Consider the following 107,926-nt stretch of genomic DNA (forward strand, 5'->3'; position numbering starts at 1 on the left):
GACGAGGACGTCGGGCCCCTAAAGGGGGTGGATTGTGACATCCCACATCGCCCAGGGGAGCGATCCTTAAATGTATATTCCCATCCTACATAGCACGAGGCCTTTTGGGAGCTCACTGGCTTCGGGTTCCGTAGGAACTCCGAAGTTAAGCGAGAAGGGGGCTTGAGCAATCCTATGATGGGTGACCCACTGAGAAGTTGCTCGTGAGTTCCCAAAAACAAAACCGTGAGGGAATGGTAAGCCCAAAGCGGACAATATCGTGCTACGGTGGTGGAGCGGGCCCGGGAAGTGATCCGTCCCGGGCCGGGATGTGACAATTTGGTATCAAAGCCTAACCCTGGCCGTGGTGTGCCGACGAGGACGTCGGACCCCTAAGGGGGGTGGATTGTGACATCCCACATCGCCTAGGGGAGTGATCCTTAAATGTATATTCCCATCTCTACCTAGCACGAGACCTTTTGGGAGCTCACTGGCTTTGGGTTCCGTAAGAACTCCGAAGTTAAGCGAGAAGGGGGCTAGAGCAATCCCATGATGGGTGACCCACTGGGAAGTTGCTCGTGAGTTCCCAAAAACAAAACCGTGAGGGAATGGTAAGCCCAAAGCGGACAATATCGTGCTACGGTGGTGGATCGGGCCCGGGAAGTGGTCCGCCCCGGGCTGGGATGTGACAATTTGGTTTCATGAACTAAACTATGCTTGGTCATTATTATCACTTTGGTAATTATTGATTAACAAAAATAAATAAAGTTCATTAGTGTAGTTAGAATTCTCTTATATCCATTAGTATTTTTTTACCCATATATATTGTACATGAAGAAAATCAAGAGTTGGGTTCCTTAGTCAATAAGGGATTAAAAATGGTGGATATCATTTTCGTTTACTATGATAATGGTGGTATCGTTATGTATGCCATATTGTCATGTTCGTTGAAGAATCTAGCAGCATATATTACATCCAATTTGCACATATGTGAGTAATCTGTCATACAATTTTTACTTTTTTTTACTTTAAAACAACGACAAAGATAAAATGGGAAAACATAAACGATTAAAAAAATCTGAAAATATGACATGTAATTTCATTTCTAAATACATGCTGATAACATTTAATGTCCTTAAATCAAAATTTTCAGATTCATAAGTTTTCAGTCAAAGTTATAGGCTAATTAGGAACTCCTACTTTATGAAGCAAAGCAAAATATGGACAACATATACATATGTAAACATAGCGTCTATGAAATTAAAGACATGTTTGCCACCCATTTGCTTGCACTTGATGCTTTAGATTTTTATGGTTAATCTACAAGCAATGATGATAACATAAGAAGTCTAACTATAATGCACAATCCCAAATATAAGGGTTGCAAGCAATTTAACCTAAATATCTTTAACTTTGACAATTTTCTCATGACAATACTTTTACTCTAGTTACTTTTAGAATACTTAAAGATAAATCATTTGTCAAGTTTGAGGTAACAAATTGTAATCATGTTTACAAAATTAAATAGTAAGAAATGTTACCTTAATCATGTACTTCAACCTTTGTACTTTGAGATGGGTGTGATGTTTGTAAAACTGACAAAAAATGCAATTTTATTTCTATTTGAAAATTGAATGCAATTTGAACTTATAGTTGCTTCCCTATGAAAATAAGAGAAGACTTACCGTATTTAAAAAAAGTTGTTTAGCCACTATTAATCTTTTTCCTGTACCCATAAATTGTTTTTTTTTTATAATTTGACATAATTAATTTGTAGATTTTTTTTGTTAATTTTATACTTTGAGATAATTAATTTGTAGAATGATATAGAGAATGCCATTAAAAATAAATAGGTAAGAAATGGTGTTATACCTAATTTGTTGGACTTTATTCCAAATACGTATGATGAGAGTAGTTGTTGAAGATTTTAATTCTTCTATAGCCTTTTTCATGCGCCACCTATATATTGAAGGTATACATAATGTTATAATTTCTTGTAACAAATTTAATAAAGAATTGAGAATACATACTGCTCATGCTTATTCTTTTTCCACTCTTTGAGAATCAGTTGGCTTAGATCAATAGTTTTTATTCTGACAGATATTCCTTGGGATCATATCAATAGGTAGTTCCTTCTTCATTTTTTGTGGGTATTCTTGTAAATATCCTGATAATGAAAACAAATATGTTTTTTAAATAGAGTTGTTATTCCCATCCCAATGTCTTATCTTCCCACCCACAATTTTATGAAATTTTTAATTACAAATTTGTCAATTTGTAAAATGACTAATAAGGACCTTAGTTACCCCCTTTTGCATTATTTATTTTTTAATAAAAAAGAAAAAAGAAAAATTCGGGCTTGATAACTCTCACGCTATGTTTAGACGACTTGTCTCCCTTAAACCCTAACTCATATTTCTCATCTTCTTTCATTTAGAGAAAGCAAAAAGAATGAACTTAGAATATGATGTTTCTATGAAAGAAGTAGATGATTATGTTTTCCTCAAAGAGGTAAAAGATAATTTTATGTGGGTCATCTTGATTTGTTGACATCGTATAATTGAAGCATAGCTTTGTGACTTTTTATCTCTAATTATATATATATATATATATATATATATATATATATTAAGGGTTATTTTAGGAATAATAGTGGGTGGGAAAATAACATTTTAATTTCTTAACTTTTATAGTGGGTGTAAATATAACATGAGTGAGAAAATAAGACAACGGGGTGAGTCCCATAGCATACTTATAGCACATTAAGATAATCAAATTTGAAACTCATAATCTGACCAAAATTTTAAAAACGCACAATGAAGATTTCAAAGGAAGAATTTAAAAAAACTAAAATTGAGAAGCACGAAAATTGGTTTCAGTTTGATGTCCCTCCTTTAGCTTTTGGTTTGTAAAAACACAGGGTATTTCTAAAAGGAAAGTGTTATTGGCACTCTAAAAATCTCATTCTACACTCCTAACAAGTGTATTTTTCTTTCTAAATATAGAAAGTTTGAAGTGTAGAATAAAGAATTTGGAGTGCCTATAATAATTATCTTCTAAAAAAAATTAGGCCAAAGTAGGTTCTTGGAGCCAAGTACAAATGCTGAATTTGTGCCAATTTAAGTGGCGTGCAAATTTTGACTTTTAATTTAATACAAATTCATTTTAGGTCAGGCCATGAAAACAACTGTAGAATATTTCATTATATATAAATAAATAAATATATATATATATATATATATATATATATATATATAAAATAGGCATATGTATATGCGTGCGTTGTGAGTTAGCAGAAAAGATTTGGGTTCTTTGCCCAATAATTACATCTTTTCAAGAAAAGCCATGTAGCTTTTCATTGTGGCCGACAGGCATACTCATTGACCGGGTATCTAACCGCATGCTTATAGCATATATGGCCCTTGGGTAATAGGTGTTTTGTATCAGATATATCTATTGGATATACTGCTGCAATGTGGTGTATCCCATGGTGAAAAGACACATTCAAATCAAAGGATGTGTCGAACAGGTGTAATTCTTCCTATATATATGGGTGATATTAGTAGAAAATGATTCATTCAAAAATTTATTATCTACATAATTTATTTGCTCTCTTTTCTCTCTCCATTACATTCATACAATTTCTTTCCAGTTATTTCTAAGGGAATACAATTCGGTTTTGCTAATCGAATATTTCATAATTTGTTGTATCCTGAAAGTGATTTGTCAAGAACGCTTTAGCAAACTCATTTGAGTGGGGACAAATAACATTTTAAGGAAACGATTCAAGTTGTACTTCAAAGTCATCATTCGGATTATTCTCCATAATTATAAATTTACTCTAAAAATCTTAAAATGCTATTTTCGTCATGGAGAACAAGTCCGATAACATGAATTTGAAGATTATCAATCAAGATGTCTGCAAGCTAAACAAATTTAAATGATCAAACTTCACCCGATAGAAGGACAAAATACGTTTCATGCTTACTGTTCTAAAAGTCATATATGTGTTGGACTCGAAATTGCAGCCTATTGATGAACCAAGTGACAAAGACACGGACAAAATAGTTGCCGATCGAAAGAAACGTGAAGAAGATGAATTGGTATGTAGAGGACACATCTTGAGTACATTATCTGATCCCTTATATGACCTGTACGCACACATTTAATCTCCGAAAGAAATTTGGGAAACACTTGAACACAAGTACACAACGGAGAAAAAAGGTACCGATAAATTTTTAATGTTCAAATATTATGAGTTCACTATGTTTGATAAAAAAACCCATCATATGCCAATTTCATGAACTATTGGTCTTGGTCTCAAAGCTTCGTGAACTTAAAATAGTTATTCCAAACATGGAATGTATTGGTCTTGGCAAAATTACCCCAAACATGGAATAATTATAAAAAGAAACTTCTACACACATGGTGGAAGATATTAGTTTGGAGGATTTGCAAAAGGGTATTCAAATTGAAGAAGAAACTCGAAATCGTGATAAGAATTTTGCAAATCAAGATTTCTCCAAAGTTCACATTGTCAAAGGAAACAAATGCAAAAAGAAATTCAAGGTCAAAATCCACAAAGGGAAGTTTAAGAAGACCAATTCCAACAACAATCAAAAGAATGCAAATGGTGTCTGCAACCATTATGGAAAGAAAAGTCATTACATTCGTGATTGTAGACACAGAAAATCGAGGAATATGCCAATAAGACCAATAGCGTAAATATGGTGGAAAACTCTGGAATTAATAACATTGTTGCAATGGTATCATTGATGCATATTGGCATGATTACAGAACTGAATATGGCAGCGACAATAAAATCCTCTGATGGGTGGCTTGACTCAGGAGCTACTATACATGTGTGTAATGATAAGGCACAATTCATGACATATGAAACATCAACGAACAATCAAAAGGTTTTAATGGGGAATCATAATTCTGCCAAAGTTCTAGGAAAAGGAACAATTGAACTTCAATTTACTTCTGGGAAGAAATTGACGTTACTTAATGTACTGCATGTTCCAGAAATTAGAAAGAATTTTGTGTCTGCAAATTTATTATGTAAGAACAGTATAAAGACAGTTATAAAGTCCGACAAGTTAATAATGTCGAAAAATGGAATGTTTGTTGGGAAGGGGTGCTCTTGTGATGGGATGTTCAAATTAAGTATTAATAATAAAGTGAATTCTTCTGCTTCTAATTTTGAATCTTCCTCTCATTTATGGCATTTACGTTTAGCACATATAAATTTTAGATCTTTAAAATACATGCGCACATTTGGTTTAATTGCTTGCAATAATGATTATAATGATAAACGTGAAATATGCATCCAAGCAAAAATGACTAAGAAACCTTTTCTAACTGTTGAAAGAAATACAAATTCATTAGACTTAATACATTCTGACATATGTGAATTTAATGGTGTTTTAACAAGAGGAGGAAAAATATATTTTATCACATTTATAGATGATTGTTCTAAATTCACTTATGTTTATTTATTGTTTAATAAAGATGAAGCCTTTGAGTGTTTAAAGTGCTATAAAGCTAAAGTTGAAAACCAAAAAAGAAGGAAAACTAAATGCCTTCGTAGTGATAGAGGTGGTGAATATTTGTCACATGAATTTGATAATTTTTGTGAAGAGCACGATGTTATACATCAAAAACTGCACCTTATACACCACAACAAAATTGTTTGGCAGAAAGAAAAAATAGAACACTCACTGAAATGATTAATTCTATGATGATTAATGATAATACTCCAAAATATTTATGGGGTGAAGCATTGTTTACTGCATGTCATATACACAATAGAATTACATCTACGAAGACACATGTGTCACCATATGAAATTTGGAAAGGAAGAAAACCAAATTTGTCTTTATAACATATATGACCTTTGGGTAATAGGTGCTTTGTATCAGATATATCCATTGGACATACTGCTGCAATGTGTTGTATCCCATGATGAAAAGACATACTCAAATCAAAGGATGTGTCGAATGAGTGTAATTCTCCTTATATATATTGGTGATATTAGTAGAAAATGATTCATTCAGACATTTGTATACACAATTTATTTGCTCTCTTTTCTCTCTCCATCATATTCATACAATTTTTTTCTAGTTATTTCTAAAGGAATACAATTCGGTTTTACTAATCGAATATTTCATACTTTGTTGTATCTTGGAAGTGACTTGCCAATAACCCTTTAGCAAACTCATTCGAGTGGGGGCAAATAACACTTTAAGGAAACGATTCAAGTCGTACCTCGAAGTCATCATTCGGATTATTCTTCATAATTATAAATTTACTCTAACAACAACGTGATTTTTTTTTTCAATTAATGGTTGTTTACAAATTTGTCACTTGAGGTGGAAAGAAAAAAAAAGTTGTGTGTTTTCGTACACATAACGCTAGAGTGCAATGAAACATAACATAAGCGAGGAAATCATTCATCATATAAGAAAGAACTTCGTACAGAAGCAGGACCATTCAAATAAGATTTCAAGCAAAGAGAATGGTGATACACGAAATACATAGTTACTCTATATAGGAATGATGGATATGTATTCATCCATAAAAAAAAAATGAAAAATAGGAGAAAAGCACCAACCAACAGAACATAAGGGAGCTAATGTATTTACCCTCTATTCTTTATTTGTCTCTCTTCTTTGTGTTGCATTTATGTTGCCATCTTCAACTGCATCATACAATCTTAGTTTCTTGTTGAAAAAAACGGAGGCATAAATATCATCTTATCCTTACAATAGTACAAAATACAATTCACTACATATTTGATTCTCTTTGAACACTTTATTTTACCAAAATCTGCTAAAGATGAGTTGATTAAAACTATAATTTGTTCTATTTTTGTAGACATGTATGTTGAGTTGGTTAGATTGGGGATTCCAGTTATTGGCTAGAATTTGAATGTAGAATTGTTGGATAAGATCTAAGTCTTAATGATAAATGTATCACACATATGTTTTTAATGATAATAAGGATCATGAGGCTCCCCTAATGTAGTGAGGAAAGCGATAAAGATAAACTAAGTTTATGAGGATACATATAGAATAAATATTCATAGATAAGATACCTTAATAATGTTCACGTTCTTATGTAAAAAAAAAAAAATCAAAATCCATTGAAATAAAAATTTACAAAAGGGATAGCAAACAAATTATTGATGAGCAACTGAATGTAGATGAGACCTCACCTTTAACTCTTGAAGATAAATGCTATCAACGTGGGTGTCAAGAAAAGGAAGAGAGCAGTTTCATTTCATATAAAAACGAAGAAATAGAGCCTTAACAAACAAACGCACGAATCTCAAAGGAAATTGGTAAGAAATAATCCCAATTGAGAAATTAATCAGAAACCATAGATGAAAGTTCAGAAACTCAACAATGATTCTGAACAAAACCTTGAGTACCTGCATTGTTTTTTAACCAATTCAATCGAATCTTGAAACGAAAGAAAGAAAGCAAAGAACCCAGTTGAGGAAAAGCCTTAGAAAATCATGTGGTAACCTATTGAGCCTCTTATTATAATATTAAGATGATAAACATGCTATAACTTGTCTGAATCAAAAATACTTTTCAATCCTTTTTTGATTGAGAGGATTTAAAAATCCCCATGTTCTAAAATTTTAGAATCTCTAATCACTGAAGAATTATAGTATATAGTGAATAAATTTGAAGTTAAACTTCAAATTTGTATATATAAAACTTTAAGAAGAACAATCGCAACTCACATGGTCGTGGGCATTTCTAGATTGATGCCGATAGATTGTGTGTTGTGTGGATATCCAAAACCTTAAGAAATCGGGAACTGTACTGCTCAATATTCGGGTACGGGCTCAGGTTCAACTGTGGAAATTTTTTTCTCTGATCTAATTTGTCTGAATCAAAATTCCATTTGAAATCCATGCAACAAACAAAATTAATACATAATTCAAAAAATGGTGTACCTGATTTTGAATAGCCCCTTGCATGCAGAGCATAAAACCCAGAACGGTAAAAACAAAGAACGACATCTGTAACTGTTTTTTTCAATCCTTTTATGTTTGGGACGAATAGAAACCATACACTAATATGCTGAAAACGAAAATTGATTTCCTTCCAATTATTCATCTCTAAATATTAGTGGGGCATGGGTAGTTACTGTTGAACCTCCCACTAAACTCAGTCCAGATCGTGGGGATCCTACAGAGAAAAGAAAATTGTCAACTGGTTCGTGTTTATTCTTTGTACATCTTTTTCAACATGTATTTACTTTTTACTTTGATTTTTTTTCTTGAAGTACAATTTTTTTATTCAGTTATTTTTTTTACCAGTTTGTCCTCATTTTTTTCCTTTTTTCGGATTTCAATTGTGAAGAAAACAAAGGGGTTTTCTTGACATTTTTGAATACTTCACCAAATTGGCCTTCTCCTTTTATATATATATAGATAACATAATATTTATGATAAAACAAAAGAATTTGGCGTGTGTATTTATATGATAGTGTGTACCATCAAAATTAAAAAAAATATATATAATTATAAAATACATTAATATAAACGGTGTGGTGAAAGGTATTTGAATTAATGTAAGATTAGGATTCAATGAGAATTTTTTGGGAAAGAGATTCTCTCTGGATCTCTTCCTCTAAATTCCATGGATCAAAGTAATTCGGACCCTTGAAATTTGATATAACGGCAAAAAATTATTATAACTTTTAAAAGTTTTTACTAACTTCTATGTTTTTAGCCGTTGGATTAAATTTTAAGGGTCTAGATCACTTGATCCGTGGGTTTTGGAGGAAGAAATCCGAAGAGGATCTCTTTCCATTTTTTTGGGGGGAACAACGAATCGAATGGCAGTAACGACTGCCACGTGTAAAGTGTAAACAAAACTCAAAGAAAATCCTTTAAATAGTGTCATGCAGCTAAGTGAAAAAATTAGATTTTAAGACCATCTCTAAAGGAGATGTCAAATCCTAAATGAAAAGTCATGTAATCAAATTTAAAGGCAAGAGTAAACTCCAACCGATATATCAATCCTATGTGAATTGACATATGAATTTTCATATGTCAAATTTGATATATGAAAGCATCTCCAAAGGAGATGCCCAATTTTAAACATCAAAATGATGTTTGATAACTTATGTGGCAATTTGACATTTTGCTTTGTTCCACCTGATATGTTTAAATAATGAATGCCATTTAATAAAAAAGTTATCTTTTTGTAGAGTCCAATGATTAAGGCAACCAATCAAATATTAAAAAAACATAACAACATTTATTATATATTACATTAGTCTATTAAAAATCATTTAATAAATTTGACATGTGCTGTCAAATTTGACAGCAAAAGACCTTACCTTCAAATGACTCAGCGCCACATAAGAAATTGAAGGCTCGGTTGGAGAGAATTTGCTGCCATTTTTTACTGTTGTATGCCTATGTTGCAGTTTTGACATCTACTTTGGTGAAACTCTAAAAAAAGGTGAGGTCAAATAATTTTTAATTATTTTATTATGTGTATTCCATTAATGCACTCATTATAGATCTTGAAAATTTATTTTAATTGATTTCTTTTTAAAATTGGTCTAACAAATATCATTTATAACAAAAAAAACATATTGATTGGAAAAAGAGAAAATCTAACATTGCTATGTCAGCCATCAAATCAATATTTGACATTTATCTTTTGACATCTCCATTACTCTTAACTTTTTAATTTCTTCTTCTTCACGAGGGGAGTTTGCAGGCTTTGAACTTTGCAACTAACACCAACAACAAGGTCTGCAAATATGGCTATCTTATTGTAGTCGAGATTCACATCACATCGAGAGCCGCCTAGGCTTCACCTTGGACCGCCTAGACCATCCAGGCAGCCGCCTAAGCTCCGCCTATTTCCTTTGCCGATTTTTCATCCAATTTGAACCTAATCGTGACGGCTGAGGTCGCTTTTTAGAACACTGATCGAACCTAAGTAAGAATTAACAAAAAAAATTTGTTGGGTGATACTCATCTTGCTTTTTTTTTTTTTAACAAACAATATTATTTATACTAAAGGGATGACGGAGTGGCCTAAATCTTCAATGAACTATCAATAATGTAGTTTAAATTTAATTTTAATAAAAATCGAATCCAAGACATCTTACAAGTAAATACCACTAAGAAAAACTCACCTAACTTGATTACCATTAAATTAGCTTGAATTTCGAAATCGGCATTTAACGGTAACTGTGAGCAAAGATGGATTCTAATTTTTTTTTTTTTTTGGCATGGTTTGATATTAGAGAGAATTGTTTTGCAACGTGGCGTGATTCGCATGAAAGACGGTTGCTCCTCGGCTATCAGAACTTGAGAGAGAGAGGAGAGAAGAAAGTGCGCGGGCGTCAGCCATGGCAGTAGCTGCAATGAGCTAGTGCAGGCCTTCCCCATTTCTTGGCAAATACACTCCTCATTTTCACTTACTAAATCACAACTGGAGGAACTATTCTTTCTGTCTCGCAATTTCGATTTTTGTTTTAGGGTTTTTGTATACAATCATCATATGATTGGCCTGTCTTGGATTAATGTTCTGAATTAGTGTGAGGTGATCATTAATGTATTATATTGAATTAATGTACTTACATGTCAATATCGGAATGTATGTACCGAAATATATTATATTGAATTAATATACTTAAATGTCAATACTGAAATGTATTATATTAAATTAATGTACTTATATATTTGTATCGAAGAATATGCCCAGATACATTAAAAAAAAAAAAAATTAATGTACCAAAATGAAGAACATACAAATTGTATCAAAAAATTAATGTACCTAAAGAATATACAAATTGTGTCGGAATATATTTATATAAAAAAAACTAGTTTACCTAAATGTAGGCATCAAAACATATTAAGTTGAATAAAATGAAAATTAAATTTAAACCTAATTAATATATTAAGAATAGGAAGAAAATGAGAAATAAAACATCAAAATATAATTAATAAATGAGATAATTAAATGTATCACCACTACAAAAAATATGGGCACTGCGCACAATAAATTATATGTGCCCTTTGAGGCCAAAGAGCACCAAGACATGTGCCCATAGACCAATAGCAACAGTGCAGCTACTAAGTTTGTATCTGTGCCCTCTATGGGCGTCACCATTGCTAAAATGGCACAATTCACTGTTTGGTGCTCAAAGAGGCAGACACAAATGGACCATTATTTGTGCCTGTTTCTGACAACTTTATCAAAAGACCTTTTCCAGCCATATTGACACTTATATTATAATTGTGCCAACAAGAATTAAATATTAAAAAAAAATCAAAATTGAAAAAACTGAAACTGAATTGAGGTAATTATTATTATTTTTTTTAATTTTCATAAAATGTAGAAAGCCTACAACACATTCTCAATCTCAGAAACATATATTGTAATGTTACATATTTCATCTCTAATGCAAAAAGAACTTGAAAGCAGACATTTTTGGACAAATGCATCTTCCCTAGCAAGCCTTGCACCTCATCAGAAGCTAAAACAAATATAGTCGACTTCAAAACAAAATAAGTCCAAAATTACACCTAAAAAGGAGTTGGTTAAAATCAATACGTAAAAGTTCCAGATCTGCCATATCAAAGATTCACCTCCTTTTCCAACTTGGTGGATGGTGCAATCATCCTCCTGAAATCCAAATGAAAGTGAAAATGAAATTAAAAAAATAAACAAAGAAAGGACCTATTTCCAGTCATGTTCAAGGACCAAAACTTTCAATCGGCATTAAGAACTCAATAGCAGTGATGCATTGCTACTTTGTTATACCAAATTACAGTGAACAAAATATGCAACTAAATTAAGCAGCTAAACCATCATTACCAGCAAACAAGATGTACAAAACAATAAAAGTTTAGACAATCATTGTTATGACATTAATTTCTAAGAAAGATAGAAACTGCTAAGAACCTTATAGGCTCTACAACGCACAAGCTAATAAATAAGTATTTTCAAATCTAATTTTTAGCTTTAGTGAAGTCTTCCATGTTTCCATACGGAAAGATAAGATTCATGGAGCTGTTTAGTTTCTTAAGACTGTATGTTTCCTCACTGTTCGGTCTCTCCTAAGAGCAACCTAAACACTTAACTACAACTAAAAACTTGCAACAAAGCCCTCAAGAAATCAAATTCTATGAAATTCTAGCAAAATACAATCCCAATAGAACACAAATGAACGATAAAAAATAACACCACATATGGGTTATTCCACTGGATGAACACTTCATTTTCTATATTCTATTGGGTTCACTTTCTTTTCATTTTTTTTCATTTTTACCATTCCAATCTGTGCATTTTTCTCTATCAGTATGCCTTGACTCCCTATATGCACCTACTTTAGTACCCTCTCTCTCTCTCTCCAGCTTTCCTTTTAAATAGGTTATCATAAACCCATGCTCACTTTCACCCAACAACAAAAGAAACAGAGGGAAAAAGGAAGACACCACATTTAATTAATTCATGATTCTGTCCAATTAGCTTTGATTGAACTGGAAAACCTAAATCCTAAGCTCTATATAACAACCTGCATTTAAACTGTCAAGTGATTAAAACTGCATTAGGCTAATGATTTTCAAATTTAAACACTCAACCATTACAAAGAGTTGCAAGCATCCCAATGCATAATTGAAATATTAAAAGAATAATAAATCTCTCCCCACCGAAAACAGTCAGATTCTCATTCTCATCCAAGGCCCCGATGATGTTTAAATACTCTATGGTGTTTTGCACCTGTAAAAGATATCAAGAGACAAAAGGTGAATTGCAGATGAGCAACAAAATTTACAAATAAGCACAACATCATTTCAGGGGGAACAATTTGGGGTCAGCCTTCAGCTGCACATGTGCAGGGTGCAACTAAATCACCATATGCCTCTAATATAACAAACAGACATTAATAAGCATATGCACTGAATGCTATGGAATTAGCAATCTTTAGCTCTAATCAGTTTAAGAAAGTAACGCTACAACGAAAAGCAAATTACAACAATTCTCAATAAGCTTTCAGATTTGTGTACCTGAATTGAGTTCAGAGGCAAAATCCTTCAACCAACCTCGGGTATCTAAATCTTAATGTTGAAAAACTCTTCGGCTCTGAATTTGGCCAAATAAAACTCCTGATTACCTACTGTTGGAAACAAATAATAAATATACAGGGAATTTTATAGAAAATTAGGATTAGATTTTAACGGTTCTTACCAAAATTTGGCCAAATTCAAGCCTACCCTCAACGATTCCAGTTCGTAAAGCCTCAACTCAGCATCACACACAAGAATGTTAAACATGCAACACGGAAACAAACCAATATCCTAAACTTTCGAAATTGGGGATGATCTGAATATGGAATAAAACCTAGAATAACTTACCATGAGTACAAAAGGTTTTAGAAAACGATTGAAGCCCATAATTTCACGCGGCAGTGGCCCCTAGTGGTCGCGGTGGTTCCGCTGCAAGAGAGAGAGTAATTGAAATATGCAGAACAAAAAACCATAGAAACAACAAAAAGAAAAACTCAAAATTTTTAGTAAAATTAAGAACAAAAATCACTAATCACACAACCAAAATTAATAGAAATAAAAAATCAGTATGCACGAAAGACCAAAATAATCTTTGAGGCGCCATTTTTACATTAACAAACTCAAAATTCAAATCAGTCCCCAAAACTCAAATCAGATCGGAATCCAAAGCAAAGCAGATCAAAATCCAGTACCAATTACAACAAAAAAAAAAAAAAAACACAAAATTTGAAAAACATTAATACAAACACACACACAATAATCATCAAATTACAGATAAATACACAATTAAACACCTAATCGGAATCGTTGACATGCAACAGAAGGAACGATGCAAATGGACATCAATCAGACAGCTATAGCCACGGACGAATCAACCAAACAAACTAATTTGAAAAGAAAAATCGAAAATTTAATCCATTTTTATATAAATGATAAAAACAATTAGGGATCTGGGAGATTGAACGGAATGATGATCGGAGGGAGGAAATTAGGGTTAGAGAAGAGAGCGAAAGAGCGAGCAGAGAGAGGAGACTTACAGTTCGGGATCGAGACGAAGAGGACGAATCTGTAAGGATGAGATTGTGGTGTGAGGATCGCAACGCAGCAAGAGAGGGAAGGGGGGAGAGAGAGAGAGAGAGAGGGTAATGTTTCTGAGAGAGAAGACGAAATGGAAGCAAAAGTGGAGTTTGTTTCGAAGCAGACCCAATTCAGCTAACCTTCACGATGATCGACAGGTGGACAACGGGGGTAAACACGTAATTTCACTGTATTGAACACAAAAAACAACGGGCCATGGTGATCAAAAGAGGGGCATTTCGGTCAAATCAATATTGCTGAACAGTGCTCATCAACTGGGTTTTAGTATATATAATTAATTATGGGCACAAATAATATATTAGAGTCCATTTTTTTCAATAAAGCTGTCAGAAAATGTATTTGTGCCTATTTTGTTTTACAATAGGCACAATCAATGGTGCCCTCTATGAAATGGGAACTGTTTCAGTCTTTTGATGGTCAAACAAGCACAAAATTCTCAATGGTGTCCTTTATTTTGTACCCATAGCTCATTTTTCTTGTAGTGCACGTAAGGCAATTGGATTTTGATCTTACACATATTATAGTCTAGTACTCAACTTTTTTAAGGATTAAAATAAAGTTTCTATTGTGTAAATCCTAATAAACTCTTATGAGATTTTACCATATCTTTTAGATAGTTGTCTGATTGTATTAGATAAGAAATTTACTTTTCCTACTACTATAAATAAAGATATAATGAAGTGAGAAATCGCACCTCGAATACACTCAATTCTCTCTATGCTTGCCGCCCTCTCTCTCAATCTCTCCATAATTCTCCATTTAAATAGGGCCTACAACAGAATTTCCATATCACACTATATCTATATGAATTATTTTTGTTTTTATTTTCAAACACTAATAGACGAAGGGCAGTTTAGGTATTATAAAAGCTTCACTCTTTTTGCCTTTTATCCATTTTATCCTGTTTTATCCAATGTTAAAATGTTTTAAATCGTTAATATGTTACGTTTTCCCAATAGTTTGTTAACTATATCCGTAGTTTTTATTTGATTCTCGGTGGAAGTTTGAACATCGTCAACAGTAGAACAATCTTTCCGTACGCATTGACCGCTTCTTACTGGAGCCAAATTTATACACGGATTAAACATGGAATGGAGGGTGATAAACACATTCCTAAAACTGGCATCATTACAAACATAGATACGTATGTCTAAATTTAGTCGTTCAATCTGATCACCATTCTTTTCCCCTAGAAAATTATCTGTAGATATAAAGGGCTAATAGCCAACCCTAGAATTCAAATTAAAAAAAAAAAAAAAAAAATCACCATCAAATGATTAAGTTAGGTTTCATCCTCCTCATTGTTCTTGGCTATGCAGTCGCAACTGTCAAGCCAAAGCCAAAGCATAAAGATTATGCTTCAAGTGACGTTCATCACATCTTCAACCGGAGTAGTTTTCCCCCTGGTTTCATATTCGGATCTGCCGGAGCGGCTTTTCAGGTACGTAACTCATCACCTATATATGTACGTATTTTCTTTCAAGGTTAATTAATTCTCATTAGAATGATGGGTTTAATTTGTTGTGTGTTTGGGAATTTTATTAGTTTGAAGGTGCTGCAAAAGAAGGGGGTAGAGGACCATGTGTTTGGGATACATTCACTCACAAATATCCAGGTATCTTAATTATTTTACTTTTTGTACCCTTCTTCTTCCGTACAACTTTAAGGTAGCGAAAATAAACGACAGAACTTGCATTAATTTCTACCAAATATCTAGTTAATGTAAAATTTTAGGTGATTTTTTTAAAATCAACTTTTTTTATGTGACTCCAACCTACAGGAGTGTATTTAGCAATTAGGTTTTTTATTTTTTTATTTTTTATTTTTAATGTTTTACTAAACAAATTAGATTTATTCGCTCAAAATCTAAAGGTTGCCAATAAGAACTAAAACATGAATGACAAATCAACTTCAGATGAGTGGGAAAATAAGATAGGTGAGTGACTATGGCAGCAGTGCTCCCAATTAGTTTATAAGATACTTACATTTTTTATGGATAAATAAAATAATTCAGATAAGATAACGGACCGCAGCAATGGAGACGTGGCTGCTGATTCATATCATCGATATAAGGTATATCTAAAGTCACACTTCTTTTTACCTTTAATTCTTTTTAAAGAATGTAGCATTGAAGATTATTAATTTATAAGAAGGAAAAATTAGGTTTCCATCTCTATTTTTCCTACTTCATTGATTAAAATCTTATTACTTTTCAATTTTTGATCAACTTTCTTAGATTTTAATAAACATCATTAATTATTTCAATGATAAAATATTTTTTTTATTTCTAAATATATTCATTTAGTATTAGAAACGTTACATTTGTTATTTTTACATCTATGGCTAAATTTTTTATCATATATTTTTATTTTTAGTTTGTAGCCATTTTTAATTTGCAATTTTTTTTTTTAAATTTGTACCAATTTTCTTTTCAGTTTTAATTTGTACCCATATATTAATTCCTTTTTGTACCCATATTTTTTGAACTCTTATTTGTATTTGTACCCATATTTTTTAATTTATTTGTACTCAATTTTAATTTTGCTAAATGTACCCATGCTAATTATATGTATTTATTTTATGTTTTAAAATATATCAATATTTATTTTTTTTTAAATATGTTAATAATTATGTGGGTACATTATTATTATTATTTTTTTTTTTGCTATAATTTTTGTGAAGAACAATATTACTCTAAAATTGATTTTTAAGTATTTATTATAATTAAAAATATTATTTGAATTTGTTTAAATTTCATAATTTGGGGGACATTAAATGAATGCATGAGTTAAATCTCTTAAATGAGGCTAAGGACCTCGATCAAAATATTTAAACAAATAAGGTTTCAATCTAACAATTAGGTTGATTAGGGACCGGAACCAAAATAACCCTTATAAGTATTTGAGTAAAAGAAAAATAACAAGGTTCTTTTGAAATGTCACAGGAAGATGTTGGGATTCTCAAGGATATGGGTTGGGATTTTTACAGATTTTCTATCTCATGGTCTCGCTTGTTACCTAGTAAGACAATCAATATGAGATATTAAAAATCTCTATTTGACTATTGTTTTAAAATTATATACTATAAATATGATGATTATTACGCTTTTAATAATGCAATTACATTGTTTTTCTTTCTCCCCAAAACTTTTTGATCAGATGGTAAGCTAAGTGGGGGAGTGAACAAGGAAGGACTAAAATATTACCAAAACCTCCTCAATGAGCTTCAAGCCAATGGTTATCCCCATGACTCCTTTGCGACTAATTTTACCCAAAAAGAAAAAGATAATACTAATTACTGTTCATTTTTCATTTCTGTAATGTATTAATTTTTAAATATTGCAGGTATAAAACCCTTTGTGACACTCTTTCATTGGGATTTTCCCCAGGCTTTGGAGGATGAGTATCTTGGCTTCTTAAGCCCTACCAGTGTGTAAGTGAAATAATAACTTCCTGATCAGCACTTATAAACTCGTGAAATGCTTAATTTAGAGTTCAAAATTTAATTAAACATTTTATTTCATATATAGGAGTCATTTTGTGGACTTTGCAGAACTTTGCTTTAAAGAATTTGGTGACAAAGTTAAGCACTGGATCACGTTAAATGAGCCTCAAACTTATAGCGTCCAAGGTTATTCAGTTGGAGCATTTGCTCCAGGCCGATGCTCTAACCATACAAAATGCAAAGAGGGTGGAAACTCGGCAACGGAGCCATATTTGGCCGCGCATCACCAACTTATAGCTCATGCAGCCGCTGTAAAAGTGTATAGAGAAAAGTACCAGGTAAGTTTTAAATATATATACATATATGTACACACACACAAGTACATATTACATATAATCAAATATTAATATTGAATATGCATGCATGCACAGGCTTCACAAAAGGGTGTGATCGGAATAACAGTTAACTCAGGTTGGTCTGTTCCATTTTCTAATTCAACGGAAGATAAAGCAGCTGCAATTAGAGCACTTGATTTTTCATATGGATGGTACATACGCTCTTCTAAATAATTAGATCACTAAACCAATTAAACTATTAGACCACTTGATTTACAATTCACTTTTTTATTTTATTTTATTTAAACTTGCTTAATATATATTTGAAAATTTCGATTTAATTATAGGTATATGAATCCAGTGACAAAGGGTCGATATCCAAAGATTATGCAAACCCTAATTGGAAGTCGATTGCCCAAGTTCACCAAAGAGCAATCCAATATGCTAAAGGGTTCGTGTGATTTTATTGGGTTGAATTACTACTCATCGTCTTATGCAAAAGATGTTCCTGTTAAGGCTGCACAGCCAAGCCAGTCAACCGACGCCCAGGTCGAATCATTAAGTGAGTAAATTTAGGTAAAATTTTTAGCTTCCGATATATAATTTTTTTAATTGAAGCACCACTAACAAGACTTTGAAAAATGAATATTATTGTGGCAGACAACCGCAACGGAGTCCCCATTGGTCCAATGGTACGTCTCCTATATATACAACAAGTTCATACATATTAAACTTTTAAACCCTCTTACCTCATATTATGTTGTAGCTCACACAACTTTACATGCTTGGTTTCAGGCTGCTTCAGATTGGCTTTATATTTATCCACGAGGACTTCTAGATCTATTAACTTACACAAAGAGAAAGTATAAAAATCCAGTTATTTACATCACAGAAAATGGTAATTAATGTCAAATCATATATGCATACGTACACGTATTGCCATTTATATTTCCGCATGAAACTAAATAAACATCACAATTATTATTATTATTTTGCAGGAGTTGACGAGGCAAATGATCCTAAATTATCACTCGAGGAGGCTCTCCTCGACAATCAAAGAATTAAATATTACGATGAGCATCTTTATTATGTTCAAGAAGCCATTAGGTAAGTGATTTAACAAAAGAAAAGATTTGATTTGTTCTCATTTCTTGGACGAACATGATTGTATCTAACATTTGATTGAGCAGGAAGGGCGTTAATGTGAAGGGGTTCTTTGCGTGGGCTTTGCTTGACAATTTTGAATGGGCTAACGGTTACACTGTGAGATTTGGTATCATATATGTGGATTTTAAAAATGGACAAAAAAGACATTACAAACTCTCAGCTCGTTGGTGGAAGAATCTTCTTAAAGGTAATTCCCACTCGGGTTCTAAACATAATTCCCCAAGGGGCAGCATCAAAAACTCGGGTTCAAAACCTAAATCCTCAAAGGGCCACAAACCTAAATCCTCAAAGGGCGACATCCTTTAATTGCTATGTGGATAATGAGTTTCATATATATTGTCATTCTTATAATAATGAATAAGTTTTTTACACGGGGAAAAGAAGCTCCCTTGATTGTAAACGGTAAATACGGAGGATGCCTCACTCAAATTAGTGATTAGGGATATGATAATTAGTTGATTAGGATTTATTATTATTATTATTATTTTATTTACGAGTAATTAAGGTTTAATACCTTCTACTCTACTCATGTCATAATATAATCTCTCCATTCTCCTAGTTTCTCTCTTCATCTCAACCTTTTTTTTTCTTGTGTCTATTTTCATAATACGTTATTAGCACATTGTTTTTTCTTTAAAATTTTATTTTAATATTTGTCGACGATTACGTATAAACAACAACTTGTGCAAGTCACTCTTCCTGATGATATGAAGAGGAAAAGTTGTTGTCTAGTTATTGAATAGAATAAAATGGCATGTTATTGTGTAAATATAATAGGCAAGAACTTGCAAAAGTCGTTGCCCATTGTACTTTATGTAAATATATATAACACACACACTAGTTTTTTTTTTTTTTTTTTTGAACAAATGATATTATCTACACTAAGGGGAGGGTTCGGCTTAGCTCACAATGGGCTAGTCATAATATGGTTCAAATTTGTCTTTGGCGAGAATCGAACCTGAAACTCTTGTTTACAAGAGAAGAGAATATCACTGGACCGTAGTACTAAGTGACATACACTAGTTATAGATATAAAGGAAAATTAATGAAAAATGTTTGAAAACTTTGAATGTTAACCAAAAGCTATAATAACTTTATTTAATGGTTACGACATATCCAACACTAAACCAGTTCAATTAAAATGGCCCAAACATTGAGTTTACGATTTTGCCCTTGACGGCAAGTCTTTGTCCGTTGAATATCTCTTCATTTATGGATCTCTCTGCCATTCTGTCTCTCCCTTTATTCCTGACATTCTAAACATTTCATTTTTCTTTCTAATCTCGCAACGCAACTCCATCGCTGTCATTATGCAAAAACCACATACCGTAGTCATTTATAGCAAGATGTGTGCCAATTCCACTCTCGAGGTGCTCTTTCTTTCTTTTGTTCGGCAACTCTGTGAAAAGAAAGACCAAGCACCATGCACCGCCGCATTTACAGCAAGATATGCACCAATTCCACTCTCTAGGTGTTCTTTCTTTCTCGTGTTCTGCAACTTTGCTTGTATTTCTGGGTTTATGATGTTTTGCGATTAGCTTCCGTGTTTATGTTTATGTATTTTCCCCAAAAATTCGGCGGCGAAGTATCTTTGAGTGGACCCCTTCTAAAATGCATCTTTTAATAGTAGCAATGCATACATGAAAAATCATAATTTAATGATTACGTTTTATGAGATATTATGCTTACTTAGAATATTTCAAAATACCATATTTTCTATTGAACCCATGTTCTTGTAGGGTGTATAATGGATGACGATATACTATTTAGAACATGCTTTTACACACTTCTTTATAGTACAGATGATGTATGACTTTATACTATGAAGATGATTTTGAGATATATGTATCTATACTTGGAAAGATTATGTTCAATTTTTTGTGCGTATCTAGTGATCACTGTTCCGCCTAGGGAGAGGATCTGGTGTTGGCTGCGGGCCAAGAGAAATAATCCCTGGCTTCAGGCCGAAGGACATGGAGCTGGCAATGGGCCAGGAGAAAATAATCTTTGGCTTCAAGTCGAGAGACATGGTGCTGGTATTGGGTTGGGAGATATTATATTTGGATACCACTATTTAGCACACTATACACGAGATATGCTTTATGAGATTTTTTATGGCATACTAGCGTTTTCAGATAAACTTATTTCATATTATGCTATTAGTTTTCATAAAACTCTGGGGGTTAATATGTAGATAACTGTTTTAGTGTGTGCATATATATATATATATATATCAACTTGGTCCACTCATGTTTGTTTTGCACCCTTTAGGACTTAGAATCGAGGCGTACCATTCTTTTATTCATTCAATTTTATATTATTTCTTTTTGTGTTCTAGTTAGTTGTATGCTCTGAACACGTTTCTCAATTGCATATTAATCATAATTAAATTAATAAGTCCTATTTAATTCTTGTTCTCATGAATTCTAAATGGTTTGCGTCACTTTCGGGTGTCGGCTAGCATGTACCTACCTTGGTGTTTGGCGAATATCGGGATCGGGGTGTGTCAGTGGTAGAGCGACCTGCATCAATATTTTGAGACATTTGATGATCTGCAGGTCGCTGTTGAGGAGGGTTGCCCGAAGGAGTTTAAGGACCGAGAAGATAATAAGGTGTGGCTTTGCAGTTATTTTCAAAAGCCCAGCTATGCAGTACATTTTTTATATTTCATTTAAATTAGTACTAATATGTCTGTTTTTTATATAACAGAAAAATGTGAAAGCCAACAAAAGCATTCAGGAGAAGAAGACTCTTCTTCACCATTCCGGTTTAAGGCCCTTCTCATATAGATGGAGGCACAACGGCAGGTAATTATAAAGTTTTTCATATTCAATTTTTAATATGTCAATAATATTTTTTTCTTTCGTACTAACAGTTTTCATATCTTGTTCTATTCAGGGGGTTCAAAATTCCCGGAGATCGATGTCTTCAGCGATGTTTATGTTCGACCCGGGGATGAGTTGGCCGAGTCACTTCATGTAGGTATTCTTCAATTGTAATTACTATCTTACGCATTCAAGTACCATGGTTATTATTTGAATTTTATTATTAATATTTTCATGTTATATTACATAGGCGATGATGATGGAGAAGAGCCTGCCTCCCAGCTTCCTTCCGAGACTTCGCTCGAGTTTGTGGATCCCCCAAAGGATGCGGGTTTCAGATCCTTACAGAGACCTTGGATCAGACTCTCAGGCGGAGGCCGGGGACGTATTGTAGGGAGATGGGGAATGCCCTGCAGCAAGAACTTAGAGCGTATTCATCATCGTAGTCAAGGAGTCAAACGACAGCTTTAACAGCAGAGGTGGTCAACCTTAGGACTGAGCTTGCCTCGTATAAGAGTCAGATGTCACAGATTGTATAGGCCCTCAATCAGTCCTGCATTCATTTCCCGAATCTTCGTCCGCTATCGACATCCAAGCCCCTCCAACCCAAACATGCCCACAACTCTGCCCCTTTGACCTCTGAGCCCGCCTCAACCTCGAGACCTTCCAGCCATCTTAGAATGACGACCCCATAGTTTTTAAACATTTTCCTTGTACATACATTTATATTTATTTAAATAAATTATTTTTCTCTTCATTACATTTTTTTAATTGCAATTTAATTTTATTATAAAATTAAAAAACTAGAACAAAAAATTAAATAAAAAAAAAAATTTATTTTTGCGCTACGAAAACCTTCGTCTTGCAAAATTCTAGTGACTAACAAGGTTTCTTTGCGCAAAGTTTTGAGAGACAAATATTAGTCGTCCCATGTTTATATCCTGGTATTTTATGCGACAAAGGCTAAACTGTCGCGCCACGTTTTTGCACCAATGCTATTGTTTGTCGGGCAAAGTCTTTCTTCACGTAGACGTTTGTGCAACGGAATGACACTTTGCGCAACCAACTTTTGTTCGTCGCGTAATTAGTTAAACGTAGTAGTGTAGATTGGGTTGAAATCCCCGATATTGTTTTTATCGAGGCTGATTGTATGCACCTTATCCTCAATTGTACGTATTCCATTACCTTATCAATGAATATCATACTGTTTTCGAAAAAAAATTGAAAAACCACTAGATCACTAGCAAATATAGAAGGAAGTGCATATATCACGTTTCATGTATAATTTGGAAGACTTTTTTTTTTTATTTTTTTTATTGAAATTGAATACTACAATATTTATCTACAGGGTTTTAGGATTTTTGATATATTATCTAAGAATTAAAAGGTATATTAAATATTTAATCTTAAAATTTCAAAAACTAGGCATCTGAATCAAAACAAGACAAAAAAAGAAACAGACATGTCACTAGCAAAATCAAACACTTCCATTTATCCTGTTCTATCCAATATTACAATGTTTTGAATCGTTAATTTGTTAGGTTTCCCTAACAGTTCGTTAACCATATGTGATGTTTCTAGGTTGAACATGGTCAAAAGTAAAACAAATCATTCCGTATGCAACGGAATGACCGCTCTTATTGGAGTCAAATTAAAACAAATCCTAAAACTGGCATCATTACATAAATACATACATATGTCTAAATTAAGTCTTTCGATATCCTATCACGATTCTTGTCCACTACAAATTATGTGTATATATAAAGGGCAATAGCTAACCCTAGAATTCAAATAAAAAAATCACCATCAAAACATGATGATTAAGTTAGGTTTCATCCTCCTGCTCGTTCTTGGCTGTACAGTCACAATTAGTGCCAAGCCAGAGCCTCCTAAACCTTATGCTTCATCTGATGCTTATCAGAACTTCAACCGGACCAGTTTTCCGCCCGATTTCATGTTCGGGGCTGCCGGAGCAGCTTACCAGGTCCGTAACGCATCTCTATATACATATTTTCTTTCAAGGTTAATTATTTCTAATTAGGTTGATGGGTTTAATTTATTGTGTGTTATGGGAATTTTATTAGTTTGAAGGTGCTGCAAAGGAAGGGGGTAGAGGACCATCTGTTTGGGATACATTCACTCACAAATATCCAGGTATTTGAATTATTTTAATTCTCATACCCATCTTCTTCCATACAAAATTAACATAGTGATAACCAAAAATAGAACTAGCACTTATTTCTACCAAATATCTAGTTAAAAGTAAAATTTTATGTGATTTTTTTTAAATCATCTTTTTTTAAAGTGACTCCAAGTTTCAGGAGTGTATTCTGCAATTAGGTTTTTTGTTTTATTTAAATGTTCTACAGAGCAAAGCTCAAAAGCTAAATTGTTTTGATAAAAAAGGTTTGCTCCGAATCGGTTTATAAGATACTTACATATTTTATGGACAAATAAAACAATTCAGATAAAATAACGGACCGCAGCAATGGAGATGTGGCTGTTGATTCATATCATCGCATTAAGGTATATGTCACACTTTTTTTTACCTTTAATTCTTTTTGAAGAATTTAGCAAAGAAGATTAATTATAAGAATTTGAGGGCAAGAAAAATAACAAGTCCTTTCGACATGTTGCAGGAAGATGTTGGGATTCTCAAGGATATGGGTTGGGATTTTTACAGATTTTCAATCTCATGGTCTCGCTTGTTACCTAGTAAGACAATCAGTATAATAAAAATCTGTAAATTACTATTGTTTTATTTAATTATATTAATATATATCATAACCCCAACAAGTTGCCTTCTGGAAAAGTTCGAACAACTTCTCCCTAAAGAGAAAAAAGGAGGTTCTGAGTTTGATACTTTATAAGTTGTCAATCTACTTGATTATGGTCACAAAATAACTATGGTCTGCCACTAGTTGTTTCCTTTAAAAAAAATAAAAATAATAAATATGGTGATGATTACTATGCTTCTAATGCAATTACATTGTTGTTCTTTCTCCCCAAAACGTTTGGATCAGATGGAAAGCTAAGTGGGGGAGTGAACATGGAAGGAGTAAACTATTACAAAAACCTCCTCAATGAGCTTCAAGCCAATGGTTATGCCCATGACTCCTCTGCGCCTAATTTTACCCAAAAAGAAAAATATATTACTAATTATTTTTTTATTTTTTCATTTCTGTAATATTGTTTTAATTTTTATATATTGCAGGCATAAAGCCCTTCGTGACACTCTTTCATTGGGATTTTCCCCAGGCTTTGGAAGATGAATACCGTGGCTTCTTAAGCCCTAACAGTGTGTAAGTGAAACAACTTCCTTAGCACTTATAAACTCGTGAAATGCTTAATTAATTAAAGTTCAAAATTGAATCAAACATTTTATTTTATATGTAGGAGTCATTTTCGGGACTATGCAGACCTCTGCTTTAAAGAATTTGGTGACAAAGTAAAACACTGGATCACGTTAAATGAGCCTCAAACTTATAGCGTCCAAGGTTATACAGTCGGAGCATTCGCTCCAGGCCGATGCTCTAACCATACAAAATGCAAAGAGGGTGGAAATTCGGCGACAGAGCCATATTTAGCAGCGTATCACCAACTTCTAGCTCATGCAACTGCTGTAAAGGTGTATAGAGACAAGTATCAGGTAAGTTTTAAATATATACATGTAGATATACACAAACGTACATATATTATATATTCAAATGTTAGTATTAAATATGCATGCATGCATAGGCTACGCAAAAGGGCGTGATCGGAATAGCACTTAACTCCGGTTGGTCTGTGCCCCTTTCTGATTCTATGGAGGATAAAGGTGCTGCAATGCGAGCACTTGATTTTTCGTATGGCTGGTACGTACGCATTTCTAAATAATTAGATCACTAAAGAAGTTAAACAATTAAATCACTTGATTTACAATTCACATTTTTTTAAACTTGCTTAACATATATTTGAAAATTTCGATTTAATTATAGGTTTATGGATCCGTTGACAAGGGGGCGATATCCAAAGCATATGGTAAAGCTAGTTGGAAGTCGATTGCCCAAGTTCACCGAAGAGCAATCCAATATGCTAAAAGGTTCATATGACTTTATTGGATTGAATTACTACTCATCTTCTTATGCAAAAGATGTTCCTGTTAAGGCTGCACAGCCAAGCCAGTCAACCGACGCCAAGGTCGAATCATTAAGTGAGTAAATTTAGTTAAAATTTTTAACTTCCGATATATAATTTTTTTAATTAAAGCACCACTAACAAGACTTTGAAAAATGAATATTATTGGCAGACAACCGCAATGGAGTCCTCATTGGTCCAATGGTACGTCTACTATATATATATAACAAGTTCATATATATATATATATTAACAAAAATGATATTATTTACACATAAATAACATTAAACTTATAAACCCTCTTACCTCATATTATGTTACAGCTCACACAACTTTGACATGGTTGGTTTCAGGCTGCTTCAAATTGGCTTTATGTTTATCCTCAAGGACTTCTAGAACTATTAAGTTACACAAAGAGAAAGTATAAAAATCCAGTTATTTACATCACAGAAAATGGTAATTATGGTTCTACGTATTAGTTGTGTGATTTCGATAATTTTAGTTTCGTTAAAAATGTCAAATCATATATACATACATACACTTATTGCCATTTATATTTCCACAAGAAACTAAATAAACATCACATTTTTTTTGTAGGAGTTGACGAGGCAAATGATCCCAAATTATCACTTGAGCAAGCTCTCATCGACAAAGAAAGAATTAAATATTACGATGCGCATCTTTATTACGTTCAAGAAGCCATTAAGTAAGTGATTGCTTGACAAAATTAAGCAAAGATTTGATTTTTGTTCTCATTTCTTGGCCAATAATTTCACGAAATGATTGTATCTAACATTTGATTGAGCAGGAAGGGCATTAATGTGAAAGGATTCTTTGCGTGGTCTTTGCTTGACAACTTTGAATGGGCTAACGGTTACACAGTGAGATTCGGTGTCATTTATGTGGATTACAAAAACGGGCTCAAAAGACATTACAAACTCTCAGCTCGTTGGTGGAAGAATCTTCTTTCCCGCTCGGGTCCTAAACATGATTCCTCAAAGAGCAACACCAAACCCTCAAAGGGCACCACCAAAAACTTGGGTTCAAAACCTAAATCCTCAAAGGGCGACATCCTTTAATTGCTACGTGGATAATGAGTTTCATGTATGTTGCCGTTTCTATAATAATAAATAAGTTTTTAACAAAGGGAAAAAAAATGTTCCCTTTGTTGTAAATGGTAAATACGGAGGATGCCTCAATCAAGTTAGTGAATAGGGATATGATAATTAGATGATTAAGATGCATTTGTTTCATGAGTAATTAACGTTCATACCTTCTATTGAACTCATGTAATTAGCACAAATAAGGATTTCCCCAAGGAAATAATATAATCTCCATTCTCCTAGTTTCTCTCTTAATCTCAGACCATCTCCGAAGGAGATTTCAAATCTTAAGTGGAATGTCACACAATCAAATTTGAAGGTATGAAGAAGCTCCAATCGATTTCTCAATTCTACGTGAATTAACATATGAATGTTTTGATGTCAAATTTGACATATGAGAAAATGTGATGTTAATTAATTTTTTTAATTATTTTATTGTGTGAGTCTCATTAGTGCACCAATTATAAATCTTGAAAATTTATTTTAATTGATTTCTTTTTAAAAATGGGTCCTACATATATCCTTTATAACAAAAAAATATATGGGTTGGAAGAAGAGAATTTAACGTCAGCCATCAAATGAACATTTGACACTTGTGTTTTTTTTACATCTCTATTGGAGATGCTCTCAACTTTTTTTTTTTCTCGTGTCAATGTTATAATACGGTTTTAGCACTAGACCGTAATAATGAGCTGAGCCTCATAATAGCCTAGGCATAATAATGTGTTCAAATTCGTTTTTAGCGAGAATCAAATCTATCTCACTTACAAATGAAGAGAAATTCTACTAGACCGTAGTACTAAGTGGTAGTTGTTATCTAATTATTGAATAGAATAAATTGGTGTGCTGTTGTAAATATAATAGGCAAGAACTTGCGCAAGTCGTTGCCTATTATACTTCATGTAAATAAACACTAGCTATAGTTTTAAAGGGGAGGAAAACAAGCTCACACAATCCTCTAAGCAACACTCCATCCAATTCCACGATCACCACCAGACACGACCTCCTCTTCCTAGCTGAACCCCACAACCATTTTTCTCCGTTGAACCACCACCACCAAGGTAATATTGGATTATTTATTTTTAAGTTTAACTTTTCTTGAATTTGGTGGTGCAGGTGCTGATTTTGAGGTCAAATTTCTACACAGTTTGGGCAGGGCCGGCCCTGAGAAATTGAGGATTCTAGTCGAGTCTTCAATGTGGGGTTCTAGAGTTTTCTGAAACTCGACCATTTGTACATTGATATGTATAAAAAATATGACATGAATGGATGAAAAAAAATCTATTTCTATATCAAATATCATAAAAAATTAATAACAATAGAAGAAACATATGGTAACATTACTTACATATTACACGTGTCGTGTTTTTAGGTGCAAATGTACTAATTAAGTTTACTTAATCAAAATTTTTAACCAATTCTTTTTCAATTAACAAAATAGCAAACTCATTCAATCTTTCTTGTGACATAATTGGTCAATGATAAGATTTGATCAAGATAGTTCATCTGCAATTGAGAAGCTTTTAAATTGGCACTCATCAAAACACTAGACTTCACCTTCTAATTAATTAAACGATCAAACATATAACCTATCCTAATCAAAACCCTAGACTTCATCTTCTTAATTAAAGGATCAAATTGGCACTCATCTAAAGTACAAGGCAATTGAGAGATTAAAAATATCACTAATTTAGTTTCTTCTAATTTGCGAGAAACAGAATTGGTGCCAAATCAGATTTTGCCTTCGTAAGACTCAGCAATCATTCTACCTGGTGGACGTACAGATTGAATCTCTAATCCCTAAAAGTTTATAAATTCTGAAATTCCTAAAAAGATTGAACCTCTAAATACTAAAATTTTTCAAATCCTAAATTCCTAGAGGGAACATGGATTCGAAAATCCTAATTCCATTTACAACCAACCTAAATTCAACTATGGTGGCAAACTATGGTTATCCATCACTTTAAGGCTCAGAGAGGCTATGAGGAATTTCATCGTGACCACAGTCAAGCAAACTCACCAGCTTGGAGTCTTAAATCCGGAACCTCCTAATTATATATTTACATTATTAAAAAAAATTAGGGGCCCCTCTGAAGTGGAGTTCCTATGCAGGTGCCTATATAGACTACCCTCAAGGCCAACACTAAGTTTGGGCGTTGTTTTTTCTTAATTTTTTAATTTTTATTTATTTTTATTATTTTGTGTTTTGTTTCTGTTTTTGTTTTTTTCAGGCACAGACAATTACATTGCTTATCAACCAACGGCTCCTTCACCAAGTCCACAACCCTCCACAACATCTGGTTCGGGTTTGAATCTTCCAGATACTCAATGCACCTAAGCACTTCTAATGGTGTAGACAAATATAATATAGATAAAACTACACTATAATGGTTGATGTACAAAGTCTCTTACTAAATTGACTGAAAAAAAAGGAAAATACTATAATGGTTCATTTTTTACAAATTTTTTATTTTATTTAACTAATTAATTTCTGCCGTTGGATTTAAAAAAAAAAATTGAATTCCAACACTCCAGATTGTGCCACGTGGCACAACGGTAAAATTTCCGAATTTTAAAACTATTTTTTTTTATATAAAGGAGAATAATATCAACCGTTGATCTCAGATGCAACGGTTGATATTAAAATAAGAGTTTTTTTAATTTTTTTTACCGTTGCAAATCTGACAGTCCACATTTTCTTGCCGTTGAGATCCAACGGACCATGGGAAACCACGTGGCTTCCCAACAGTAAAAATTTGAAACTGTGCCGCGAGCCCCATTCGTTGAAAACATGTCGGGTGACGCGCCCCCACGCATGGGTGCAATGCATGCGCCTAACAGAAAAAAAAAAAAAAAAAAAAAAAGGGCTGACGTCAACCTTGAGTCAGATAGCCTTCAAGCTCGCGAGCTAGCAATTCATGACAGGCCTGGTGCTTGGGCCTGCCTTGTCCCTCGAGGTCCCACATGCTGGAGTCAATAGGTCAAGCTCTCGAGCTTGTTTGGTGGCCTGTCCCCTAGCTCCGGGCAACGCCGGAAGTGTCTTGTCCATCCGTTAATTATTCCTTGATGGGAAACCACATCTGAATTTAGATTTATGCAAGTTTTTACTTATTGCACCAAAGAGCAGACAAACATAAAAGAGAGGTTTCAACAAGAACACATAATACAATATACTGATTTAAGTGTAGTGGATTTGAGTTTCTTCAGGAACTCAAGTGTGAGGGCTTCGGGACTAAGAATGGATGTCAATCGTTCAAAGAAGAGAATTAAAATATTGAATCGTTAATGTCCAAAAGTGAGCTTCAGATCAATAATTTTGGATTTTTTGTCAAATTAATAGATTGTTGGTCACTTTTAATTAATTCAATAGATCGGGACCATACGAGGTCGAATGTGGAAGCAAAATAATGACATGCGGGTTTTATTAGATTCAATTGGCAACGGACCAAGTGACAAGTGAATTATAGTTTAATTAGTGTTAACAAAAAATATCCCAAAAATATTTGGGTATGATTAAGAAGCAGAGGACGGCAAAATGCGGCATCGAGTCAAAAAAGGTACCCAGCCCAACATGTAATTGCTGACTGCATTGGGTCACCGCCCTACAGCAAGCTGCAGGTCTTTGGGCTCCATTATATGGCTGCACAACAGCCCAACAAGAACGTAAGTCATTGGGCCAGGGAAGGAGGGCAAAGCCGATCAGTGATAGGCTTGCTGGATTTGGGCATTAGCATGAAGGACGACCAGCTTTCCCTGGCTTCTGGTTGATGCAATGCAAGCCCAGCAAGCAAAGACTTGCTGGCTAATTTGGGCCGAGTGCACGGACAAGCCCAGCACTGGCTGGCTTGGTCTGGCGCAAGCTGGACCATGAGAAAGGCCAGCAAACAAATGCTGGTATACTACTTTATAAGGTTGCGGGCCCAGCAACATTCAAAACCCTAGGCCGTGGCTCTGCCGAAAATTTCCCATAAATTTTAAATTCTTTTTCGAAATTTATCGGGTTTGAAAAGCCCTAATTGCTTCTAATTTCTTTCGATTCTTTGACTAACATATTCCACATAACAAAAATTGCGTAACGTATGAAACACGTGTGTGTATATATATATTGACAAATATATGAAACATGTACAATATATATATCAGAAGGAAAATATAAATGGAGGGGGTTCATGCATCATGGGGAATGTTTTCATGCTTCATGGTCGTTTCAAATTTCTTCCTTTATTTTAAGCGTACATGATTGGCAAAAAACAACAAAAGCCTTTTGAATTTGTAGAAGATCCTTCTCATAAAGCTAGAATTGCATCTCCAATGCATTGTATCACGTTCAATACAGAAAAATTAAATTGAATTAATAGCATGTAGATCAATTCAATAAAGTAATAAATTAATCATAAAAAGAATGATTAAGACATAATACTCTCTTGATTGTGTTGTAGACATAATTTACTGAACAATTGTGAGTTGTGTTCTATTCCACCCCATTGTGAGAGTGATAGGGGGTGCAGCACATAGAGAGAAGAGAGATACGTGTAATTGTGAGGAATGTTCTAGTAGTAGGGAAGGTTAATTCATTACTCTAATAGGATTACAACTCTAAGCGGATAATATCTAATCCTAGAGAATATTCCAACATATCCCTAGATACACTAGGATTTATACAAATACATTCATAATCTAATAGGTCTACAACATACATAAATTTTTCTTTTATTATGGTTTTTATGATATCACAGGCAATCTGCCCGTAACAACTTACAGCTAGCTGCCATTATCTGATTGATGACGGTTTCAGGAAGGCCATAGAGAACTTTGTAGGGCGTGAATCAACTCAGATGATTGCACTTATAATTTCTGTATTTAGGTGTCAATGGCATCCTAAATTGATTCTTGTTTCGGACGAATTATTTGTTATTTTGTTACTCCAATTTATTTGTGCTTTAGAATCGTTCTAGTAATTTATCCCTTAGTGTTTTTTAAATTATATTTTTCGTTTCATTTTCGTTTCATAAAAAGTACTTGCTACATGCAGGTTGAGCTTGTGATGGAACTATCACATGATTCTGGACCTTTCAAGGAAGGTATACAATAATTTATTGGCATAATGTTCTTGTACAAGTAGGGTTTAGGGTTTACCAAATAATACAAACAAAAAGAAATATGAACTTACCAAATAATAGCAAGAAATATAAAGTACACGTTACCAACAACAAATAGAAAGGCCTCCAAACAAATAGATGGATAGTTTCTTCTACTAATAATTGTAAACATGATTGAATTTGAGTGCACATATCTAAATAATCATTGAAAAACCGCTAAATCACTAGTAAATATAGAAGGAAAAGTAGAGTGAAATTTCGGTCATGATAGGACAGAAATTTCAACAATGGTACAATAGAAAATTCTTCAACGCATTGGTGTAAGCCGGTAAGGAAGAGCATATATCACTTTTCATGTGTAATTTGAAAGACTTTTTATTAAAATTGAATTCTACAAATTTTTATACTACATTTTAGGATTTTTGATATATTATTCAGGAATTAAAAGGTATATTAAATATAATTGCAAGGCTGTAGGAAGATGTTTAATTGCATATCAAAATAGCCATGAATAATCTTAAAATTTCAACAGCTAGACATCTTTATCAAAGCAAGACAAAAAATAAAAAAGACATGTCGCCAGAAAAATCAAATACTTACAATTATCCTGTTTTATCCAATGTGAAAATGTTTTTAATCTTTAATTTGTTAGGTTTCCTTAGCAGTTCGTCAAATCATACCCGTTATTCTATTGAGTCTAAAACAGAAGGTTGAACATCGTCAACTGGAAAACAAATCCTTCCGTATGCATGGATTGACCGCTTCTTATTGGAGTCAAATATATATACGGATTAAACATGGAACGGAAGGGTGATCGATGATGATAAATATAATCCTAAAACTGGCTGGACAGATAATATTTGTTTCTATTCGAGTTTAATAAGATCTTTCTTTAGACCAAAAAAGACGGACAATATATATCCAAATTTAGTCTTTCAGTCCTATCATGATTCTTTCCGCTAGAAATATTATGTGTATATATAAAGGGCCAATAGCTAACCCTAGGATTCAAATTTTAACAAAATTAAAAATCAGCATCAAAACATCATGATTAAGTTAGGTTTCATCCTCCTGCTTGTTCTTGGCTGTACAGTCACAACTAGTAAATCTGCCAAGCAAAATCATCCTACAGACTATGCTTCATGCGACGCTCATCACATCGTCAACCGGAGCACTTTTCCCCCCGATTTCATATTCGGGTCTGCCGGAGCGGCTTACCAGGTACGTAACGCACCTCTATATATATATATTTTTTTTTTTTTTCTTTCAAGGTTAATTAATTCTCACTAGAATGCTGGGTTTAATTTGTTGTGTGTTCGGGAATTCTATTAGTTTGAAGGTGCTGCAAAGGAAGGGGGTAGAGGACCATGTATTTGGGATACATTCACTCACAAATACCCAGGTATGTGAATTATTTTACTTTTCATACTCCTCTTCTTCCATACAACATTAACATAGCGGAAATCAAAGACAACTTGCATATTTTCTACCAAATATCTAGTTAATCTAAAGTTTTATGCGAATTTTTTTTAAATCATCATCTCTCACTTTCAAAATTAATCAATGTCGTTCCTGACATTCACTACTACACATCAATTTGGTCATTCTATTAAAATTATGTCAACTATTCTGTTAGTTTGTATGTGGGACCCACAAATCTAATGAATTAGTGACACATGGATTACACAACATAAGAATTTTTATCGCAAATGATCCCTGACATTGATCCAACTCCTCATTTTGGTCCTTGAGTTTTAAAAATCGATAAATTTGATCTCTACTTTCAATACCGGACGTCAATTTAATCCTTCCGTTAAACTTTCGTCAATATTTTTTGTCTCACTAATCCAATCATATGGTGCCATGTGGATTACCTACAAGAAACTTTTTTTTTAAAGATTTAAAGATAAAAGTAAAATAAGAAACTAAAAACCAAAACTAAAAGAAGAAAGCAAAAAAAAAAAGTCATTGTCGTCTTCATCAGGGTATGCTCCAAAAGAAAAAGAACGCACCATGACACCACTAAAGTACCTGACCTCTTGAACTCACTCCTCATTCTCTCTAGTTGTTTATGATCCTATCAAATTTGAATTGAATTTGGATTCGATTTTGTCGAATTTAGATTGAATTTTTTTTCCAATTAGGGTTTTGGGATTCGAGAAAAATGTTAATTAGCGTGAAATATTCGTCTGTTACTTCACTCGTAAAAAAAATAGTTTCTTATCGTTAATCCACATGGAGCCATATGATTGGATTAGTGGGACGACATCAGCACACAAACAAAAAATGTTGATGAAATTTTAATGGAAGAACTAAATTGATGTGCGGTAGTGAAAGCCAATAACCAAATTTATTGATTTTTGAAAATCAAGGACCAAAATGAGGAGTTGGATCATTGGCAAGGACCATTTGCAACAAAACCCCTTATTTTGTGTAATCCACGTGTCACCATTTCATTGGATTGTGGGTTCCACATACAATCTAACAGAAGAGTTAACGAAATCTTAATGGAATGATCAAATTGATGTGAGATATCTTAATGGAATGATCAAATTGATGTGAGATAGCGAATGTCAGGGACAATATTAATTGATTTTGAAAGTGAGAGACCAAAATGATGAGTTTGATCATCTTAGGGACCATTTCTAATAAAAACTCATTTGTAAAGTGACTGATCCAAGTTTCAAGAGTGTATTTTGCAATTAGGTTTTTTGTTTTTCTTTAAATGTTTTACCGAGCAAATTAGATTTAAACGCAAAAAATCTAAATTGTTTTCATCAAATCGGTTTGCTTCCAATCAGTTTATAAGGTGCTTACATATTTTATGTACAAATAAAATAATTCAGATAAGATAACAGATCGCAGCAATGGAGATGTAGCTGTTGATTCATATCATCGCTATAAGGTATAAGTCACACTTTTTTTACCTTTAATTCTTTTTGAAGAATGTAGCAGTGAAGACTAATTATAAGAATTTGAGTACAAGAAAAATAACAAGGTTCTTTCGACATGTTACAGGAAGATGTTGGCATTCTCAAGGATATGGGTTGGGATTTTTACAGATTTTCAATCTCATGGTCTCGCTTGTTACCTAGTAAGACAATTAATATAATGTAATTAATTGACTACTGTTTTAATTAATTATATAATATAAATATGACCGCAGAAGCGGAAGACTTGATGCAAAACCAAGAACAATGATGTTTTAGAATTCCTACATGATACAATTGACCTCATTTAGTGAGATAAAACTTGATTTTTGTTGTTGTATTTCTGTTCTTCTAATGTACTACATTATTTTTCTTTCTCCCCGAAACTTTTTGATCAGATGGAACGATAAGTGGGGGAGTGAACAAGGAAGGACTAGATTATTACAAAAATCTCCTCAATGAGCTTCAAGCCAATGGTTATGCCCATGACCCTTTTGAGACTAATTTGACCCAAAAAGAAAAAGAAATTACTAATTATTACTGATCATTTTTATTTCTGTATTGTATTAACTTTTAAATATTGCAGGTATAAAGCCCTTCGTGACACTTTTTCATTGGGATTTTCCCCAGACATTGGAGGATCAGTACCTTGGCTTCTTAAGCCCTAACAGTGTGTAAGTGAAAGAACTTCCTCAGCACTTATAAACTCGTGAAATGCTCAATTAATTAAGAGTTAAAATTTTAACCAAACACTTTATTTCATATAGGAGTGATTTTCGGGACTTTGCAGATCTCTGCTTTAAAGAGTTTGGCGAGAAAATTAAGCACTGGATCACGTTAAATGAGCCTCAAACTTATAGCGTCCAAGGTTATACAGTTGGAGCATTTGCTCCAGGCCGATGCTCTAACCATACAAAATGCAAAGAGGGTGGGAATTCGGCGACGGAGCCATATTTGTCGGCACATCACCAACTTCTAGCTCATGCAGCTGCTGTAAATGTGTACAGAGACAAGTATCAAGTAAGTTACATATATATATATATATATATATATATATATCTCTATAAACATATACGAGTGTGAGCCTTGATGCAACTAAAAGGTTGCATCTTTACGACCAAAAGGGTTATGAGTTCAAGTCGTGAAACCAATCTCTTAGCAAAGCAAGAGTAAGGTTGTGCACGATAAGCGGTTTTCTTCCAACTCTCGTAAAGCCGGGAACCTTCTTGACTTGGGATTGCCGCTTATACACACACACGCATACATATATCCATATAATCAAATGTTAATATTGAATATGCATGCATGCACAGGCTACACAAAAGGGCGTGATCGGAATAACGCTTAACTCAGGTTGGTCTGTTCCATTTTCTAATTCAACGGAAGATAAAGAAGCTGCACTTAGAGCACTTGATTTTTCGTATGGATGGTAATTACGCTCTTCTAAATAATTAGATTACTAAAGCAGTTAAACTAATTAGATAACTTTATTTACAATTCACATTTTTAATACTTGCTTAATATATGTTTAAAATTCTTTATTTACATATAGGTTTATGGATCCGGTGACATGGGGTCGGTATCCAAAGAGTATGCAAGGCCTAGTTGGAAATCGATTGCCCAACTTCACCAAAGAGCAATCCAAAATGCTAAAAGGTTCATATGACTTTGTTGGATTGAATTACTACTCATCGTCTTATGCAAAAGATGTTACTGCCAATAAGTCTGTAAAGCAGCCAAGCCAGTCAACCGACGCCAACGTCGAATCATTAAGTGAGTAATTAATTTATTAAAATTTTAATTAGCTTCCGATAATTTTTTTAATTAAAGCACACTAACAAGACTTTGACAAATGAATATTATTGTGGCAGACAACCGCAATGGAGTCCCCATCGGTCCAATGGTACGTCTACTATATATACGATTAGTTCATATATTAAACCAAAACAACCACAACAAATAGCAGAATAGAAAAATGTGAACAGTAGCTCCCTTAAAGGAAGGAAAAAAAAAAAAAAAAGGAAGTCCTAAGTTCGATACTTCGTAAGCTGTGAATCTGCTTAATCGTGATTATGGGTAAGTTGTAAATCCCAGTTAGCCTCCTCCGTGCCTAATGAGTGAATAACCGTAGTTTGCCACCAGTTGCATCCCTTTTCAAAAAAAATGAAAATAATATATATTAAATTTATAAACCCTCTTACCTATATATCATGTTGTAGCTCACATAATTTCATATGGTTGGTTGCAGGCTGCTTCAAATTGGCTTTATATTTATCCACAAGGACTTCAAGAACTGTTAACTTACACAAAGATGAAGTATAAAAATCCAATTATTTACATCACAGAAAATGGTAGTTACGGTAGTTATGTCAAATCATATATACATATATACACGTATTACTATTTATATTTCCACATGAAACTAAATAAACATCACATTTTTTTTTGTAGGAGTTGACGAGGCAAATGATCCCAAATTATCATTTGAGGAAGCTCTCATTGATAAAGAAAGAATTAAATATTACGATGCGCATCTTTATTACGTTCAAGAAGCCATTAAGTAAGTGATTGCTTGACAAAATTAAGTAAAGATTTGATTTGTTCTCATTTCTTGACCCATAATTTCACGAACATGATTTTATCTAACATTTGATTGAGCAGGAACGGCGCTAACGTGAAAGGGTTCTTTGCGTGGTCATTGCTTGACAACTTTGAATGGACTAACGGTTACACCGTGAGATTCGGTATCATCTATGTGGATTACAAAAACGGACTCAAAAGACATTACAAACTCTCAGCTCACTGGTGGAAGAATCTTCTTAAAGGTAATTCCCACTCGGCTTCTAAACATAATTCTTCAAAGGGCAACACCAAACCCTCAAAGGGCAGCACCAAACACTTGGTTCAAAACCTAAATCCTCAAATGGCGGCATTCTTTAATTGCTACGTGGATAATGAGTTTCATGTATATTGTCGCTCCTATAATAATAAATAAGTTTTCTACACATGAAAAATGCCCCCTTTGTGGTAAATACGGATCGCCTTAATCAAGTTATTGATTAGGGATATATGATCATTTGTTGATTATAGATGTACTTGTTTGATGAGTATTTAAGGTTAATAACTTTTACCGTACTCATGTAATTAGCACAAATAGGGATTTTTCCCCAAGGAAATAGTACAATCTCTATTCTCCTAGTTTCTCCCTCATCTCGCATTTTTTTTCTTCTATCTAGTTATAATACGTTTGTTTCTCTTTTTAATTCTGTTTTATAATAGTTGTCGACAATGCACCTATAAGAAACGACTTGTGGAAGTTACTCTTCATAAGATGATACGAAAGGGAAAAGTTTGTCTAGTTTTTAATAGGATCAATTGATTACTCTTGTAAATATAAAACGCAAGAGCTTGCACAACTTGTTGCCTATTATATTTCATGTAAAAAAAAAAATACATACATACATATATACACACACGCGCGCACACACTAGTTTATAGATATATAGGCACTGTTCTAAAAATCTCCGTCTAGCGCCATCTAGGCACTAGGCGGTTGGACAGCGCCCTGATTAATGCCTAGGAGTTAGAAAATTTATAAAGGGCGCCTAGACCTCCTAGGCACCCACCTAGCCCGCCCAAACCCACCTAGACACCCGCCTAGGTTGCAACTCACTTAAACAGAAAATAGATAACTTTCATTTTGCATTTTTTTTTTATAATAAATTGTTAGAGACTTTTTTTAATACTTAAATGAACACATTATATGCTGTTCCCCATGTTTTCATTATGTTTCAATACTTCATAATATATATGTCATTCTATTTTGTAATTTATGATGTAATTATATATTTTTTTTAAGTATAAACAGACACTTATTTATATAAAATATAACAAATTTACTTAAACCCGCCTAATCCTCCTAAGCCCCGCCTAGACGCCTAGGCGCTATACCCCAACCTTTCACCCGACTAGCACCTAGCATTTTTTAGAACCTTGTATATAGGGTAGGTAAACATGCTCACACAATCTCTGTATGCAACACTTCATCTAATGCCACTGATCACCACCACCAGACACGACCTCCTCTTCCTAGCTAAACCCCACAACCATCTTTTCTCCGTTGAACCCCCACCACCAAGGTAATATTTGATTGTTATTATTTATTATTTTTAATTTTCTTGAATGTACTAAATCTCTCAACTTTTTTTTCTTTCTTGAATTTGGTGGTGCAAAAGCTGATTCTGAGGTCAAGTTTCTGGAGTTTGGGTGTTTTTTTTCTTACTGTTTTGGTTTTTATTTTTCAGGCACAAACGATTTCACTGCTTGTCCACCAATGGCTCCCTCACCAAGTCCACAACCCCCCACAACATCTGGTTCGGGTTTGAACCTTCCAGGTATCCGATGCCCCATAATCATTTTTAATGGTGTAAGCAAATGTAATTGGTAAAAATTTACCATAGTAATTGATATGGCAAGTTGCTTACTAAATTGCCTCATAAAATAATATGTCAGTCCTATAGGATAAGCAAACTAAATAGGCAAAGTTTTATTTTATTATTGTCTTTCACATTTGATATTTACTTATATCTTTTTTTGCATCTTCCCTCACATAGAATACTTTATTATAAATATATATTTGAGTTCTAGTTTTGCCTACACATGTAAAAGTAGGCAATGTTGCGAGAAGTTTTTTAGTGTACCGAAATACGTTTAGGTACATTAAGTTTCATAATATAAATTGTCAGAATTTTCTTCTTCAATGCAATCACGACATTTGATGTACTCGACGAATTCCTACTACACAAAAACATCTCTCCAATGTTGTCTACTCTAAAGGAGTAGGCAAAATTTGCTTACTCAATTGACTACTCTAGATTTTGCATGTATGGCTCATCAAAAGAAATTTAGCTACTCATTTACCTACTCCATTAGAGATGCTTAAGATCCGTAGTTTATAAAGTTGTTATTAATCTTATATTTACAATTTGAAACATTTGGTTAAATTTGTTTGTTGTAAAATTTTCAGGTCTTTTTCAGATCAAATTGCTGCTGATTTATGTTTTGATTACAATTCTATGACAGGTAATAATTTGACTTTTTACTTTGATTTTCTAAAAGTTTAATTTGATGGCTATCAATTTTTTTTGCGTATTTTAAGAGTTTTGTGTCTCTTAACACGTGTGGTCTTAAAATAAAACTGAGATAAAGTATAGGGTTACCCTAAAACCTAAAGTTAAGAACACTCCCTAAAGTTAAACAATACCGAATAACCTGTCCCTTAAATTCTTTAGATTATTTTTTACAATCATTGGATTAAATTTAAAAGCTCTACGTGATGGAGCATTCAATACTCAAGAATGCTATAAATTATTTGAAAGTATAGATGAGTAATCTTAGTTTTAGTGTGTCTTGTGTAAGTGTAATTGACTACACAAATTTTTTGCTCATCTTTGTTTATAATTTGACGTCCAATTTCGTATATTTATTTTGAAGGACTGGTCTCCAGCACACTCCACCTGCACCATGACCTATCCGCATGCCCCCAAAAGTTGTAAAACGTACGATTTTCATTTGGGTAATTTTGTTAGGCATATGCTTGCTTTATGGTTAAACATTTGTAGGTTTGTGTGTTTGTGCAATACTGTCTGAAATTTCAATTTTCTGAGAAACTGAAAAATGGCTTTTTGAGTGAAGTTACGATATTCATTGATAGAAAATTAATACGTACAAATAGGATGGGATACATACAGTGGGTCTCGATAAAATCTTGTCGGAAATTTCAATCCGGACAAAGGGAAAAAGAGCGTCCCGCATCACTAGAGATTACATACGATTACTATCCTCAATTAAAAGGTTTATTATTACATCAAAAGGTTCCTCAAACCAAACTACCGGAGTATCAAGGGCTAAACCCAATCTAGCCAACCTGTGTGCCATCTTGTTCGTCGAGCATCGGCCAAATGTAACCTTGCACTGAGAAAAACCACTTAAAATCTGTCTAGTATTTGCAATAATGTGCCCAAAAGGAGATGAATCCTTTAGGCCGTCATGTTGAAGTGTCGTGGTCACCACAGAGCATCCCCTTCAACTTCCACGTCTGTAGTCTGCTGGTGTTGAGAAAAAATAACTGCTTCCCTTGCTGCCATAATCTCCGCCAACAATGGAGAACCAATTCCCTCAACTGTCATTGCTACTGCAGCCATGAATTCCCCTTTGTCGTTCCATATCACTACCCTCACTCCTCCAATCTCTAACTGTTCATCCCATACCGCATCAAAATTACTTTTAATCCACCCATTTTCTGCCGGCTTCCATGGCTGCCTAGTGACCACGTTGGTGTTCTTCCTCGGCCCGTGCCATTTATGGAATTCATGTAGCCAAGTCTGCACTTCACAGTGCATTTCCGAAGGCTCCAGAGCCTTTCCATTCCACAACATTGCATTACGTTCTGTCCATTGCGTTTCTAAGGGTTTGATTTATTTTCATGTTTTGACGTGCATGTTGTTATTTTCTTGTTTGCTTGGGTTTACACTGCCGATTGAAGGTGAAATAATTTTGGGTTTTCTCCTTTTAAGAAAGAAAATTAACGATATAGATTTTTGGACATTTTAGTCATACTATATAGGTGGGCAAAATTCATTTACATTAGAGGCATACTTCTCAAAAAAACAAAAAAAATTTGTAAAGTCGTTCTGTCTCTCATGTAAAAGAATATCGCCTACTTGACACTGCCTACCTATATATTAAGCACTTGACCGCATTTTAACGCGCGATAAGGCATGTTTTATGACTCATTTGTGTGTGGTGATCCTTGACGAAAGCACTAAAGGATATATAGTTGAAATAGAATGGTTGAAAGTGCTGTGCGGTTGACCCTGGGAAAAAGTTTTCTAAACATTGGATTTGGAATAGACCTTGGGTTCTCTATGGCTTCCCACGGCGTGCTTTTGGAGCAATTTCTCAGGTCAGCATGCTTAGACCTTGGCCAGCCATTCTTGGTGGTGCCTGGATGGCCGGGTTTTCGAAATTGGCGAGTATCTTTGATATTTTCCTATGATCCTGTAGTCTGGACAGTCTTGCCCGCTCCTTGAATCGTAAACTTTTCCGGAGGTTCTTTATTGACGCACGCATCTTCAGCACGTTGTCCCAGATTTGATCCATGAAAGAAGTATCTTCATTATTCGGGTCGATGGCTCGACCGTGGGGTAACTGTCTGATAAGGGTTTTCCATAGGGGTAGAGTGATCTGGTCGAGAGGAATATATAGAACAAAGTATATGCTTGTCCATTCGGCCGCGTATTGGCGCGTCTGCGTTCACACCAGATTTCTAAAGAAAATAGTTAGGTTTTAGATTTACGGCTTGCAAGCCACGTTAGTCTTGTGTAATTTTTAAGGTCCATAATGACACTAAATGTCTGATAGTATTCAATAAAATCACTCAAACTACAACAACACCTAATAAAATTACAAAAAATTACTTTACGAATCTTAACTTAGATTTCAAATGTTAACTCCTTCGACATTAGGGAGCTTTACATTAGAGTTATAGTGAATTTCTTTATGACAAAGTACTTACCTAGTATTCCAAATTTGTGGATATTGTGTTAGGGTTATGTCTCCGTCACCAAAAACATGTTTAGTTCCTTTCTTGCTCACTGTATTGTTAGGAGGAGAAGCGTACTGGCACCAAGAATAAGATGTGATTTTCTAATTTCTAATCTTATTTTAAGGAAGAGGTTTTAAGTTTCGAATCTTGTGGACGTCGAGTTTAACACGAAATTATTATGTGAAACACATTATACGGTTCAACGCATATCTTCCAATAATAATGTATATAATGTTGTCAACTTCGCACACACAAAAGATGTAGAATTAAAGTGGGTCCAGAACACAAAGCCACCACACAAACCAAGTCCAAATAATGACCCAAACTAGTAGCAGAAGCATGAATGTGCAAAGCTTGCCAATAGGATGTGAGCAACGCAATCTCACCTTATCCGCCACGATCCCACCACAATCACTCCTTATCATACATCCAGATTACATTCTTCTCCTCAAAAACTATAGAGGAAACTAGGAGAGGAACAAATGGCAGCGATGAACTCTAGTGTGTTGGCTTGCAAATATGCCGTCTCCGGCCCCAGAATATCTGAACTTGCAAAGGCAAAGACGACTTGCATGCCTTCAGTTGAATCAGCAGCTCAGACCAAAGTAGTAGCAATCAGGGCCCAACAGCCTAGCACACAAAATAGTCAAGCAGCTGCTGGAAGAAGGGCTGCGCTGCTCTCCCTGGCGGCCGTTGCTTTCACCGCTGTTTCGTCCAACACCGCTGCCAATGCCGGTGTCATTGATGATTACCTCGAAAAAAGCAAAGCCAACAAGGTAACTACAACTAGCTACATCCTCTGTAAACAGACATATAGATACATGTGTGTGTGTGTGTATGTATGTACAATATATTTGATTATGTATATCAATTATATTGTTGTATCTATATTTATAGGAACTGAATGACAAGAAGAGGCTGGCAACGAGCGGTGCAAACTTTGCAAGAGCATTCACTGTTCAATTTGGATCATGCAAGTTCCCAGAGAACTTCACTGGCTGCCAAGATCTCGCCAAGCAAAAGGTATCTTCAAACTCACTATTAACTTGCTTAAATACAGTTTAATTACAATTAGTTTTATTTTAATTAATCGATTTAGCGAGCTGAAATTCTTCGGTTTCACCAATGTTTAGTGAATTTGGTTAATTAATTAAACTTGGTGTATATATGTATGCCTGTATGCATGGATGCAGAAAGTACCATTTCTCTCTGATGATCTGAGTTTAGAGTGCGAAGGCAAGGACAAGTACAAGTGTGGTTCCAATGTTTTCTGGAAATGGTGATCACCCAGACAAAGGGAACAACCAACCATCCGTCCAAATCTATTTATTTTCTCTCCACCTTAAACCATACAATGTACGCATCAAATATGCAATATTGTATGTATCTATCTAGCTTAGTTTCTTGTTAATTGAAAAGCTTCGACGATCCTTCATCTTTGGTTGAATACCTGGTATCTTGAAAGATAGATGAACTGGATATACACTCACATATCTTGTAAATTCTTAACATAAATCAATCATAAACAAAATGAATATGAAGTTCACAAAACAATGTTACATTAACCCTGTATCATTTCTATCAAGTTCAGCTTTATCTCCGGTTTTCACCATCGCTATCATCTCTACTTTCTGAGTATGTATGTGTAGCACCACCGCAGGCAACAGTTGCAAATAAATAATCATTCTCGAGGTTAAAAATTAAAGACCACGGCAACGAAACAGTCAGTAAATTCTGGTGATCACCCATCTAGCTTGTGCACAACGGATCCAATACACAAGAAAACTGCATCTCTATGTGCAAATTGAACACCAGCAGCTAGACATCTCACTTACAAAATGCCCGAGCTGATTATGCCCATCTCCGCAATGTGCTTCGCATTCATTTCCAAAAGCAGACCCAACTTCTGCAGAGTAATTCGACTTCACCCTCCAAACTTAGACCTTGTATCTTCAAAAATGTACCCAAAAGCCATCCAAAGAAACTCACCGCTGCATACAAGAGCCAAACGAGTCCATATCCGCCATCTGAGGACATGGCACTGGAAATACCCCATCTGCAAAACCCGAAACAAATTCACAACGCCACGCTGCAGATGGAGCCAGACCAAGTACTGTGACATTCTTAAAGCATATCCTTTCAAATGATGCCCCCTCAATGCCCTTCAATTCTGGGGCTTTTGTTGAATTCAAACTCAGCACATTACTAATAAAAATCCCCTTTACATGGGGAACAGCTTTGGGATCCCATCCTTTATCCGGGTGATCATTCGCCCCTCTACTAAACCTTATGGGTATCTTCACCCTTTCCATCATTAAGTTACTTATACTAACATTCGCTATGTAACCCCCTCTACCCTTATCAGATTTAATCCGCACCCCAGCTGCAGAATCCCAAACATGCAAATCCTCAATGGTGATATTTGAAATCCCACCAGACATCTCACTACCTATTCCAACTCCAGAGCAAGTTGGAGTGGTGCCATTAACTCTTCTAATTATTATGTTTGAGCTTGGACGAGCCATTTTGATTCCATAGTGATCCCACCCACTTTTCACTGCTACAAGATCGTCGCCACTCTCTATGTAACAGTCTTCAATGCACACATTAGTACTGGAATCTGAAACACAAAATACAAGTTAAATTTTCTAAAAAGACATGCTTCTTTACATTAACTTCTTGAATTAGGTTTTTGTTTGTCTTTCCTGTTATATGGTGGCAAAGCCAACTTCTTTGATTAGTTTAGACTTTAGATGAAGCATGCCGTGCTAAATTGGAAGAACAAGAACATACATGACTTATAAACATCATGCACAAGTTATATGCATAAAAAAGGAAACATACTTTTCTCAATGTTAAATTTTTTAAATAATTTGGATACATAGATGTTACGTTAAATTGAAAGAAGAGGAGCATACCTGGGTCTATACCATCAGTATTCGGAGCGTTAAGGGGGGCCAAGATTGTCATGTCCTTGACAACAACGTTACTGAAACAAACACAGAATAATGAGCTTATAACATAATCTTATCGTTTTGGATTTCCAATCAACTACAGATTAGCATTAACTTGAATAGAAACAAGTAGAAAAGAACAAGAACGAAGAGGAAACGGGCAGGGGATGTAGACCTGCAGTAAACAGGATGGATGGTCCAAAAAGGAGAATTGCGGAAGGTGAGGTTAGAGATGAGAATGTTGCGAGAGTTTTTTATTTCAAGGAGGTGACCTCTGGTGTGCTCCAATGTTCTGTTCCACCATAGTTCCCACCACATTTTTCCCTGACCGTCAACTGTCCCGTTATGACCTGAAAGGACCCAAATAATCATTCACAAAGCACCCTCCGGAAAATATAATTACAAAAAAAAATTATGTATCAAAGAGAGGACAGAAATTTTGGAAACCTGATAGTGATGGCAACAAATAAATTGAACTAAACTAATTCATTGCATACAAACATCAGGATCCAAAAAACAATGCATAAAACGTGAGTTAGTTGCTATCAAGAAACTCATCAGTAAGTCGACCCACCACCTTGTTTAAGCTTAATACCTCCTTGATGGAAAGCTTTTATGTCCACCAAAATTAATAATCTATTAACTTTTAAATTAAAGACTGGTACAACTACTTGGCCAACTCAAATAAATAAGAAAATAAATGAAGGGTTTTTACGGTACCTGTAATGACAACATTTGTGAGACCATCCCCATGAACAAGGCTTATATGTCTTCCTCCGAACCTCTCTCTCCCTCTTCCATAAGAAGGCAACGGCTCAATTACAGGCCATTGCTTCGGATCCTATGAATAAAAATGACACAAATCAACCGTTATTGTATCGTCCTCACCAAATGGAAATGAATAACCGCCCAATGAAAATACCCCTTCAAATATTCCACAGGATAAAATAGTTATACAAACGAAGCAAAAACAGAGACTAGTTTACCTGGGAGCCGAGAATTACAGCGCCGTGTTCAAGAAAAAGCGTGAAATTACTGGTGAGGTTAAAACTCCCCGTCAGCCATCTCCCCTTGGGGACATTCAACTGGGACCCACCGGTATTACTGAAAGCCTGCATGTGGAGTATCGCCCTCCTAAACGCTTCCGTGTTGGAGGTGGTTCCGTCGCCAACGCCACCGAAAGCTTCGATGGACATCACCACCTTCCGCTTCGGCACATCCCCGAAGAACCCGGCACAGCTGCTGGCCGGGGCATCCGATCGGGTTTCGAATCCTCCAGTTGGCCAAATCGACCCGACCCATGTCGGAAGCCTCGACCTCGTCGAGAAGTTTTGGTAGGAAAGGATAACCATGATGGTGAGTACGAAAAGCAGAGATGGCCACGTGGGCTTCATCGCCTTACCCAGAAATAAGCCGCTGGGTTTACCTGAATCCATCAACTTACTTGAAAATGAATAAATAAATAAATAAAAGTCAGGCAGATTTTGTCGGATTTTCAAACGTGTGTTTTTGGTGGCGGAGAATATGGCGGCGATGGAACAGTGAGGTGCGCAGGAGGGAGAGGGAGGGGGTTGGGTAAGAGAGGGGAAGGGGCGTACTGCGCATACTGTTTGTATTAGCGCGTTGTGTTTGTCGTGTAGGGTTGGATTCGGAAAGTAGGAGACAAACTGGATCCGCTTTGTTCGGTGTGGGAGGTGGGAGTCGAGCGAGGCGGATGAAAATCCTTTCTGTGAGGACCCTATAGATCAATTGATATTAGCCGTCCATGTTATGTGTTTGTGATTAGCATTGTCACAATTAGAAAATTTATTAGTTTATCAATGTTTCTGTCGCTGGTAATTACGGATATTTGTTCGGGGTGGTTACATTCGGCCATTTGTGGCCTTTGTGTGCCAATGGTCATTTTCAATTAAACATTATTTTACAAAAACAATTGAGAGCTCATATGCACAATTGGTTCGAGACTTCCACCACTATTTTTGAGTATGTATTTAAAGACTGAAACAGAATCTTACTGTTCCTAAAGGAATATTGTTTCCAATAGGAGTCTTATTATAGGAGAATACCTAAATTTGAACTTTGTACAATTCTATGTGATAATGTGATTAGGTGCACATTTTTTATTTATGTTAACATTTTTTGAATTAATTTAACATTACGTTCTCCTAAAATATTTTTGTGAATATTTTAACCAAAAGTAAAAATCAAATTCTGGCACCAATTTTTTTTTTCTTTCACAAAAACGTAATTAGAATGAGTGAATTGAGTACAAGTAAACTGAGAATAGGAGATTAAGTTGTGGTAAGTTTTAGTTGGATAATTTGATACTTATAGGAATGATGAAAGAATAACATGAGAGAGTAACCCCAATTGAAACTGTTAATCTTCCAACGGAGACAATATAAAAAGAGAAAAAAAAAATTGAAAACCAACATGAGAGAATAACCTAAATTGAAATGGTTATTTAATTGGAACTGTTGATTTTTCAATGGTAAAAAAATTTGAAAAGCAAGAATCAATTTGAACCCTCCATTTTAAATGGTTGGAAATAAAATAAAACACAAAGCAATGAGACTGGAATCCACGCCTACTTTTCTATTTAAATTGTCATATTGGATCCACTATTTCACTTCCTATAGAGTACCTAAATTTGGGTACATACATCAAGGATCCGGCGAGTTCATATACTTTAGGGACTCACTTTCCGATTCATTGGAGATTCATTTTGTCCATATATTTTTTTATATTTATTTTATACGGTGGTTGTCTCTATATAGGGACTTCATTGGAGATGCTCTAAGTTAGAATCTCGTGGTATCATTGGTATCATCCAATTTGATCATGGGTTTCCGTCCTTTTATGCTCTAAGGTACAATCCGATTCTTGACCACGGATGCTCGGATTACTACTTTGGAATCGTCGATCTCTGCCATTTCGGCGGCGATTTCCTCCCTCTCTGGGGCTATGGATGCCAAGATGAGAGCATATTTCGATCAGTTCCGCAGTGAGAAATCTTTTGAGAGGGACGAGGATTCTCTCATGATCCTTTTTGTGATGATTTAAGGATTAATCAATCGTATCCGTTCATTATATATTGTGGGATCGGTTTTCGTTAAATACTATTTATATTGAATTTTAAATAAAAAATTTAAATTTCTAACTGCACAATGTACGATAAATAAAAACAATTGATTGATCATCCAGATTCTCACAAACAGGATCTGAAGAGGATCCTATTCGTGTGGGGGGAGGAGATGAGTTTGGTAGATTTGGGTGGTATGAATAGAGGCAAGTGGGAAGAAGCAAAGAAACCGCTCTTCACGGGAGTCTCTTGTCTCTAGAAGGGTCGCTAGCTGGTTTTCAAATTGACATCCATCCCTTTTCTTTTCTTTTTTTTTTATTTCCGAAAACACAAGAAACAAAATTATAGTGACAAAATAAAATCATTGTTTGTTCCAATATTCTTTATTGAATCCCCCTTCCCCAGCGCTGCTTCCTAGCAACTACTGTTCCTATGTTTAATGTATTGGGTTGCTGCTTCCTAGCAACCACCGTTCCCATGTTTAATGTATTGGCGTAGTATGTACGCCAACAAACACCGAAACGAAAACAAATCCACGTTTAGTAATACTTTTGCCATACTGATTTAATATGGCAAAAATATTGCAGCAGTCAACCCCAAATCTAAAAGCACACCTGAAGAACCATAAATTAAATCTTCAAGGGTTTGAGCCAAATTTTAAGGACACAGCAGGTGTTGACTTTGTATAGATTTCTTATTATTTCAGGATCCCTTTAATCTTGGGTTTCCTAATTTAGGAGATTGTCTTGTAATTATTTTGTAATTATTTTTTTCTGTTTATAGTAGGATTGTATATGATTATATATACCTCTAAATGAGAAGAATAAAACACACATTCAAAACATTCTCTTCTACAGGAACGAGAATTTAAAGAAAAACTTCATCATTAATAGCATAAAAGCTTTATATTCTATAACAAGCACTTTATATATAAAGTGCTTGTTATAGAATATAAAGCTTTTATGCTACTAATGATGTACTTTGTTAACATTCATCTCATCTTTTTTACCAGATTTGTTGAATGGAATAGTTTTGAACGTATATTCGTATGTGTGCGCGTTTAAATTTGACCTAAAACAATATCGAAACATGGATTGTTTACCGACTGCAAGATCAAGGTCAATTCAACTCTGTTTTGTAAATTACCCAAGTCATGTACCATAAGACTATGACACATGCACCCGATATGTAAGGCTTAACTTAGATTCTCTTAACTGGGGATTCCTAGCCTATGATTGTTGTAGTTTTGTAAAAAAACTAGGATTATATAAGCATTTGGTAAAGATATCTGCAACCTGAACTTTTGATGCTACGTATTGAATCTCCACATTACATCTTAAATTTTTTTAAGGTGTTAATTAAAGGATAACTTAAACTTAACTAATAACAGGTAAAAGTGTTGAACGAAAACAATTCACTAAACAAAGTAATTTACGAAGTACTTTACAAGAAAGGGAAACAACAACATTTTAAACAAGTATTCTACCATAAAAGTTCAACAACTGTCTACAAGCAACTCTCTTCTTCCAAGTCAGCCATTGGATTTCTGTCTCGGCTCCCCTACAACAAAATTATTAAAAGAAACTAATGAAAAAAGTTTCAAAACATTGAATTTTAACCAAAAGCACCTTAATAACTTTATTTAATGACTAAAACAAATCCAACGTCTAACCAACCCAATAAGACCGGCCTAAGCAATGAGTTCCCAATTCTGCCCCTGACGGCAAACTTTTGCATGTTTAAACGCTCTCTTGCTTTCCCGATCTCTCCGCCCTATCTCGATCTCTCCTTTGCACGGAAACAATATTCCATTTTTGCAATCGAACCAATCAAATCTCTCTCTTTCTCTTCCCTTCTCATCTCTCAACCCAATCTCTGTTTTCGTTTTCGATTCAATTCGAATTCCACCATTTTTCGAATCAATTGAATCGATCGGATCCGAAAAGCATGAGCGAGCTTCTCAGCATCGAGCATCTGGAGCTCAATTTCCCCTAGCAGTATAAAACGCTCTCTTTCTCGTTCGATCTGTTTTTTTGTTTCAAAAGATTTGCATGTTGTGGTTTCGTTTCTATTTTCAATTTGCGGTTTTGATTTTGCTATTGAATTTCTCCAATCGAATTGATGATGGAGGTGGAGACAACGGCGGCCGGGCAGCTGGAGCTACCTGCATTTCCCAGCTTTAGAAACTCAAGAGATCTTACATCCTAATAGCTAATAGAAACTAATAAAACTTATGCATCACAGTAATCCATAAATGAAAATACGATTGACTCTTAAAGGTTAAAACTTGATCAAACAAGGCCTTGTATAATCCCAGATACGCGCATTGCTACTTTTACTCGTGAGGTTTCAACTGCGGAAAAAGTCCCATTTTGTGCTCCGGCATGAAATCGTGCCGTGTCAAGATTCCAACGGTTGGAGGCCTCTGCAAAATGTAATAATTCAGAACAATGTTACAACGCTAAACTATCAGTAAGTTGGCATTTCACCTTCTTTTTCATCGGTGTAATAATCACTAAGCACTAGACACATGCATGTTGAATTGTTAACAGAGAGAGACATACCCTTTTGTCTAATTAAGACACTAACAGCAAGTGCCTGCAGCCAAGCTTCCGAAAGAAAATAGCAGCTTTAGCAAGGGACATTGTTTCCACTACGGTGTATGGTGAGGTATTAGTAAGGGGGTGGAGATCAAGATACGTCTCCATCTCTTCCTCCTGAATGTCCAAATCCTCCAAAAAGGCCTCCGATAACTCCAAGTGATGCAAGAAAGAAGCAAGGGTCTCGAAGAGAAGAGGGATAGGTCGCGTGGGAATCGCTTTACCAGGGGCAACAGATCTTGCGAGAGCCACCCTGTCCGGGCAAAGAGGCTATGCAAGCGCCGGTGTGAACTGTGAACCATAGGTCCTTCCTCACCCAAAACAAACCCAGCAGCTACTCCAAATATAGAACCAAAAATCATGAGTGACATTTAGCAGCATGTCATGATTATCTGAATTAGATAGAAATATATGTGAAATAATCATGATACTCATTTGAATTTCGATTGTAGATACTATGTAATTTAATTGTGTCGCAATGCAATTCGATTCTTTTATCATCCATATCTCGATCAAGATTTAAGTGATACGAAATAATGTCAAATTATTTTGAACAAAACACCTTATTCAAAATAAAATAAATAAGTCATTTAGTATTACGGTCTTAAATTCGATTCTTGCAAATGTAGACAATACCGATTGTTAAAAAAATAAATTGGGGGTTTAAAGTGGACATGCGCACGTCATGAAAAACTGAGTATCCTTGGGGTTGTGGATTTGTGGAAATCCAACTTTCAACTTTCAAGTTTCCACTTTCCACTTTGCTGGCGCTGTTTTTCTTTCTTTCAATCGTAAACAAACAAACAAACAAAGCACTCGGATTCAATCAGAGTCAGCCCACAAAGTACACGCTCCCCCCCTCTCTCTCGTCTCCCAGTCAAAATCCATCACCAACCCCACTTTGTATATGCTCCGGTTTGTGAGGTTCTTATCTTCAAACTCTCTCACATCTTCCTTCTGAACCACTCTCTATGTTCTTCTCACCACCAAATCAAATCTCTCTGCTTCATCTACTTCCTCCCCAGAATTTTCCCCTGGATGTTTATAGTTTTTGTCTGACATCTTCATCATCCATCATTCATCGATTGTGTTAGACGTACCCAAAGGACTTTGAGTTTTGTTATATTCCTTCGATTTTCCAGTTGTGGTTTGAGGCACTATTTGTTCACAGTTTCAGTTATAAATCATAGCTGATTCTCCAGAATTGAAGTGTTTGTGTGTTCATATATTACATAAATGGTACTGAGAATTTAGACTTGGAATTCGGGTTTGAATTTATTTTCTGGAAACTGGAAAGCCATGGCAAGAGGCAGAGAAGACTACGAGAAGAACATGGGTTTGCTCAAACTCTTGCAGATTCTCTCGTTCTTGATAGTTTTTGTTATGGGGGTCGTTATAGGATTAGCAACGAGGGCGCATATGAACCGGTATTTTGGTTCCCAAACTGAGAATTATTCGCTTATCAATCACCTCTCCGCCAATAAGCCGCACGAGGAGAAGAATTGTACAACTGTGCCAGTTAGTGACAAGGTTGATTGTATGAGCATGGAGACGTTTCTTCAGCCGAAGACTTTGACACACGGTTTGTCCGATGATGAGCTCTTTTGGAGAGCTTCAATGGTGCCGAGAAAGCGAGAGTTTCCATTCAAGAGAGTGCCTAAAGTGGCTTTCATGTTTTTGACTAGAGGACCTTTGCCCTTGCTGCCATTGTGGGAGAGGTTCTTTCAGGGCCATGACAAGTATTTCTCAATTTACGTCCACGTGATTCCGGGTTATAAGCTCAATGTATCTACCACCTCTCCTTTTTATCTACGCCAAATCCCCAGTCAGGTACAAGTAGCCTCAATTGAAGTGCTATGAATCATTATTGCTTTGGTGCAAAACTTCTTTTTTCTGAATCCATGTCTTGCTATTTCCTCTTCGTGATCCTTACGGTAGATTTCCTTGTTTGTCGTCGTAACACTAAGTTTTAGCATGGTGTTGTAATTCCTTCTTCTTAGTTTAAGAGAGTTTCAATGGGCGTAATGTCCACGTATCAGTTAGGTAGCAGTATACGGTATTGTTAGATCACTTAGATTTGTCTTAAACTTGTACCCCGAGATTGTTCTGAATTATCGAGTAATCTGAGATGAAGAAAAAGGCCTGAGAGTATGAAGCATTTACTATTATTTTGCGTGCATCTATCATTCGCGAAGATAGTATGGTCTACGTTCTTAATGAGTTACCTGATGCTTACCTTTAAAAATTTTCTTCTCTGCAGCCGGTTTCATGGGGGACACTAACGTTGCTTGATGCAGAGAGGCGCCTTCTAGCGAATGCCTTGCTTGACCTCTCAAATGAGCGCTTTGTTCTTCTCTCGGAGAGCTGCATCCCTATCTATAATTTCACAACTGTCTACGAGTATCTCGTTGGTTCAAACCATAGCTATGTCCAGTCATACGATGATCCTGGGCGTTATGGCCGTGGGCGTTACAGGCGCAATATGTTTCCCGATATTACACCGCGTCAGTGGAGGAAAGGGTCGCAGTGGTTTGAACTTAGCCGTGCGTTATCTGTATATATAGTTTCGGAAACAAAGTATTACACAATCTTCAGCAACTATTGTTTGCCTGCATGCTACCCGGATGAGCATTACCTGCCTACTTACATCAACATGCTCCAAGGCTCGCTGAATTCGAATCGGACTGTGACATGGGTTGACTGGTCACTGCGAGGTCCGCACCCTACAACGTACGGAGGAGACAATATTACAGAAGATTTCCTGCGGTGGATAAGGAATAATGGAGCGCCGTGTCAGTACAATGCGGAGATGAAATCCATATGTTACCTATTTGCTCGGAAGTTTGCACCAACTGCATTGGAGCCTCTGCTCAAGCTCGCCGCGGTGGTGATGGAATATTGAGAATTTCCGGCTTTTTCAGCGGAGAATTTTGGTAGGACTCGAGTCGATTTTGTCACAAATGCAAAAATGTACAGGCAGGTAGTTTTGGATATAGAGATATTATTGAGTTGGTTCTCTCCGTCACTGAGTTGAGAGAATGAGTTAGTTCTCAAAATTCTGAAGGAAATCATCAATATATTATACAAAAGTTATAGTTAAATGTATTTGGCTTGAATTTTCTCCAATGCACATTAATTGCGTATTTAAGTTACACAGTGGAACAAAAATCGTTAGATTCAGTTAAATCAAATAATTTAACCGTTTTGTTATAACAAGACCAATAATATCAATCCAATTTTTCTTGTGTATTTATAGTAATTTCATCCCAAAAAGTGACAGCAAACCAGCATCCATAGCGTACTGATAAGAATATATAACTTTTGTAGCTAAATTAGTCATACAGCTACCATCTGTCTGTGAAAAAAAAATAACAGAAACTAAAATTTTAAGAAAAAAAATGGAAGCTTTTTTCTCCTGCAAGGGACCATGGTAGTATCCAATTCAATCAAGGGTTTTTACAAATCCAAAACTATAAAAAATTGAGAAACAAATTAAAAGTTGAGATCGATGAACACCGTACTTAACGGTAAACACAGAGCTCTTGGATGAACCCTCAGTTAAAATTCTTTACCTTGTTGCATAGCACGGCCCAAGAAGAACCAAACCATTTGAAAAACTGATATTCCAAACATAACAAAACTAAATGAAACATCAAACCTCAGAAATCATAATGCTTCTATACAGTGAATGATCTTTATGAACCACAAATCCTAAAAGCTTATCACCGGAAGATGGGAATTACACATTTCCATTGGCCAAAGGATGATACACCCAACGTCAAACACCTCATCATGATCAAACCAAACTAAACTTTCATTCAATTAAGTCTCGCACACTTTATTAAGTTAAAAAGAAGAGTCCAATTCTACCAAAACTACATACAGAAACCGAGAACAAACAGTGGTGCAAACCTAGATAAACGTCTAGATCAACATTAACATTAGCCACAAACCTAGATAAACCAACACTAAATTAGACTAAACTAATAACACGTAAGTTCAAAGCAAATTCCAAATCAAAATTTTGGATAAAACCAACAACAAAACCACACCTTGTTCCTGCTCTGTCTCCCTTCTCTTGCTTGTCTCTTTTGCCAAATCCCCACATGAAGCCTTTTTTTCCTCATTTTTTCTCTTTTGGCTGCTCACTTAACCCCCATTTTTTTTTTCTCTTCACTTTCCTCGATTTCCAGTCCCCCCTTTCTTCCACATCTGTCTTTTTATCCTCATTTTTTCCATCACTACTCTTGACACTAATTCTCCACTCTTTTTTATCTCTTAATTATTTTAACCAACCAAAACATGGGATCACATTTCCACAGCCCAAAAAAGGCGGTGGCAATTTTGTAAATAAACCGAAATTTCCCCAAATCACTGTTCAGTTGAACACGGAGACAGAGTCGGAGAAGGGGGAAGAAAAGGCAGTGGTAATTTTGTAAATAAAGTGAAATTCGGCCAAAAACACTGTTCAGTTGAACAGTGTATTTGGATTTCCTACTTTAGACTAAAGTAGTGTGTGATTTTTTTTTTTTCAACAAACGATATTATTTACCTTAAGGGGGAAGAGGATAGGCTAAACCTCACAATGGACTAACAATAATGTGGTTTAAATTCGTTTTTGGCGAGAATCGAACTTAAAACCTCTAAGTTACAAGTAAAAAGGAATACCACTAGACCGTAATACTAAATGGTTCTTATAATGTGTAACTTAAATATGCACTTTTGATGAACATTGGAGAAAGCCTCGAGTTTTGGCTTGTGTTGTCTTGGTGAAATCAAATAACAACCAATGGGAGTGAGCATATTCGTATTCGATACAAAAGTTAGATGCTCGTTAAACTACAGCGACTGTACATGTAATTTGACTTATTATTCTTGTTCTATTATAGGCACAAAATTGACATTTTATGACACACTCAAGTAAAAGACGGGGCTTATATCTGTATGTGGAATTTACATATATTAGAGAGTGTCAGCAAACGTTTCAATTCAGATATCTGCTTTTCTAAGTTCACATTTACAAAAACACTCGTACAAGCAAGATCGGAACAACAATGGAAACCAAATCTCAGTCCAAGGAAAGGCAATACATCTCAGAATCTTGGCTGACATTCCCACTACATTTTTCAGAATACAACAACTCCGAATTTCTTGGGCTTGGGATTGGGTTTGGACTGGAGAGGCGAGGGCTGGGATCCCGACTTTATTTGGAAGAAAATGGGGGAAGAAGAAGCGGCTTTGGAGAAGAATACAGTGGACTAACCAGCAGCAGTGCGGAGACTGTCTGTTGCTCCGGCAACATCACGATGACATTAGACTGCAGCGAACCCCTAATCCTGGCACAGCGACAGCGGGTGCTTACCGGAAACTCCCATCAAGTCTTGGCAGGAACCCCTAATCCTGTTTTACCTGTAATCCAAGCTAGATATTGTGTTCCAACATTAGACTGCAGCAAGGGGGGAGTATCATACGTATCTCTAATGCTCTCTCAAAAGAAAATTGAAATGATGCCCCAACCCTAACCGTTAGCCCAACTGCTCAAGACGAGAGGATGCATTGCATTCATAGAATTATACGCATATGAAACACAACCCACAGTGCATTATTCTACAGCAGTCATAGAATTTCAAAAAGTATCCATTAATTCGTGTATACGTACGTACGCCAGACATTGAGTCGCCTGGCTATATGGAATATAAAACATCAAATATATAGTATATTGTAGTTAACTAGCAGGCACATATGAACAAAGGAAAGAAGCGAAAAATGAAACATTACTCAATACAAGTTAATTAACAAGTCCTGCTCGAAAAGTAAGAGATAAGACGGTCTTTTATGATTTTTCATCTCTCAAACCAAGGCCAAGTACTTGCCTGAATACAAATACAAATACATAGTCGACTAAAAAGGAGCTAAGTCAATGGGAGCAAAAATGAAATATACAGAGACATTGATTCAAAACAAAATACTGAAAATGATGTAGAATGAAGAGCCATAACAGAGTCACTAATTTTCTTCTATCAATAAAAAATAATGAAACAAGACTGTATAAGAACATAATAGAATGTATAGACAACAATTAAATATATAAGCAATGGGGGGAAAATTGATTTCAACCGAGCATAGTCCCCTGAAAAACTAAAGCTGCGGCAGTGCCAAATGGTGCAAAAATGCAAGTCACCACAAGGAACCAGTTTGAAGAACAACAATCAAACTACTAAACCGAACCATTCACTAGGATGTATTCACCTACCGTGCATCTTTAGGGTGTGAATCTCAACACATATTTAACATGCACAAGACTTGATAATTGAATGGTAATTTTCATATAAGTCAAAGTAATCTTTAACAACCATAAAGATGGCCGAGCACAAGAATAAATAACTTATCCTATTAATCGCTGTAGAGCATATAAAAGAGAATTCAGTCACGAGAGCCCCTTATACACCCAATTGAACGCTTTAAGCTTGCGGCATGGAGAGACACTTAACGTAAGTTCAATGTAGCATTGGCCAACTTAACAATCAAGACAAAATTGCCGGCATCTCTATCAATCACTTGATATCTAAGGACCAAGCAGCTGCTGCCTGTTCTGTATTTTGTGGGGGTTCTCATGGTGATTGGTGAGATCCTGTCCCTTGAGCAGGTTCTGACAGAGGGCGCTGTGGTCCTAAGCTCTGAAAAGCTTCAGATGGCGGGTACGAAGTTGTCACATGAGGGAGTCCGGACGGAGGGTGGCGTGGTACTGCCGTTTGGGAGGCTCCTGATGGAGAGTAATACTGTCCAGTCATTTGAGGGGATTGAGCTGTAGGGTGCTGGCTTGTAGCCATCTGTGGAGGTGTTGGTGGTGATTGATAAGTTCCAGTCATTTGATAGGGTCCAGAAGGCGGCTGATACGTTCCAGATGGTGGCTGATAGGGTCCAGATGGCGGCTGATATTGTCTAGTCATTTGAGGCAGTGCCGAAGACGGACGATATTGTCCTGCCATTTGAGAAGGTCCTGACGGAGGCTCCTGTCCTGCCATTTGAGGCGATCTTGGTTGGAATTGCCGAGGTGGTGCCTCTCTAGGTAGTGGTTGGTATCCTCGCCTATTTGTATTTAATACTCTCTGAATCTCTTCACCACGCCCAGCTTCTCCAAAAACCTCATTTACAAACTGCTGTAATGCTGGAGGAACACCAATGCCATACCTCACCATCTCTTCCAATAAATCACAGCCTGTATCAAGCGCACCTTCATTGCAAAGCCCCTTGATCACAGCTTCATAAAAACTGGCATCGGGTTTTGGTTCTTTTTCTCCCATTTTCTTCAAAATCTGCGCACAGTCTACTACCTTCCCGTTCTTAATCAATTCATCAAACACCCTATTACCAAGACTCGCAACCACTCGCAGACCAACCTCCACCATCCTGCTAAATATCTTAAGCGCATCATCTATCCTCTCTACTTTCAAGTATGCATCAATCAGCGTCCTATGAGTCGTGACATCCGGGGTCAATGACTTTGAGGACAATTCTGCAAACAGTGTCTCAGCCTCCGGCAACATCCCATTGTCACAATATCTAGCAATGATATTGTTATACCCCGCAACATCCATAGAAAATGGCTTTGAATTCACCTTTGTCCCCACCTTCTTGAAGGTGGCAATCGCCTCATCGCACTTTCCAAGCTTAAAACACTCATTAACCATAATGTTAAATGTATCCGAATTCACAGCCTGGAAGTTTGGCGGGGTGTGATTATCCAACATCTGATCGAACAAATCCCAGGCTTCCTTCTTCTTCCCATGCTTAAGCAATACCTCCAAGAGAACATTACAAGTTGCCGGGACCATCCTAAACTGCCTATCAAGCAAGGACTTGTATGACTCCATCGCCTCCTTCTCTTTCCCCTGGTTGAAAAACCAATCCATAAACGTTGAATTCACGACCCCATCATAAACCAAACATCTCTCTTTAAGCTCATCAAAAAGCTCAACAGCCTTCTCCATATTCTCCAAATGTAAGAACCCCTTAATCAAATTATTATAAACCAAAGAATCCGCTCCGTGGCCCTTATTCAACATCTCCCTCAACAAGTCCACACCCTCACCTATCCTTCCAGCATCGACCAACCCTTTAGTCAAATGCCGGTATGTCACGGGCGAGGGACTGTAGGGGCAATTTGCAATTATATGCCGATAAATCTCCAGGCCCACATCGACACGGCCCTCGTCGCAGTGAGTATTAATCAAATTATTATAAGATACAATGTTAGGAACAATGTTTGATTGATTGAAGAAGAAGTGGAAGAGGGCAATAGCGTCATTATACCTCTTGGCGCGGTACATTGCAGCCACAATGGCATTGCAGGTGAAGACGGTGGGGCGAGTGTTGGAGAAAACCGAGCGGCGCGCAACCTCGGAGGCCGCGTCCAAGTCTCCGGCGCGGATGAGCGACTGGACGCGGTTGTGGAGGTTGAGGCGGGGACCGACGAGGGCGGAGGTGGTGTCAGGTAGGCGGGGGGCGTTCGGGTCCCGTGGAGGAGGGGGGCGTGAGTCCCGACGGAGGGCGTTGAGCGGGGGCTCGATGCGGAGGCGGCGCTTGCGGCGTCGGCGCTCAGCGGCGGCTTCTTCGGCGGAGGAGAAGGCGAAGGTGCGCGTGGGGGTGGTGAGATGGAGAGGAATGTTATGGCTAGGGTTGTAGAGGTGGAGAGAGGAGAGGGATTGGGTTAGGGGTAGGGTTGTTGGGGTGGAAGGGCGGCGGAGAGAGCGGACGAGCAGGCGGTAGAATGACATGGCTGTGAGACTGTGACTGTGAGAGAGGTGCAAATGCTTAAACCCTAGCAATCTGGGAAATGAAGGTGGAAGAAGGAAGAAGGGGTTTGGTGGTTATCAGCTTTTGACCTGCGCGCGTTATGCTCCGACCAAAAAAAAAAACTGTCCTTTCACGTTTGGGCCAGACCAGAGCATTAGACATAGACTAGTTGGGCTGAATTGCAAACTTGCCCACGGAGCCCAGATGCTTTTTATTTTATTTTTTTGGCGAAAGAAAGTATTTTTCCAGTTAAGGTCAAGGGAGGACGCACTTCGGTTTAGTGCAGTTTTGAGTGAAACCAAAATCAAAACCACAAGTTTTTGCGGTTTGGTTTGGTACGATTTTGAGGTTAAAATCGAATTAAAACCAAACTATTTGGTTCGGTTTGGTTTGGTTTTAAACGGTTTTGGTACGATTTCATTGTTTGAAAAAAGTATTATGGTTACCTAATTGTATCTCATTTCATTTTTCTTTGATATACACTTCAATTCTCTTCTACGGTACAACTTTTCTTCTATAGTTTACTTGAAATTTCTGCACAAACAAGGGTAACCATGTCTAGAAAATCTTTCACAATAACAAACAGCTGAAATGGTGTAGCTCCTTTGTCTCTCGAAGCTCCTGCTTGGTAGTACTCGGTTGTTTTCCTCACAAGCTCCATAACCCTAGTTTGCTCGTCTCTCACCACTGTGAGCTCCACCTCACATTCCTCCAAAAACCACTTCATTTTTTTTGCAAACCTTTCTCTCTCGGCATTGCTACTCTCTACCAAAAGCTTCTTGATTTCGCTGACACAATTGCCTAGAGCAGAGCAAAGCACATGTGGATGAAGCTGTCATACTCTATGGTTACTGCTTTCTTCACATTGGATAGTTCAATGCTCAATCCTTCTAGCTTTGACAACCCTTGGATTAAGTACTCTTTTCTTCGCTCTTCAGGAGTTAGATTATCCGAATTCAGTGTACTAGTTTGGCTTCTTAGACTAGTGTTTCTTCCAAAGCTACGGTTTTGATTTATCACGAAACCTCTCCCCTCGGATTGAGCTAAATGTATGGACTCAATGAAATAATCAATTAGAATTTAACATTTAATAAATTTATGCGGTTTCAGTTTCGGTTCGATTTCAGATGGCCGGAACCGAAACCAAACCGTTTTTCCTTCATTCGGTTCAGTTTCAAACCGAAACCATTTTGAACCGCAAAACCAAACCGTTCAGTGCTGTTCAATTTGGTTCGTGTTTCGGTTTCGGTTTTTGGGTTCAAGTGCCCACACCTAGTTAAGGCCGTTTGGAAGTGCTTTTAAAAATAACAAAAAACACTTTCAAACACTAAAAATACTTTTAATTATGTTTAGAAATTTTTTTTTTTAAATTCTTATGTGTTCAAAAAAGCCCTTTATGAAAGGGGCACATGTTAAAGACATTTTCAAGTGATTTTCCAAATGAGTCCACAATCACATTTTGCTGGAATATATAGTTGTGCATCTTCTTAAGAATTACAAGGTGGCAGACCACCTTACTGATCTAGGAAGTGGCCCCTGTTATTGTATTAGGTTTCTTTTTTGGACGATGATGTTTTAGGTGTTTCAAGGCTTCGTGTTTGTTAACGATGGGCCCAGTTAGGCCCACCCACGGACATAAGCCTAGGAAAGGCCAGAAAACCCAAGGCCCAAGGAATTCGGAGAGAGCCAGCCCTACCATCTGAGACGAAATAAGGACTACCCGACTGAGATCATGTGGGAGTGTTGACAACTTTATGGCACATATCTCCAAGAATTGAACTGTGCTAGTTAGACTATTCAGCGACGTGCAGACAATGGTAAAGACCTAGGATGGGACATAAGGGCAATCGAGACATTGCTCGGCAAGGCAGATTCACCAAGGTCTGAACGGGATGCTCGAGGCACTTGGCCCTTGAAGGGTTTGCCTTTTGATTGCCAGAACGTCACTTCGTTGACAAAAACCTGGGCAAATAGGTGAAAAGTGGTCAGAAAGATAGAACAACTAGTTAGAACATTAAATATCGGTTTGAGAGGCCTCAACGGGCAGGTAAAGATCTCCATAATGGGGGTCGGACGAATCGGAGAAAATAGAGTGAATGTATTAGCCAAGTGCTATTTAGTCTTGAAATCAATTTATTAAGAGTAATATAATGGATGTAGCCCAATTTGAAGAATGAACCACTTATTTATTTGAATCTATTTAATTTTAGCCCATCGCCCATCTTATGCTATTTAATTAAGTTTGTTAACCTTACAATTTTGAGTGTTAACAATGTCATCTTGCAATTTTAGAGGCTTTAGCCTCGCCTTCTCACCCAAAAGTAAAAGACCAAATTAGCCCATTCAAAACTCAAATGTAAACATCATAATCAAAAGATATGCTACTTGAACATTATCATAGGATGAAACAAAGAAATATAATAAAAGAAACATAAGCATGGACAAACTACGCAGACAAAAAGTCTCCCCTCTTCTTTCTCTAAACTTCTCTCTGTGAAAGACTCCCAGCAATTTCACGCCGACCTTAGCCTTTGGCTTAGGTGTCGGAGGCATCCTCCCTCCCTCCTTCCTTCCTTTATTCGTTTCCTCCCTCTTCTCCTTTTCCTCCCGAGTTTTCTCAGGTTCTCCTTTCTTTGCACTTTCCCTAGTTTCTTTCCCTCGTCATCTCCTCCCCCTCCCTGCTTCCCTTCTCATCTTCCTTCATCTTTTCCAGTTTTCTCCCTTCCTTTTTAGTTCTTGGTTCTCCCCTGAGTTTAATCCCAGTTTTCCTTGAGCCGAGTCTCAACTATCTAGGGCTTCTTGCCTCTTATCTGGCCTTTTTTTGCCTGCTTTTACTGCTTTTTTGTCTTTTATTTCCCTTTTTCCCACCTCCCACCTCCCTAGTTGCGATAGTTCATCCCCATCCCACCATGTGCTTGGATCGGCTTGCAAAAATTGGATATCATTTCCACTTCCCGCCCTCACTTCCCCTCATCCAACCAGCATGCCGGATCTCCATTGAGGCCAAGTGTTGGGTATTTACATACCCCTTAGCCTCACCCTCTTCCCACATATTACTTTATTTGTATATATGTACAAGGGTTCATAAGGGGACTTGGATCTGGTGTCTACTTTATCGATTCGGAGTTTGGCCGCCTTCGAGGATGTGACAGGGGCAACGATGTGGTCTTTGCTGCTGGAGATTAGGGTTTTTTATTGTCTATTTTTTATTGCCCTCAGGCCTAAACTTGTATGGGTTTCTTATTGTATCTTGGGTCGCTGCTTTCATTTTACTTGGGCCTTTTACTTTACATGTTGTTTACCCATTTTTTTGGGCCTTTTACTAATTTTAATTGTAATGAAAGTTGTCTTTTTAATCAAAAGAAAAAAAAAAGAAAAGAAAGAAACATAAGCACATCCTAAATTTTAACCTTCACATTAATGCAGTGAGCCTTGGTAAAAAACCTTCCCGAATAATTTGTGTACTTACTAGTGCCACTGAGTAGGCTACTGCAAACGCAAACTTGGAGTCAATAGGGCGGAGAGAAAAATGTATGTTATTAGAAGCAACACATAATGCTGCGCAGAAGCCGCTAGTCCATACAAGAATACTTCCACCCAATTGTTGACTCCTCTATTGAACAATTGGACACAATTGGTCAATACTCAAGAACATCAATGTATATTTTACAACGTCAAAAAAACCTCGTCAATCTAGCACAACCTCATAGCAAAATTGATTGGATGCAGTATACGATCGCAACAAGATAAAACGCGGGACATTGAGTGAACCAATCAAGGGCAAACTTTCTCCTACGCATTTCCATTTGGCATCTCTGCACTCCTTGCAGCTCTTTTCTGCAAGTCAGATTCATAATGTTGAAAGGCCGCATCAAGAGCCTGCACCAAAATAATCATTATATAAACACTAACCGCAACCAGAACAATCAAATATAAACACTAAAGGCCACTACCAATCAAGAGCCTATAGATAAAGGCCTATAAATAATCAAATATAACCAAAACAATCAAGAGCCTATAGATAAAGGCCACTAACCGCGACCAAAACAATCAAATATAAACACTAAAGTAAACAGTTTAGCGCAAGTGGATTGGTTCTTTAAGACAATACTCTTTTTAGCTGAAAGAATACACAAAACAGAAAGAGCGCACTTGGCCGACAGAACAAGCAGCAAAGCATGTTACAAAAGGTTGATCGTATAAAGCATTAGAGAGTTTCCAACTTACTCTGTCATCGATAACACATTGTAAAAATCCTATAAACAAGATTGTTTCTCGACATTCATATTCAAATTTATTAATTCATTCACTTAAAGCTAAAACTAAAAATGGAAGCAAGGTCCTGACCTGATGCATTGGACGAACAAGGAGTGAAACCTGGTGCCGGAAGTCTGATTCCTTTATCTCCTGGAAAATTTCAACCGATACGTGAACCAAGTAGATCCTAAACCTTCTTTCAAAACAATCAAGCCTGATTACAATGCGGGATATAAACATGAAATCAATATTGCATATATGAAAAACAAAAACGAGAGTTTCGATAGATAACCAAAATGATATATTTTTTTTTTTTTTCTTTCTGTTTTTCCTACACCCTTTTTCATGAAACAGAACTAAGATGTTGAACTGCGAAGGTGGACCACTAGCTAAGAATCTCTGGGCGGTCAAAGCAGTAAATTAAATTATGCATCAAATCCTCCAATAAGAAACCAATGTCTCTCTCCTCCAAATCTCTTTCCATCTATCCAATCCAATGAAGATCCACTGTACACCCAGGTTGCTATTGACAGGCAGTTTGATTTAAGACACATTCACAGAAGATCCCCAACTGATTGTCAAAGCTATATGGAGACCGGATTTAATAGAGGATGATACTGTGTTAGCCATGAGGCAAAGAAGGCACCAAGAGAACTTAACTACTTTTGAGGTGAAGGAACCTCGAATAGATGAGGCAGACAACACTAGTGGGATGGTTTCAGCAGTTACTATAAAATTACTCCACATTCCACATGAAAAATTTAAAACAGCTCAACATCAATAATGACACTAAAGGAGACCAAAATCGGTTATAGCTTTAAACTTCTGACAATTATTTCTATAAACCACAATATGGTGTTTCATATGCTTAGAAAATGCATGTGGGTTATGTTTAAATAGCCCGGAAACTAAACAAATGAGAAAAAAGTTAAAATAGCAGGAATGATACCTCTAGCTGTCGATAGATTTGTGACATGGCATCTTTCAGTTTGCCTACCTGCTTGAATAATTTAATGAATCCACAAAGAACAAAAATAATTTAAAAAAAAAAAAAACCCCATGTTGAAGAGATTCAAACAGTGATGTTAATGAGTAATGATTTTCATAAAGCATAAAGGAAACAGAGCTAACCTTTGTAGAAAGATAAGCTGTCGTAATTGGATATGAAGACCAAAAATGCCTCAGTAATTCTTGAATGGACATCCAATGCTGGAATAAGAACGTACCCATAAATCAAATAAGAACTGTGAAGTAAACAAAACCTAATGCAACTTAATCAACTCTATGTCAAAGAGAACAGAGCCAGCCGCAGTTAACTTTTACCATAATACTTACAAAGCAGCTAATAGTACATAGAAAATAAACAAGTGTTATTCACTCACATGGAGCAGTTCCTCTTTCATTCTGCTCGGCAAACTGTCTAGAATACTCTCCCGAGGATTCTTTCCAAGTTGATACTTGGTACTTGAAATATTCTGAGTCAGCCCATTAAGAACCTACACCGCAGAAATGGGCAGTAAAATTTCTGGCAGTTGAAGTATTCATTTTTATAACTGTACATATCATAAAGACCAGCCACTTATATTACCGTAAGAGCAATTTCTGGTTCAACTGTGGAATTTTTCAATCCAATGCTCTTAATTTTAGATATAGATTCCCTCAATGAGCCATATGCTTCCTCAGTAGTCATGCTGCATTTTTTCTGTTCAGTTCCAATTCGTGAGTCATCCAAAGTTTTAAGTGCATTGGCTTGTTGTGTGTCAAAGTAGTCTCGAGGATCCTGGTTTCAGAAAAAATGAAAGATCTGCAGCATCAGAAGAAAACAAAAAGAGTGCAACTGCTGCATTAAAACGGTGGCTTGTTGGAAGAGTGATGTCAAGGTGAACCTTAATACATAATTGAGCAACAGGATGATCGTGAGATTCTCGAAGGTCATCTATCTCATTCATCCGAGTAATCCTATCAAGTCTCTCCTGCACAGCACTCTCTTCAGGCTCTGCAAAAACAACCGGTGAAAGATAAAAGATGAAATATTGAGGGGAGAGCGGCATGGATAAAAAATCCCAATGGATAAACCAAAGGGGGAAACAAAAGACAATGCTAACCCTGTCTTGACCGCATAAGTGCCTCTGCAACATTTTCTGGATCTTCTAAATCCCCATCTGCAGTCAGGTTCAAAGTTATCTACTAAATAATAGATGAAAAATATAGCTCAGCCAGTTAATCAAACACCACCAAAATCATTTATACTCAATGCAAGTAGATAGAAGTGGCTCACGACATTTATTAATTATAGGAATGAAAATAGAATAGATTCAGGAGAAAGTCTAACCGACAGTTCTTCCTTGAAGAACAACAGCCCCTTGCCTGTTAAGGTCTTGCGATAAAGTCCTCCTGTACTGCTCATTCTGCAGTTCAGTGATGTCTTTGCTACCATCACGAAAAATCCCATGATCCTGATTTTTAAGACATATCAACCAGATCAGACACGGTAAAAATGAAATCAACTTTATGGCATCATAGAGACGATGTTAAGGATGATAAGAAAAAAAATTCATTGTGGATCAAAGGCATAAGTGGGTATTCTGAATATCAATATGAAATATGGGAATTGCTGAGGAATGTTTCTCCAATGTACCACATCTATGACTGCAAATCATATGACAAACGACCGTACAATTTGGGGGTAAGAAGAAAATTAGAAGGCTGCCTTTGTGAAAACATAGAGGCTGCTAAAACAAGAGACTCAAGAAAGGTTCTAGAAAACATACAGGAAGATGTGTATAATCATCCCCTTGGTCAGCTTCCATATCCAAAGTTGGATCAACCCGTCGAATCTAGAAAAACAAAAAGGCATAAAAATAAGAATATAAACAAATGCACCAGCAGCATCCAAGGTAAATCAAGACTTAGAGGGCAAAGGAAACAATTTTTTTAAGAGCACCTTCCGACGAGCTTCCCTTGCCACTATTTCATCCTCCTTTAAAAAAATTGCCAGTTCCTCATCCTCGGCAGCTTCTGCTGCAATTGTAGCGGCATTCTTGGTACTGTGGAGGAATTCAGCTCTGAAATATTTTGTCCAGAAGTCTTTTTCTGTCATCTGGAATTATAAACAGGAAAAGCTAGAAAAACATGCTTTGTGCGAAGTAAGAAAGCCAATAACAAACTACTCAATTTCAGTTTATCATCCTCAAACAAACTAAGGGTGATGACTAACATGGAATAGTGTGGTTATGTAAGGAATTGTTTGGATATCCTCACTACCTTACTGGGCACTAGTTTAAGAAATGCCTGGTGAACAGCTGGTTTGAGAGCAAAGATCTGAAAAGCAGTGCAACAAAAACTTAAGTGTAAGCGCCAAAGAGAGGTTTTCAATATGGATAGCTAAACTATCATTCAGAGTAATTGTATTTGTTGGAAATGAAAGAAGTATTATCTCAAAGAAGCGAAAAATGGATAACCATGCCTGATATTTAATCTCTGGAGTGAAATTAAATGTAACCTTGTTCATCTGGACAATTCCCAAAACAAAAAAACAAAAATAGTTAGTTTCAGAACCACAAGTTGATGATATGAAAAAGCTATGGATAACTAAAGGAACGCTTTATTATCCACAAATTAGTTCTATTAAAATGTCATCAAGGAGGTGCCAACTGTAACTATTGGCAAGAACAAACAAATCTTGGATCAGAGAGAGAGCGAGAGAGTTCAATGTTCTACCCGACCGTCACTTGTAGGTTTGGTGTCCAAAATCATTGAATTTTTAAAACCAACCCGTTGTTTTGGCTTTGTACGGCTATCTCCATCAAGCAACTTCTGCAATAAATTTGGAAAGGCAGAAATGTCACAGTAACCACCATACACTTTCCCCTAAATTTGTTTCAATTGTCAGTGTAGTACTGTGGGTGGGGAGGGGAACCAACACTATGTATAGGCTTGCAGTTGAAAAGAAAAACTAAACACAACTTATACAAACATGAATAAGAATCTGTCTTCATTACGGTCTCTCACCTTCCTAGTTGCCCAGAACTCAGATTCTGTCAAGACACCACTGATTACAAACTGCATATGAAGTTTCTGCAATTCACTGTGAAGAGTAAAATTTAGTGACTTAAAACAGTAGTTATACACAGAAAGCTCAGAAGCAAACAATCTAGTAACAAGAAATTGCAACACACCTTCTCAAAACCTCAGCTCATCATAAACATAAATTACAAAATTTTATTACTATCATTACCGTCCAAATTTCGACCTAGAAAACAAAGGCCAAGGAAATAACTTGTAGACAGAACAAGGCAACATGATAGTTGGATATTTTTGTTCATGTGGAGTTACTTTTTTTTTTTTTTTTTTTTTGGTGGACTGCTTGTACCAGGAGTGTTGAAAAAACCGCACACTAGACCTTGTTCTTTAATGTAACCAACAACAATAGACTAAACTAGCAAATATAGAAAACTTAGAAACACACAAGACTTATACTGGTTCGGCAGAACTTTTGCCTACATCCAGTTGTGAATTCTGATTTCTCTAGGTAGAGAAATCGCTGCTCCTTTGATTAATAATAGAGAATTACAGAACTTTTGCAAAACCCTAGAACTAATCTCTATCTCTCTTGTCTCGGTTGTCACAGTTTTTTCTCACACAGATTTATGCCTTGCCGCAACCTATTTATAGGCATAGGTTCAGCTTACATGTCACAAGGCTAATTGAATTCCTATTCTAAGTGGATTAGGAAAATACACTTATCCAAATCCAAAATGACTTCTAGAAATCCAAACCTAAATTGATTAAGGAAAACTGAAATTCTTTTCTAAACCCTCTAGGACAAGAATCGGTATACCTCTAATTTTCCCTAAATCAATCCTAAATCAACTAGGACACTTTGACGAGCCAAAAAACCTAACAAGGAGATGGTTCGTCGAAAACACCATGGGGCCAAATTGTTTGCAGAAAAGACAAGAAATCAACCAAATGCTTGAATTCAGCAATCTGAAACTGAAAAGGGACTGAAGCATGTTGAAAGTGGAGTCCATCCAGGTTTGGTCTTTAAGTGAGTATGAGTTGTACCCGATCAATGCTAGGAATCAAACTAATCAGAATCTACATTAAATTATTTCAACATTAACTGTTATTAATTGGTTTTGGGAGAAAACATTTGACTAGAAAAACAGGTGGGAACTTACAATCTACGAGTTGATGGAGTGCTTTCATGATTCTTCACTAGCCGTCATTAGATTTATATAATTTATTTCAACATTTTTCATTAAAAGTTGATTTTAGGGGTAAGTTATGACTAGGAGAATGTAAGAATTATTATAGAAGAAGTACATAGAAAATAAAGACGAGTGGCAATCTTGTATAAACAACATACGAGTTGGTGGTGTGTATTGTCCTGATTCTTAAATAGCTATCATCAGATTTACTTTTTCATTAACAATCTTTAGTAGTTTATTCTGGGCAAAAGTCTATGACTAGAAAACTGTAATATGTAATATGGTACAAAATAGAAAATAAAAACATGTGAACTTGTAGAAAGGGTGCGTTATCCTAATTCTTTCCTGCTGAGATTCTATTGCATTAAGATGAAAGTAAAAACCCATATTATAGTTCAACCAAAGAATTATTAAAAATAAAACATCTCTATAAGGAAATAAAATTAATCCAAAACTATTCCATGGCGCTACAAAATGTGAAATGCTGGTGTTTGCTATCTGATCGGGAGGAGACAAAGCTACCTGTCTTCTTGCAATAATTTCATACGGAGCTCCATTTCTGCTGCACTGAGTTGTTCATCAGGGAATGTAACTCCATCTCTCTCAGAAGCAGTTTTTGCAGTTTCTGTAGCCTTAGATAGGGCATTGCCTATTCAAAGACACCAAATAGCACAATCTAAGAGTAAATAATTAACTAAAACACGCCCAGACAGAAAAGTCAAATAATCTAACAAGAACAAAACAAAATAAGTTTCAGTGGACAAAGCTCGTAAGGAAAGCATTGGCATAAAAAACAACTGTTGGCAACTGAATGTTATGTAGAATCTTGTAGATGACTAAAAAAAGGTAAAGGCATGAAAACAGTCCTCCCACGGCTGCATCTACAAGCAGTATTTGGATGGAAAACTCACAAAATTCAACTAAAAACAGAAGTTGAATTAATCAGCAGAATGTTAGATTTGCAGATGAATGAGTCATTGAGTGGTTTCTAAAGAAATACAATGGCTACTGGTTATCTCTTACGATGCAGTCCAAGCAAGACTAAACATTTATAACAACAAGAAGCAATACAGAACAAAAGAGAAATGTGAAAATAGGACACAATCATCATAAAATTTCATACATGTTCTTGATGTGATTGAGATTTACCTACAAAATCTCGGCATTCATGAAGATCAGGATAACTTTGAAACTCAAAAATGTAACTTATACCCTGAAGCATCACAGTTGCAAGAATCCCGTCAACAAAGAATTAAGAAACTGCATCAGAGAAGCTATAAATTGTGGTAGGATGTAACATAAATTACAACTAAAAGAAAACCTCACGACTGCTGCTGAGATTAAGCAAGGGTGGTTGCTTGGATCCCTCCTTAGTGTTTTTGTGACCTGAAAGTTCATGAGCAAGAACAAGAAAAAGGAATTAAAAAAACACCTCCAATAGCGAGCACATAATCCAGAGAAATTAAATGATTGAATATCAAGATTAGCAAAGATAGGGGTCTTTTAGTTAGGAGTAATAAGACTTTTGAAAAAAAGAAGCAAAATAATGATCAACAAGGTGTTTGCTTCATAGAAATAAATCCGCTGCAAATATGACGAGTACCTTTAATATGTCTAAACTCCACATCAAGCATTCTGGCAGACGTGGGATCGTTTGGCTTGAACACAAACCTGTTCTCAACCTACACAGAACAACATATTCACAAAAACAACATTAAACCAATGAAATCCGATTGCCGCATATTTAGGGAAGTTTGACATATAGACCCCAGCAAAAACTATATCTTGGCTCAAAACTTGTAGCAAAGGTATCCTTACAACCAAGGACAAAACTCATTAATACAACCCAACTGTTGGTGCATGATTTGCAAGCTTATCCTCATCGACTATGTCCTTAAATGTAAGAAATTTTGAACTATGTCCCTGATCCCATAAATCTTAACCATCTATCAGCAATCGTAGAAAATAATACAAATTTGCAGAATAACAACAGCAGTAATTAGTGAAACGCGAAAAGCAATGCGATCGAATGAGAGAAAAACTTGAAGAAATAAGTACAAATAGGGCACCATAGTTAAAACGCCGGGAGTGCCAGGGTTTTTTACTGCATCCTTGTATTTTACACGCTTCACGACTCGCCTGGACGACGACGACGACATCTTCTTGTTGTTGTTCGCGATTGGCGGGCACAAAATTTCTCAAAAATCAAAAGAATTTCGAATCGATCAATCAAAATTGTCAAAGTCTCAGATATGGGATTCGGGGGATTAGGGTTTTAGGGTTGTTGGAGATATAATCCGCGCGCTTTTGTACGGACCGAGGGAGAGGCTGGCGCTTTCTTTCTCTCCCCAGCTCCTTCAATCAGTATCTGTGTGTCCCGGACTGTGAGCGTCTTTTATACTAATGAAGAAGGAAGACGAGGTCTACTAACTGAACCCGTTCATTTGCTAGGCACACCCACCCTCCATCTAACCTGCCCATTAAAATAATAGAAATTTTAACGAAAAGTTATCAATATTATTCATTTGAACGAAAAATTATATTTTTACACTAAAAAGTTAATCTTTGTATTATTTATTTTATCCTTATCGTTAAAACTCAAAGTTTTCAAACCATTTTGATTAGTTTTTCTTAAAATAAATCTTCAACAACAATCAAAATATTATAAAATTATCATTTTAACTTCCTTACCAAAACTGAACTCAAATAAGAAAATAAGACAAATTTAGTAATTACATGAACATAAATTTGACTCCTCACAACCAAATGAGTATAACATGTTCTATTTAAAAATTAAACAAAAAATAAAGTGAAAAACAAAAAGTATTCCAAGAAAGTTCTCATCATTATTTCAATTTTCATAACTAATTTTTTTTTTTCACAATTTTAAAAACTAATCCCATTTCATAATAAAATATAAAATAAAATGATATTCTTTATACAGTGTGTGTGGGCACTTGCTAATGTAAATAAAAGCCACTCACTTTGCAGAATTTTTGTGTTTCAGATCGTGTTCCCAACACATTGAAATGTTTCTTTCAAAATTGAGAGTGTAAATGGAAGTCCCTATAAGAGAAAATGGTAGAAATGGTTTCTCAACATTAACTCAATTAGAGCATTTCTCAAAATTACTAAGTGACCATTTCTCAAATCGGGTAAAAGTTGAAAAAACATTGTTATAATTTTTCTCATTTGGATTTCTATATTTGACCCTTGATTCAGCCTCACGCGTAACACGTAACTTATTTTGACGAAAGTTTTAAAAGAGTTGAGGAAAAATATCGTAACTACACATTTTGATGAGTTAGAGCACCAATGATCACGAATTTTTAATTGAGAAATCATTATTACAATTTTCTTGGGTAAGAATTTCCGAATTTTGGTAGTGAAATAGTGGCAGACTGGTAATTATCGGCATTATGAGATCTCTTTTACTAGTAGGTGGCAGTAGAAGGACTTCAACTGTCCCCTTAAAACAAAGCAGAGAGAGCAGAGCAGAAACGAGAGAGATGGTGCCGTTGTTGGTCACCAAGATCAAACCACACAACAAAATCAAATTTTGAAATTCAGGAGAGAGAGGAAGCAGAAGCAGCAGCAGCAGCAGCAGCAGCTATGAAGTTGTTGAAAGGAGAGGTGGGATTTCTCATTCTCTACGCGGCTGCTTTCTATGCCTTCATCATCCATCGATCCCTCCAACTCTCGCGCGGTGCGGTATCATCCATTTCTTCATCTATTTTCTTCTTTGTCTTTATTTATTTATTGAAAACCCATTTTTCTGATACGCAGATCATCATGCTAAGCTCTTCGGTTTGCGCCCTGGATGGCTCATTCCTCATCGCCTCAATGTGGGTTTCTTCCTTCAATTTCATTACTTTTTATTTTCTTTTTATAAATTCAGTTTTTTTGTTCAAAGATAACGTCGGAAATTCTACTTCAGATAATTGGGAAAGTGCTCTGGTGCAGTTTAACTGTTCTGTATATGTAAATTCTGAAGTGGACTGTGACATGCCGCTGTTCGGGCGGTTTAGTTCTCTGTGTGTGTGTGTGTGTGTGTGTGTGTGTTTCCCTGTTCTTTTTTAAGTTTTTCGATTAGTTGTTTGTGGTGTGGAGTCGGGTTTTAGGGATTAGCGTTTAGCTCTTGAGTTTTGAGCTGGCTAAACAAGGAGTTTGACGAAATTTAGAGTGTTGCCCGAAGGGCCAGTGGTGCCCTTCAAATGGCATGGTGTTTGAATATATATATATATATATGTATGTATGTATGTATATAACGTGTGTGTGTGTATGATGTATGTTTGTACGTAAATTCTATTCCTTCGCAATTATTATCTTAGGAAATAATGGTTTGGAAAATAGGGGATCAGAGCACATTAATGCTCAACCTTTGGAAAGTTTCCTGAGGCTGGAAATGTGAATTAGATTGAGGAAGAAGTTATCACTAGCAGATAGATTTTCAAATTCCAGAAGCATTACTCCGTTTCTATATATGACTCTTGTTCGTGTGTTGATTTACTGCAGTACCATGGTGTTAAAAACATTGGATGTACTGAAAATTCTAACAAAACTATGCAAGTTTTATTCTCTGATATTCCTGTTCTTACCTGAAAAGCACCTTTCTTTTTGCTGCTTAGGATGTTTCTGATGCTCAATGGAGAAACTTTCGAGGAAATTTTCCTGTTCTTACCGGTGTTTTCACAATGTTCACGTTGATTGCTAATTTGCTGATGACAAGCTTTCATTTAAAAGCAAGAGGGATGTCCATTATTTGGATTTTGATTTCATTCACATACCTAGCATATCTGCATGGAGCCTGGTATGTCTTACCTTCATAACTGTACTTGGATTATATGCTCTTTCGTAGGAGGTGCAGTTATCTGACTTCCGTTGTTTCTGCAAGCATTATATTTATCCTCGCAATCGCTTCAATGAATTTTCTTTTGGTAAAGGTGAGCTCCATTCATGCTTGGATACATAATGCAATGCATTTTCTTTTAGGGAGTTGTTATTATCACTCCAAAAATCTAAAAGTGCACTCCACACTTTCTATATTTAGAAAGAAAAATACTCTTATGAGGAGTGTACAATTAGATTTTTGGGGTGCCGACTGCCAATAATAGTTCCCTTCTTGTTTATCACATTATCGTTTGTCTTTTTTCTGTTTATATTTGTATTGCAATATTTTTCTTGAATTAGGTTTGTTTTCTGATATATACAGGTCCTACATGAAGTCTAAAGTATGTGTTATGAATACATAAAGAATATTGGTCAGCTTCCAAAACAACGTGATTTCTTGTGAAGAATTTGTTTTCCAACATTTTTAGGCTTAAAAGGTCAAAACTTGTTTTTTATGTATTGTTGGCGTAACAGTTGATGGTTTGTGCACTTTATGCCATCATACTCATTCTGCTTCTAGGAGTTAAAAGTTCTGCATTGTACCTTATTGCTCAAATGTTAACTGTTTAAGCTTATTATATACAATTACATTCTTTCTCATTTTAATAAATTTTGTGTTTCTTATAAAAAATAAAAATAAAAATTTACTGTGGCTTTGATGGAAATATTCTAGTCTCCCCCCACCCCACCCCAAAAAAAAAAAAAAATGAATTTATAATTGCAAACTTTTTGTATGCTTTACCAGATTCATCATATGGGCTACTGTTTTTGAGTCTATTCCAATGGTTCATTTTGTTTCTTTCTTTGTTAGAGTTATGCGCTACTGTTTTGAGTTCTTGCCATACATTACTGGACTTGTGTTTTTGCAGATATTTGCACGAACAAAGTACTTCCCTTTTGTATTTTGGATTTTCAACATATTCTTTCTTCTGTGCAATCGTGTTTATGAAGGATATTCATTCTCCATAATTGGGTGAGTTTTGTTGACTGGGCTAGGCCATTTAGCGCTTCATTGGGTACTTTAACAGATAAATTGTGATATATCTGCTTACTGGTTCTGCATATTATTATGTAGGCAACGCTGGGCATATTTGGACAACTTTCGGGGCACCTTTAGATGGCACATTTGCTTTAACTTTGGTATTGTGCTTTCCTCATTATTGTTTTGACATTTTAATTCCAGTTATCATACTTTAATTACTGTGTATTCATCTTCTTTTCCATATCATGTGCATATGACCTTTCATGAAATACGTGCATACCTATGTAGACCCAAATCTACCATGTAGCCACAAATCTATGTTGCAACCTGCTTTTATACTTTAGTATATATTTGTGATATTTTTTTTTTATCTCTTAATCTGGTTGTTTGTGACAGTTGTTTTGCGGATGATAAGCTTTGGCTATGATTACCATTGGGCACATCGAGATTCTCGTTTTGACCATAAGGTATTTGTGTTCCTTTGAGCTGTGATCTGTATGCTATCTTCTCTGTTCTGTCCCTCCCCCTTTTTTTTCTAGCATGTATTTTATAGGATTACTTTGCCACGGAGTCTACATGGAAATGATGTTACTAACCGTCCAACACTTCTGGTTATGGTGGTGATGCGGGACACTAGTAAGAGAAAGGAAGAAAAGAGTGATCTGGGATCACTCTCTGGCCTTTGGCAAAAACCATTAGTGTATTGGATTCACTTTACATAGAAATTAGAAAAAAATCTAGCCTCACAGCTAATACACTTTGAAATCCTAAAAGAAAATTCACAACACCTAATCATGTGACAATAAGAGACTCAAAGACATTGAATATGAGACTCCAAAACAATGAACCTAAAATACACCATGTAATTAATACATTAAAACCTTTTCAGGAGATTAATTTTTTTCCTCTGAAAACCTATTAGGCCTCTTTGTATATGCCAAACTGGTTTGACTTAGAGGTTAGTCTCCAGCCCACCTATGATTGTGGCCTGAAACTGAAATAATAACAAACTTGTGTTACTATTTGTTTTAGAACTTTATGGTATTTTTCTTTCCAGCTTGTTCTATGGATGAGAGTCAAGAGTGGTTATTACTTTCACATCACTCAACCCTGCATGTTTTCAATGTTCTTGCTCTGCAGCTTGCTTTTGAGTTGATATCTAGTTAGTTTTCTGGGTTGCACTCAATGGTACTTTAACATTGTCCTTCACAGGCTTGCCAATTACTATGTTAACAGAATTTAGTATAGTATTAACTACAAATTCTTAGGCCAATTCATGTGCCAGCATCCATTAACATATTTTCAGCAACCCTCTTTTGTTTAATGTAATTACTGTGAATCTTGGTGATTTCTAGTTCATTCTGATGGATTTTCTCTGCTTATTCATGCATGCCGATTATTGTCAAGGATTTAATACTTTGCACTTTAGCTATTTACAAAGTGCTAATGTTTCTTGGTCTTGTATGCAGAAACACATTCAGCGTTGCAACATTTGTAAATCAGGGAAAACTTGTTACCATGTTTTACAGGTTAGCTTATGCCTTCTACTTAAGTGCGAGCCTAGTATTATTGCAATTGGTGGATCCTTAAATCAACTTTCATCCAAATGGATTTTCCATGTATTCATAAATGTGTTTGTTATACTTAGGAGAGAGGTGTCCAGAATGACATGTATGCCTTTACAACTTACCTTGCTTATTTGGTGTATGCGCCTCTTTATCTTACTGGGCCGGTTGTAAGCTTCAATGCATTTGCCACACAGGTCTGTCACTTTCAATATTGGTACTGTTTTTTTTTTTAGTAATTTGAAATATTTGGTCATTTATGGATTGCCAAGTGCACTGGATGTGCTTCCCATATTGTTGGAGATGATAGTCCGTGCGTGTATGTTCTACAGAGTCTTAGTATTTACCTTTATTGCAATATTCTTTCAGTTGGATGTTCCTCAAAATAACTTTTCAGCTAAAGACATTGCTTGGTATGGTTTGCGCTGGGTGTTCAGTCTTCTTCTGATGGAATTAATGACACATCTTTTTTATTACAATGCGTTTGCAATCAGGTGAGTATCTAGTTTAAGATACACCCTGTATCGTGTATGTGTGTCTGTGCGCACACCCATGCATGTGTGTATTCTATCTTTTGGATATTAACTAGGTTCTCTTTTTCTGTACCTATTAGTGGCATATGGAAAGAGTTATACCCTATGGATGTGTTTATTATTGGATATGGGGTAAGAGATGATCCTACAGTATCAAGGTCTTTGATGATTAGAATTTTACTATCTCAAGCTTTTTATATGATTGAAATACGCTGTGAAGCAGCATAATGTACTTTTAATTTGAGGTAGTAATGTAGTAATTAATTCCAGAATATACAAAACACACCTACCTTAGACTCTTTGTGCATGGACTAAATGTTTAATAATGTGATAGTTCCTACTTATGAGAATATAAAAAATAATGAACAAGTATATCTTAAAATACATGGTATCCATAAACTTCTTTGAGCAAAGAAAAATGCATGAGAGAGTTAGTTATTAAAAGTTAAATCAATCCCCAAAGTGTTATTTGTAATAAGTTCATTTGCAATACTATCAATCATTAAATTGTAATCTTTACATTCCTCATAGATATGATGTAAGAATTGCTTATGCAAGTATTTTCAAGTTCCTCACCATACTCATACACTCTGCAGTCTGCCGCAAAGCAAAGTTACTTGGTTACTTTACCTGGATATATAACTTATTTGGTGAACTTTTATCAGACCCTTTTTTTAATTGGGTCTTTTAGTATTTTCGTTTCACTTTGTCTGGATTTCCATTCTAGTTGTTAGGTGACTTCATCTATTTGTTTTGGCTTAGGTAAAGGTGATTTACTTTCTTATGATGGTGCAGGTTTTAATCTTCATGTGGCTAAAGTTTTTTCTGATATGGCGCTATTTCCGGTTCTGGTCACTGGTGTGTATATGTCAATAATTTTTTTTTTTTTTTTTCAATTTCTTCTGAACTTTGGCGTTTACTGCTGGGTTGTCCGTCTACTATAAATTAGTTGTATCTTTTACTATTGATATTGCTTTGCAGTGGGACAATGATTTTTTTTCTAATTAATGCAGATATGTGGCATTGAGGCCCCTGAGAATATGCCGAGGTGTATAAATAATTGCTACAACTTGGAAACTTTTTGGAAGAACTGGCATGCTTCCTACAACAAATGGCTTGTGAGGTGAAACTTTCAACCTGTTGTGCTCTGAATTTCTCTTGTAATCCTGTTTCTAACTCTGACATGTTTGTTTGGGACATGAAAACAATAGGTATTTGTACATTCCTCTTGGGGGCACTCGGAGGAAGCTTCTCAATGTATGGGTTGTATTCACATTTGTTGCCATTTGGCATGATCTAGAATGGTACTTGTTGCTGGCTGTTGAATTTTTCTTATTGAATACATCTTAGCTTTCTGTCAAATGGGAGTAGAGCCTTATTGAAATTTGTTCCTTATTCTAACTTAATTTTTATCTTTGGCATTAGGAAGCTTCTTTCGTGGGCATGGCTGACATGCTTATTTTTTATTCCAGAAATGATACTGAAATCAGCAACCAATGCATTTCAGGTGACCTCTTTGTTCCTATTACCTTTGCTGTTTTTCTTTTGTTTGGTTTAACTAATGGGAGGATGATCATCCCAATTCTCGTACCTCCCATAAACCCAATCAGTTAGCTGTTGTTGGCTTGCGGATTAGGGGTTTCTGATTTGTTGGATGACAATCAATTTGAAGATTGTACCCTGACTTTCAAGCTTTAGGGGAAAAAAAATCGTGGACTTCATCTTGTACTTTGAGGGCGCGTTTGTTTCACCTCCTTAGGAGGGACTGGCTTAAGTAGGACTATAATACTATGTTTGGTATGTCCTCGGACTAAAATAAATGGGACTCGCCTCAACTACGAGGCCCTCCGGGGTTCGCTAAAGCAGGCTATCTAATCCCAAGCTTTCGCTTGGTATTAAGGGGGACTAGAAAGGAAGGCCAACATCTAATCCCCAAGTTTTGCTCACTGACATACAGTCCCCGCTTCTTCTACGGCGCCATCACCAGGGCGTCGCGGTGCTTGCTCTTTCGTGGCCCAAGTCGCGGCGCCCGGGGGGGGCAGCTGAAGCGGCGCCGCTGTCGGTGGAGAAACTTCCGACGCTGCAAGCCGAGAAGCGGATCGAGAGGTTGGCCATGGCGGACGCCCATTCCAGGTTGAATTTCAAGTCCCCAGTTGAGAAATCGCATTGAATTTGACGACAAGTCTTGGAGCTCTGTGGAAATTTCAGTGCTTTCTCTCTCTTTTCTAGAAAGCGGATGTTTGGCTTCCTGAAAAGGGGTTAAGTTTTTGGGGCACATTTGACAGTTTGAGGGGGGAGGGAGAGAGAGAGGAGTGGAGGGGTAATTTGGAAAATGAGGAAAGATTGAAAATCAATGGAAAGATGAGTTTTAAAGTTCGAAAAATCAATGTGATTTTTATCTAGGTTCTTCTAATTCATATGAGTGCTAATTCAATAGAAAGTTGAGTTCCCAATTGAAAAATTCGATGGGTTTTCAGCTAGGCTTTTGGGTTCCATTGATTTATTGGAAAGTTTTGTTTTTGGGTTGAGAGAATGTAAAATTTGAGGGTTCAAATCACATTTTTGAGAGAATGTAAAATTTGGTTGCTAGGTGTAGTTGGATTCTACAGAAAAATTTTGATGTTGGGTTCAATTTCTTTGCATTAGAAAATTCTGGAGAAAGTTTTGTTAACAAAAACTTTTTTTTCCTTTTTGTCCTTAATTATGCTTTTTAGTCCGACTTTGCACGAAACGCTTCACTAAGTCAATCCAGCTTAGTCTAGTCTAAGCCAGTCCAACTTAGTCTATAAAGCTAGTCCAGTCCGAGATAGTTCGGTGCAACAAACGCACCCTCAGGGTTTTGTAAGAAAAATCACAAACTTGCTCTTGAACTCAACCATGTTGGCAACCCTTTTGCTTTGTGATTTCTCTCGTTGTAGTTCATTATTTCATACTTACACATATGCGAAGCTTATTTGATGAGAAGGGGAGGGAGAGGAAGAGAAGAGGAGTATGTTAACCTTTATTTTTATCTGTCGAGCTTAATAATTATTTTGTCATGTATTTGTTGTCAGGTTAAGAGTACTCATGGGGAATTTGTTGTTCGTGAACTTAGTGCGGTTGCTGGTGCAATTACTATCACTTGTCTCATGGTCTGTATCCTGTATTTGATTAAAGCATATACCAGTCATAACTATTTTTATATTCCTGTTGATGCTGGTATCGAATTTAGATATTTGCACTTTTACTTGAGTGAAATGGAAGTAATAATAAGGTCATTTTGCTCTATTTTTTTAGATTAATTTGATGACGCTTATATATCTGAAATTCTCCACTTGTCAAATATAAACATTTAGTAGTCTTTTCCTTCCCTTTGCGAAATTTGTTTGCCTTTTTCTCTTTTGAAAGGCTAAATGATTCAAGCCACATAAGGCCTTTTTTACAGTGACAGTTTATTGAAACATATGTTTTTAAAGAGCGAAGGGTAGCCTAACATTTTCATTTTTGCAATGGTTCTTTTGCACATCCCACTGGTTTCAGCGTACTTAGCACTTCAAAATGTATCGTGTTATATGCATTTGCCAAACTAGTGGGTATTGCAAACTGGAAATCACCTTATGTGTTTACAAGAATTCGTAAATGCTAACAATAGAAGCATTCAATGTTTATGCAGGTAGCAAACCTTGTTGGTTTTGTTATTGGACCATCTGGGATTAGTTGGTTGATTTCTCAATTCCTTAAACGAGAAGGTAACTTGAAATTTCATGTCCTGAGGTTTCTTGTTATCCTTATACAACGCTGCTTCTGAGGGGACTGATGATATTCTTTGTACAGGACTTCCCGTTTTGGCAGGCATGCTTTTGACATTTTATGTAGGGACAAAGGTAATGTCTCAATTATCTGCTCATTTCTTTAACGGTGAAGTTTAAATATGTCGCCTTTAAGAATTAGTTTTGCAGAGTTAAGGCACAATGTGAAGTTTTGAGATGGAAAATGCGTAAAAAAATTTATTTTATAGTTTATTTTCATGATTTCTTCGCATGCCTAAATATAATGGAACCTAGTCATTAGGAATCCAGATGTTTTCTTATGTATTTTGGGCTTATATTTATCTTGTATCAAAATGACGTTTCAGGATTTCGTTCAGTTTTGTTTCTGATATATACTCTAAACTCGAACATTTACATAAGCAGACAATTGTATATATATCGTAGTGCGTGTGTCTGCTCTGTTTCTATGATTGGTCTGAAGTTGCATATCTTGCAGCTTATGTTCCACATCCGCGATGCAAAGCAAAGTAGCAGCTAAATCGGCTCGCTGTAAGGTTTGATTAATTGGCCACAGTAGCTAATTGCTGGTGTGGAAACCGAGGTCCTGAAGTTCCAAACAGGAGACAGGTTTGCCAACATTGTAACCTAATGTATGCTTGCTCATGCTAAGGACTTCGATGGCGGATAAAAGTAATCATTCATCACTCTACATTCTTTTCTGGTATACAATTAGGACAGGGAAGGTACTATATAAATGTAGAGAAAGCTAATTCCAAATTCAAATGTGATTGAACTTTTGGAAATACCTGCATTGTAACACGATTGTTGCTTATTAATAAACACTCAGTTATACTTCTGTTTGAATTTTCTTCCCCTCATCCCGGGCTTAGGCATATCGAATTCAGTAGGGTTTATTTCCCAGAAAGCATTACCAGGATCTCTACCCTCTTTCATGTCCTTCCTAGTTTTCTGTACTTTGCCATGCACTCCCTTAACTGCTATTTCGAATGCATCTTCAACTGTCTCCAATCTGGATGCCCTTGGATCTGCATATATCACTCTCGGAATCAATCTTATGACTTCCTCTCTCATTGCTGCCACTTTATGCTTCGGAATTTGAAGCAATGTCTCGTTAATGATCGCCTACATCAACTTTGGTTTCTTGGTGTAAGCCACATCCAAATCCAGTTTGTTGAGAATTAGTAGTATGATTACCAATTAGTTTGTTTTAATTAGCCAACAACCAATCTGATTCAGGGTCCAGATTGGTGATGTCCTCATGAGTCGCGGTGGGTTCGATACAACTACAAGGATGAGGATGACACGCACAAATCGAACCCGTTACAAATACAAAGAAAAGAAAGCTTGTAGGAGCAGAGATAATGAGCACAAACATGCGCCCTCAACTGAACAATCTTTTAAAACGGGATTGCATTACGTGGGAACTTAACAGAAACATAATACATCGTAAATTGATTGCTCTTCGGACTTGAAATATTTGTCATCTGCTGTCTGTAATCAGTGAGGAAAATATACATTGTTTGAGATATATCGTATCAGCGAGTAAGGCTGTACATCGAGTAAATACCAGCCACTTCCTTCCAAGCTCCCCCAGCTCAGCTGGTTCTGCGCCTGATAATCTGCACGCACAATCACAGCCGTACAGTACTGATTTCTGTTTTCTGATGAGTACAAGAATGGCGACCACCGACCTTGCATTCTTGCGTTTGGTTTGCTAATATAGTCGGCATATGCATGGGGCAAACAAACACTGCTAACCCCTTTTACCGCACGAGATCTTCATTGCAATACAGGACCAGCACCTAACAAGGAGTAGGATGATCAAATGTCAGATAATTTTGGAAAAACTAAGATGACGCTGTTAAGACGAATGCGAAGCAAAAACTTTAACCTTAATTTAGGGTTTGGGGTTTGAGACTTTCCCCAGTACAATGACACCATATGGCAAACAATATGAAATATTACTACGTGATATGCATTTGAGTGGAGTTTGTTTTTTTTTTTTGGTGGGAAATTTATCATGCCTAAATGTACATTCACATTTGTCTATGTGTCAAATATAAAGCCAGTGCCCAATTTTCTTTTATATAAAGCGTTGACTGAATGGCTTCGAAACTGTAATTTGACATTTCACCATTTAAGGTCTTAACTTCTTGTGCATCCACATCAAACAAAAGCATAAAATTCTAATATTTCCAATTCCCAATTTGCAGTTAGTACCTAGTGGCTACTGGCTAGTGAGCAGGAAATAAGCATGCATAAGTCTCTGGGTATTTCATGCATCAGTTATCTAAAACATCAAATCAGCCAAAACAGTGAAATATAACAGCAGTTACCACATAGATGCTAAGAACATCTTACCAGATCTCTGGGAATATAAGGTTTAAAATCACTTTGCTTGCAGTAGTGCTCACAGATAAAGAATTAAATCCCAGAAGAAAAAAAAATCCAGCAGTTTTACGGATTATTGATTCCCTCAATCAACATTGAATATGTCTGAGGATGAAGCCGGCAACCCATCTTCTCCATGATGCTTATGAGCTCAGAGCATATATTGCCAAGACCCCTCTTAAGTAAACCATCAAAGAGAACTTTCCAAGCTACTTCATCGTAATTATATTCGCAATGAAGCAAAGTACGAAAAACTGCTTTTGCCTTCTCACTCTTCTCTTCATCAAGAAGCCCACATACAAGCAACGTGGAGGACTCCAATGTCGGTAAATAACCATCCTCAATCATCGCATCCACCAAGATTGCTGCCTCTCCATACTTTTGCAATGTACAGCAACAGTTAAGAAGAGAATTATAAATATCCTCACTGGGAGAAACTTCCCTCTCTTTCATATGACTGTGTAACCTCTGGGCTTCTTCCAAGCGCCTCTCTTTGCAAAGACCTACTATAAGTTTGTCATAAGTGTTGGTGCTGGGTCCACAACCATGCCCAGTCATTTTTTCAAAAAGGTCTAAAGCAATGTCAAAATCCATTATCTTCCACACATCAGTAATATCAATTAAGGAGACATTTGAGATCAAATCCATTCCCACTATATTATTCCTTGTCTCTGTCAACTTTTCATTTGAAAGATGTTTGATCAGAAAGGAGTAGGTATAATGCGAAGGATCACAAGAAGCATCAATCATGCGCTTAAGAACATCAAATGCACAATCAATTAATCCCATGCGTCCATATCCATCAATTAGTAATGTGTAAGTCAACGAATCTGCTACAATTCCTTCTTCATTCATCTTAATCATCAATTTCTCTGCCTCTTCTACATTTCCTATGCCGCAATATGCATGAATAAAGGTGGTGTAAGTAAATAGGTCAGGCTGATTACCAGAACTAACCATCTGGTTTAAAAGCCCATGAGCATGGTCAAAGTCCCCTTCCTTCAACATTTGTTTAATTAGAATTGTATAAGTATGTACTGTAGCTTTCACACCAATACTTACCATCTTTTCTACCAGTGATAATGCTTCCTTCAGTCTTCCTTCTTTACACAACACATCTATCAAGGTATTGTAAGTGTATGAGTTCGGCAAACAGTCTTCTGCAAGCATTCTATCAAACAAAGAATGGGCATCGTCGATTTTCCCAACCGTGCAATAACCATCAATCAAAGCAGTAAAGATCACGTCATTCGACTTTATGCCTTTCTCTTTGAGAGAATCAAACAGGGCATGAGCTTCTTCCAGTCTCCCCTTCTTAGAGAGTGTGTCTATGAGAGAGCTGTAAGACCATTGGTCAGGAACCAAACCACTTTCTTGCATCAAATTAAGCAGCCTATAAGCACTCTCCAAATGACCTATTTTACACTGCCCATGGATTAATGAGTTATATGTATATAGGCTTGGTGAGAGTTTCCAATCAAGCATCTTACCAAGCAGTGCCATCGCCTGGTGTATATTTTTCCTTTTACAAAATCCACAAATCAATTCATTGTACGTCCGAGCATTTGGAAAACAATTATTCGATTCCATCAAAGCCAAAATACCAAGTGCAGCCTCAACTGCTCCCTCCTTGCAGTACCCATCAATCATTGCGTTGTACGTGACAACATTAGGAACTAACCTTTTCTCCAACATCTTGTTTAGCAAGTTTCTTGCCTTATCAAGCTTATTTTCCTTACACATGCTATCAATGAGCACGGTATAAGTATGAACATTTGGTTCACAACCCATTTCCGTCATCTCTTTAAACAGATTCATAGCTTCTATTTTCCTTCCCAATTTACACAAGGCGCAAATAAGAACTGTAAATGTACACACAGTCGGAAAACAATTATCCTCCCCCATTTGAGAAAACAACTTGAGAGCCTCATCAATCCGATCAGCCTCACAAAGCCCATGAATCAAATTAGTATAGGAAACCTCATTTCTTTGACAACCCTTTTGCGGCATTAGCTTGAAAACACTACAACCACTATCCACATCCTTATTCCTACAATGCCCCAGTATCAAGGAAGTGTAGGTAAACGTATCGGGGTGCAAACCCGCCTGCCCTATCTTACTGAAATACAAGTCTGCCTCAGCCACATTACCCAATTTACAGTAAGCATTGATCATGGTATTAAAAGTATGCAGATTTGGCGAAACCATATCGTCTAACATCTCCAAGTACAGAGCTCTCAAATCTTGAAACAGGGAAAACTTAGACAAGGACATTAGAAGAAAATTGTAGCACCTGAGGGTGAGCTTGAACTCGAACTCTTCGGCGCCATTCAATGCCCGCAAATATTCGAGCACAAAAACGGCATCTTGAGGGGAACTGGAAGCCTTAATCATGGAAATTCGGATCTTTTCCGCAACCTGGAGAAACCCATTGGGAAGGAGAATGTTGAGGAGGGAAGAATGGCACTGGACAGTGTGCTTGTATCCGGGTTTAAGGGCAATCCAGTTGAAGAATCCGAGGGCCGTTTGGGGGTCGAGTTTGAGAGTGAAGACTGAGGAGACATGGGCAGGGGATATGGAGGGGGCAAGTTTATTTAGGAAAGGGTGGCGCTGCCAATTGGGGCGGGAGAGAAGGGAGAAGAGCTGGGTGGAGAGATCGTGCGGTTCGGGGGAGAAGGGAAGAGGAGCGGTGGCGGGGGAGGAAACGGAATAAAAGGGTTTGAGGAGGAGGAAGAGGAAGGGCTCAGGTGGGTGGCAGATGACGGCCATGGGTTTTCTCATCATCTTCTTCTGCGGACATTGGTGGAAGACCCGACCCAATTCACTTCATCGTGTGCAGACCAAGAAATGCTGTATGAGTTGGAGAGTGGGAAGAAGGAGGAGGAGGGAAGAGAAAATAGTAGGTTTGTTTGGGATTCGTTTTGGAATTTACTGAGCGTTTACGGTAATGAAATACAAAGAATTGAATTGGGAAGGAATTGAATTGTAAGGAGTTTTACTGAAGCTATTTACTTAAATGTTCTGGAATCGGTATAGAATTCTATAAAGCTGTTTACTAATTCAGCAAAATCGGAATGTAAACTAGTATGATTACTAAAATGTCCTTGTCCCAAATCAAATATTTTATATACTTTAATGGGTTTATAAAGGATAGTCTTAGAAATAAAAAAAGTAAGTGAGGGCATAAAAGGAACAAAAGTGTCATGCCGATTGCCCAAACAATCAGGAATTGGATTACCACCTATATCTAGGGAATCCAATTCCACCAATACAAGGAATTGAATTCCAAAATTTATGTGGGCCCCACTGCTTTTTTATCCCTCCATGTTTAGTAAACACTCTCGGTAATCGGAATTCAATTCCACATTCTCATTCCGATTACAGATACGTAAACACACCCTTAGAGAAATCTCTGCAGCTGGTGATGTGCTGACTGGTTTGGTATTGATGTGCATTGAAAAAAAAGAACTGTTTTTGCTCTGCTGTGAGAATAAGCTCATTTTTACTGCTTCACGTTTTCAGTTTTTTTCCACCCAAAACTGTGAAAATAAGCTATTTTAAAGTATTTACCAAACATTTTTTTGAGCCCTTTTTTTTATTCCTATTTTTTTATAAAAACACCTTACCAAACCAGTTATGATTGCTGTGAGAAAAACTTGTGTGGACTTAACGTGCCACTGGATAATGCCTAATGGCACTATGACTCAATCAAAATTTAACATATGGTAAGATTTTTAATTATGATTTCAGATTTATGTTACCCTTTAAAGATTTCATAATTACATAAAAATTAAAAATATATTATAAAAAATAGTAAAATTAAAAGTAGACTCCAATCACCCAACTAAAGTAATCCTCTATCATCTGAGAATTCACTCTCCGGTGCGGATGTCGGTATCGTTTGACTAAAATTTGAGGTAATAAGCTTTATATTTTCCATTCTCATAGATTTTCCTGTCATGGTTAGTCTAATTCTTTGAAAAATAAAGGAGAAATGTTTTGTGTTTGTAGAAAATGATTCATCATTGAAAAAAAGAAAAAAAATAAAAACGAATATGAATTCGATTATATGTAATTGTTTTCATGACCAAAGTCTATACAATTCCAATTAATCCCTTACTTAGGAAATTGATCAACATCAACCCATATAAAAGTTTATCTTCCAGGCTTTTCCTGTGGATGAACTTTAGATGTGTGTTTTTGTTTTAATGTCAAAAATAATATTTTTTTTAGTTTTTATGTAAATAAGATATTGTACTTAAATGTAACCACATGTCAAATTTTGATTGAATCGTAATGCCACAGAAAGTGGCACGTTGAGTCTCACACAAGTTTTTTTCGATTGCTGCTGAGCACGGGGAATTCACACCTCGTGGACTGAGGGCTCAACTCATGGGTCCTTCCGGCCCTCCCAAGCTTCTATAATGAGTAGGCTTTTTGAAATTGACCCGCCAAAAGTCGACCTGTGTTATATTAACAACTTAACATGGACGTGCTAGTGCAAGTGGTTCTTTGCCACAGTGGATTTGAATCTCGTTGATTTTTTAATCTAAAATTTAATTTAATAAATTTATTATTTGACAAAAAAATATGAAAAATATTTATTCTTTGTTCAAAAAATAAATTGACGTGCTAGTACTAAAAATGTATTAATTTTAAAAATCGACGTTACATTAACAATATCTTATCTAATGAATACGATTATACGAATGGCATTAACTACAACGTTGACATTTCTGGTGCCTTATTCGTTATCTCAAAATTGACCTTTGGACGGATCTAATAGCCATATAAATCCAAGATTGACCTCATAATAATGTGTTTCATTGAGTTCTATGCTCACAGGTATATCAGATAAGACTATTTGCTGGCCATGCAATTGTAATCAAAACGTGCATTTATGATTTTTTTTTGTTAAAAAAAGTGAATGCCAAGCGCACAAGGCTGAACTAAATGACAAATATGAAAAATGAAATGAGAAAACCGTATTAATGGTTCCTTAACGTTAACTCAATTGGAGAAATTATTTCTCAATTTTAATCCAATTGGAGCAATGGTCCATATCAACTTTAATTCAATTGTAGTAATGGTCTTTTTTACATAACTCATTTTGACAGAACTTAAGATAGTACATAGGATAGTATAAAAATCTGGAATAGGATCCTCTTTGTGGGGATTTGAAGGATCAATTAATTGTGTTCGCTCATTGTACATCATGCGGTTAGAAATTATTTTTAAATTAAATATAAATAGCACCTAATGAAAATTAGCCGCACGATATACGATGAATGGACACAATTGATTGATTCCTAGATCCCCACAAAAAAGATCCGGAGAGAATCCTTGTCCAATCCATCCAAACTCAAAGGTGAATATTTAGAAAACCTTTTTTTTTTTTTAATTTAAAAATATGTTGCTTGGTATCACCAAGAGACATAAATAACAAAAAAATACGGACTAGCATCACTTCTAACTTTTTTTAGACGAAAAATCACTTCTAACCAAGGTTCTAAAAAATGCTAGCTGCTAGTCGGGCGGTGGGTTGGCGCCTAGTGCCTAGGTGGCTAGACGGGATCTAGACAGGTGCATAGACAGATTTAGGTAAATTTCTTGTATATCTTGTAAATAAGTGCATATTGACACATAAAAAATTATACTTGTATGAAATTCATGAATAAGATAATAAAAGAATAATAAAATACAAAAAGAGTATCCAACAAGTCTAAAATAACACATTAAGCATATATGTCATATAACTTAAGACAGTTTAAATGATTATATCTAATTAAAAAAAAAAAAAAGTAGAAATCCCATGTAGTGGGTTGGGTGGTTCATAATAAAGGAATTGGATCCTCTCCTGAGCAAAGGCTCAGGATCCTCCCCTAAGCAAAGGTTCGGGATCCTCTTGACCCACTAACATGGGGCACTGGATTTTGATCCAACGGCTAAAATTATTATAACTTTTAGAGTGGTCCCCTATTTGTAACCGTTGAATCAAAATCCAACGGCCCATGTTATTAGGTCAAGAGGATCCCAATCCTTTGCTCAAGAGAGGATCCAATTCCCATAATAAAACTACTAGGAAGACATGCCAGGCATCCCTTAATCAAACCACGCACGTTGGTATCATCCCCAAAATCCTTTCTTTTTTATTTATGATTTTATCTGGGTTGGTGTCCCATTTTGAACTTTGGAGCACCAAAACCGGTCAAAAACCTATATAGCAATTGAAAGTTGAGGTCAGAAATCATAAAGAGATAAGTATGAAGAGGTGCATGCATCCTTCCCCATTTCATAAAGCACCACATGTGAGGTGTGACCCCTCCCCTTCACCCACAGTCCCCATCACTCACATCAACTTAGAGACTCCCAAATGAAGGAGACCATTTTAATGCCTTGAAAATCGGAAACTTTTATTATTTTTCATTCTTTCCTTTTCCTCATCGTCTTCGTCTTCTTTTTCTCTCGGTTTCCTCTTCTTGTTCATTAGGTTATAACTTAAAATTTTTTGACTTAAATTTTTAAGTTTTATCCCCAAAGGTTGGAGATGGTTTTAGTATAGATAATATTGTTTTTACAAAAAATACAAAAAAAAAAAAAAAAAAAAAAAGAGGTTGTACACTAATGATGTGTACCTCAATAAAATAAACATTTCTAAAGAGAACTACGTAATTTTCTAAATAATTATTCTATATCCTAGTGAATGTTGTAGTAAACTATTATATCCAAATTCAAAAATATGACTCGGGATATCAAATTTGATAGCCATGTGACACTCTCATAAACTTTAAAGTTTTGCTGTTATTTCACGTTTTGTTACTTATAAATTGACATTTCGATTAAAAAACATTAGTATTGTCTTTTTATTTTACTGTTATTACTGAATGGATTTTTTGACATTTCTCTGAAGATGCAACCCAAACAAACAAAAATGAAATCAATTACCCCTTCATTTATTCCATATCCAAAAAACAAGAGATTACCCCACGCATCAACCGCGGTTAAAACGTAACCCAACCCTAGTTAAATAGGACACTGTTGCTTGCTTCTCCTGACATCCTTGTCCCTACAGCCAGCTGGTCGCCGCCACTCTATCCTCTTCTCTCTCCTCTGACAAGTAAAAAATTCTCTTATTTCTCTCTGTCTGAGCAATCAGAGAGTGCTTAAGGAGCTCCAATGCCTCCTACAACCACATGATATCAATCAAGCAGGTACCTTCACTTTCTGCTTATTTATTTATTTATGTTTTTTATTAAGTACTAGTTTTTTTTCCATATCTGATTGTTCTGTTTGTTGTTTAGGTTAATCTGTTCTTATCTGCTTAATTAATAAATAAATATATTTGTTCTCAATTTTGTGACTTTTCAAGGTATTTTATGGTTGATCTGTTTGCTTCTGTTGTATCTTACACTCTAGGGTTCTTCTCTTGGTCATTTCCAGGTATATGTAATAGATTCTCTCTGGGTTTTGTTTGGTGTTCCTTGTTGTTTACTATAGTTTTTAATTTTCTGTTTGATTTTTATTTCCAGGGTTTTATTTTGTTGTGTTTTAATATTTTTTTTTGCAAAATTTGGAAATGATATGTTTGGATCTCGATTGATAGATCCGTTGAATTTCCGGGTTTATATTAAATGATGAAAATGGATTAGTAAGTGAATCAGGTTGCTTTGATAGGTGGTATATTTGCTGTAAGCCGGCGTTATGAGCTGTATCAGTTTGTGTAAACAATAATTAAAAACCCAAAACTTGGTGCTGTCAATACTCGTTAATAATGTGTTATTGTGAAGAAAATGAATCTGGATGATAGTAGATCTGGAGGTGCTTGGCTCTGTTCTTTCAGCTTTAGTCCGTTCGCAGTTGAAGGGTATTACGTGTTACTTAAATTTGGTTTTTATTGCTACTACCTCGCGATTTTCGTGACCCTGGTGGATATCATATATTTTTCTTCATTTTGTTGTTTTCTCGTTTTTTCTGGGTTATTCAAGAATCACATCTTTTGTTGCTTGTAGTGATGAGGGCCATGTGTTGGGATTATCTTTTGGTTCTTTTATTTCCTTTTGCATTCTGAATGTGAAAACAAGGAGATCCGTTACGTTCCCTTGTTTGCTTGCTTGGATTAGTTGCTGGATTGATGCCCATCTAATATATGGTAGTGATTCTGACTTCTTTACGGTATTATATTTGTGATTAGCCGTATTTATGAAGTTATAACTTTCCCTCGTAAACTTAAAACGTTCATTGAATTAAAGTCATTACTGCTAGTTCATTGTACCTGATCTATGATTTGCTACAATTTTGGATTGAACTGAGTTTTTGGTAATTTATTTCATTTGCAGTAGCTTTGATTTTCTTTATGTTTCCTGGTTGAGTGGCAAATCTTGGCTCTTAGAAGTTTTAAAGCTAAGTACTGTGCGCAAGATTGGAAATCTTTTTAATAGTGAGAGAAGGGCGGAGAAGTTGACGTGGTTTGTGTCGGTGCTAAATGGGGATCTTTGAGGAGTTAGGTTTCTCTGGTAATCTTGACTATCTTTTGGCTCCATCTGGGGAAGGGGATGCAGCTCCAGAACATGAACAAGAGGCAACTGTGGAGGAGGATTATAGTGATGAAGAAATGGATGTTGATGAGCTCGAGAAGAGGATGTGGAGAGATCGAATGCGATTGAAGAGGCTGAAAGAACAAACTAAGGGAAGGGAAGGAGTTGATAATGCAAGACAGCGTCAATCACAGGAACAAGCGCGGAGGAAGAAGATGTCACGGGCACAAGATGGAATCCTGAAATATATGCTGAAAATGATGGAAGTTTGCAAAGCTCAGGGTTTTGTTTATGGAATTATCCCTGAAAAAGGAAAACCAGTGAGTGGTGCCTCTGACAATCTGCGAGCATGGTGGAAGGAAAAAGTAAGATTTGATCGTAATGGCCCGGCTGCGATTTCTAAGTATCAGGCAGATCATTCAATCCCTGGGAAGAATGAAGACTTCGGTGCAGTGGCATCCACTCCTCACACCTTACAGGAGCTCCAAGACACCACTCTTGGTTCACTTTTGTCAGCTTTGATGCAGCACTGCAATCCACCCCAAAGACGTTTCCCGTTGGAGAAGGGTGTTGCTCCTCCTTGGTGGCCTACTGGTAACGAGGAATGGTGGCCTCAACTAAATCTCTCCCAGGATCAGGGTCCTCCCCCATACAAGAAGCCTCATGATCTGAAGAAGGCTTGGAAGGTTGGTGTTCTCACGGCTGTGATTAAGCACATGTCGCCAGATGTTGCAAAGATCCGCAAGCTTGTTCGTCAGTCCAAATGTTTGCAGGACAAAATGACTGCTAAGGAGAGCGCCACTTGGCTAGCCATTATAAACCAGGAGGAAGCTTTGGCCCGGAGGCTATATCCTGATAGATGTCCACCTCCATTTGCTGGTGGGAGTGAGTCTGTCGCAATCAGTGGTACTAGTGATTATGATGTTGAAGGGGTTGATGATGATGAAAATATTGAAATAGAGGATTGCAAACCTCTTGTTAGTCACTTCAACATTGGAGCCACTGGACAAAGAGAGAGGCAGGTGTTACCTCAGGTTAAGGGAGAGCTCATCGAGATCAACTCGGATTTTGGTCCGAAGAGGAAGCAGCTGGCTGAAGAGCCACAAATGATGTTAGATCAGAAGTATTACACCTGCGAATATCTGCAGTGCCCATATCATGATTACCGCCTAGGTTTTCTTGACATAACTGCAAGAAACAATCATCAGTTGAATTGTCCATACCGGAATAATTCTTCACAAGTTCTGGGAATGTCAAGCTTTCAGATTCACAATGAGAAACCTGTGGGCTTCTCTCTACCCATTGCTCAACCACCAACACCAGGAATTCAACGACCAGTGAACCAGTCAAGTGGGTTTGATGCTTCGGGACTTGGAAATCAACAGCAGGTGAACCAGTCAGGTAGGTTCGATGCTTCGGGACTTGGAATTCAACAACCGGTGAACCTGTCAAGTAGGTTCGATGCTTCAGGACTTGGAATTCAACAACCAGTGAACCAGTCAAGTAGGTTGGATGCTTCGAGAATTGGAATTCAACAACCAGTGAACCAGTCAGGTAGGTTTGATTCTTCGGGACTTGGAATTGCTGAGGATGGGCAGAAAATGATATCAGAGCTTATGTCATTCTATGATGGTAATATACAGCAAAACAAGAACTGCAATCCTGGAAACCTAAATGATGTAGATGATCGCAATCAGCAGCAGGCTAACTTTCAATTTCCGATGAATGATAACTTATACGGTCAAGGGCCGGACATAGGACACAACATGAACATGTCGGAACAGACCCCCATGCCTATGCTTCATCCAGATTTTTCATCCCCGGAAATTCAGTTCGATCAGTTGATGGCATTTGATTCTCCGTTTGGTAACAATTCCAACGAAGATGTCGACATAAGATTTGGCTCCCCCTTGCACTTGGCGCCTGTTGGTTATAATGTTATGGACCCGCCGCTGAACCAAGACCCTTGGTTCCCATGAAGTGGGTTATTCTTATATTGACTGCTCCAATACATACGCGTTGGAGTCCCACAGTTTAGGTGAAGCTTCTTTTCAACTTTATTTGCTTCTCTTATCTTTTGGACTTGTTAGATGTTTATATGCCAATATGTCATAACCCAAATCTGTGTTTGCGGGTGGTTTACACGGTTGAGCAAATAAAGAAGCTTTGTCATGTTTAGTTGCTTCTTTATCTGCTGGACTTTTTAGACGTTTCTAACCCTCGAGAACTCGGGGTTTCCCATACCGCAACTCTCTTGTCTAAGAATAGGTATATCTAGTTGCAGTATTGAGTAAATCCAATAAGGGACCGGAAAACCCAGTCTGGTGTTCCGTGCTTTTGCTGAAATGTTGGAAACAATTTTCCGTTACTAAGTCGATGTTGGAATGTCGTTGTGTGATGTATATACAGAAGACATCTATATATGTGGTGGTTTTTACATATTTAGCTGCACCTGTATCTTGTTTCTTTGGAAGAGATTGTTTTTAACTTTTCTTGCTATCGGCTACAATTATTTTGATCCGTTGCACGAAAATTCTACGAGTCACCAGTGTATGGGATGCACCGCTTAAATGGACGGTTAGATTTGCATGCTGTAATCCAAACATTCAATCTAGCCGTTCATAAAGCCGGTGCAACACAAACCGGTGTGCCATACAAATCATGTATGGTGTCCAATTCGAAGAGGTAAAGAAAGCAATGAAAGCGTCGTCTCTAATCCCTCTACCACCCCGAATCCTTGACCTATTCGACAACAATCGTGATGGCTCTGTTGACATGCGAGAGATACAGTAGTGTGGGTTCTCTGCTCCTCTAGAAATTGCGCGTTCGTACAAGTAGATGGATGAAAACTTGGTCTAAAAAAAAAAACAGCATTCCTAGCAAACAACGGTATATAGTTGTTTTAAATCCATAAAAAGTGCTCACCAACAGAATAGCACACATTTGTAATGGCATCCGCTAAGAAATTTGCTTTCTTTAAAACATGCTGCCGAGGTAGAGTCAAACTGAGGAGTGGCCCGGTATGGTGCCAATGACAAGTTTGGAGTCACCCTCAATAAAAACATTTTGTAGTTTCTATGAGAAGCAAATTTTCGAGCTTCCCTGAATGCCCCAGCTACCGCACCGAGACGATCTTAGTGCCGCTTACCTTGCTTCTAATCCAGTTCATCATGCTCGCATACGTCGTATTGAACCTGATTATCATTTTGTTCTTGAAAATGTAGCTCTTGGCAGTCATTGAGTTTGCTATATTTCTCTACAATCAGCCTGCCAACCTCCTTAACAAGGCGCTTCATGAACGTCACCATGGTTTTCTTCATTCCAAACCTGTCCGATCAGGCTTTCCCAGTTTGTGGTGTGTATAATTCATCCGTAATTATCACATGTATTACAGAAATATAATTTTTAACTGTAATTAGGGTAGGATTCTACTTGCCTTCCACGCGTACAAGAGCCTGCGTATTATCACAGGCGCTACGCAACCCTAAAGATCATTTTTGTATTTCGAAAGCACATGTCATTCGGTATTGAGATATAATCTTGTATCTGTGTTGTAATTGAGAGAAACCAACAAAGATAAACAGGTGGCTTTACTCACAAATGCATCTCAACAGACAGCAAATTCGCAGAACAAAACAGAAGCTCAAAACCTCCCTCACCCGAAACATTATTCCGAACCGCCTTACACACGTTATCAAAAATCAATGAATCAATAGGTTTACACACATCGACAGGAAGATCCTTTTATTTGCTGAAATTTACAATGATCACCAACACGAAAGCTGGTCCGATCGTTCCTTCCTGGAATACAACAATGCATTGTGTCGCCAGGCACCAACACCAGCTATACAGCATTGGTAAGTTAATTTCACATCACAACTTCCACGCCAGTCGGCAGTTCAAATGAATTTGGTTCACCACAAAAATCTATACACCGATTGCGATATATTCTCACGCGATAAATGTATGCACAGTTACGCTATTCTGGTTTCTGTTTTCTGTATAAGGATGGCCACCAACCTTGCATTTTGCATGATGGATGTCCTATAAATAGGATTTACGCTCGCTTCAGTTTGTTGTTAGTTGATACGGGTCAACCCAACATTTTTCCTCCTTTACTGCATTACTCCATCTTTCCTTAAAGATCTGCATATCAATAAAGGACTGCATCCTAACCTGCCAACAAATAACATTCGCGGGATAAGTAGTTGCAAACAATGTATATGAATTTACACAATATTTACATCGCCTGCAAATGCGTGGGTGTGCACGGAGAGGGAGATAATACGAGATAGTAAAAGGACAGAGCAGTTTACGAAAATTAGACAAATTAAGAATGCTTACTTTAGATCTACCATTGACTTTATCAGAGGCAGATGGGGCCTGAAATTACAAATGATGAACTCACATTAGAACTCACATTATAGGTCAATAAAGATTCTAATATATTGACTGAAAAAACAAAACAATCAAGTACAGGAAAAATTCAAAACACACCAATGCTTTCGAGTCCCCCTTCTGAGATGGGTCTGGGGAATTAGTCACCTATGCAAAGGAATAGATGGGAAAGAGAAAAAGGTCAGAAAATAATATGGAACGTCAAGACCATAGGCGAGCTTATCCTGCTAGAACAAAATAAATAATATGTTTGAAATGTTTATAGACTGCATATTGCATCAATCCAACTATTTCACACTAATGATGCTGCATCTGCTATAGATGTATGGAATAACAATCAAGACAAGTCTTCCACGTTACTATTTTAAATAGTTAAACAACCCAAGATGCCATGATGCTTGCCTTATTTCCATCTGAGACACCAAGCGTAGGAAGACCAAGATGAACTATATACTCTGAGTCAACCACACCAACGTTTTGTGTTCGATCTCCCTGAAAGATAAAACGTTCTGTTATCACAAAGTACTTGTGAACAATAACTAAGAGACTTAAAAATGGAAGCAATGAGGCAGGAAAATTACTTGTGCACAATAACCAAGCTGCACATCCAGGCCCCATGCATGGACCAAATCATTCTGTAGGGATAATAAATAATCAGAGAATAATCACGATAAAGTTTCTTCTAAGCAAATTACTATAAAGAACAAATAGAAATATAGTACAGATTTATAGTACAGATTTATCATATCCAATTTGACTTCCGAAATTTCAGAAGAAATACAGAGCATAGTAACTGTATACTTGCTAGCAAGGCTACTGACCTGATCAACCAGATTCTCTTCTTCGAAAATAGTACAAATTCTCCAAAATATTTCTTTTCCATTTAATGGTTGTTTCTACTACAAGCCATCCTTTTGTGTTTAACTTACATGGATTATTCAGCATCGCCATTATTTAAAAAAAAATGGCGGGGCTTAAATAACGAAATCTATTTGCACATACTCATCAATTTTTCGTATACTGTTGTTTACTACCAAAAATAAGTGATGATGCTGTGGTGGTTGGTATTGGTTTTGTAGGGGGTTGTGTACCTGGATCATGTACCATACACATTGCCAAGCAGTTCTTGAAAATACAGGTGCCATCATTTCCACCCAACTGTTATAACAGACCATACCAAACACCCGAAGGAAACTTTTCAGCAAAGTAATGCTTGATAGAGTTACAGCGCAGAGAATAGCGCATAGGCAGTTGCTTACCCTGCACAAGGAGGAGCAGAGCTATGGTCGTCACACCTTCCACTGCCTTTATATTTATAAAACCGTCTGTTGAAAAAGTAGGCAAAGACGGATCAAAGTCAGTTCTATGCATACTTTGATATCCTAGAGTGCGAAATAAAATCTTATACTGAGAGAAGTACAAGTTAATACAAAATCCCAAAAAGTGGTCGCCATGCCAGAAAGCAAAAGAACCGAGCGAGAGAGTATAAGGTAACAGTACAAGAACACAAAGCAAATACATATGGTTTGGCCATTCTTCTCAAAGTCAACTGTAGCTCTAACTCTACAAAACTGTCATTCGAACAGAACAAAGAAAACTTCACAAAACTGAAACCTCCAAATGAACTTATGTATACTAGGTTTTGAATAAGATAACCAAAGAAGAGAGAATTTGGAATAAAAAGAGACGATACAATTTGGAATTTCTAGGTTTTCTCATTTTGGAAGTTCATGACTATAGTATATTTAGAGATCGGTTTAAAGCAAGGATGCAGCCCAAGTACTAAGAGTCCTATGTTACATTGGTCTCTTCAACATTAGACACTACAGGTACCAAGGAAATCCACTTTCCAGAAAACATCCTACACTAACCTGTGCACTTTTGAATTCTTCACACGTGCAGTGATTGGATGATACACCTCTGACTTGTCAGGATCAAGTGCTGGCTGTGATATTTCCAGTCCCTCTTCTTGAATTATGGATAGATATCTGCATGACATGTTCAAAACACAATGCATTATATCTCTGTGTGATATCAAATCAGTTTCCTATTTTCTTGTCTGTCAAACATTGATTGAATGACTTTGTGATTACACCATTTCATATTCCAGTTAACTACATTTTAATTACCATATTCCAGTCAACATGAACATTATCAAATGGGAATTTTTTAAAGTTATCTGTACAGATGTCAGTCCGAAGTCTTGTAAGTCGAAAATAAAAGTATGTGGTGTCATATTGCCTATTTTATCTTAGGATCATAGCAGACAAGAATGATATGCAATATTCATCAGTAATCACTATACAGATGCCAATATCATTCTAAAAAGTCAAGCGACGATGCTTACCGCATCGGGTCAAAATTCTCAACTCCAAGGTCCTCATCCCAAAGAAAAATATATTTGTACTCCGAAACTATATCTGGATGCAGGAAACGTTTGGCGAACCACCTATGTCATCATACAGTACTGTTTCATTAAGATGTAATCCGCACACGTATAGAGCATTCCCACCCAAGGGTAACTAGCTATAGTTTAAGTAACCATGTGAGAGAATAACTGTTACCATTTTGTTTGATTCATCACAGACACGTGTATGGCATGATCACTCCAAGGTAAATCCCTCCATTTATCCACCGCACCGTCATAATGAAAAAGCATTACAACAAAATCACTTGATAGAAACTGCATTACAACAGCAGATATTTAGAATAATATGGAGAAAATATTCTAATGTGAAGGGTATGAGCCAAATGTATCACTACCTTTTTGACAATTTTGTCCACTATCTCTTTCTGCTTTATTCCAACTGCAATTGCCAGCAAGCTCCTAGAAGGTTTTGAGTTTTCCTGACATAAGAATTTTGCAAATTTTAGGCAGTATAAACACCTGAAAAGAATAAAAGAAAAATATATATAGATATATACGCAAACAAACACATTTTAATGTATTAACAAGGCAGATAATGAGTACTAATAGGAATGAACCAGGTGGAAGCAAGAATTTGTGTCCCTAAACTAGAAATTTCAAGGTTTCTTATTTGCACGAAAAGTCCAAAAAAATATTCTCCAACATTTTGCAGTCTATTGCAAAGAAACATATATGTTAAAAAGTTCCGTACTGATTTGAGATAATGATTTACATCAAAGTAAACAGGTGCAAGGGCATGTTTAATTTAAGAGGACAGTAGATGCCACAAGCAATTTTGTTCGGAAGGAAATAGAAAACACAACAAATCCAGTCAAGCAACCATTTTAAGTTGGGAGAGATTGGAAGAGATGTAGAAGAATGGAGAGATGAGGGATAGAGAAGATTGGATAAATGATGTAAAAGAGAGGTAGAACAAATGCAAAAGGCATATAAAATGAATGCTAAGTTGTTTTAAGATTTGTTTGCATTCATGCTTCTTTATTTATTTTCCTCTCATTCCATCATTCTTCTTCGTCCCTCAATTTCCCCATATCTGTTCCTCGGGTATCACACAAAAAGTGAAACTAAAACTAAGAAAATGAAATATTATCAAACGGGACCATATTATCTTAAGGTTACTAAGCAAGGTAAGATGAAAATTTGCATCTAAAAATATCGCAAAGAAAAAAGGGACTTGAACAGTTCATTACATTTTAGAGCTTTGTCTTTATATTTGAAATTACTGTGATGTTTAATAAAACATGTCATCCAAGTAAGCTGTTTCCAGCATACTAATATGCCCTTCACTTATTAAATGATACATAAAAGGCACACGGAAGACGGGATAACACACTTATTAGCAACATGAAAGTCATGCTTCTGATACAAAGGATATGTATGCGTTATCATTTATCAATCAACAAGAACTCGCCATAGCTTAGCATACATTTTTCACAGATGAACCCCATAAAGGCAGCGCTTCCAAGTCCGATGTTTTGACAACAATTCCTCTTGGTAATGCCTCACTCCCTGAAGGTTGGCAATGATTCTGAGGATGAAGGGGGAGAAATTTTCAGCAATAGAAGTAACTTAAAGTGCCATAAAAAGAACACTCAATCTTCCCAGTAAGACGCAAACCTTGCATGTATGCAAAGTTGTATTCTGTGTATTGTAGATCACTTTCCATCTTGTTAATTTCTGCAAGAAAGATTTCTGGGACTATTTAATTGATAACAGATAATACAGAAAAGGCATCAGAACTTTGTTTTATTGTTAATATAGAAGTAAAAGGTGCACACTGTACACAACTTGCAGAACAAAAAGACATACTTCCTTGTACTCCTGAGCAATGGATGCACCACCGATGAAGTAAGCCCCGCAGATCAATGAAGATACAATGAAGAGGCTGCAGTAGAATGACCTATTCTTTAGGTCTGACAGCGTAGAGGCCTGAGAAAAAACAATGAGAAAAGTAATCTTAAAAGTTAGTCACGTTGCATTACACTTGATCCCATCAAGGGCGTTGATTGGTGATATCAGGACAGGAGAGGATAAATAGGAAAGAACACGATGAAGGAAGAACGAAAATAGGAGTCATTTCAATGCACAAGTAGTCATAAACATTCGTCCAGAATCCAAACTAAAATCAATGCAAAAGAATTCATTTCTTAGCCGAAGAAATTCTTGTCAATACTTAACATGCAGATTAAAAAAAAAAAAAAAAAAAGGCAAATTTTCCATCAATTATGCGGGATTCAACTCGTGGCAGTTAAAAGACAACAGACGGTAAGTTTCCTTCAACCGATTCACCATTCCAATTTATACATAGCAACACAAATTTCGCTACCCCGAATAAATTCTCAAGTTAATGTGCTGCAAGCCTACAACTTTAATCGCAGAGAATCATAACTCCGTCTCAAATTTGAAGACTTTTCATTGTTCTATTAACAAAGTCTCAGATAATTTATTTTCAGGAAAAAAAAATAACAAACCAAAAGTCGCAGCTAACATTCAAGTTCTTATATCCATAGCTTGTACAAAATTGAACTCATGGGTAACCCAGACTTCCATTTTCCTTCCATTTCAACTCCTTTTTTTTTTTTTCTCAGCAACCAAACAGCACAAACCGCTACGTTTTCGCAGCAACCAAACAGAACAAAACGACTACTTTTTTCGCAGCAACCAAACAGCACACAAGAAAAATGGATTGGGTGCATTCAAACTCCAAAACAAAGCCAAATTCGTTAAACCCGAAAACAATAATTATCAAGTTGGTAGGTGGAAAACAGTTAAAGATAATCAGAGAAGAGAGAGAGAGGAGAGAGAGAGAAAGGGAGGCTTACAGGATTGATCATTGGCGCTGCAACTTTCAGGGAACTTTGAAAAGAAGAAAGAAGTTGAAAAGACAAGTTCTGTTTTGTTTCCTTTGTTTGTTTGGGCTTGAAGTTTTGTAAATACAAAATGTGAAAGAAAAGAAAGGAATTGGAAAGAAAAAAGTCGGTCTTTGGACACCCAAAAGTCGAGAATACAGTAATATGCCAAAAGGCACGCATGCAAAGAGGGTTGGCTGCCAAGCCCCTACCACACGATGTCGTTTTCCAGCACTTCCCAGTTTCAATTCTAAACGCAGGTAAAAAAAGACGAGACAGAGACAGATTACCAACTATTAATAAATAAATAAATAAATAATCATAATTAATTGGTGTATTTGGAAGGGAGAGAGACTCAGAGAGGTGAAGAAGAGGCATGGAAGTGGGTTTAAATTAAAGAGTGCATTGTGTAGTGGTAACGACGCTACTTATTATTTTTGTATAAATTTAAATTTTTAAATTTAGGATTTATTTCTTACACAAATTTCAAAATAAAAAATCATGATGAATACGGTGGTGAGCACAACTATTATTTGGGGCTAATGAGCAAAAATATGTCCTTAATGAAATGGTGTTGCTAATAAATAACATAGTAAGTTTTTTTGCAATTTAGTATTACGTTCTAGTGATATTTCTCTTCATTTGTAAACGCCAAAAGCGAATTTGAATCATATTATTGCTAGCTCATTGTAAGGTTAAACTCAATTTTTCCCCTTATTGTAGGTACATAAAAGATGATGCTATCCAACATGATAAAATGATAAATTTAAGATAAAAATGTATGTATGGATAGCAGTATTTTAAATTAAATTAGAGTTAAAATCAAAATGTTAGTTTACTTTTAATAAGTAAATAATACTGTTTGTTAAAAAAAATAAATAACGATGACGACTTGAAAGAGACGTGGAATCCGAAGCGTGCGCCGCGGGAGAGTGTTATATACGCTGGAATGTTTGGATAGTGGAGGGGAAATGCGCCACCACCACTCGCGTATTCTACTTGCTCGTCTAACTTTCCCAGATACTCGCCCTAACTTGCTTCTAACAGGTATCATTCTGTCTTTTCGTTCCCTCCTCTTTTTCTTTTGATTTCGGTCTTTTTTTTTCTTTTCAATCATTGCATAAGAGATTAATTCAATATCCTTTAGAAAGAAAGACTCCCAACTTAGAAAGTGAATTATTATTAAAAGAAAGTCAAAAGTAAATTTGGAATTTTAGTTTAGGAAATTAAGTTACTTGATACAAAACTATAATTTTTAGGATTTAACCATAATATTTATATGTATTAATACAATGTACCATTTTGACGGTTAGATGGTGATAAATACATATAAGATTAAGTATCTAAATTCTCCAACCTTTTACTGTCATTTCAAATTGGTCTCAACCTTTTTAAAGATTCTAAACAAGTACCTAACCCATTGAAAATGTCACATCTATTAACCTTCAGTTAAAAGTTTGTTAGATTAACTAGACTTACTTCGTCTCTAAAATTAATAGAAAGTCATCGAAGCATAGTCTCCACCAATAAATGGTTACACCACCACCATCAGGCCATCATCTCCAAACTCAAAAGCAAAATCACCGACTCTACCCTACAAATCAAGCCGCCAACATCGAGAAAAAGTTCATGGAAGTTGCTGAAATAATATGGATTGCCATGATATGGCCTCCACCATCTTCACTGCCCACAAAGAAGAACTAAAAGCTTTACGAGCCAAGAATAGGCGAATGAGGAAATCATATGAGCAAAAACAAGCTCTTTGAATCCAATGTCTTTGCCCTATTCTTTATTAAGAGATTGTCCTCTTGGTGTAATTTTAATTCGGGTCCATTTTCAATTTGATTCAATTCAATTCGTATTTGATCATTAGGTTCCATATTATATAATCTATTTGTGAAATTTAGATTTTGAGGCAGCTAATATTAATTTTGTCGATGATATACCCAATTGGTGCATTTTGAATATAATCAATGTTTGAAAAGTTAACTGGGACTTAACGAATGTGACATTTTTAATATTTGGTACTTGTTTGGAATGTTTAAAAATGTTGAACCAAATTAGAATGAAATTAAAAGGTTTGGGGGTTAGGTTCTTAATCCATACATATATTCACATGAATTATATCTATGAGAATAAATCTTACTACTTTTGGCCCTAGAGTTCCTACGCTTGAAAAAAAAAAAAAAAAAACTTGGGGTGTATCACTCAAATCATTGGTCTGGTACTGGATGTAGCTTTTCCACTGTGCAAGATGCCTAATATTTACAACGCTCTAGTAGTTAGGGGTCGACTATCAAATGACGATTGTATTAGTTGATAAAATATTAATTTGGTATTGATGCTTTACAAATTTATATTTTGATATTAACGATATTTGGGGTTGACTCATATAATAGGTCAACCATAACTAAATACTAAACTCACCATTCATAAAAGTCAAATCTATCTGTCACAACCCGTCCCGGAATTTTAATTCCGAGGACGTGAAGTTATGAAAATGCCCTTAAACGGAACTAAGGGGCGTAAAATATGTTATAACTTGATGATTTGGGGAGTGGGTAGGACCCCACATCCCTCAAATCCCTCCCCCATTTCTGTAACTTGTCTCTCTCTCTCCTCCCTCACAAATCTCTCTTTTCTGTCACTTCTCTCTCTCTCCCGAGCTCCCATTTCTTCTTCTTCCTTCACGCTTGTACGGACAAACCCAAAACCCTTCAAATTGTCCCAGATCGAGGAAACTAAGGACACCTTCGAACTCGTGAAGCTCGTACGAGTGCAACCATACCATTTTCAGGTGAGAAATCCTTCGTTTTCATGTCGATTCGAGGTAGTCCGATTTAGGTACTATTCATGCAAACTTAATCTAGCATGTTTTTGGGATTTTGAAGCTTGTAGATGTCTTAGTGAGGTCCCAAGGAGCCTCGGAGTGCTTCGTTGGACAAATTTGGACGTCGGGATAGCTTGGTTCAAAGTTGGCCGGAGCTTTCGAGGCTTTTTCCGGCGAATCCAGGGCGAGTTAGAGGTCGAGGCAGGTATGGATGTGTTCGTCTCGTCAATACCTTCATTTTGATATAAAGAACGTCGAAAATGGTTAAGAAACGAAGAAGTTATGACACTTTGAAATTTACCCAGAAATTCCGGCAAAACACCCACCTCCGGCGAAACCAGTCCGGCGACGCGAGGAAGAAGACGCGCGCGTGGGCAGCGCGTAGACTGGGCGCGTGGAACCTCCAAATTGAGTTCTGAAAATTGTCACGCGTTCGTGACGTCGTGTAGATCATCGTGGTATATTCACATACCCAAATCGAGCAACGTATGAGAAAGTTATTGACGAATGTTTGGTGTATGTGCGTTAAATAACGTTAATTTGGTTACTTTTTGTATAGGTGAAAATTATACAGAAGAAGAATGTAACCAATCTAGGGGAGGCTCAGGGACCTACGAGACGTCGATGTGATCTGTGAGTGGGCAGTTTTGTTTTCGTATATATACGTATGCTTGACGTATTTCCCAGAAAACGTATTTTAAAAGAAATACGAATTGAATATCCTGTCATATATGCATCGTATTTTAATATGTGCATTACCATAATTATGCATACTGTTGCATGGTGCTGAAGAGGCCCAGGTAAGCTACATTTGATATACATTTGATATACGTATGAAATACGTTTGGAATACGATTGAAATACTATGGAAATACAAATGAATTATGATTGTGATATGATTGAAATATGATTGAGATATAATTGAGATACGATTGAGATATTATGCTGATAACGATCATGAGATATGATTGAGATATGAAGAATGATATGATAGAGATGTGATAGAGAGCTCATAACCTGCACCCTCCGTGTGAGTGCTTCCGCCCTGAGCAGGGCCCAGTCCTTCACGTGATGTTCACCTCCCCGCACCTTATGCTCAGCTTGGATCCAAGCTAGGTGCCCAGCCCTGTCGTACAGACCACATTAGGTGGTTTCGACTCGTAGGTGACCCGCGATTATTCGCCCAGCCTTCACGTGATCGTAGCACTTGAGCGTATATATATACGTCACACCCAGTCCTTGTTGTACAGACCACCTTAAGTGGTTCCGACATCGTGGTCAGGTTCAGTTGTTTAGTTATTGAGATTGAGATTTGAGCTCTAGATTCAGCCGTACAGGTCACTTTAGGTGAGTTAATTATGATGATTGAGTTGATTATGATGAGTTAATTATGAGTTATATATGCAGCCGAGGGCTGAGTTGATTAGAATGAAAGGGTATGAGCTATGTTTATAGCCGAATGTTGAATTGATTATATGTTATTCCATCATATTCACATATAGATGATGAGCATTCTGTTATGATACTTGGCATGACATACATTCATATTGTCTAGCATAATTTGAGATATATTACGTATAAGAGTATATACTTTATTTCTGGGAAACTATATTTGTGTTACGGCGAGGGGTTAGTATATTCAAAGAGAAAAGAAGGTTTTGAAAAAGAATTGTTTTACTGACCCACTCAACTTTTGGTTTTGCGCCCCTCCAGGTTCAAGTATTGCAAAGTTGTGGTGACTACGAGGAAATTCAACGGTGTTCTGACAGAATGGACCAAATGAGGACTCATCTTCGGGTGGTTCATCTTAGAAGTTGTATATTTTAAAGCTTACGAACTGTGTAAATGGTTACGTCACTCTCACGTGACGGCCAGCATGCCCTCCTTCGGGACGGGGTGTGACATATCACATGATAAATCATTTTATATATGATAAAAAACAGAATGATAAAGAAGGAAAAAATCTTACTTGACTTCCAATCAAGCATGAATCATCCTACATATATTTTTTGTTGTTTTAATCGAAAATATTAAGGTAAGTAGAACAACAATAATTTTTTTTTTTTTTGACAAACTATAAAATATCTACATTAAACTACTAAAAAGAAAATTCTAACACAGAATCTCGAGTGCAAACAAAATTGAATACCCTTAACAAACTGTCAAACCATTGTTTATTTTATAGATGGCCAACAAAACGGAGTGAGGATCCTCGCTGGATCCTCTTTGTAAGAATTCCAGAGATCCTCAAATCACATCCGTTCATCGTACATTATGCGGTAAAAAATCATCGTAAATTTTTTTTTTTAAATTGAATATAAACAGTACCTGACGAAAATTGATCGCACGATGTACAATGAATGAATGTGATTAGAAGATCCGCCGAGGATCCTCTCTCAACAAAACGTGCCATCATTTTAGTGTCGTTGCCGTGCCACTACTTATTTGCTTAGCAATAGTGCAACTTTATAGTATTAAAACAAACAAAATCTGAAAAATAAAAAGGCTTGATTAGATTATTAGTTCGTGGTGATAAAGTAGTTAGAAGATAACCTCTAAGGTAAAAAGATTAGGATTTAAATTCTTGTCATGAAGTATGTTAGAATTTAGACTCAAAATTGAAAACTCCATCAACTCTCTGTTAAATGTTAGCACATAAGGCTCACATGTGAAACTAAAAATATAAAGTCAACCTCACATGTAGCCCCACGTGCTACTAATTAACAGAGTTCCATTTTAGCCTAATATATCACATCCCGGCCTGGGCCCCCATCACATTCCGGGGTCGACTCCACCGTAGCACGATATCGTCCGCTTTAGGCCCCGACCACGCCCTCACGGTTTTGTTTCTGGGAACTCAGAGGAGAACTTCCCAGTGAGTCACTCGTCATGGGATTGCTTTCGCGTGAACTCGCTTAACTTCGGAGTTCCTAAGGAACTCGAAGCCAATGAGCTCTCAAAATGCCTCGTGCTAAGTAGAGATGAGAATATACATATAAGGCTTAGATGATCCATTCTCCTGGACGATGTGGGATGTTACAAATATGTGTAGCTCATGTGCTAATAATTAACGGAGTTGACGGAATTTTCAA

The 107,926-nt window shown here is 36.3% G+C and overlaps 11 protein-coding genes, 4 long non-coding RNA genes and 1 pseudogene across 23 annotated transcripts; 9 read left to right on the forward strand and 7 right to left on the reverse strand.

Annotated features, from left to right (window-relative positions):
* Positions 1 to 11,362: 11,362 nt before the first annotated feature.
* Positions 11,363 to 14,554, reverse strand: LOC103938055. 3 transcript variants are annotated; one of them, XR_007259527.1, is made up of 6 exons: positions 14,077 to 14,554; positions 13,388 to 13,468; positions 13,221 to 13,271; positions 13,040 to 13,115; positions 12,683 to 12,752; positions 11,363 to 11,654 (listed from the first exon to the last, which is right to left on the reverse strand). It is a non-coding gene; the product is annotated as an uncharacterized LOC103938055 (long non-coding RNA). The 3 variants fall into 3 exon arrangements; XR_001952340.2 differs by having other exon boundaries at positions 13,040 to 13,146; XR_007259528.1 differs by having other exon boundaries at positions 13,040 to 13,149.
* Positions 14,555 to 15,060: 506 nt separating this feature from the next.
* LOC103931038 (beta-glucosidase 13-like) lies at positions 15,061 to 19,630 on the forward strand. The gene is made up of 13 exons (XM_048587403.1): positions 15,061 to 15,578; positions 15,683 to 15,752; positions 16,152 to 16,210; positions 17,082 to 17,157; positions 17,296 to 17,373; positions 17,482 to 17,569; positions 17,667 to 17,919; positions 18,013 to 18,128; positions 18,264 to 18,478; positions 18,577 to 18,608; positions 18,712 to 18,814; positions 18,915 to 19,023; positions 19,107 to 19,630. Exons 1-13 carry the CDS (start codon positions 15,411 to 15,413, stop codon positions 19,387 to 19,389), a joined length of 1,650 nt encoding a protein of 549 aa, XP_048443360.1. The 5' UTR covers positions 15,061 to 15,410; the 3' UTR covers positions 19,390 to 19,630.
* Positions 19,631 to 23,682: 4,052 nt separating this feature from the next.
* LOC103931039 (beta-glucosidase 24) lies at positions 23,683 to 27,369 on the forward strand. The gene is made up of 13 exons (XM_048587400.1): positions 23,683 to 23,892; positions 23,993 to 24,062; positions 24,376 to 24,434; positions 24,548 to 24,623; positions 24,932 to 25,009; positions 25,123 to 25,210; positions 25,305 to 25,557; positions 25,647 to 25,762; positions 25,886 to 26,100; positions 26,197 to 26,228; positions 26,378 to 26,480; positions 26,622 to 26,730; positions 26,833 to 27,369. Exons 1-13 carry the CDS (start codon positions 23,722 to 23,724, stop codon positions 27,101 to 27,103), a joined length of 1,641 nt encoding a protein of 546 aa, XP_048443357.1. The 5' UTR covers positions 23,683 to 23,721; the 3' UTR covers positions 27,104 to 27,369.
* Positions 27,370 to 33,273: 5,904 nt separating this feature from the next.
* LOC103933414 lies at positions 33,274 to 38,096 on the forward strand (annotated as a pseudogene).
* Positions 38,097 to 43,112: 5,016 nt separating this feature from the next.
* LOC103933402 (photosystem I reaction center subunit N, chloroplastic-like) lies at positions 43,113 to 44,209 on the forward strand. The gene is made up of 3 exons (XM_018644037.2): positions 43,113 to 43,538; positions 43,660 to 43,785; positions 43,956 to 44,209. The coding sequence occupies exons 1-3, from the start codon at positions 43,245 to 43,247 to the stop codon at positions 44,043 to 44,045; spliced, it is 510 nt and encodes a 169-aa protein (XP_018499553.2). The 5' UTR covers positions 43,113 to 43,244; the 3' UTR covers positions 44,046 to 44,209.
* A 46-nt stretch (positions 44,210 to 44,255) lies between these two features.
* Positions 44,256 to 47,527, reverse strand: LOC103933401 (probable polygalacturonase). The gene is made up of 5 exons (XM_009343098.3): positions 46,703 to 47,527; positions 46,437 to 46,557; positions 45,892 to 46,066; positions 45,681 to 45,751; positions 44,256 to 45,382 (listed from the first exon to the last, which is right to left on the reverse strand). The coding sequence occupies exons 1-5, from the start codon at positions 47,150 to 47,152 to the stop codon at positions 44,748 to 44,750; spliced, it is 1,452 nt and encodes a 483-aa protein (XP_009341373.2). The 5' UTR covers positions 47,153 to 47,527; the 3' UTR covers positions 44,256 to 44,747.
* Positions 47,528 to 51,036: 3,509 nt separating this feature from the next.
* LOC125478786 lies at positions 51,037 to 51,501 on the reverse strand. Its single transcript, XR_007259584.1, has 2 exons — positions 51,363 to 51,501; positions 51,037 to 51,223 (listed from the first exon to the last, which is right to left on the reverse strand). It is a non-coding gene; the product is annotated as an uncharacterized LOC125478786 (long non-coding RNA).
* Positions 51,131 to 51,902, forward strand: LOC125478787. Its single transcript, XR_007259585.1, has 2 exons — positions 51,131 to 51,270; positions 51,403 to 51,902. It is a non-coding gene; the product is annotated as an uncharacterized LOC125478787 (long non-coding RNA).
* Positions 51,903 to 52,180: 278 nt separating this feature from the next.
* On the forward strand, positions 52,181 to 55,366 carry LOC103933398 (glycosyltransferase BC10). Its single transcript, XM_009343093.3, has 2 exons — positions 52,181 to 53,228; positions 53,659 to 55,366. Exons 1-2 carry the CDS (start codon positions 52,698 to 52,700, stop codon positions 54,298 to 54,300), a joined length of 1,173 nt encoding a protein of 390 aa, XP_009341368.2. The 5' UTR covers positions 52,181 to 52,697; the 3' UTR covers positions 54,301 to 55,366.
* A 953-nt stretch (positions 55,367 to 56,319) lies between these two features.
* Positions 56,320 to 60,289, reverse strand: LOC103933399 (pentatricopeptide repeat-containing protein At1g10270). The gene is made up of 2 exons (XM_009343094.3): positions 57,986 to 60,289; positions 56,320 to 56,819 (listed from the first exon to the last, which is right to left on the reverse strand). Exon 1 carries the CDS (start codon positions 60,173 to 60,175, stop codon positions 58,010 to 58,012), a length of 2,166 nt encoding a protein of 721 aa, XP_009341369.2. The 5' UTR covers positions 60,176 to 60,289; the 3' UTR covers positions 56,320 to 56,819; positions 57,986 to 58,009.
* Positions 60,290 to 63,717: 3,428 nt separating this feature from the next.
* On the reverse strand, positions 63,718 to 71,905 carry LOC103933400 (general transcription and DNA repair factor IIH subunit TFB1-3-like). Of its 3 annotated transcripts, none has more exons than XM_018644035.2 (20): positions 71,734 to 71,905; positions 71,268 to 71,346; positions 70,986 to 71,050; positions 70,814 to 70,877; positions 70,187 to 70,313; positions 68,463 to 68,538; positions 68,172 to 68,267; positions 67,918 to 67,962; positions 67,716 to 67,772; positions 67,396 to 67,551; positions 67,223 to 67,288; positions 66,784 to 66,907; positions 66,557 to 66,613; positions 66,338 to 66,447; positions 66,040 to 66,231; positions 65,834 to 65,947; positions 65,583 to 65,660; positions 65,401 to 65,448; positions 64,542 to 64,601; positions 63,718 to 64,073 (listed from the first exon to the last, which is right to left on the reverse strand). In XM_018644035.2, exons 1-20 carry the CDS (start codon positions 71,821 to 71,823, stop codon positions 63,987 to 63,989), a joined length of 1,791 nt encoding a protein of 596 aa, XP_018499551.2. In that variant the 5' UTR covers positions 71,824 to 71,905; the 3' UTR covers positions 63,718 to 63,986. The 3 variants fall into 3 exon arrangements, 1 of the variants encoding a protein (XP_018499551.2); XR_007259570.1 differs by having other exon boundaries at positions 63,981 to 64,073; positions 64,542 to 64,644; XR_007259569.1 differs by having other exon boundaries at positions 63,981 to 64,073; positions 64,542 to 64,665.
* Positions 71,906 to 73,134: 1,229 nt separating this feature from the next.
* Positions 73,135 to 82,239, forward strand: LOC103933397 (membrane-bound O-acyltransferase gup1). 2 transcript variants are annotated; one of them, XM_009343092.3, is made up of 19 exons: positions 73,137 to 73,370; positions 73,451 to 73,509; positions 74,293 to 74,474; positions 74,559 to 74,607; positions 75,424 to 75,527; positions 75,630 to 75,694; positions 75,933 to 76,003; positions 77,006 to 77,065; positions 77,185 to 77,298; positions 77,471 to 77,595; positions 77,715 to 77,766; positions 78,430 to 78,492; positions 78,648 to 78,757; positions 78,846 to 78,938; positions 79,060 to 79,141; positions 80,688 to 80,765; positions 81,287 to 81,362; positions 81,448 to 81,497; positions 81,880 to 82,239. In XM_009343092.3, the coding sequence occupies exons 1-19, from the start codon at positions 73,277 to 73,279 to the stop codon at positions 81,919 to 81,921; spliced, it is 1,569 nt and encodes a 522-aa protein (XP_009341367.2). In that variant the 5' UTR covers positions 73,137 to 73,276; the 3' UTR covers positions 81,922 to 82,239. The 2 variants fall into 2 exon arrangements, 1 of the variants encoding a protein (XP_009341367.2); XR_007259564.1 differs by lacking the exons at positions 81,287 to 81,362; positions 81,448 to 81,497; positions 81,880 to 82,239 and having other exon boundaries at positions 73,135 to 73,370; positions 79,064 to 79,141; positions 80,688 to 80,770.
* A 524-nt stretch (positions 82,240 to 82,763) lies between these two features.
* LOC103933396 (pentatricopeptide repeat-containing protein At5g65560-like) lies at positions 82,764 to 86,702 on the reverse strand. The gene is made up of 2 exons (XM_048587335.1): positions 83,766 to 86,702; positions 82,764 to 83,206 (listed from the first exon to the last, which is right to left on the reverse strand). The coding sequence occupies exon 1, from the start codon at positions 86,577 to 86,579 to the stop codon at positions 83,862 to 83,864; it is 2,718 nt and encodes a 905-aa protein (XP_048443292.1). The 5' UTR covers positions 86,580 to 86,702; the 3' UTR covers positions 82,764 to 83,206; positions 83,766 to 83,861.
* A 4,145-nt stretch (positions 86,703 to 90,847) lies between these two features.
* LOC103933394 (ETHYLENE INSENSITIVE 3-like 1 protein) lies at positions 90,848 to 94,768 on the forward strand. 2 transcript variants are annotated; one of them, XM_009343085.3, is made up of 2 exons: positions 90,848 to 91,006; positions 92,132 to 94,768. In XM_009343085.3, the coding sequence occupies exon 2, from the start codon at positions 92,278 to 92,280 to the stop codon at positions 94,306 to 94,308; it is 2,031 nt and encodes a 676-aa protein (XP_009341360.2). In that variant the 5' UTR covers positions 90,848 to 91,006; positions 92,132 to 92,277; the 3' UTR covers positions 94,309 to 94,768. The 2 variants fall into 2 exon arrangements, with proteins under 2 accessions (XP_009341360.2, XP_048443351.1); XM_048587394.1 differs by lacking the exon at positions 90,848 to 91,006 and adding an exon at positions 91,089 to 91,235.
* Positions 94,769 to 95,902: 1,134 nt separating this feature from the next.
* On the reverse strand, positions 95,903 to 102,134 carry LOC103933395. Of its 3 annotated transcripts, none has more exons than XM_009343086.3 (15): positions 101,978 to 102,134; positions 100,965 to 101,084; positions 100,773 to 100,847; positions 100,582 to 100,683; positions 99,491 to 99,574; positions 99,292 to 99,410; positions 99,075 to 99,176; positions 98,599 to 98,715; positions 97,987 to 98,052; positions 97,819 to 97,885; positions 97,309 to 97,362; positions 97,130 to 97,219; positions 96,827 to 96,874; positions 96,674 to 96,712; positions 95,903 to 96,505 (listed from the first exon to the last, which is right to left on the reverse strand). In XM_009343086.3, the coding sequence occupies exons 1-15, from the start codon at positions 101,987 to 101,989 to the stop codon at positions 96,398 to 96,400; spliced, it is 1,203 nt and encodes a 400-aa protein (XP_009341361.2). In that variant the 5' UTR covers positions 101,990 to 102,134; the 3' UTR covers positions 95,903 to 96,397. The 3 variants fall into 3 exon arrangements, with proteins under 3 accessions (XP_009341361.2, XP_048443352.1, XP_009341362.2); XM_048587395.1 differs by having other exon boundaries at positions 100,773 to 100,853; XM_009343087.3 differs by having other exon boundaries at positions 100,773 to 100,832; positions 101,978 to 102,133.
* Positions 102,135 to 104,643: 2,509 nt separating this feature from the next.
* On the forward strand, positions 104,644 to 105,417 carry LOC125478764. The gene is made up of 3 exons (XR_007259526.1): positions 104,644 to 104,801; positions 104,896 to 105,039; positions 105,140 to 105,417. It is a non-coding gene; the product is annotated as an uncharacterized LOC125478764 (long non-coding RNA).
* Positions 105,418 to 107,926: the final 2,509 nt, after the last annotated feature.

The sequence above is a fragment of a genome, unplaced genomic scaffold (assembly GCF_019419815.1).
Source record: "Pyrus x bretschneideri cultivar Hongxiangsu unplaced genomic scaffold, Pyrus_bretschneideri_v1 Contig265, whole genome shotgun sequence".
NCBI classification, from domain to species: domain Eukaryota; kingdom Viridiplantae; phylum Streptophyta; class Magnoliopsida; order Rosales; family Rosaceae; genus Pyrus; species Pyrus x bretschneideri.

Excerpts from the sequence above, each read along its gene's own strand:
- LOC103933399 (XM_009343094.3), bottom strand. The coding sequence starts at position 60,175 with ATGTCATTCTACCGCCTGCTCGTCCGCTCTCTCCGCCGCCCTTCCACC.
- LOC103931038 (XM_048587403.1), top strand. The coding sequence starts at position 15,411 with ATGATTAAGTTAGGTTTCATCCTCCTCATTGTTCTTGGCTATGCAGTC. Across the intron at positions 15,579-15,682 it reads CTGCCGGAGCGGCTTTTCAG|TTTGAAGGTGCTGCAAAAGA; the intron begins GTACGTAACTCA and ends GAATTTTATTAG. Across the intron at positions 18,609-18,711 it reads GAGTCCCCATTGGTCCAATG|GCTGCTTCAGATTGGCTTTA; the intron begins GTACGTCTCCTA and ends GCTTGGTTTCAG.
- LOC103931039 (XM_048587400.1), top strand. The coding sequence starts at position 23,722 with ATGATGATTAAGTTAGGTTTCATCCTCCTGCTCGTTCTTGGCTGTACA. Across the intron at positions 25,010-25,122 it reads CAATGAGCTTCAAGCCAATG|GCATAAAGCCCTTCGTGACA; the intron begins GTTATGCCCATG and ends TATATATTGCAG. Across the intron at positions 25,558-25,646 it reads TGTATAGAGACAAGTATCAG|GCTACGCAAAAGGGCGTGAT; the intron begins GTAAGTTTTAAA and ends ATGCATGCATAG.
- LOC103933395 (XM_048587395.1), bottom strand. Across the intron at positions 99,177-99,291 it reads GTGATGAATCAAACAAAATG|GTGGTTCGCCAAACGTTTCC; the intron begins GTAACAGTTATT and ends ATGATGACATAG. Across the intron at positions 98,053-98,598 it reads AAGAATTCAAAAGTGCACAG|ACGGTTTTATAAATATAAAG; the intron begins GTTAGTGTAGGA and ends CTTTTTCAACAG.
- LOC103933397 (XM_009343092.3), top strand. The coding sequence starts at position 73,277 with ATGAAGTTGTTGAAAGGAGAGGTGGGATTTCTCATTCTCTACGCGGCT. Across the intron at positions 77,767-78,429 it reads TGTTTATTATTGGATATGGG|GTTTTAATCTTCATGTGGCT; the intron begins GTAAGAGATGAT and ends ATGATGGTGCAG. Across the intron at positions 78,758-78,845 it reads TACAACAAATGGCTTGTGAG|GTATTTGTACATTCCTCTTG; the intron begins GTGAAACTTTCA and ends TGAAAACAATAG.
- LOC103933396 (XM_048587335.1), bottom strand. The coding sequence starts at position 86,579 with ATGATGAGAAAACCCATGGCCGTCATCTGCCACCCACCTGAGCCCTTC.
- LOC103933402 (XM_018644037.2), top strand. The coding sequence starts at position 43,245 with ATGGCAGCGATGAACTCTAGTGTGTTGGCTTGCAAATATGCCGTCTCC. Across the intron at positions 43,539-43,659 it reads AAAAAAGCAAAGCCAACAAG|GAACTGAATGACAAGAAGAG; the intron begins GTAACTACAACT and ends CTATATTTATAG. Across the intron at positions 43,786-43,955 it reads AAGATCTCGCCAAGCAAAAG|AAAGTACCATTTCTCTCTGA; the intron begins GTATCTTCAAAC and ends GCATGGATGCAG.
- LOC103933394 (XM_009343085.3), top strand. The coding sequence starts at position 92,278 with ATGGGGATCTTTGAGGAGTTAGGTTTCTCTGGTAATCTTGACTATCTT.
- LOC103933398 (XM_009343093.3), top strand. The coding sequence starts at position 52,698 with ATGGCAAGAGGCAGAGAAGACTACGAGAAGAACATGGGTTTGCTCAAA. Across the intron at positions 53,229-53,658 it reads TACGCCAAATCCCCAGTCAG|CCGGTTTCATGGGGGACACT; the intron begins GTACAAGTAGCC and ends TCTTCTCTGCAG.
- LOC103933400 (XM_018644035.2), bottom strand. The coding sequence starts at position 71,823 with ATGTCGTCGTCGTCGTCCAGGCGAGTCGTGAAGCGTGTAAAATACAAG. Across the intron at positions 71,347-71,733 it reads CTCCCGGCGTTTTAACTATG|GTTGAGAACAGGTTTGTGTT; the intron begins GTGCCCTATTTG and ends TGTTCTGTGTAG. Across the intron at positions 66,908-67,222 it reads ATGATTATACACATCTTCCT|GATCATGGGATTTTTCGTGA; the intron begins GTATGTTTTCTA and ends CTTAAAAATCAG.
- LOC103933401 (XM_009343098.3), bottom strand. The coding sequence starts at position 47,152 with ATGGATTCAGGTAAACCCAGCGGCTTATTTCTGGGTAAGGCGATGAAG. Across the intron at positions 45,752-45,891 it reads ATCCATCCTGTTTACTGCAG|TAACGTTGTTGTCAAGGACA; the intron begins GTCTACATCCCC and ends TGTTTGTTTCAG. Across the intron at positions 45,383-45,680 it reads TACTGATGGTATAGACCCAG|ATTCCAGTACTAATGTGTGC; the intron begins GTATGCTCCTCT and ends TTTGTGTTTCAG.